Source organism: Caretta caretta, chromosome 1 (assembly GCF_965140235.1).
Source record: "Caretta caretta isolate rCarCar2 chromosome 1, rCarCar1.hap1, whole genome shotgun sequence".
Classification (NCBI taxonomy): Eukaryota; Metazoa; Chordata; order Testudines; family Cheloniidae; genus Caretta; species Caretta caretta.
This window is the reverse complement of record NC_134206.1, coordinates 232,007,400-232,151,578: the sequence shown is the minus strand read 5'-3', so window position 1 is coordinate 232,151,578 and position 144,179 is coordinate 232,007,400. Positions and strand designations below refer to the sequence as shown.

General features: G+C 41.5%; 2 protein-coding genes and 1 long non-coding RNA gene across 6 annotated transcripts in view; all 3 read left to right on the top strand.

Annotated features, from left to right (window-relative positions):
* Positions 1 to 57,829, top strand: part of STK38L (serine/threonine kinase 38 like) — a 60,620-nt gene extending 2,791 nt beyond the window's left edge. The window contains exons 1-14 of one of the 4 annotated variants that reach the window (XM_048825923.2): positions 20,256 to 20,275; positions 31,924 to 32,068; positions 34,140 to 34,191; positions 36,695 to 36,817; positions 37,264 to 37,347; positions 43,709 to 43,832; positions 44,404 to 44,558; positions 45,516 to 45,618; positions 46,470 to 46,531; positions 48,499 to 48,616; positions 49,080 to 49,203; positions 52,385 to 52,480; positions 53,426 to 53,517; positions 55,085 to 57,829. In XM_048825923.2, coding sequence (XP_048681880.1) covers positions 31,935 to 32,068; positions 34,140 to 34,191; positions 36,695 to 36,817; positions 37,264 to 37,347; positions 43,709 to 43,832; positions 44,404 to 44,558; positions 45,516 to 45,618; positions 46,470 to 46,531; positions 48,499 to 48,616; positions 49,080 to 49,203; positions 52,385 to 52,480; positions 53,426 to 53,517; positions 55,085 to 55,212 — 1,395 coding nt within the window. In that variant the 5' untranslated portion in view covers positions 20,256 to 20,275; positions 31,924 to 31,934 and the 3' untranslated portion in view covers positions 55,213 to 57,829. Of the gene's footprint in view, positions 1 to 20,255; positions 20,276 to 26,443; positions 26,463 to 31,620; positions 31,750 to 31,923; positions 32,069 to 34,139; positions 34,192 to 36,694; positions 36,818 to 37,263; positions 37,348 to 43,708; positions 43,833 to 44,403; positions 44,559 to 45,515; positions 45,619 to 46,469; positions 46,532 to 48,498; positions 48,617 to 49,079; positions 49,204 to 52,384; positions 52,481 to 53,425; positions 53,518 to 55,084 lie in introns of those variants that run through there. The other 3 variants (XM_075121481.1, XM_048825909.2, XM_048825916.2) reach the window with 3 other exon arrangements.
* Positions 57,830 to 71,152: 13,323 nt separating this feature from the next.
* Positions 71,153 to 78,299, top strand: LOC125630384 (uncharacterized). Its single transcript, XR_007354647.2, has 3 exons — positions 71,153 to 71,195; positions 76,344 to 76,556; positions 77,452 to 78,299. It is a non-coding gene; the product is annotated as an uncharacterized LOC125630384 (long non-coding RNA).
* A 4,262-nt stretch (positions 78,300 to 82,561) lies between these two features.
* On the top strand, positions 82,562 to 143,369 carry BMAL2 (basic helix-loop-helix ARNT like 2). Its single transcript, XM_048825838.2, has 16 exons — positions 82,562 to 82,728; positions 94,482 to 94,629; positions 99,856 to 99,894; positions 101,853 to 102,010; positions 105,725 to 105,804; positions 106,600 to 106,692; positions 107,777 to 107,894; positions 108,685 to 108,828; positions 110,659 to 110,899; positions 112,720 to 112,826; positions 113,378 to 113,528; positions 121,821 to 121,879; positions 124,664 to 124,772; positions 136,151 to 136,238; positions 139,258 to 139,366; positions 140,352 to 143,369. Exons 1-16 carry the CDS (start codon positions 82,674 to 82,676, stop codon positions 140,486 to 140,488), a joined length of 1,836 nt encoding a protein of 611 aa, XP_048681795.2. The 5' UTR covers positions 82,562 to 82,673; the 3' UTR covers positions 140,489 to 143,369.
* The last annotated feature ends 810 nt before the right edge of the window (positions 143,370 to 144,179 follow it).

Here is a 144,179-nt window from a genome sequence, read left to right as displayed (position 1 = left end):
GAGATTATTTAAATGTGAAGCTGGTTGATAAACTTCTGAAATTGTATGATGACAGATGTCTGATAAGCCTGTTAAATACAGTATTCATCAACATAAAGAGTAAGCTGTAATGATATGGTAAATTGTTCGGTTTTATTCCCCCAGAAGAGGCTTTGTGTATCATAGGGTAATGATAGTTGACATAATCAAACATACTATTATTGTACACAAAATCACTTAATCGTCTCTCATTCCTTACTCATTTAATGTACAGCTACATTTAGAAAAACCTGCCATCAAAAGTAATTGTGTTACAGTAGTATAAAATATGGAGTTGGTAAATAACAAATAACTGAAGTTTAATTCTTTAAGATGCACTGTGGCAGGATTTTTAAAAGGGCTGGATAACTGCATCATCATCAGTAACCATCTTAGCTATGCAACTTAAAATAACAGTGACCGTAATCAAATCTCATGGTTCAGGGCATCAGTTGAAGTTCTGGGAAGAATCAGTTCCTACTGCTGTATATAGCGCAGTACACTTGACAAGGTGTATATTTGAGGAGGGGGGTGTTTGTCTTCCATTGAAGCACTGAATTCTGGATATTGCTTAAGATTAGATGCTTTGATCTGATGTGGCAAATATGATGTCTCTGTAGCTTGAAAGAGTAACTTTTGGCAGTCCCAGTGCTCCTGCATACTTCTCTCCAAAAGAACACTTTTCTCCAAGAATAACAGAAAAACAAAGGATAGAGAAGTAAACTGAGCTGTTAGTGTACCTCTTACGAATATTTTGATCAATTCAGGAAGCATTAAAATTAGTGACTGTGGTATTTAATGTTGTATTTTATGCATGAACTTGGATCGTTTCCTATCGTGCCATATCAAACCTTGTTTTAAAATATCTGAAACTGCCCATTAGAGAGATGTGGTCAGACAATAAAATGTTTGCTTGACAACTTTTTTCTGAGCCTTTGCAGTGGAATGATGCTTAAGCTAATACAGGTACTGCTTAATTTGTGGGGAAATATATCCTCCTTGTAAATTCAAACCACAGAGTTTCAAATCTAATAAATAAGCTATTATAGAAAAAAATAGATTTTTTAAAAAAAATGTTGAACTCCATGTTTCAAATGATTACAGTGAAACTGCTTTAAGTGAGATTTCAAGGGACCAGCAAATATCAGTTGCTTAAAGAAGAAGGCCTGCTAACAAAGGTGGAGGAGAAGTGTACTTAAATGGGCCAGATTCACTCCCATAATTGCAAATTGCAGCACCTACCCACATCCCCTTTAGAGGCAGCTGCAACAGAGGGTGAGGGAAGACGTTTCACCCAATGGGATGCTCAGGCTTTAAATTCCATCTGGGATTCTGTAGTAACCCAGCAGATGGCAGCTGTCCAGGAGATGTGCTGAATCGCTGGTAGACACCCTGCCAATTCAGGAACTATGTGAGCTAATTCTGGGCCCCTACCAGAGGAGAAGAGGTTACAGATTGGAAGCCTTTGCTGTTACATCTGAGTGGACTTTCTGTTGCCAGGAGTGCAAAGCTTGGGTTCTGCTGATGCAACTCATGGAGGTAATTGAGCCCAGTGATTTTGAAGGATTGCTTAATGAGGCTGATCTTTCCCGCAGGTTTCACTCTTTAGTTCGTGTTATCTGGCAGCTCTGCATCTGAATTAACATCTGATTTTTAGAAAATTAATGGAGCTCAACTTAATGTTGTTGCTAAGGGTCTGAGTCAATCACCAGGTAACACTACTATAATACTACTGCTACCTTGCACTTTCATCCTCGAAGCACGTTACCATCACTAACTCACTCAGCCTTACCACACCACCCTGTGGTGGGCAAGTGCTTACACGGCTGTGAAAGGGCCCCCTTATTACCACAGTTACTTCTGCATATCTGAGCCTGCAGAAAGGTTACAGGAGAGATGGGCTTTCCACAGGCTGGCCACATACAGCTTACCTGGCCACACAGCTCCCCTATAATTTTCCCAGGGTGACTCTGGGACTCCACCTGCCCTGGTTGCCATGTATGGCATTTAGGCGCTTGGAGATGATGTCAGGGGAAGGCACAAGTGTGCCTATTGACTCCTAGCAAGTCTGGTTCTTGCCTGAGTCAACCAGGGACATTCCTTAAAGGGAATCGCGCAACCAGCACTGAACTTTCCCCCAAAGGAGAGAAGACAGGAGGAACCATCAGATTTAAGAATTCTACCCACTAGACTCTCTCGCCAAGGCAAGGCGGGAGGGTATTGGAAGGAGGAAATGCCCCAGCCACACTAGCCAGGTAGAAGTGGTGGATCCCAAGTCGAAACCTCCCTCTTGAGATTTATATGATTGGGGTGGGAGAAAGAGGCCCACCTCACAAAGTAATGTTTTCTTAAACATGAACAGTTGTGAAACCTAGTCCCAGCCTGTTCCGCTCACTGGAGCACGATCAGGGCGTTACTGCAACCTGAGCCAAACATCAGTCTAATAGTGAAAGGATTGTCTGTTCCACCTAAAAATGTAATTAGTTTTAGCATGTAGTGTGGTAGTAACATAGACTGCTTTCATTCATAGCTCTTTGGATAAAATCAAACCAACGGTGCATTTGGAGGTGGTCGCCATTTCTTGAGGTTAAAGGCCAGCATGATGCACTGCTAGGCTCTACAACTTGTGCTTGGTGTTACTTAGAGCTTTGGCAAAGCAGGAGTGGAGAATAAGCGAACACAATCAGAAGGTGGTGATTTAGTATAACGTACGAACATTTTTACCAGCCATAGTTGCAGACGAGTCAGAACAAAGTCTGTGGGTGAGTGATAGTTCTGTGCTGAAAATGTAATTTACGCAGCACAGGAAACTTTCACTGAAAAGTCAGGGATTTTTAAAAGATGACAGTGAGCTTTTCTAGTGGATACCGAGCAATCGGACACCAATGAAAGAGTTTGCTGTTACTAAGACATGTAATGGCCAACTCTTAACCCAAGTTACTATTTAGTGCAGTTGTGACTCTTAGTTTGCAGATGTTTGTGTAGCAAATACACTCTGAATGAATTATTTCCTAGGGCTGGTGTTTTTTATCTCAGGACTTACAGCAGCTACATGTCCTAGAAAGCAGTGTGTGTTTAGCTGCGTTCACACTGTTAAGAGAAGTTAACAGGGGAAGGAAGAAGGAATTTTCATCACTAGCGTCACCCTTTTGCAACATCCTGCACATACACTTTTATCACTAGGTTTTCTTTGCACTGTCTTGGTTGCCCAGCTGTGGTAGTAAAACATTTTGATTGAACAGCTGGCACAGTGTTCCTCATGACTGACCTGTTGTATTTCACTTCTGTAAATCGAAAGTTTTCTTGTGTCTAAAGAAACTTGCTAAATTAAGCTTCGCCTTTGCTATTTAAAATAATTTGTTCCTTTCACCACTTGAAATTCTTCACAGTATGGCTCTTGGTTTCTACTACATCTTTATAAAAAAAGCCAGAGCAAGCCTGCTTTAAAATGTGTGCTGTGGGAAGGGGAGGGAATCTCTCATACATTCAGGTGTGTGTGTGTGTGTATGTATATATATATATATATATATATATATATATAAAAGGCAAACAGTTGTCGTTTAGAACTCGTTTTAAGTGTCATTTAAGGTAAAGTCTTGTGGTCTTTTATGTTCTAACCATTAGGCATGGTTGCCTCCCAGCAATGAAGAACCATTGTAAATTCCTTATTTGTACAATGATCAGTAAGTCTTAATAGTATGTGATCTCACTAAGACTTCTGCTCTCAAATCTTTCTTGAGCAATGGGATAGACTAATTTTCTATGCAAACTTGTTATAAAGTATTTGGCTTAATGGAGGTCTGCTGTATACCATTAATTTTGTGTGGTATTCTCCCTCTCCTGCCTCAGAAGATATTCAGGTGCTTCAGCTGATGGGAAAGGAGACTTCCTTTAGAATATAAGAATAGTAATATGAATTTCTGCAACACTTCCTATGTGAGCATGTCAACTCAACAGATATGGCTGTATAGAAAGTTTGGATGTTGTGAGACTGTTTCTCAGTTACAGGGTAATTTGGAAAACAACCCAACATGTGTCTTCCCCCATTACAAACAGTTCAAAACACCACCAGCAGTTTCTTCGTAGATTATTATATTCTGGATAATTAAGAATAGTAATTGGGCAAACTTGAAGTAAAATAGTGATACTAAGATTAATAAAATTTGTGATCTCCTTGGACGGAGACCATCCTGATGTGTCTGTACAGTTCCTAGTGGACACTACTGCAAATATATTTGAATTAATAATGAAAAGTTAGGGAGACCTTGTTAGGAAGAAGTAAAACATGAATTTACAGTAGTTCTGACATTAGAGTGGTCCCTGCTTAGAAGAAATGGACAGTATTGCAGTTAAATGTAACCCATTTCTTGTATTCTCCATCTGAACTGCAATATTACAACTATCATTAAGTTAATACTCCTGTGGGAATTCTGCGCCAAATAATTAAAAATTCTGTGGAAAAAAGAATTCTGCGCACAATATTTTAAAATTCTGCAAATTTTATTTGTCAATAAATAAATGTGGGGGCTTAAATATGGCAGTGGGGAGCACAGGCCGCTGGCTGCACAGAGATGGGAGATCACCCTGGAGCCGCTCTCCTCCCCCCGCAAATAGATTCGGCAATAAGGCTGCACCCAACCTTGGCACAGCACAATGGCCAGGCCTGCTCCAGAAGTACCCTGGGACTCTGCCCCTCCATGCCAGGTGCACCAAGTCAGTAAGCAAGAGAGGCGGAATCTCTTGTCCAATCCAGGTAGGGGACAAGTAGGCTCAGCCCGGCAAGATCCAAGTGTGGAGGGGCTTAGAGTGGGGGGGGGGGGGGAATCCAGGTGTGGGATGAGAGGTCTCTGTGTGGGGCAGTCTGGGTCAGGGGGGATCTGGATGCACAGAGGCTATTTGGGGGTTTCTCGGTGCAGGGGAATCCAGGTGAAGGTGGCTAGGGCTCAGCAGAGGCGGGTCTGGGTGTAGGGAGTTCAGTGGGGGATGTCTGGGTGTTGGGGGAGTGGGGCTTGGTGAGGGAGGTACATATGCAGCTGATTAGAGTTCAGTGGGGTGGGGTGGAGTTCGGGGGGCTCATCAGTGTGTTCCAGGTGTGTGGGGGGGTAGGATTTGTTGGGGGGGTTCAGCAGGGGGTGGACTGGGCATAGGGTCTGGATGCAGTGGGGAGGGGCTCGGAAGGGGGTCTGGGTGCAGGAGGCTCCATATATAGGGGGTGTGGCTTGGTGGAGTGGGGTTTAAGGTGCAGAGGGCTCTGGATACGGGGTGCTCTGGATGCAGGGGAGTTGGGTGGCTTGGGAAGCATCTCCTCGTAAAGTGATCCCCTCCCTTGTGACTGAAGAGCAATGGGTGCAGGAAAGGGTGGGGGGTGCGGAGCTTCCTGCAGCCAGGGAGTTTTCTGAGGGTGGGTCTGACCTGGCCACGACGACTACTTGCAGGGGAAGAGGAAGTCCTGTTGTTCTCCTCCCCAGCTGGGACTAGCAGCTGAGCCCGGTGCAGGGTAAGAGCCACCAGCTGCAGCATCTCCAGCCCCTCCACACACACCCCCCGTCTCTTTTTTCTTTATATAAACTTTAAACCTGGACGATATCTCTTCTACATTATGCTGGTAGGAGAGCAAGGATTTAAAAAGACAGAACATGTGCCTTAATAGAAATGTTTGATGCCAAAAAAAAGAAAAAAAGCATTGTAGTGGAAACATCTGATTTCTTTTTTGTTTAAAACTTTTTAAAATGACAACTGTTTTTAAAAATGAAACCTTTTGCAGTTTTTTGACTGGGGTGCAGAGAGGAACCTCCCCCACCTCACCCCACAAAATAGTCAGGATTTTTTAAAATTGTTTTCAGAGGTGCAGGAAATAGGATCTTGGCTTCTCCTGTTTTTCTCCCCGTTCCCCCCTTTTTCTTATTTCTCTTTTGTTACTGAAAAAAGACAGAGGAAAAGAATTGAACATTTTTGATTTTTCGGGAGGTCTTTTTTTATTGACAAATCAATGAAGTTGAAAAAATTTTCCACAAATTCTTTAAAAAAATTAAAGCTTTTTGTTGCACCTACTGACTACTTTACAGTCAGCTCTAATTACAGCTAATTATGCACAATAAGGGGCCTGATCGTGCATTCCTTGCACAGGAAGGAACACTCGGACATCATTTGGAGCTCCAGGTGTGCAAGGAATGCAGGACTGGGCAAAGATTTGAAGTGATGTGGCTTATTCAGTGATAAGTGCAAAGTAATGCACATTAGGGAATAAAAAAATCCGAACTATACATACAAAATGATAGTGTCTAAATTAGCTGTTGCTGTTCAAGAGTGGGATCTTCGAATCATCATGGATCGCTTTCTGAAAATATTCATCTACCAAAAAAAAAAAAAAGCTAACGGGATGTTAAGACCCATTAGGAAAGGGATAGATAATAAAACAGAAAATATCATCATGCTGCTATATAAATCCATGGTACACCCACACCTTGAATACGGCATGTAGTTCTGGTCACCCCATCTCAAAAAGTATAGATTAGAATTGGAAAAGGCACAGAGAAGGGCAACAAAAATGATGAGGGGTATGGAACAGCTTCCCTACGAGGAGAGATTAAAAAGACTGGGACTGTTCAGCTTATACAAATGATGACTAAGGAGGGATATGACAGAGGTCTCAAGACTGGTATGGAGAAGGTGAACAGGGAAGTGTTGCTTGTTCATTTACATAACACAAGAACTAGGGGTCCCCCAAGGCACAGGTTTAAAACAAACATAAGGAAGTGCTTCTTCACACAACTCAGCCAACCTGCGGAACTCATTGCCAGAGGAAGTTGTGAAGGCCAAAAGTATAAACTGCGTCAAAAAAAATTAGATAAATTCAGGGAGCATAGATCCATCAATGGCTGTTAGTGAGTTCGGTGAAGGATGCAGTACTATTCTCCAGGTGTCCGTAAACCTCCAACTGTGAGAAACTGGGACTGGATGATGGGATAGATCACTCAAAACTGCCCTTTCTCTTCGTTCCATCTGAAGGTTCTGGCATTGGCCACTGTCAGAAGACCGATTATTGGGCTAGATTGGACATTGGTCTGACCTTCTATGGATGTTCTTATGTAATAACCACTGTATAGGAAAACAAAATTAATGGGATTAAAATTTTTACTTAAATTTTGCAAAAACTTGTGTGAATATATACAGAAGGATGGAGCTGTCCAATTTAGGATTATAATATCTTCATAGAATATTAGGATTGGAAGATACCTCAGGAGGTCATCTAGTCCAATCCCCTGCTCAAAGCAGGACCAGTACCGACTAAATCATCGCAGCCAAGGCTTTGTCAAGCCGGGCCTTAAAAACCTCTAAAAGAGGAGATTCCACCACCTCCCTAGGTAACCCATTCCAGTGCTTCACCACCCTCCTAGTGAAGTAGTGTTTCCTAATATCCGACCTAGACCTCCCCCACTGCAACTTGAGACCATTGCTTCTTGTTCTGTCATCTGCCACCACTGAGAACATCTGAGCTCCATCATCTTTGGAACCCCGCTTCAGGTAATTGAAGGCTGCTATCAACCCCCCCTCACTCTTCTCTTCTGCAGACTAAATAACCCGAGTTCCCTCAGCCTCTCCTCATAAGTCATGTGCCCCAGCTCCCTAATAATTTTTGTTGCCCTCCATTGGAATCTCTCCAATTTGTCCACATCCCTTCTGTAGTGGGGGACCCAAAACTGGACGCAATACTCCAGGTGTGGCCTCACCAGTGCCAAATAGAGGGGAATAGTTACTTCTCTCAATCTGCTGGCAATGCTTCTACTAATACAGCCCAATATGCTGTTGGCCTTCTTGGCAACAAGGGCACACTGCTGACTCGTATCCAGCTTCTCGTCCACTATAATCCCCAAGTCCTTTTTTGCAGAACTGCTGCTTAACCAGTCGATCCCCAGCCTGTAGCAGTGCATGGGATTCTTCCTTCCTAAGTGCAGAACTCTGCACTTGTCCTTGTTGAACCTCCATTAGATTTCTTTTGGACCAATCTTCCAATTTATCTAGGTCACTCTGGACCCTATCCCTACCCTCCATCATATCTACTTCTCCCCTCATCTTAGTGTCATCTGTGAACTTGCTGAGGGTGCAATTAATCCCATCATCCACAGGGCCGTCTTTACCCATACGCAAACTACGCAGCTGCGTAGGGCACCAGGAAATGTGGGGCACCAAATTTCCTGGTGCCCTATGCAGCTGTGTGCTGCTCCAGTGGCCAGCCTGGTCCCCCGGCTGGCTGACCCAGCCAGGAAAGCTGCCCCCACCCCTGCTCCGCCTCTTCCTCAAAGCCCCTGCCCTTGCTCTGCCCTGCCGTGCCCTGCCTCTTCTCACCTCCGCTCCAGCCCCACGCCCTCTCCACACCTTCCCCAAAGCCCCCGCTCCTTTCCCGAGCTACATCCCAGGGGACTGCAGCAGGGGTCAGGCGGCCTGAGCTCACTGGGCGGCGGGAAGTGGAGCGACCCGGCTCCAACCCACTCCGCACTGCCAGTGAGTGCTGGGGGGGTGGTTTCCCTCTGTCCCCACCCCTCCAGCCTGCTCCTGCCCCCTCACGGAGGCCTGGGGTCAGTCCCCCACACACACGGGGTGGGGGAGAGGGCTGCGTAGGGCACCAAAATGTCTAGGGATGGCCCTGATCATCCAGATCATTAATAAAGATTTTGAACAAAACCGGCCCCAAGACTGACCCCTGGGGCACTCTGCTTGATACCAGCTGCCAACTAGACATTGAGCCCAACAATCTAGCCAGCTTTCTATCCACCTTATAGTCCATTCATCCAATCCATACTTTTTAAACTTGCTGGCAAGAATACCGTGGGAGTCTGTATCAAAAGCTTCAACTACTAATCAATTTGATCCTTTAAACCCTTTGCATATGAATCTCCCATAACTTCAGTGGGAGCGCTACACACGGGGTGAAATTCTAGACCTAATTAAGTTAATGGCAAAACTCCCACTAACTTCAGATAGGGGCAGGATTTCACCCAAGACCTGTTACTGCTCCTATTAAGATGCTCAGATATCACAGTGAGGAGTGTGGTATAAATACTATGCCTTGATTTATTATTTTATACTATGGGATCAAGCCCCATTGTGTTAGGTGCTGTTAAAACACATTCAGAGACACTGCCCCTACCCTGAGAGCTTACTGTCTAAGACCCCTGTCTTTCAAACACTCGTTTCACTTTAACCATGTGACTTAGTCTCATTGGGAATGAATAATATAAAATGGACTTGGCTTGTTTTATATAAATTTTTTTATTTTAATACATTTCCTCTTTACTTCAGGTTGACTTTCTATTACTTTTTAGTTTTGGTAAACGTGGAGGAAAGTGATCAGGAACAGTCAGCATGGATTCACCAAGGGAAGGTCATGCCTGACTAATCTAATCGCCTTCTATGATGAGATTACTGGTTCTGTGGATGAAGGGAAAGCAGTGGATGTATTGTTTCTTGACTTTAGCAAAGCTTTTGACACGGTCTCCCACAGTATTCTTGTCAGCAAGTTAAAGAAGTATGGGCTGGATGAATGCACTATAAGGTGGGTAGAAAGTTGGCTAGCTTGTCAGGCTCAACGGGTAGTGATCAATGGCTCCATGTCTAGTTGGCAGCCGGTGTCAAGTGGAGTGCCCCAAGGGTCGGTCCTGGGGCCGGTTTTGTTTAATATCTTCATAAATGATCTGGAGGATGGTGTGGATTGCACTCTCAGCAAATTTGCGGATGATACTAAACTGGGAGGAGTGGTAGATACGCTAGCGGGCAGGGATAGGATACAGAGGGACCTAGACAAATTGGAGGATTGGGCCAAAAGAAATCTGATGAGGTTCAATAAGGATAAGTGCAGGGTCCTGCACTTAGGACGGAAGAACCCAATGCACAGCTACAGACTAGGGACTGAATGGCTAGGCAGCAGTTCTGCGGAAAAGGACCTGGGGTGACAGTGGACGAGAAGCTGGATATAAGTCAGCAGTGTGCCCTTGTTGCCAAGAAGGCCAATGGCATTTTGGGATGTATAAGTAGGGGCATAGCGAGCAGATCGAGGGACGTGATCGTCCCCCTCTATTCGACATTGGTGAGGCCTCATCTGGAGTACTGTGTCCAGTTTTGGGCCCCACACTACAAGAAGGATGTGGATAAATTGGAGAGAGTCCAGCGAAGGGCAACAAAAATGATTAGGAGTCTGGAACACATGACTTATGAGGAGAGGCTGAGGGAACTGGGATTGTTTAGTCTGCAGAAGAGAAGAACGAGGGGGGATTTGATAGCTGCTTTCAACTACCTGAGAGGTGGTTCCAGAGAGGATGGTTCTAGACTATTTTCAGTGGTAGAAGCGGACAGGACAAGGAGTAATGGTCTCAAGTTGTAGTGGGGGAGGTTTAGGTTGGATATGAGGAAAAACTTTTTCACTAGGAGGGTGGTGAAACACTGGAATGCGTTACCTAGGGAGGTGGTAGAATCTCCTTCCTTAGAAGTTTTTAAGGTCAGGCTTGACAAAGCCCTGGCTGGGATGATTTAATTGAGCAGGGGGTTGGACTAGATGACCTCCTGAGGTCCCTTCCAACCCTGATATTCTATGATTCTATGACGTTTGTTCCAGTGGCCCTATTTAGATGGTTTAAAGTTAATGTGTATTTGCATAAGTCTTTGCAGAGTGTGGGCATCAAAAAAAGTATATCAGTGATTGCCAAGGAAGAGAGTGGGATACAATCAATTTTAAAAATAATGAAATGCCATTTAGCCTCAAATGACGCTATAACCATTGTCCACTAGCTGGCTGAAAGGATTTTATAAATTTTGGAGAGTCAGAAATGGAAAAGGAAAAAAAAGTAGGGTGCATAATTAACCAGATACAATAATTTTATAATAATTTTTAAAAATGTTTTGAATTTGAATAACAATTTAAAAATTAAATTTATTTTTAATGATTTATACTGTTTACTTTTATCAGATCTGGCAATGAAAGTAAAATAGCCAGTTTCACTTTTGTTTACAATCCAGTTCTAGTCAGTTTCACTTTCTGTTTTTTAAGCATTGGAATAATGCTGCAGCTCTTGGGTAGCAGACATTGCAAGGAAAGAGTTTTTTGCTTTTTAAAGGTTTCAGAGTAACAGCCGTGTTAGTCTGTATTCGCAAAAAGAAAAGGAGTACTTGTGGCACCTTAGAGACTAACCAATTTATTTGAGCATGAGAGCTCACGAAGCTCATGCTCAAATAAATTGGTTAGTCTCTAAGGTGCCACAAGTACTCCTTTTCTTTTTGCTTTTTAAAAAATTTGTTGGAACTCACTCTCTTTTTGAAGTTTCAGAGTAGCAGCCGTGTTAGTTTGTTTCAGCAAAAAGAACGAGGAGTACTTTTGGCACCTTATAGATAAATTTGTTAGTCTCTAAAGTGCCACAAGTACTCCTCGTTCTTTTTTCTCTTTTTCAAAAATTTCATTGAAGCCTTTCTATGAAATTTTGGGTCAAAGTTGATGGTGTCAGGGTCATGCTGGCCGCTGCTTCCCGCAGCTCCCAATGGCAGGGAACGGCAAACCGCAGCCACTGGGAGTTGCGGGCGGCCGTGCAAATGTAAACAAATTATATCGCAGCCAACCAGCAGATTACCTTGACAGGCCGCAGGTTGTCCACCGATGACTTCAAACATCTGGGAGTACTCAACAATAAATCATTCAGTGCAGGTGATCGTTATTTCCTTAATCGTTTCCACCTATTTGGGAGGGCTGCCGTCAGCCTTCACCCTTCTCAACCTGATCCCAGCCAGCCTCACTGGCTTCCCCTAATACGAGAGAGAAAGCAGCTGGAAAAGGGGCAGGGTTTGGCTCCCATCTGTGCCAGACATTTGGAGTTCTGAACTCCCTCTTCCCCAGATTCCTTAAGGGATGCTTTCCTCTAAACCCTCTTCCAATTCATTTTACACAAAAAAACATCTCTTTTCTGTAACAAGTCCCTACTCTGGATACCTGCCACATTTTTTTTAGTTACTTAGTTGTGACACTTTAATCTAACCTCCCTGCCTACCCCACCTGGTTCCTAGAGTGAGGACATTCCTTTAGTCCAATGGTCCCCAAACTGTGGGCCATGCCCGCCCTAGATGGGTGTGGAGGAATGACCGGGGGGCACAGTGGGGTGCTAGCCAGTGCCCACTGGTGGCAGTGAGGCTGCGCCACCCAGCTCTGCTCTGGCCCCATTCCCTGGCTGCAGCTCCACTTCCAGCCCCTGCCCTGACCCTGCTCCTAGCCGTGGCTCGGCCAATGGTCCAGCCACAACTCTGCTCCCAGTGTGGGGGTGCAGGGACACGGATGCATTCCATTAAAGGTAATGGCGATTGGGGGGGGGGCGCAAGAGGAAACGTTTGGGCACGAACTGCTTTAATCCAAAAAGCACAATGTTTTCTTGTCTCCATAATCTCAGTGCCATAGACTTCTAAAATGTCATCTTTAAAAGCTGCTGCTGGACAATGGATGATGAAAAAGTGTTGTACCCTTATGCAGAGTGGTTAGAATATACTAGAGGCGAGAGCTACACTGCATATATATCTGCCCTGTCTGCAGCTGAAGTGTGCTGGGTGAGATTCTGCAATGACTGAGGAAAATCTAAATGCTTTTCCCCCCTTGCCCTTTGCTTCCAAGGCAGCAGGGCTGGGTTTTACTGCAGAAAGATTGGTTAAGTAACACTTCTAATGGTAAAGTAAATGATTTCCAGATATTGCAAACTAATAAATCCCATTCAGTGCAGTACAGATTAAATTCCATATTTGTCTTGGATGGCAGGTCAGACTTCTGTCTGGAATGATTGAATTTGTACTTTGGGTGCAGCTTCCTTGTATTCAAGGGTGGTGATCATCTTGTCAACAAAGCATCTGATTTACAAGATGAAGTCACTTACAATAAGTAGACTTTCCATATACATATGGAGTGTTATTTTGCACATGGTCAATTGACTTCGGCACCTGCCTATGCTTTTTCTTGGGTTTTCTCCCCACGAAAAAAAAAAAGAATATAATATTCTGTGTGTTTGATGGGGGGTAGGGGAGAAGAGGCCAAGGGAATCTCCTTTTTTCTCAAACTCCTATTTAAATGATGCAAAATTTAGCTAGCCAATATTATTTAAAGGGGAAACTGCATTGATTACATTCTAATACCTTTGGTGAAGATGCACTATGCTGACAGGAGAGCGCTTTCCCATTGGCATTACTCCACCTTAACAAGAGGCGGAAGCTGTGTCGGCAGGAGAGCGTCTCCCACCAACTTAGCACTGGTGGGACAGCGCTTAAGTCAGTGTCACGTTTGTCGCCCAGAGGGTGGCTTTTTCAAATCCCTGGGTGATGTAAGTTACATTGACTTAAGCAGTTGTGTAGACAAGCCCTAAATGAGTATTTACTAAAGACCAGAAGAAAGTATTTTAAAAATACTTGGGGGGGGGGGGGGGGGGAGAAAAAAACAACAACAGGTATTTCTAATACCTCCAAAAGTCCTGTTAGAGGTTAGTTGCTCAAAGAGCATTGCTCTTTCCCAGAAAAAAGTCTGCTCTGTTGATATAGGGCCCAGTTCTGCTCACATTAAAATCTGTGACAAAATTCTCATTGACTCTCGCCGCATCCTGGGGCTGAGGGAGATGACCGCCGCCGCACCTTCCCCTTTGGCCCCCTGCTTCCCCCCTCGCGGGAGGTGCGGTACGGGGGCTGTGAGGGGGACAGGTCCTCCTGCTCCCAACACGACTGTCAACCAGGGTGGACTGTCCTCAGTGCGCCCCGACCGCGCCGCCAGGCAGGGAGGGCTGCGCCAGGGACCAAGAGCTTTTTGTCAAAGGAAATAATCTGCATTTTGACTGCATGTTACTTTTAAAAGGCGATATGCAAAGGATTCAAATGATCTTTTTTGTTTGTGTATGAAATATAAAGAGAGCCTTGAAAGGAACATTTTTTTTAAATTACTTTTTCTGCTCCCCCCTCCCCCCCGCTTTTTTTTACGTTCGAAACACAGTTCTTATTTGCCCTTTAAGATCCTCAGGCTGCCTTTTGCAGTAGCAAATTTCATAGCCATAATTAATTAATTCACCGAATTTAGGAGCAGTTCACTAAACATCCAAAATTCAAATCACTGAAACCTTCCTCACAGGACACTCATACTCTCTGTTCTTCTCAGTATATCTCTATCTGCTTAACAAAGCCAACTGCATGAAGATTAATCATGCGAATAAGCTTTTGTCATTTCAGCCGAAGAATGTCCATGTTAGAGTTTAATACCGATGATCAAGTTCCACCAACATTGATCTGAATCAGTAGTGGGCAACCTGCGGGCTGCACGCAGCCCATCAGGGTAATCCACTGGGGGGCCGCCATTTTGTTTACATTTGCACAATCACCTGCAGCTCCCAGTGGCTGTGGTTCGCCGTTCCTGGCCAATGGGAGCGGTGGCCAGCATGTCCCTGAGGCCCGCACCGCTTCCCGCAGCTCCCATTGGCCGGGAACAGCAAACTGCGGCCACTGAGAGATGCGGGTGGCTGTGCAAATCTAAACAAACTGTCTCGCGGTCTGCCAGTGGATTATCCTGATTGGCTGCAGGTTGCCCACCACTGATCTGAATTGTACTTGTAGTGCTTGCAATTTAGTTGAATTTCTAACAAACTAAAATCAAAGGTCCATTTCAGTCAGTGGGGAAGGAAGAGAAATAGTCTGGTTTATTACATGACCTATGCACTCAGGTTCTGAATCTGTCGCCATCTGGTTCCTCTTAAAATTACCCAATATTCTAAAGTGAAGTACAAGTTAAAAATAGTCGTTTAACTGTTTGATGCGAGTTTGGATTAAAATTTTCCAGGAAAAAAGCCAGTGATGGCAAGGCCACTGTGAAATCCCAGCTGTGCTTTGCAGTGTACATGCACTGCTTTGCTCTTGCCCAAAAAATGATTTTGAACACTGTTTCTTTTTCCCTTGGTATTCAGTTGGTATAACCTTGATAAAATATCACTGCAATTGCAAACAAAATCTTGTTAATTCAGAGACTGTACGTGGTACATGATGTAGTTGGAATGTTCTTAACTGTGTTTGGAAGAGCATCAGAATCTGCTTCGTAATAGCAGCTGCTAAAACCTCTGAGCCTAAGAGACACCAGTGGTAGAAGCAGATGGGACTCCCTTGGAATTAATGCGCTTGTACTCGTGAAGAATCTGGCTCAGTCTTCATTTAAACAGTTGATTTTTTTGTTATTTGTTCAATCTTCTCTTATTTAAACTGCATAGAGCTTTTTTCTATCTCGCTTAGTTTTGAATGCTAAATCTTATGAGCACCGATAGATACTTAGTTTTGTTTCTTTTTCCTTAAGTGCACAATCTTCAGTTTTCAAACACATATTTCCTTATGAGAACATGTGGACGTCTTTCCAGAGAAATAGCTTGCCTCTCCCAAAGGCTCAAATATTGACCTTATTTCAATTCTTAGTTGTGAGCAGCTGGTTACATCTGGGATTACAGAGATTGTTTCTCAACTTTTCCTTTGCTGAGTATGTAGTTTTGATAAATTACATATTTTGCTTGCTTGATTTTTTTTTTTAAAAAAAGATATTCAAATAAAACGTTTCCTTTCCTCTTACCAGGATTTAAAAGAGGTGCTCTGTGTTGTATGTATGTATAATGACTTGGACAAAGTATGGCCATGTGACTATGGCACTGTATACAAAACGTAAATACATGGAAAGAAAACTAGAGATTGGGTCTTGAACGCTAGGCTCACACAATGATTTTGGCTAATTCACTTAATTTTGCTGTATCTCAATTTCCCCAACTATTAAATTAGAATAGAGATCTTTATCCTCCAGTGTGAAATGCTTTGATCTCTACAGATGGTAAGCACTGTATATATGCCCAATATTGACTCTTTACTATGAAGACAGAGGATTGGGAATTGGGAGATCTGGGTTCTATTCCCAGCTCTGCTACAGCCGTCCCGTGTGATGGGGGTGTCTCTGGCCAAATCCTGCCCTAATTTATACCTGTTTGAAATCCATAGAGTTCTGGTAACTACAGGATTTAGTCCTCTGCAGATCAGTTTCCTGAGTAGTGAAATGTGGATAATACTACTGACCCACCCATACAAGGGATCTTCTGTGTGGCTCTGTTAGTTAATATTTGCAATGTGCTTTGAGATCTTTGGATGGAAGATTCTAAAGAAATGAAACATCTGCTGCTGAGGAGGTAAAATAAACCCCCAAACTGTAGTTCAGTTCAAGTACCTTTCTGACTTTATTAACACAAAGAATATTCAAAACAAGAACAAAGCAACTCAGAACACTCGGTAACAACCACCAGAGATCTTTGCAACTTTCAACAAGCTACGAAGGGAGAGGACACACCCTTCCCTCTAGGGAGCTGCCACTGCAGCAGCTTCCTCTCTGCTTTTATAGCCCCACTAAGAATCTTAAGCCTAAGCTACACTGGGGAGGGGGTTCGAACTAAGATATGCAACTTCAGCTACGCTATTTGTGTAGCTGAAGTTGAAGTATCTTAGTTCGACTTACCTGGCTGTCCTCACGGCGGTGAGTCGACTGCGGCGGCTACCCCGTCGACTCCACTTACTCCTCCTGCCAAGGTGGAGTACAGGTGTCAATTCGGGGATTGATTTATCTCGTCTAGATAAGACATGATAAATCGATGCCTGATAGATTGATCACTACCGATCCGGCAGGTAGTGAAGACGTAGCCCTACTTAGTCTGAGGACAGGGGGTGCTGGAACTAGGGACGCTGGGGGTGCGGTAGTATTCCCGGCTTGAAGTGGTTTCCATTATATAGGGGGTTTACAGTTTTGTTCAAAGGCTTTCAGCATGCCCACTATAAAAATTGTTCCAACACCACTGTCTGAGGATGCATGAGTTAGAATAAAATCCAGCTCCCTTTCCTATAGCTGTGTTGATGTCTAAGGCAAAGATGGTTTCATATTAGTGAAAATGTATTTTTGCCACTAGACTAAGCAGATTGGACTCTGAATACAGATGGGGAGCTGATCTGTTGAATAAATAAGTGCTGCTTTCATGCAATCACTCTTCTGATCACAAGAGCCCTCTTAAAATAGTTTTTAGTAAAAGTTATAATTTTAGCACTCTTTTTTTTTATCTGCTAGGAATAATCATAACTATAAAGAACTCATACGGCTTGACCCTGATTTTGGAGCAGCTCCACACTATCGGCCTTAATGTTTTCTTTTTCTTTGGTAATGTGGCTTGTCACTTCATAATGCATAAAGGGAAAATGGTGCTAGCTCTGTTCTGTGTTGTGAAATAAAAATGCTCTTTCTCTCTCTCCATTTTAAAACATATTTGCAGCAAACTATATTTCTGATATAGTTACACGTATGTCTTTACAAGGAAACTTGAAAAATAGCCAGGTGTCGTGCATTTGGCAATATTTTTAAAGAGAGCTGATTTAAAGTATCTAACACAGTTTGTTTGCATATGAGTAAAAGAATATGTAAATGTTGATTAGAGAGACATTCAGTTAAATATATTCTACTGAACTCCTAGTAGCAACATTTTGCTTTTAGTCAAGGGAAAATGTAACCACATTGGGAAATGTTATTGCCAAACCGAACTGGTCACTTGCATTAAATTGTTAATATTTGGAGTAGTTCTTTTCCTTTTGTCATCTTTTCTTTATTTCACTTTATGAAACCAAAATAAGTGCTCATCCTGTGCTCGGGGCACCTATGTAATTTACACTTTTCAGAGTAAAGTATCATACTTGCTTATCTCACTCTATCAAAAAAATACACGAATATGTATCAATATATACAATGATGACTCAGATGGAATAGGTATACTAATAATAGCTTCCAGTCACTACAGTCAGATCTGGTGGGTTTGTCCATTTGGGTCCCATTGTAGGATACATGCTAAAACATTTAACCCAGCCCCCGAAGAGAGAGAGATGAGTTTTGGTCAACCAATTTAAATACTATAAATTATTTTAAGAGAACTTCTAAAATGGATTAGTTAATAATGTTCCTGTAAAGTAGAGAAATGGTATCCCTATTTTACACATGGGGAACCTAAGGCACAGCGCAAGTGTTTTGCCTAAAGTCACACAGGAAGTCCTTGACAGAGGTGAAAACAGAACCCAAATCTTCTAAGTTACTTAATACAATTTCCTCTGTCTTAACCACAGAAGCATCCTTTCTCTTTGTACATGCATAATATGCATCTAAAACAGGGGTAACTTTTCAGTTGTTCATTTCTTAAATGCTAGTATCGGCAGCCAGACTCAAGCATGTGTCTTTGTTTTTGCAGTAAGGATTGTCTAACTTTATCACTAGTAGATGACATATTCAGCACTACCTTTGCAGGTAAATCTCCTATTAAAGACAATGGGAGATTTGCCAGGATTAGGAATGTGTAAGAAGAGCTGAAGAAGGCCCTTGGGGTTGGATGTTCCTGCTGTTGTCATAAATCAAACATATATGTTCTTCCAGCCATCGCTTTCATTAGTGACAAGCTGGCTAGCAAACGCTAGGTTGTATGATCAGACTGCCCAGATCAAAACATAAGAAATGTCAACCCCGAATGCATAGAAGAGCCTTCTGCCCCATGTCAACAACACCACTGTTTGATCTGGCTTGTCCATGTGTGGACTCTGAACAGCATGCGGGAACAAAGCAACACATGGCAGAAAGCTTTTTTAGGCTTTGTAAATGTGGCCATAGTTATTTATCAATAATATGTAGCAGCTCATCAGTAATATGGAGAGGTACAATATATAAGACATCATCTAGGAGACGGTCTCTAATTTTTAATATGACTAACCTTCTATTCAATGAGATCAATCAAAAGAATGGTCTCCCTTGTTAATATAGTTTGAACTAGGGAGACATGGGAATGTATTAATCTTACTATGTTTTCAAAGCCTTTTAATGCTCTCCTCTTCACAGCGAGCAGGCAAAAGTTGGTTTAAACAGAATGTAACTAATGGTCACTGGGCAATGTGTTCATGTTGTTTGTACTTGACATTTTAATCGTATTTGTATTTAATTGTATTTATATGGAGCCTTGGTGCTTTTATGTAAACTAAACAGACAAGCAGCTACCCTCTGCTCCTTTTCCCTCATTTTTTTTATATGCTGAAATGGTGGCCAAGACTTTTGCCCACACCTTGGCATGCAGCAATCATTTAACGGGGAAGCAGTTTAATTGAACTATTGAGTGGTAGAGATTAATTTAAAGGAAAACGCCATCCATTTGATTGAGCTGGAGCCCAAGACTGGAGTCAAGTCCCACAGAAACAAAGGCCCATCACAAACCTTAGCACCTTCCCCTCTAAGGCCAGGTGTACACTTAAAAATTAGATCAACCTAGCTATGTCGTTCAAGGCCGTGAAAAATTTCGTGCTTCAAGCTCTGTATTTAGGTCAACCTAACCCCCACTGTAGAGACAGCTAGGCTGATGGAAGAATTCTTCCGTCAACATAGCTACCCACTCTCAGAGAAGTCTATTAACCATGCTGATGGAAAAGCCCCTTCCATCGACATAGGAAGCATCTGTACTATAGTGGCATCGCTGCCGCTTTGCTGCTGTCACTTTTACAGTGTGGATATAGCTTTGCCTTTTTTGACCTGTCTGCACCAATATAAACATATAGTAATGTGTATGTCTGTGTGTGTATAGAAAAAGCCAAAAGAAAACACTCCACTGCACACACTTCTCTCCCTGGGGGAAAGATGAGAGAACAAATGTGTGGCAGATGTTAGCATGTTACTTAATGCACTCAGATACTACAGTCATGAGAGCAGTATAAGAAGCTATATAGAAGAGAATAAGATTTATCTCAGTCCAGGCATCAGAGAGCTCAGAGGTAAAACACACACCTTGCTGGGGATGTCCTTGGATTCTCTGAAATAGATCTGAAAATAAAGTTTGAGTCTGTTTACCTTTCTGAGCCTGTGACACCTTCTTGCTGAAGAGTGTCTTTTCTTGTGATGCTGAGTGTAGCTACAGAGCTACTGTCTGTCTGAGTGCAAAATTAGAATAGTATTGCACTTGATTTTATACTCTAGAGTTACCTGATACTAAAACAGGATGGAAATGTTTTCCTTTTGCAGCTGTCTTTATTGCTGTAGGGACCTCGCTGCTAGTCTCATGGTCCCTTCCTGAAATAATCTTTCTTCTTCCTTCTGCAGCATGGGTGGGCTGAACTTTGCTCTATGTGGGGGGGAGCTCTATCCACTACATCCATCTCCACAGCTCCAGGTCCAGGCACTTAGAAGGTACTTTCAATCATTTGTGTGTGTCCCACGTCTCATCTCTTCAGCAGGCTCCTGCTTCGCACAGCATCTGCTTTATCCACTGATTGGCTCCTGCTCCAAAAATCAAAATCAGAAAAGAATCTGTCAGCAGTGGCCATTGAACCAGCTCCCAGCAACACAGTTCTATCTGCATTCATAGATTTTAAAGCCAGAAATGACCATTAGATCATCTAATCTGACCACCTGCACAAAACAGGCCACAACAACTCATCCAGTTTCTCCTTTGCCTCTCCTTTAGAGCTCCTCTTCTTTGCTAGCATAGATTTACCATGTGTATTTATTGCATTTATTTTATTTTATATGATTTTAAAGTGCCTGTCCAAGACTTGGAAGACTTTGGATACATTAAAAATGCAACCATAGAAACAAGAATAAATTCAGTGTTGTTTTACCCTCCACACCAGAAATATTGAATCAAAAAATGAAAATCAAGCCTCAACAATACCCTTCTCAGACCACAAGAGTCTCCTTGTGCTCCTGCCTCCCCTGAACTCCTAGGAAAATAGATGGTCTTTGCAGCATGCCCTGAAGATCAACAGATTTGGGCTCTGTTGAATCATGGGTAGAATGGAATTCCACTGTCAAGGGACTTTTATGGAAAATGGCCTATCAGAAGCCACTTCTCTTACTATTTTTACTATTATTTTTATAGTCTTGCACATAGAAATCCCACACACTGTTAGATGATGTCTTTTCACCATGATGGTATCACAGGCTCAGAAAGGTCATCTGTGGAAAAAATATACCTTTAGATACTTTTCCACTGTTTATTCATGGTGAGAAGTGTTACATTCTTTTTGAAGGAGGGTCTAAAAAGAAATGGGTATAGTTTTCCTTAGAACCAGAAACGCAATAAGTAATTAAGAAAGACAAAGAAAGTTTGTGAGAGGCCTCTGAACAGTTGATCTTGCTTTGTTCTTCATTATTTCATGGCCCAGATTTTGCTGCAAAATGTTTAAGCATGTGCTTAAGTCCTAGTGAATTCAGTGGGGCTTAAAACAAGTGTTTTGCTGAAGAGGGTTGGACATAAGCAACAGCCCAAGATTAAGCACTCGCTTAAGTGCTTTGGGCCAGAGAGCAATTCACTGTTTTCAAACCCTGCTAAGAGGAGTGCAAGATGAGTCCTATGACAAGGAAGAAAAAATATTGCAAGCTAAGGTAATGTGTGACATGTGCAGTTTCAGTGCACACAACCGTATTTATCTTCGAGAAAAAATGCTACATAATTTTCCTTGCTTGCCAAAAATAACAAAAATTCTAAACAAAATTAAAGTTGTTTCAAATCTTACAGTAACTTTTGAGAGAGACACATTAACACAGTCCAGGACTGGAAGTCAGGATGCCATCCTGATTTTCCTAAGAATACACAGCTCCCATTATAGTCGGCTGAAATATGGGTGCTCAGCACCTCTTTTAAATCAGGACCTTTTATTCTATTACCCTGTCATGGTGGCACTTCTTTATGACCCGTGGTGGTGGTACAGCATAGGTGCCACATTCCCAGGTTCCTTCTTTCTAGAATGGAGATAATGATCCTTACCTATTTCACAGCAATGTTCATTAATATTTGCAAAGTATTTTGAAATCTTAGTGCCCCCTGTCCAATCAAAGAGCAAATACTTTCTTTTGAAAATAGTTTGTCAAGAGAGAAGCTCTGAAGAGACTGAGCTTGGTAAGACTTGAGCAGAACAAATAAAGCTTTGACTGTATATATTGGGTACATGATGTCTCAAAATTGTACTGTTCTCATAGGAATAGAGAGAACCACTATTGATAGTGGAATATAGAGGCCATAATTGCAGCATGTAGGTATTGTTAAATGTTTAGGTACTGAAGTGACCTTATTGGTAGATTAGTGGTTCTAAACTTTAGGTAACCACCATCTCCACTGCTAACCAAAACAAATACTGCGGTATTTTGAGTCAAATGTTTCTTTACCACTTGAGCTGGGTGAAAGATTAACCTTTTTTTGTACATAGCTTTTACCCGCCCAGTATGTTTTCCTGTTGGGGAAATGAATTTGCATTTGTCAGTCCCCCTGCTTGCTGCTCATTGAAAGTAGGATAGCAGTGAATCACAGCCTGTTGTTTTCAGGAGGTTACTTCTGCTGTACTTAGTTGAATAGCAGGAAATCCTTAAGTGCAACAGAACTCCAATATTCAGTTTATATTCCATATTTGGAAATATTTCCTTATCATTACTGGTAGTGTTTTGTAATGAAAAAGAAGATTAATTTCCTTGGGCCAAATTAAAAGGTAGTGAGTAAGGTGGTATTACTTACCCTCCCTGAGTTCAGACAAACTCCCTTAGAACTCATTTGTACTCTGTGACTGTTTTGACTAGAAAAAAGGTGTTTTTTAAAATAATGTAGCTAACAAAAGGGGTCTTTTGAATCAACACCTAGAATAGATACAGTTTTCTGCCACCACAACCCGTGTTAGCTGATTGTGGTTTAATGAAGGGTATGTCATGTAGATGAGGAAAAGCAGGTGAGAGTATGTAGAGTATTTACAGACCTCAGCTTTTTTTGATGTATGCTAGATGTAGGATGGTAACACTCTTCACCTAGATTTAGTTGCTCATGGTTGATACAATTTGCTGACATGACTGTGACAGTGTTAAACTGTGGCTGCTCTAGGGATTGAGATATGTTATAAATCCTGGTATCTAACACAATGTTTTTAAAAAGCACTTTTTTTTCCCAGTCTCGATAAAACCCTCTGTTACACTTGGGTAGACAGAATATATGATTCTGTCTGAATGTAAGGGGATCTAAGTTACATTATCTTACAGATCCCCTCTGAATTTGGCCCATTGTTTCAGATGCTTACTAAAGTCTTCCTAAAATCTAAGGCCATGTCTACCCTCCCACTTATGTTGACAAAACTTATGTCACTCGGGGGTATGAAAAAAACCCACACTCCTGAGTGACAAAAATTTTGCCGGACTAAGGCACAGCACTTTTGCTGCTTATGGAGATGGTTTTATTATGTTGATGGGAGAGCTCTCACCTGTTGACATAGAGCAGCCACATGACCGATCTTACAGTGGTGCAACTGCATCCATACAGCTGTGCGACTATAAGCTCACTAGTGTAGACATGGCCTTATTGACAGAACAATTACTTTTTCTATGCTGAACACAACAGATGGGCATTTGGATAAATTTAACTGATTAAATTCCTAGCTATTTTCTAGGCTCTCCTTCTCAGTATTCTGAGAATTCCGAATGTCTCCATTAACAGAGCTGTAATGTCTGATGGATTGAATGATCTAATAGGTCTTTTTCATCTCTCATTTCTACATGTCTATGAATACCTTCTGCAGATTTTTTTCACAATCTGAAAGTTCAAACGTTGGGCGTGTCTGCTGTTTTGATGCATTAGCTGTGCCAGACGAGTCATGGAGCTATATCTGGTTTTAACTGTAAGTGGTTATAATGGGTGACTTATTATGGACATTCCACAGGCAGGGCGAGAATTACTTAAAATGGCCAAAACATTTGAGTGCTTTTTGTTTTTAAATAGTAAAGCCTGTTCTGAGAGAACTAATTTTACTCCGTATTGCTTGGTGTTCACTCAGATAGAACAAACGTAATTCATTCTCTAGCTCAAGATAGTAAAACTCATGAACCTGGTTACAGATAGCTTAATACATATTGGAAAATAATGACAAACTAAAGGTTTGTAGATTCATAGATTCCAAGGGACCATTGTAATCATCTAGTCTGACCTCCTATGTAACGTAAGCATAGAACTTCTCCAAAATAATTCCTAGAGCAGATCTTTTAGAATAACATCCTATCTTGATTTAAAAATTGTCAGTGATGGAGAATCCACCACGACCCTTGGTATGTTGTTCCAGTAGTTAATTACCCTCACTGTCAAAAATTTATGCCTTATTTTCCCGTCTGTATTTGTCTAGCTTCAACTTCCAGCCATTGGATTGTCTTATACATTTATCTACTAGATTGACAAACATATTACTCAATATTTGTTCCCCACCTAGATACTTGTAGAGTATCTGGGTAATGGGGGAAATAAGTAAAGTAAATGAACATGTAAGGGTAAAGGAAGTGGGAGTGAACTAATCCTTTCATTACTCTGTACTGAAGTTTTGGGTTTCATTTTCCCTTTTCTTAAGTTTAGATGGTAGTAAAAGCACATGCCAAAGATATCAATACGGACCTTTATGGAAATATTATCAAGGAAGGAAAAGTGTATGTGTTAAGCATCTGATTTGTTATACTTGACTGTAAAAGTTGCTATTTAAAAGTAGAAGGGGAAACAAAATTAGAGGCTTTGAAGGATGGTGCTATCGTGAAACATGAATTATGTGGGGATATAATTTTTTTTTGTACTGCTCAGTGTCCCACAAGGGAGTGTTTGAAAAGTTATACTGATCTGCTAACTAACTTGTGGGTAACAATACTTTAGCAGTTAATATTTCCCAGGTCACCAGAATAAGATTAATTCTTAATGGGTCTGATCCAAAGCTCGCTGAAGTCAGTGGGAGTCTTTCCGTTGACTTCAGTGGACTTTGGTTCAGGTACTATATCTTTCATTTCTCTCAAAAATGCGAAATCATATTTTTCAATAGTATAGAGCAGTGGCAGGTAACCTGCAGCCCGTCAGGGTAATCTGCTGGTGGGCCGCCAGACAGTGTTTACAGTGACCGTCCGCAGGCACGGCTGCCCGCAGCTCCTGATGGCCGCGATTGGCCGTTTCCGGCCAATGGGAGCTGCGGGAAGCGGTGACCAGCATGTCCCTGTGGCCTGCGCCACTTCCCGCAGCTCCCATTGGCCGGGAACGGCGAATCGCGGCCACTGGGAGCTGCAGGAAGCCGTGCCTGCGGACGGTCAATGTGAACACTGTCTTGCAGCCTGCCAGCAGATTACCTTGACGGGCTGCAGGTTGCCCACCATTGGTATAGTCTTATTATCTACCCCAGGCAGTTTGCAAAATGTTGCGCCATACTTGACATGGCAATGTTAGTCCACCAAGGTGGGATTTTTCTTGTCTGCATATTGCTCTGAGACTTAATTCAACAAAGATTTTGGATCAATGTGGGTTTTTTCCAGTTTCTGGATTGTAATGCAGCTATGATAGTGCATTTTTAAGCCTTAGTAGAAAGACACATTGATTTGGTGAAGATCAAGTTTTATTAAATTTGATGTACATGAAGATTTGAAGTCTGTGCAAGAAAAGAGTAGATGCAAAAGAATGTGCAGAGTGAAAAGGTGAGCAACACAAATACCAAATTCTGCACAAGTAGCAAATGACAGTGCAGAGAGACACCTTTCTTCAGGGTGGATAATGCAAGCTGACTTCTTTCGCCCTCAGTGTCATCTTTAGGATATTCATTGACAGGCATTACTAAAGCTAAGACAGAAATGGTAACCTTTTAGTGTGGGGGCTGATTTTATATTTTGGAAGCTGCCTCCGGTGTCCGGGTTACTGCTTCTCCTCCCCCGTGTCTCACTAGCATGTCACATCACCTCATGCTGCTGACTCTTTCATTGCCTCATCCATTGTAGCTGACCCTGCCCACTGCCTTTTGGTGTGAATCATGCAGTTATTTGTGGCTTTTGTGGGTTTGGTTCTTTTTTAGTCTCCTGCCTCTGTCTCTCTTAAAGAGGATTTGAACAATTTAGAGAGGACAGAGCTGGTTTTCATATTCTGAGGCTCTTAATTTGCCCTCTCCTTGCTACTTGCATAGATAGCACTTTGCATTTTTTTAAAACATAGCACTAGGCAGCATTGTTTTGGTGCTCAATTTTGCTCTGCTGTTATGTTTGTCATTGGTCAAGCAACTGTACAACAGTCAAGGTAATGTGGTTTCTTCGTTGGAAGAGCTGACACTGCATTGTTGTATAAAGTGGTGATATCTGGGTTTCTGAAGATAATTGTTTTACTGGACTGTGTGCTTTTTCATTTGAATGACTCCCTCAGCATAACTCTGTTTTACTCCTCTTTGCCTTTTCCCTTCTACCCCCCCCCCATCTACTTTGAAACTGCAGTTGGCATATCTGATTTCAGGAGAAAGTTGGGATCAAGTGACAAAACTTACTACACTGAGAGCAATGTGGAAGCTATGATTTGAAGCAAGAAACTATTTCTCAGTATTGTCTTTACACACAGGTGTGTAATGTAAGTGATATGGCTCCATGATTTGAATGCAGTCTTGACTGCTTACACCAGCAGAGAACTAGGCCCATGATCTCTAGGAATCAGGAGCGCCAATGCGTATTGGCTTGCATTAATGAGTCTTTATTGACCATTTAATAAAGGGCCATAGTTGTCACAGGGACAGGCATTCCCTATCCTCAGGTCTACATACATAAGCATTGCATTTTAAACCCAAAAGAGCAGAAAGAGGTTTCAAAAGTTTTCCCCACTAACATGTGAGAGACCCAGTAGTCTGAATAACTCATTTTATTGTTTAGGACTGTGGGTATATGTTTGTTAAAGTTGTGGAAGAAAATCGGAAGTTTTGTGTTCAATACAAGAGGCTCCAATTTGTCAATTGTTTACTCTTAGCAACAATGTCCATCTTGTACATACTCCCCCTGGCTTTCAGAGCAGTTAAAAACTAACTTTTAAAATTTCATAAATACAGTTTGCAAAAATGGTGGTGGCTGGGAAGAATATTTGCACTGTCTGGTTCAAATGCCATTTAATTTGATGAGTGGTAGCAAATAGTACCATCTAATGAAGTTGTGCAGAGGGTTTATCTTTAATGAGACTGGTAACCTCATTCCAGTTCTTGCTGGAGAGCTATCCACAACAAGAAAACTACCACTGCAATTCTCACTAATTTGCCCTGTTGCTGGCAGCCTCTGCAAGAGATGTCAAGGATTGAATGGGCTTGGAGACTATAGTGTCCCCTGAATATAAGAAACTTATTTGAGAAAGATCTCATTCCTCTGCTCATGCTGTGCCTGTTGAGTGAATAGATGTCTTCAGTTTTCAGTGTTTATAACACCTTTTCATAAGCATGAATTCCCATTAAAAGATTGAAATAAAAAAATACTCAAAACAAAATACAAGGAGCTGGAAAGGTTTGATAGAAGGATCTGTCATCATGGTTATTCTCTCTAGCCATGTACTTATAATGGCCCGATCAATGTAGTTTCTGAACGTTTCACAATATTAATGGATTTTATCCTTACAACACCTCTGTGAGATAGGGAAGTATTACCCCCATTTTATAGATGGGGAACTGAGGCACAAGGTAGATTAAGTGACTTTCCCAAGGTCCCACAGGAAGTCTGTGGCTGAGCCAGGATTTAACCTACATTTCCTGAGTCTAAGTCCAAGGCCAGTGTCCTGTCCACTAGATCATCTTTCCCACTTCCCTCTGCCACCCACACCTTTAGTGTAAATAGCTATTTTGGGTAAGTAGCAATGGGGCTCTAATTATCATGCAATGACTCAGGACTCAACATCTCCATGCTTGCTGTCAGTTGGCAGCTACCCACAAGATCTAATGCTACCTCACCCTTAAGTTCTTCTGGCCTTTCTGAATTCGATCTCATCAGAATCTCTGAAGTCTGGAGATGACGCAGTGCTCTGAATATGAGAGAGACAGGTTTTGTGTGCTCATTTCTCTCTTGCTAGGAAATGCTCCCAACTTTCCTGAGGGTCAGTTTCATTCGAGGGCAGTCGTTCTCAAGTTGCTTTATCGTTCCATCTTTCCTCTTCTGGCTTCCTATAGCAAGTGGTTCCATCTCACAGACACTATGATGCTCCACTATGCTTTGGTTTAATCAAAATTTCAGTGTCCATGGCAACACTCTGAAGAAGAAGAAGAATAGATTTTGAGCAGGGGGCTTTGCATGGCCATTTGTGTAGGAGAAACTGTGCTATGTTGAGGTTTTCGCCAGTCGAGCAGTGATTTCAGGAACATTTGGCAGGGGCCTGACATAGATTTAAATCCAGCCATACAACTGATTTGAGAGTAGACTGAAGAGGCAGTAATTGGTGCTTTAGTTTTCCTTTCACAGTCCAATTAGAAAAGATTTTAGATTTAAAAGGGTGGAGGGTATGGTCTAAGCAATTTTTACTCGTAGTAAATGTAAAGGTTCATGTTGATCAGATTGTGGTGATGTCTCTAAGTCATAATCTTTTATATCAATTTTCCCAGAGTAATAGACATGTTGAAAAGGGCTTAGGGCTTTGGGTTTCTCAGCCAGAAGGCTTTAAGCGAAATAGACTGGTTGGTTTAAATGCTGTTCTTTATAGTTCCATAAACCTAATGCAACTCTGATGGTACTTCAGGAATAGAATGATTCCATTATGTAAATGGCATGATCTTGGGTGGATTAATGGCTCTTTTATGGGTATCTCCAAGAAATGTGGGTGGCACCTTTTCAAAACATTTTGATTGATATAGTGAGATCAGTGAATGCAGTGTTCAGCCAAAATTCTGAGTAGGGCTTCCTTTGATTTTTCTACCCCACCCTCTGCCCGCATCAGTTGTTTATAAAGGCCAGATTTAAATATTTTGCTTGCCTCTTCCCAGCTGAGTGTGGGGTGTGTGTGTGTGTACACATGTGGAAATTTAGGGCACAACTCTGAAAGGTGCTGTGCACTTCCTGTAAGACTTCTGTGCTCCTTTATCTCTCACTCATGGGAATCAAAGGAGTTTATTAGGATTAGGCCCTTAGTTGAGAGGATGGTTTGGGGATGATTTTGTTTACAGTGCTGGAACTGTTAGCTACTTGAATGTGACTATCACAATGTAAGCAAAATGTGTTCTAAACTTTAGTCTGAAGGAAGCATTAATTGCAACATAGAGAAATGGCTGACATGAGTGGGGGGAAGGCAATGGGATTTTGGAAATGGACACTTGCAACAGTAATTCTCTCCCTTTCTTGGTGGTTTTATGCTATATTATGACAGTAATGGCAAGCTTCTTATCTGTTAAATAGCTTTCTCTGAGATCCCTAATTTACTAATCAGGAACTCTTGTATTTTCTTATTTTAGAACTACTCTCAATTAGAATCAACCATTCTATTTATAGTCTAGTGCTTTAGTGCCAAAAAAATCAGGCTTAATGAAATCAAGTGACTGAGACTCCCTGTTTGGTAGTGTCTGCATTTGTGTGTATAGGAGCATGGAGAAAACAAATGAACAGGAAACAAAAATATATTGTTATTTTAGCCAACTGGGAGTACTAGACTTGCAAATGATGAATACCTGGCTGGTACAACCAAAAAGTCTTTATACCTTAATTAAAGTTTAATCTATTTTGAGCTTGGGTTAACAATACATTCAGTGCCAAAATTCCTAAAGGATCAAAAGGCTGTTTTTGCCATATTGGATCATTCCTGGAAATAATTTGATCACTGATATCACTCTGTGTTCAGCTCTGGAAAGGTAATTGGAATTGTTCAGTTTGGATGTGTGCATATACTGAACTTCAATAGTAAAATCACCTGGTCTATGTTTCCCTTTCACTGTCTTTGTCAATAGAGAACTGTAGTGAAACTCTTACAACGTGTATGGACACGATAGGAATACAGTATACTTATATTTAATCAAGACTTCCACCTATCGGTGGACTGACTTGAAACGGTATATAATTAATAGAAATGGCTAGAGATTTTGTAGATCAGTTTTCTGGCTTTTGGAAAACTTGCTACCATGAGAGAGAGAGAGAATATGCGCACCTGGTGGTATTGGTGTAAGAGAGGATAACCTCTTGTATTTTTGTTTGTCTGGTATTTATCTGTAGTTAATAAAGATGATAATAGGTTAACTGAACAGATAACAGGTCTCACTGGGAGAAAATCAAAGGAGATAAAATGTTGATTAAAAAAATTCAGAAGTAGCTACAGGATTGTAAAATCTGCTGTATTGCAGTGCATCAGTATCCCCGTTGTGTAGGTATAAATATTCACCTTATTCTCATAAGTGGCATATGGGCATAGTCCAAAATGCACAGTTAAAATAATACTATCCGCATAGTGTTGTAAAACCCCGCTACTTGCTGCACAGCAAGTACGTTTCTAGCAAAGAGACAATGTCTTACTGCCACATAAAATTCAATTAAAAGTCAACAAGACCAAATGCCATCTTCGCAAACTGCCTCATTGTGTGTGTGACAGGTCAGACCGAAAAAAAAAGGCATGTCCCTAGATTTTATAAACTAAAAGCCTACCTCTGTCTGGGACCTTTTAGCAGTTCACCAAAAAAAAAAAAAAAAAAAGGGGGCATTACAATATATATCCAAAGATCAGACATTGATTCAGGTATTTGTCAGAGGAGGCTGACTCAAAATCCCTTTATGAAGCAAAAGGATTATACAAACAAAGTAGCTTTTTAGGAAGGAGCCATCAGCACAGAATGTTTTCGCCCAGGTGTCTCTCTCTTTTGAGGAATGGCAGAGCTTATACACTGCTTTATTTCCCAGCATGCTTTTACCCAGGGCTAGAACATGACTGCTAGGAGAAAAGAACGCTTCCTAACAGCCCTGCTCCCCTGGATCTGAGAGAGCTGAGCTGGCTTTGCTCACCTCCACTGTGGGGAGTTCCAGCCCACCCAGCTCATGAGACTCCAGCCCTAAAACCAGTCGGCAGAATGAGGTGGGGTTTTTGGTCTTTTTAACCAGCCCCCAGACTGTTTCCGAGCAGCCACGTCCTGCCACTTAGTGACCACATCCCCTGTCCTGCAGGTAGTTAAGGCATAAACCTGGAATGGCTGTGTGCTGGTGTAGGAGGATTCACTCACAGCCTGAAAAGGCCTAAACACTTCCTTGCAGTGATTTCCACATGTGAGGAACGTCTCTTGAAAACACCTTTCTGAATGTCCTAAACAGTTCTTCTTTACCAACTTGTCAATATGGCGTGTAAATGGGCCTGAAGGAAATTACCTGGAAAGGTATTTGCCTTGTGATTGAAAACTTCCTCAGAGTCTGATCATTTGGAGTAAGAGGAGTTTCATGATCCATTTTTTATTATGTTTATAGTAAGAAAAATCTCTCCATAAACTAAGGAAGTTGCCTTTTCGAGGGGATGATTTCTAGATACTGTATTATCCAAGTGTCAGTATTCAATTCTATTAAATGGGTTTTAAATGTAAGATAGTTTACAATCAAATTTTTATGCCTGGCTTAGCTTATCTTTCTAGGTGTTCGCTCGTTTATCATTTTCACCATTTCTTTTTGCTAAGGATTTGCATTTCTTCAATTTCTTCAATTTCTTGTGCCATCTATACATATTACATTTAGAGAGCTACATGGATGGCTTCTCTTCTCTTGCCCCAGACTTATTTTATTTTTATATATTTGTTTTGGGCAGGACTCTAGTCAGCCAGTGGTAAATCTCCTAATGCATGGACAAGTACATGAGGGTTCGTTGCCTGTAGCCAGCATGGTTCTCTGCTATGATTCACTCCTTGTTTTGCCAGTAGAAAGGTTTCTGTTATTTTTTGGTAAGTAGGTAGCATATCCTCCCCTACTAAGTCTCTCTAACTTTACAATATGAAGTTTATGGATTTGTTTATGTACAAGGGAGGTGCGTTCCCCATGAATTTCACATTGCCTCTGATTTTCTGGGGGGGAACAAAACATTTCTTTTGAGTAACTTTTTATGTGCTCTGTTTCAGTACATGTTACTATGGCAATGACTGGAGGGACTACAACATCCTTTCCCATGAGCAACCACACCCGGGAGAGAGTGACTGTGGCCAAACTTACACTGGAGAACTTCTACAGCAACCTAATTTTACAGCATGAGGAGAGAGAAACCAGGTACTGTGTCTGGGTTCTTTCACACTTTTTAGCTTTTTATTTATACTGGCCTTGTGTGGTAGTTCTACAGACCAAGTCTGTGCTTTAAAGTCATTTTAGTCCCTGCACAAAGTTTTTCTTAGAAAGTTGTATTGATTTCTAACCAAATTATTAACCATTTGAGGGTACATTCTTTTGAGGGTACATGTATCTTAGCACTAAGGCCTTGTTTGGGCTCGCATATTTGTTAAAATCTCTCACTGTTGCACTAGTGTGGGTGGTAATAATTCCAGAAGCACTAGTATAGACCCAACCAACTTCATTTTAACCTCCGTTATTATCCATCCCTAGTTTCCAGCGACATCGCAATGTAAAGCTACTGATCAAAGTGTCAAAATACCAAGTCTTTACAATAATGAATACTTGTTTCTGTGGTAACAGAAATTTTTTTATTGAGGTTATACAACCAAAGAACAGGTTTTAATATCTTTTGAGCCGCTTCTTATTTAGTTGGTATGCTATTAATTGGGCCTCTCACTCCCAGTTGGGAGGATAGATTGTCCACTGGGGAGTCCTACTTAGGAGATTCTGCTGTATTTCTCAAAATGGGGAAAAGTCTTGATTTTTGAGTAGAGAAGGGCTCAAAATGAAACCCTAGAACTTAACATCCTAGCACTTGTTGTTCAAAATCTTTACTCACATGTATTGTCCCATTCACTTCAAAAGGCTCATACTTTCACCCTCATCACTTTATTCCCTTGTATCTAGGATTTGGACTACTACACTACACACACATATAAACTTACCCATGTGACCCATTGACTTCAACAGGTCTGGTCACATGTGAGCAAAGGCACGAGTGAGTATGTTCATAAGTGTTTGCAGGACTGGGGCCTTAGACGGCTCTTTGGGGCAAAGACCTTGTCATCTTTTATGTGAAATTCTATGCAGACATCTGGTGCTGTCAAAATATAATAGCTAACATATGCTGACTGGGGCATATCATCGTGTATGCCTTTTTGTGAAACTCCCACTGTAGTCAATGGGAGCTCTGTGACTAGAGAGTTGACAGACATAGGTACATGGTGTTCTCTTTTAAATGATATCCTTGCAACAAAGCCTGTTGCCAACTGTGTCCACATATCTATTCAGGGGACACCATCATAGGGCCTAATCACATCAGCCACACTATCAGAGGCTCATTCACCTGCACATCTACCAATGTGATATATGCATCATGTGCCAGCAATGCCCCTCTGCCATGTACATTGGTCAAACTGGACAGTCTCTACGTAAAAGAATAAATGGACACAAATCAGACATCAAAAATTATAACATTCAAAAACCGGTCGGAGAACACTTCAATCTCTTTGGTCACTCACTTACAGACCTAAAAGTTGCAATTCTTCAACAAAAAAACTTCAGAAACAGACTCCAACAAGAGACTGCTGAATTGGAATTAATTTGCAAACTGGATACGATTAACTTAGGCTTGAATAGAGACTGGGAGTGGATGGGTCATTACACAAAGTAAAACTATTTCCCCTTGTTTATTCCGCCCACCCACCCCACACTGTTCCTCAGACGTTCTTGTCAGCTGCTGGAAATGGCCCACCTTGATTATCACTACAAAAGGTTTTTTCCTCCCCACTCTCCTGCCGGTAATAGCTCACCTTAAGTGATCACTCTCATTACAGCGTGTTTGGTAACACCCATTGTTTCATGTTCTCTATGTATCTAAATCTCCCCACTGTATTTTCCACTGAATGCATCCAATGAAGTGAGCTGTAGCTTAGGAAAGCTTATGCTCAAATAAATTGGTTAGTCTCTAAGGTGCCACAAGTTCTCCTTTTCTTTTTGCGGATACAGACTAACACGGCTGCTACTCTGAAACTTGTTTTTATACAGGATCTCTTTTCCAAGAAATGGGTTCGCTGAGCACTCTAAAATTACAGCTTTTTAATATTACACTTCCATTCTCCAGTTTGTGTCAAGGATAAAGAGGGGAGATCTGTGAAGTGAAGGCATTTTTGTACTGTCTGGTTTTTTTTGTTTTTGTTTTAAATGTGTACTTGTATGTCTACCTGTGCAGGCAGAAAAAGCTAGAAGTGGCCATGGAAGAAGAAGGCCTGGCAGATGAAGAGGTAATACCAATTGAAATACATTTGAAGGGCTTTATCTTTCATGGTTACTGTTCAAAGCTAGTGTTCGATGTGTATATGGTTGACTCTTAACAGTCTTATTATCCAATATGATACTGAGATTTTTTTTATTATATAAGTTTTGCTGTTATAAAGAAACAGCATATTTTAGTGTTTATAATAGAAGCCATTAATAAGCTTTTAAATTTTTTAATAAAAAAAAAGTTGCTTACACCCCTGTTCAGTACTTATCATCCGATAGGATAGAGGCACCCAAGAAGAATGTAACATAACACTTGTTTTTTGGGGTACAAATCTGTTTGAAATTCAGTTAGGAGTTGGGAAGGAAAGAAAAAAGGGCCAGAAACACTTGGCTGAAAGAGGCAGAAGACAAAATACACAGGAGAGAGGATCTAGGTTATAGGTCCTCATTCAGTAAGGTGTTTATGTACCCAACTTCAGGCATGTGACCAGTTCCATTGAAGTCAATGGGATTTGCGCATACTCACCTGAGGGCTGAATTCGCCACAGTGGCTTTATATTTTCACTGAACCAAATCCTAAGGTTTTTTTAAAACACTGGGCCTAGCTTTTCCTTCCCTTGCACCAGCTTTATAGCAGTAGAGGAGTTAGCCATGCTTCACAGCAAGGTAAGTGAGAAGAGAATCACACTCACTGGATCTTTCAACATTTCCTCCATTAAATTGCCTTGATGTGGTCATTCACATCATTGTTTCTTGTATTGCACTTTACGTGATGCAATAAGAATACAATAAAATCTACCTCAAACAGTTCTTGTATTGGTGCATTTAACATACCTCTTTGGAGAGAAAAGGAGTACTTGTGGCACCTTAGAGACTAACCAATTTATTTGAGCATGAGCTTTCGTGAGCTCATGCTCAAATAAATTGGTTAGTCTCTAAGGTGCCACAAGTACTCCTTTTCTTTTTGCGAATACAGACTAACACGGCTGTTCCTCTGAAACCTGTCTTTGGAGAGAGAAAGTAGAGAGCAAGAGGGTATATAATGCCATCTTGTGGCTTTAAATGATAATAAAAATATAGTATAAAAATGTATGACTTCATTGCCTCACCCTGATGGGTCTCAGCGCCTTTAAAATTCCTGTTAACATCACTGGAAGGTGAGGTGCTCAGCATCTCTCAGGATGAAGCCCTTTGACACTTTTATATACTAAAATGTATTGGGACTTTAATGACCATCCAGTTGCCTGGCTAATAAAAGTAGATTTTGGTGTAGATAGTAAATATTGATCTCTGCTGCCCAGCAGGCTACCCATGGCTGCCTTTTGCCTTTTCTCCCCCTGTCCAAGTCATGGAACCTGTGCTTTTGCTTTTCTTGACCTTTCCCACCTGTCCAGCCCCCAAAGTAGAACTGTCTTCTGGGCCAGTGGATTTTACCCAGTGGCATATGTAGCGGTTTTCAACCTCTTGTGTATGAATGGTCAAGTTTTGAAGACTCACTGGAAACAATACTTTGAAATGCCATCAGTTAGTATCTGTCCTCCCACTCACACTCCACCTCAAGAGTTGTAACTGGGTTTATTTAGGTCACTGTATAGTGGTATGTACTTTAAACAAAGTGTCTTCCCTCTCTCTCATCTATAGCGGAAACCAGTAACTAAACTTCCCCCAGACTTGTCTGCGTGATTTGGTTTTTTTTTGTTTGTTTTTGGTTTTGTTTTTTTTTACTGTCTCCCTTTACGCAAGTAGCACAAAAAACACACAACTGGGACTGGAGTACAGGTGCAGTAAGAGCTGAAAGAATCTGTTTTCATGTCCTGTGGAAGATTTTTGAAAACATTTTCTGTCCTGAATCAGGACAAAAACTGAAAATCAAAAAAAAAAATTGTTTTTGGGTCATTTGAAATATGTTTCATTTATTTCAAAATGTTTTGTTCAATTTCAACCATTTAATTTTTTTAGTATAACTAGTTTGAATTGCAAATCAGAAAAAATCATTTTGAACAGGAAAACCAGAATTTTCCATTTTTAAGATGAAACTAAAATTTTTCAAGTAAAAAAACAAAAAAAGCCCCATTTTAACAGACCTTTTCCTGCAAAAAGTATTGGTCTTGATGAATCAATATTTTCTGGCCAAAAAAAATTTCATTGAAAAATTCCCCACCCTCTCTATAATTGTTTAAAAATACTAATGTCATTATCTTAAACATGGAGAACTGAAGCTTTTTTTTTTTTTTTTTGGAAGCCAATCTCTAATTACTAGGATGAGTTCTTCCTTGCGGGACAGAATATTCACACCTGCTTTTTGTGCGGTTTCTTGCATCTTCTTCTGAAGCATCTGGTGCAAGTCATGTGAGAGACAGAATATTGGACTAGATAGACCAGAGATCTGATGGAGAATTACATTTCCTATGCTCTAAAACTTTTTTCCTAAAATATGGTTTTATATATTCAAAATATTTTCAATTATGTATATTACTTAACTTATAATAAACTTTGTAATTATCATGTGATATGTTTCCATAGAAAAAACTACGTCGGTCACAGCATGCACGCAAAGAAACAGAATTCCTGCGACTGAAGAGGACTAGGCTTGGCTTAGATGATTTTGAATCTCTGAAAGTTATAGGAAGAGGAGCATTTGGGGAAGTATGTGTCCTCTTTGCTTGGAAGTGGGTTAAGCTAAATCAGACAAAGTTATATTTATTCTGGAATAAGTGTGTCCACATAGGGAGTTATTCCAGATTAGCTATTTCAGAAAATTTGCAAGTGTAGACAAGCCCTAATAAGATTTTACTGTAAAAATTAGCTTCCTTGATCTAAAGGTGATATTTAATTTGACTATGAATTTGTCAAAATATTGATCATCCCAAAGAGAGAGTTAAAATCTATTCATCAGTAAAGTTCAAAAGACAACTTGCGATTTGGTGTAAAAGTGTATAAATGGATTATGTCATGTTTCTTTCGTTCTTGTGCCTTCCTGATTTTAAAATCAAATGCATCTTTTAAGTGCCAACAATTTTCAGTCCTCCAAAATACTACAATTAACAATTTTGTGAGGTATATTAGAATGATGGTTTTCGATTTAATTTTAGGTACGCCTCGTCCAGAAGAAAGATACGGGTCATATTTATGCAATGAAGATATTGAGAAAAGCTGATATGCTGGAAAAAGAGCAGGTTTGTGGAATGGAATGCTCCTAGGTTTATAGTAAATACCTTTTGTGTTTCTGTTGCTTATGCTAGGAAATTACTGAGATTGTAAATTCTTTGGGGCAGGGACCATCAGTTTTTCCTGTGTTTGGTCAGCACCTAGCACAGTGGGCTCCTAATCCATGACTAGCACTCCTAGGCACTATGGTAATACAAATAATAATAAAGGCTAGAAAATAAGATGATATAATGGCATTTTGAAAAGTGTTGTATTTATAAGCTCTTGGAAGCAGGGACAATGCCCTTTTCCTTCAGATTTTATAGTACAGATAGGGCCCTTTGTTTTCAGTTTTTATTTTATTTAATTTTTCCTGGGAATTTATCAGTGTTTATTACCCCAACAACAAAAACAGGTGAAAATCAGTGCCAAAAAGTATTATTAATTTTTCTGGTGAAATATCAGGGTTTATTTTGGTGGACGGAAAGACAGGAGAAAAAAGTATTCGGGAGATTAATGCTTTGAATTCTGTACATCAAAGTGGTTTGGTACAGAACTAAAACAGAACTCAAAACACAATGTCACCTCTGAGTTTAAGAAAACAATATATCTCTAATCCCCAAATAAAATTGTTTATTTGAATAAACACTTTACTGTTGTAGACTTAGAACTATTAGCCTATAAATATTTACATTTTAATAATTGGGCCACACCATTTGCAATACATATACTCAACTTCATCCTTTTCTCCTGCTTATTTAAAACTTTGAATACTTCCTTGTCTTCTGAAACATATTCTGATACAGGTTTTTGTTTTCTTCCCATTTTAGTGTGTCAAATCTTTAAACCATTATCTGCTAAAAACTTGAAAAGTGTACATGGTAGGCATGAGATTCATAAGTATGTTCAGATGCGCACACACTTCAGAGCTTACGTGCTTGCCTGTTTGGTTGTTGTGTGTATCTTCTAGACCAATACATAGCCTTACTTCAATGGGCAGCTTTGCATGTACACAGAGACTAATGTATTATTGTAATACATTAATCTCATGCAAAATATTGTATTTTCCTAATAAAACAAGTTATTTTTTATATATTTGAATGATACAAAAGTGGGGTGAAAATCGGAAAAAAATGATTAATACTTTTTTGCAAAACCTGAGCATTTTTTGGTAAAAAAATCGGTTTAAATGAGGACTGTCGATTAATTGCAGTTAACTCACGCAATTAACTAAAAAAAATTAATCGCAATTAAACAATAGAATACCAATTGAAATTTATTAAATATTTTTGGATGTTTTTCTACATTTTCAAATATACTGATTTCAATTACAACAGAATACAAAGTGTACAGTGCTCACTTTATTTTACTTTTGATTACAAATATTTGCACTGTAAAATGACAAACAAAAGAAATAGTATTTTTCAGTTCACTCATACAAGTGAAAGTGCAACTTACAAATGTAGATTTTTTTGGTTTTGTTACATAACTGCATTCTGCAAACTGCAAACTTATAGAGCCTACAAGTCCACTCAGTCCTACTTCTCTCATAGATTCGTAGATACTAAGGTCAGAAGGGACCATTATGATCATCTAGTCTGACCTCCTGCACAACGCAGGCCACAGAATCTCACCCACCCACTCCTGCGAAAAATCTCCCACCTATGCCTGAGCTACTGAAGTCCTCAAATCGTGGTTTAAAGACTTCAAGGAGCAGGGAATCCTCCAGCAAGTGACCCGTGCCCCATGCTACAGAGGAAGGCGAAAAACATCCAGGGCCTCTTCCAATCTGCCCTGGAGGAAAAATCCTTCCTGACCCCAAATATGGCGATCAGCTAAACCCTGAGCATATGGGCAAGATTCACCAGCCAGCTCCTCGATGGCAGATCCAATTGCTAAGAGAAACAAATTTGTTTACATTTACGGGAGATAATGCTGCCCTGCTTCTTATTTACAATGTCCCCTGAAAGTAAGAACAGGCATTCGCATGGCACTTTTGTAGCCAGCATTGCAAGGTATTCACATGCCAGATATGCTAAACATTCATATGCCTCTTCATGCTTCAACCACCATTCCAGAGGACATGCTTCCATGTTGATGATGCTTGTTAAAAAAAATGTGTTAATTAAATTTGTGACTGAGCTCCTTGGAGAAGAATTATATATCTCCTGCTCCATGGTTTTACCTGCATTCGGACATCTATTTGGTGTTGTGGTAGTCTCTGACGATGACCCAGCATATGTTGGCTACAAATGGATATAAACCGGCCATCAGGAAGTTTAGACTTGAAATTAGACGAAGATTTCTAACCTTCAGGGGAGTTAAGTTCTGGAACAGCCTTCCAAGGGGAGCAGTGGAGGCAAAAGAAATATCTGGCTTCAAGACTAAGCTTGATAAGTTTATGGAGGGGATGGTATGATGGGACAGCCTAATTTTGGCAATTTAATTGATCTTTGACTATTAGCGGTAAATATGCCCAATGGCCTATGATGGGATGTTAGATGGGGTGGGATCTGAGTTACTCCAGAGAATTCTTTCCTGGGTGTCTGGCTGGTGAGTCTTGCCCACATGCTCAGGGTTTAGCTGGTTGCCATATTTGGGGTCAGGAAGGAGTTTTCCTCCGGGGCAGATTGTAAGAGGTCCTGGGGGATTTTCCCCTTCCTCTGCAGTGTGGGGCACGGGTCACTTGCTGGAGGATTCTCTGCACCTTGAAGGCTTTAAACCATGACATGAGGACTTCAGTAGCTCAGACATAGGTTACGGGTTTATTACAGGAGTGGGTGGGTGAGATTCTGTGGCCTGCATTGTGCAGGCGGTCAGACTAGACGATCATAATGGTCCCTTCTGCCCTTAAAGTCTATGAGTCTATTTAAGAACACTTTCACTGCAGATTTGACAAAACATAGAACAGGTTCCAATATAAGATTTCTAAAGGTAGCGACAGCACTCAACCCAAGGTTTAAGAATCTTAAGTGCCTTCCTAAATCTGAGAGGGACGAGGTGTGGAGCATGCTTTCAGAAGTCTAAAAGAGCAACACTCTGATGCAGAAGCTACAGAATGTGAACCATCAAAAAAGAAAATCAACCTTCAATTGCCGGCATGTGACTCAGATGATGAAAATGAACATGCGTCAGTCCACACAGCTTTGGATCGTTATCAAGCAGAATCCGTCGTCAGCATGGACGCATGTCCTCTGGGATGGTGGTTGAAGCATGAAGGGACATAAGAATCTTTAGCACATCTAGCATGTAAATATCTTGCAGCGCCGGCTATAACAATGCCATGTAATGGCCTGTTCTCACTTTCAGGGGACATTATAAACAAGAATAGGGCAGCGTTATTGCCTGCAAATGTAAAAAAACTTGTTTGTCTGAGTGATTGGCTGAACAAGAAGTAGGACTGAGTGGACTTGTAGACGCTAAAGTTTTACATTGTTTTATTTTTTGAATGCATTTATATTTTGTACATAATGCTACATTTGTAAGTTGAACTTTCAAGATAAAGAGATTGCACTGCAGTGCTTGTATTAGGTGAACTGAAGTGCTATTTTGTTTTTTACAGTACTAATATTTGTAATAAATAATATAAAGTGAGCACTGTACACTTTGCATTCTGTGTTGTAATTGAAATCAATATATTTGAAAATGTAGAAGACATCCAAAAATATTTAAATAATTCTATTATTGTTTATCAGCATGATTAATCATACAATTAATTGCAATTAATTTTTGTAATCACTTGACAGCCCTAGTTTAAACTGAAAAAAGAACGAGCTTAAGTACAGAGCATTCTGACAGTACTCTATATGCAAGAAGCTTCTTGAAAAAATTTTCTTGGCCCAAATTGAAAATTGAGATATGGTTGTTAAGCCCTCTGCTGGTCAAATATGTTTTGCCCATCCCATTGTTTTAAATAGATGTTCCATTGAATAGGTACATGACTGAAACATAACCTGTGGCATTTAAACATAATTGTTATGTCTACACTGCAGCAAGAGGTGTAACTTCTGGCTCAGGTAGATATACCCACGCTAGCTCTGGCTGAGCTAATGTGCTAAAAATAACTATGGGCAACACGGGTGGTGGCAGAGACTAGTAGCCAAAGTACAGTCCCACCCTCTCTCCTGGGTTATACACTCAGGCAGCTAGCCTGTGACACTGCCTGTGTAGCTGCAACAACACTGCAATTTTTAATTCTATCAAAGCAGGTGCAGGTACATCTGTCTGAGCCAGAAATTACACCCACGGCTGCAGTATAGACATACCTACAGGGAGTAGGGAGCCTACATTTGCTCAATGTTCAGCTGCCTAATGTGTTCTATAGGAACAACACATTGAAGATAAATGCAATAAAATCTACACAATTTCAACTATGTTGACATTGGGAGAGATCATCATGATTTGTTTTTAAACTAAGTTTAATTGTATGCAATATCCTTATTCTGCAAAGGAGGGAGTGAGGAAAGAAATCATTTTCAAGGTAGTAATATGGGATCACTTAATTAGGGGTAGGCAAATAACTTGAAGTGAGTAGGCTGCTGCGGGTAGGTGACTGAATGAGGAATGTGAAGTCTACTGTCATCGCATAAATATTTCTGGCCAGTAGAGTTGGGAGGTAGGGGGGTAAAAAAAATTGCATTAAAGTTCAGATCTCTCTATTGCTTGGTGAAAATAGCTCTGAAAGCTGGAAACATGTAAGATGATTTCCTTCTATTTAATAATTTCTTGTATCCGACGCATGAAAAACCTTCAGCTGTCAGGGATTACTGTTCAACTCTTCATATATCAATTTCTTTAAGAATTAGGGAACGCTCAGTGCACAATGGGATACAGTGCTTAGCTGCATTATCCCTAAGTTCCAGCGAACCTCACTGAGTTACATCATACCATGTAGTCTTTCTGCACAAGCCTCTTTTCCACTAAAATGCTCCCCCTTTACAGCACCACAGTTCTCCCAACTGCCAGTGCTGCAGACAAAAATAGCACGTCACGGTGCTTTTCCACCTGTACTACTCTGTAAACGGTTTTCAGATAAGTGTCCCAAAGCCTAAGATATTTCTCATTGCATTTTGTGAAGAGTTGATTAATATTTTTCAAAAGTTTTGCTCGTAAGTTGTATTCAACCAACAGAATATCACTTGGGATATTTTGCTGCAGCTCAGGCACTTGTATTTTACCTGTATTGATGATGGAACTAGTCTTCTGCCAGACAAACAGGCTGTGAAGTAAAAACTGCTGAAATTGGCAGTACCAATGTATCTCTCATTTCTACAGATGTGGTTAATTTAGCAACCAGCCCATTGTTATTAGAGAAGATTCATAGTCAATTGTGCTATAAGGAACGTATTATACAAAACAGTTATCAGCTCACTTACTGTGGTTACATAAATGAGAGGTCTGATAATTATTGTCAATAATAATACTCCACCTGTCATTTTACCTCTGTTTCTGCATGATTTAAGACAAGATCCTACACTTTACCCAATACTTGTACCAGGCTTTCACATTGCCTTTCAAATTACATTCCAGCCATTTGCAGGTATCTATGAATTCACAATCGGGAAAGTTACATTACAGACCAGACCTTGACATGGGTTTGTACTTTAATATGTAAAAAAATGCCTTTCTTGAAATAAAAAAAATCCAATAGCCAGTTTCAATAAAACATCCAAAGAAATTCCATTTTCCACAAGCTCTGTTCAACTACTGAATATTATGCATAAAATAGAAACACCCTTTACAAACAGCATCCTGCCTTTGGGAATGCTTTGAGATAGTCTCTTGAATCAGGAGTTTGCCTCCAAAAAATCATGACTGCCATATAGTTATTCTCTCACAGTTGGCTTCACAGAGATTCTGTGCAGAGATGTGTACCAGGGCGGCTTGTTCCTGCCTCTCTGTTCAAGCCCACAAACTGCTCAGAGACCTTTTATTGGTAAAAACACTCCATGCAGTTTATTTACCACAGTGTTTCCACCACTCTTTTATATGCTGTACAGCCTTATGCCTACTGTCCTAGGGAGCCCTCAGCTCCGGAGGCAGGGGAGATCTCTCTCTCTCTCTTTTTCTGCTTCCCCTCTCTTCCTTCCTTCCTTCCTGTGCCTTTTGTATCATCTGCCTGATGGGCTAATTAGCCTCTTCGTTCTCCTCAGCCCATCAGTTAGGCACAGCTCTTCGTAATGAGGTCTACTCTAGAGTAATTAATTAGTTACAGTGACCAGAGTGCTGGCTCAGCTGCTGTTGCCCAGCACCCTGACACAGGATTATAAACAGTTTCTTCATCAGAGATCATGAACAATGTAGTGATTGTTACAGTAACTAGATATACAATTTAATATTAAAGTAATAATTGTCCTTGTTATTAATGACAATTTGTTTATCTGCATGTAGGTGGCCCATATCAGAGCAGAAAGAGACATATTGGTTGAAGCGGATGGTGCTTGGGTGGTGAAAATGTTTTATAGTTTTCAGGATAAAAGGAATCTTTACCTGATCATGGAGTTCCTACCTGGAGGTAAAAAGCAAACCAATGAGTTCAGTGGCTCAGTGCTTAAAGTATTTATTCCTTTTTTTATGTAGTTGATGACAAAAGCAATCTTAATGGGATTTTTATGCTATGTTAAATTTCAGTGTCAGTGATATCACCATTCCTGCATTTTTTTTTTCATTTTTTTTAAGCCCTTAAAACATCTGTAATCATAGTTGTGGTTTTGGATGAAATAATTCCTGTAATCAGCTGTTCTGCTGTTCTCTACAGATGCCAATAACTGTGAAAGTGGCTATTGCTGAAAACAATTACTGTGTGGTATATGTTAGGAGATACGTAATTAAACTGACTCCACCTCACTGAGTACCCTACTTAAAAATCCAGTTGATAATTTTCAGCTGGTTCCTGCTAGGTCCAATTTGGCAAACAGGCTTTGAAGCAGAGTAACAATGGGTCTATTGGGCTAGCAATTCCGTGCAGTTGAAACCTGCAGAAGCCAATTGTAGGATTCTAATGGAATCTACTGACATTTCCAGTAGGGCTATCCTGGGTAATTAAAATGCACTGGTCTTTCTAATGTGTTTTTCTCTGTGGGTAGGTGATATGATGACCTTACTTATGAAGAAAGACACTTTAACAGAAGAGGAAACACAATTTTACCTTTCTGAAACTGTGCTGGCCATTGATGCCATTCATCAGCTGGGATTCATCCATAGAGATATTAAACCAGATAACCTCTTGCTGGATGCCAAGGCATGTAACTTGTTTGTAAACTATTTAAGTTTAAACTTCTACTGTCTGATGCCAATCTCCCTTACATGTGTGTTAATCAGAAATAACTCCATTGTATCCGTTAGCATTACACTAGTGTTTAAACTGGTGGGAGTGAAATCAGAATCTGCCTCCCATATTTTATCTTGTAGAACATCTATACAATTAGCATAGCAAAAGTAGCACTAAATTGTTTCACTTTACTGAAAGTGTTTACAATGGGGATCTTCTTAGATGCTAGAAAAGACCCATCCACAATGTCCATATATTTGCAGACTGTAGTGTCGAGCTAAAACCACATTCACATACATTAATTGTTGTTGCAGTCTGTTACTTTAAGAAAAGCATAAAGTACAAAATATACGATAATGCTACATAAATGTTCAGTTTTTCTTTTAAATGATCATTGTCATTTTTGATGCCATTATCTCATTTGGCTTTTTATCTGTTAACTGATCAGAAGGGAGATTTACTGGTAAGAGCCAAGAATCTAAACTAGTCTGTTACCGTATGTGAGTCTGATGACCACCTTTGTATCTTTCTAAATCTAACTATAAAACTGGATTAAAACACGATATTAAATTTTTTAAAGTATATTTCATCCTAGTTGAGACTTCCTAAGTAAACAGTATTGTACTTTTCCATTTTTTCCCTCTAACCCCAAGCATCAGATAAACAAACAAAACTCCAAAATTCTTTGGAATAATTAAGCATAGTTCATTCATTACAAAGAAGAGGCAATGATTCCCCTGCTAAGAAAAAATCATTCTTTCTTGCTGTATAAAGATTCAGTCATTATAATGCCCTCTAGATAAATAATCCTGCACAAATCTGTAGTTCACGCATTTCTGAAGTGAGCAGGTAATGTTATTAAGATGCGTTGCTCCCTCTAACACTCAACTTTTCCAATAATGTTTTTATCTTCTCTTGATTCTGTAGGGTCATGTGAAGCTATCTGATTTTGGACTATGCACTGGTTTAAAGAAAGCTCATCGAACTGAATTCTACAGGAACCTCACACACAATCCACCAAGTGACTTTTGTAAGTATAAACGTGTTCTAGTTAAAGTGTTAAACGGCTTTAGACTGCAGCCATTCCACACTGTAATTTTAAGCCTGTTAGGTTTCACAGAATAAGCAAGACTGGGTTGGGTTGAGTTGTTTTTTGAATGGGAGAAGACTCCACAGAATAGCTAGGCATTAGAGGAAGGAGATGGTGTTGGTGATTCTGTAGGTGGCACTTTTCTCCGAGTCTGAATTGAACCCATCCCCCATAATGTTAGCGGACCCTGTACTTCTGGAAACTTTCTTTCTGCTAGCATGTCCTCATCAATTGGAATCAGTAATGATCTGATGAAACTTTTCATAATGGTAAGGGTGTCATCCTGTTTGCCATGGTCACATTTCAATGGTAGGTAACTAATTACATGCTTCTGATCTAAATTCCCCTTGTGGTTGAATTCGGATTCCTTGTTCTTAACTTCCAGCTTTGCTGTGCAATGGCTGCCATGGTCAGAGGTGCCAGTATTTTATTGGTGGAAGGAGTAATCTGTGTATATACATTACCAGGCCCAACATAAAGGTGTTGCGCTTCAGTTAGTTAATGTTGTAAAACATTAAGAAATCCTTGGATCATTGTATCAAATATCATTATTGTTACTATTGCACTTTAAACATTCCCTGTCCAGGCAGCTTAGAATTGTTTGACATAACCTCCCTTTTCCCTCTTCCATTCTACCAAAAAAATAAAAATCTGTAATTGGGCATTTTAAAGGTACAAAAAGATTATTTTGTAAAAACGACATGTTATCAATCGGGCTGATTTTTTTTTCTTTCTTTCTTGTACTCTTTCACAAATCTTTTAATGTCTAATAACTCTGTTTTGTAACTAAGCATTTCAGAATATGAACTCAAAGAGAAAAGCAGAAACGTGGAAGAAGAACAGACGACAGTTGGTGAGTCACTTTGCAGTGGAACCTATTTACGTTTTGTAGAAATAAAGTTGTCTGCACATACCTCTTTGTACAGACAAACTTTAAAAGTCTGCGTTAATGTTCAAGTCTGCGTTAATGTTCAACCTGCATAAGAGCCTGAGTTAATTCTGCAATGCAGACGCGCTCATATACAGAACAGTTTGTTAAAATCTCAAAGGCCCAGATCATGCAAACATGAACGTGCTTAACTTCGTGTAGTAGCAGTGAGTAGTTCCACTGTAGTCAAGAGGCAGTGTGGTTTAGTAGTTAAGGCACCAAATTCAGTCACAAGACCTGAGGGCAGATCTTCAGTTGGTATAAATGTTCATAGCATGGAGCCATGGAAACTTTTATACAGATCTGCCACTTGGAGCACTTATTCCTGGCTCTGCCACTGGACCTGCTGTCAAGTCAATTCACTTCTCTGTGCTTTTGTTTCCCTTCCCACCTTTTGTTTGTCTTGTCATTTAGACTGGAAACTCTTCAGAGCAGGGATTGCTTCTTACATACGTTTGTATATTACCTAGCACAGTGGGGCCCCCCTCTCAGTTGGGTCCTCTAAGTGCTATCGTCATACATTAAATTAATGCTAACAACAAGTGTTTGCATGATTAGTGCCTAAGTAAGGATATTCAAAAACAGTCCACCAGTAAAGGTAACTCAACTACATTGTACAACTGAGTTCATATAATTGATTGTATGCTTTGTAAATCACAAACTGTAACATATTAAACTCATAAAATAACAACAAAAGTATGTCTTTGCTGTATTTGAAAAGATTAATAAATATTTGTAAATAGAAAAAATAATAAACATTGCATGTGTGCAGTACAGCCAAGCAAACATTGCTCTCTGACCCTTAACTTTGGCATTTCTTGACTCGATAAAATTTACATTGGTGGTTGAGCTGGTTTAAAATATCTGACACATTTGTTTTTCAAAACACCTATTTGCTTGTGTGTTTTGTAATTTTATAGGTTGTGTCTTCACTGCACTGTTAACTTGGGTGATTGGCAGTTGGGCGAGAGCCCCTGGATGGGCCCAGTTTGGGTGTGAGCAGCCAAACCATAAAGCCATGTCCACTGGCCTGAGTCAACACTGGCACTGTACTTGCTTGTGTGAGACACTAGGACTTCTGAGGTCTCATCCCATGGTTCTTTGCACTGCAGTAAAATGAGATGCTCTGTGATTGTTTCCTAGTGAATTATAGGAGAACGTCTCTGTCTTTCTGGGCATGGAGTGGGATCTGTGGGAAGGCATTGGAAAACTATCAGCAGTTGAGTGATTGAGCCCGCGTCCTCACTGCAAAGTAGGCAGGTTACCACCCTGAGTGTAATTAGCATTTTGGCTTTAAGTAGAGATGAGTGACATTCAAAATTTCCATCCGTTGGGAAATTCCTGACCAGCTCTAGCTTTAACCTGTACCCCAGGATAGGCCAGCGAGCTCAGGTACAAAGCACACCTCACTTTTTTGTGTGTGAATGGGAGCCATGTTAGGGGAAACACCTGCATAAGAGCCTGAGTTAATTCTGCAATGCAGACGCCCTCATATACAGAACAGTTTGTTAGTGTTTCAGGAGCGTCAGATGTTGAATGTACACTTTTTCTGACTTCTTTTGTAATTTACTAGTAATACGGTAGGCTAAAATGTAGATAACTGTGATCTAAGAAATGGTTGATATTTCCGTCTGTATGTACTATGGTCTCGTCACACTTCGGGGGGGCAGTCTAACTTCAAAGTTATTTTTGGTTCTGTGCTTGTGTATCTAAATGAACGGTCTCTTTTGAGTTTTATGTATTGTGACTTATCAAATGACTTACCCTTTTTCCACTAAATATTAGTACTCTATATATTCATTCCAATACGTTTTTTTTTTCACAGAACTTTAAAATGGTGAGTGTATAACCCATATAAAGAGCCCACCCAACCCCTACTTTTTTTCCCCCAGGCATACTCTACTGTTGGGACCCCAGATTATATTGCTCCGGAAGTATTCATGCAGACTGGGTACAACAAGTTGTGTGATTGGTGGTCTTTGGGAGTGATTATGTATGAAATGCTAATAGGTATGTTGTTACCAACCCCGGGATAGATTTTAGGGTCAGAAGGGACCATTAGATGATTGAGTCTGACCTGCTGTATAACACAGGGCATAGAATTTCATCTAGTAACTTTTTTTTATTGAGCCCAACAATTCATGTTCAACTAAGTAGATCTTCCAGAAGGGCATTCACTCTTAATCTGAAGACATTAAGAGATGGAGAATGCACCACTTCCCTTAGTAGTTTGGTCCAGTGATTGATCAGCCTCACTGTTAAAAATTGTTACAGATTCAGTCCCCTTAACCTTTAATTTTACAATTCCAAAGGTATTTGGTAGTTTTCAAGAAGAGAATTTTTTTCGTTGACATTGCCATGCAGAACTTTTTGAGGGAGAGGTAGCAAAATGGCTTTGTTTTATGGCAGACTGGGCCTAAGTACATTTTTCTAATGCTGGAAAAGCTCATTAAGCTTTTTTCCATGTATATAGGGTATCCACCTTTCTGCTCAGAAACGCCACAAGAAACTTATAGGAAAGTTATGAACTGGAAAGAAACATTGGTATTTCCTCCAGAGGTGCCCATTTCAGAGAAAGCAAAGGACTTAATTCTAAGGTGAGTAACTAAAACACTTGCGGCCATTCAGACCCATAGACATGATCATCTTCCATTATGTTCATTTTCCAGTGTGTAGAGAAACTCATTTCTGCAGTGTGGAAAGGTGCTGAACTCCTCTCCTTCTCCCCATACAACCATTTCCTGAGGCAAAGCTTTACAGGGATGGAAGTTCAGCTCGCTGGGCCAGATTCTGCTACCACTGAAGTTGATGGGATCAAGAGTAGGCCCTAAGGAGGGAAGTCCTGAATTAGACTAATTAGACTAATGTTTCAGAGTAGCAGCCGTGTTAGTCTGTATTCGCAAAAAGAAAAGGAGTACTTGTGGCACCTTAGACTAACAAATTTATTTGAGCATAAGCTTTTGTGAGCTACAGCTCACTTCATCAGAGGCTGACAGAACCCCCATTCAATGGAAGTTCTGTCTGTATTAGGACTGCATGAGTGGGCCCTGAAAGAATATAAGAAATGGGGAGAGAGGAGGAATAAAGGGAGGATCATGAGGATGCAGGAAAAGAACAGTGATAATAGATTTTAGTGTGTAATACTTGGTCTTGTAAAGCATGAGATGCGTGGGCTGCATAGGCTGCATTAGTCTTTATTACAGCTACCTTTCAAAAGATATAACTTTAGAAGCAGTCTTTTGTGACAAGCACTATAAAAATTATTAATAATGGTCCACAGTTATCTGGGATAAATTATTCAATCAAGTGGAAGATCAAAGCATCTTTTAATTTTAGACACAGAGAAGGTTTTAGGTTGAAAGAGAAGTTGAAGGACCCCATCCAGGTACCTCTCCCACTTCACTCTTTCCGCTATCCACTTCATCTGTTCTTGGTAAATATTTCAATTTTTCAGTTTTTCAATTACACCTCACAAAAATTTGTTCCAAATTCTCATCTGAATGCTTTGCATGAGGGAACAGGAATAATGCAACTGCAAATCTCTTGGAGTGTCTGTCTCCAGCAACAGAGACAGAACAGATCTGAAAAAAAAGAATGTTTTTGAAAATTTGATTTTTGTTATCCATCGGGGAACTGGAATAACTGAACAGCATCCAGCACGTAAAGCACATCAATTCAGAGCCAAACAAAACAACACAGCAGATATAATGGAGTTTGACTTAATCAGCATTTCTCAAATGCAGCCACTGTGGTTGCATGTGGCCACCGTGAGCTTTTCTTGTAGTCATAGCATCCTGTGCTGTGATGGGGGGTAAGAGGAGCAAAGCAGTGCCTCCTTCCCTCCACTCCCCATTGCTCCTGGATGCACTCCTTAGTGTTGGTTGCTGGGGCCTCCAGCAAGGGTTGGACCCTGCCCCCCTCTGGAGACACCTGGGGCACAACGGTGGAGGAGCAGTCACTTGGTGAGTTCCTCACCTTCTGGCCATGGGGCTTCAGGCTCCAGCCCCGAGCTCTGAATGCGTGGTGGTGGGCCCCAGGCTCTGTCCGCGCAGCTTTGGGCTGTCCCCAAGCCCCCTCCCCTCAGCTTCAGGCTTTGGCCCCCTGCTGCCTCATCCAGCCACCCATCCCCATGGTCCTCGCTCCCCCTGACCCCCCCAGCCAGGGCTTAATTTGCCCCCACGTTTTCTGGGGCTGAGTAAATGATACTTGTATGTTTTTTAATATCACTTTTCACAACTGACTTACTAGCTAGCAATGAATAAATTACAATAATTTGGATGTATATATGTGCATATTTATTTGTTTTTCCTAAAGTTAATTAAGTATTTTAGGAAAAAGCGTGAGAGTGGCCACCAGCAAGAGTTGGTGGCTGCACTCCAAGGCCACCAAGTAATTTGTCCTGAGAACCCCAATATAGAGTTGTTGAGCTGTCTGGATAAAATCACATTTCCAAAAGCCATTTCTTGGTGGTGGTGGTGTTTATTCCTTACTTAATATTGATTGACCTGTAGGGATTTGGTTTCAAGGATCAGATTAGAAATAATTTTTCATTGGCTTTTTTATTTTTTGGCAGAAGGGTACTTTGATATATTCAAAGGTTGAGGTGTGAAATTATTTCCTACAAGTGCCATTCAGATGTAAGCCAAGAATATTACTCTTGTGGGAGTATGGCTTAGTCAATTTATAACCTGACTGACTTGTTACATTACTGAAATGCCTGTCAGAACTTGCTTTGTGCTGGCAAGAAAGAGTTTTGTTTCTGTGAAGGTTTGGCAGGTAACATCTTTTATGAATCTGGATGTTGTGATCATTTAGGTATAGCCAGTTACCCAGATTGATTCTTATAAATGAATTTCTCTGAGTGTGTTAGCAACTGCCGAACACACACTCTTGTAATTCTGTTGCCTGAAATAATGGAGAGAATCTTCGATCTGCTGGACAACAATTGCTGCTGAGCACAAATTGTCTACTGCTTTCCGTGCGGAACAGATGACTACGTGAGAGCAGAAGTGGAATGTAGTTAAACAACTCAACTTTCAGAAGCAACATCAGTTTATACAAAAGCAGCATGTCCGTCAGCAAAGGGGTTTATGGGAGGGCAGCACAGTGTCATGCAGCACGCTCCCAATCTGCAAGTAGCTGAGTGGATTCAACTCCCATGAGATCAATGGGTGGCTTAGAACCTAGAGGGACTGGGCTCTTTGTTTGAAAGGGCCTTGTTGTTTTCTCCATTATGGATGCTTGACAAGGCACTTGCTTCTCCAATTGTCTGGTGGCTAAGCTACCAGTTCCAGGAGGCTGAATCACAGCGCAGCACTGACTGCTTGTCTGGTGGAACGTGCCGCTGTGTAATGCGGGCGGATAAGGAGGTTTTGGAGGTTGGTTAAAAAGAGCACGTACTTAGCAGAAATGGATGCTTTAAAATCAAGGTATCTCTCTTGGGCCAGACCATATAGAGAAACTGGAAATTCCAAGAAACTAAACGTCTTCCTGTTACTGCTTTGGAATAATAACCAGCCCTGGCAGCAACTTGGTCACAGAAGCCTGGGGCTGGAGGGGAAATATGAGATATTACCATTGTAGCATTGTGCCTTTTATAATATGACGGACAACATTTTATTTCTGTGATTTTTCTAGGTGTAATGGGATGTTGAACAATCCAAAGATAAAACAATTTTAAAGGATTTTACAAAATTTCTTCTACAGGATTGTACAATGATTTATTTTGTAGGCTCCTTTCTGCATTGATTGTAACATTCTTCCTTTTCTCCCCGTCAGATTTTGTATTGATTCAGAAAATAGAATTGGTAGTAATGGAGTAGAGGAAATAAAAGATCATCCATTTTTTGAAGAAGTTGACTGGGGACATATCAGGTATATAGATGTGCTTTGTATATTGGATCTAAATCTTGGTAGCAATAATTTCATATGCTATAAAGGCAGGAATAACTTGTCTTAATTAGCTTTTTATTTTAAAGTGTACCTCTTGGGAAAAACAAGCAATTCCAGCCTTGTTCTCAGAGGAGGGAAACTGACATTCATAGAGCTGATCAGTCTTTTAACATTCCCTAAACTAGAGAGAATCCAGACTAGTTTGCAGTGATGCAGGACAGAAAGCAGTGGTGGCAGGGAAAGCAGAGTGATTCCTGATTTGCACTCACCTACCTCCAGCATGTTTGCTCCCATGGCTGCAGTGGGCCAGACCTTAGAAACCTCCCACCTCTCCCCCTGCTCCCACAGCTATCCGTACTGTAACAGGCTGCCAGTATAGCTCATGGCTTTGAAAATACATGTGGCCAGTTCCCCGAGAGCAGCCAGTGGTCACCCGCAGGTAGCATGTAGCCTTCTGACCAGGTCATTTGAGGAGAGGAAAAAAAAGAAAATTAAAAAACCCCAGCAAATAAAAATAGCAAACAAAAAAATCATACACAGAAATCACATGGAGAAAGAGAATGAAAAGGAGAAAAGGCTGCAACTATGAATGAAACACAGGGGCATCTCTTTTAAAACTGACTTCAGTGGCACTCAAAATATGGCCAGTAGGGACTGCTGCTGCTACCATCCTTTCAGGATGCAAGGTAAACCTGTGTCTTATAAATATCGTACCTTCATATGTAAAAGCCCATATTTCTCCTTAATGGTCACCCCACCCAATCCCACAGCTCACTTAGGTCAGTTGAAGTCAGTGGAGGTATAACATTGTACACCAGCTGAGGATCTTGACCTTCGTGTTTACAAGGGGGATATTGTCATCCTGTAGCAAAATTAAAAGGTAATGAAGCCTTTCTTACTGTTCGGTTCTCTTTTATTTGTGTGTAGGGAGAGGCCAGCTGCAATTCCTATAGAAATCAAAAGTATTGACGACACTTCCAATTTTGATGAATTTCCTGAATCTGATATTTTACAGCCAGGTGAGACCTTGTAAATTGCAGTCGTATCTAACACATCCCAAAATATAACCATACATTTTATCTCCATTATATTCATTTTTCCAGTATCTTGATCCAGCTACTTCAGACCTGCACTGTGTTTGGATTATCTGGGAACTTTGTTAGTGAATTGCATTTAAATAAAAAAAAATGTAAATCTGTGAACTTACCCCTTCCTTAATCCTCTTTCTCGGGCAGCGTGAAAAGATAGCTTTTAATATTGAGTTAATCTAGGGGGAAAAGGGGTGTGGGGGTGTGTGTGTGAAGGTGGGTGGGTGGGGGTGGGGGTGTGAGAGAGAAGGTGTGTTGCCTTAACGGTAAGCAGCTACAGGATTTCACCATATAGACAATATCACCACATTTCTGGTAAAGTGTATTGCACTAATTGGTTTCAGATGTTTGGTAACACTGAAATTTAAGCCAGAAGCAAATGTTATATTCTTTGTGGGCAAAATTTCAAAAGCATCTAAACGATAGACAAGCAGCAGTACTAAGGACTGTTAGATCCTTGGCAACCTAATTCTCATTGTAAGTCATATAGGCACTTTTGAAAAAGTTAGGTCCGCATATAGCAGGAGATTCTTAAATGTATGAGACCTGAATCTGCAAGGTGATGGGTTCCCTGGCTTCAGTTATACTATTTATGTGTGTTGAGATGCATGCTTAAGTATGTTGGCGTCAAACAGTCTTTACTATTTTTCTAGCTCCTCCCACTTACCCAAAATCTTAATTTTTTTTCTGTAACTCTGAAATGGCTCCTATATAATGGCAAGTTGGTTTTCCTCCTCCTTTAATGCCAGAATTTTCAAACCTGGATGCCTAAAGTTAGGTACCTAAGTCTATATTTAGGCAGCTAATTAAATTACATGGATTTATTTTCATAAGTTTTGAGGATCTATTACTCCCATTGACTTTAATAGGCATTCGTGATACACAGTATCACAGAAAATGTTGCTTATTCTTTTGATGCCTAAATATGAACTTGAGAACCTAACTTTCAGCACCACGTCTGAAAATGTTGGCCTAGAACTATAGGAACATTTATTCTGAGTAATTATTTTACAAGAACAATTCTATGTTCAGCACTGGAATAATATTAGATGTTCATAAAGTAAAATGTTAGCTCTCCTAAATGTTCTACAAACATCACAAAAGCACTAAGTAGTGAAGAAGAGTGTAAATATAGAGTGATATAGTCCTGTTGGGAAAGGTCTGATTTGTTGCTGCTGTTTCTGGTGGGATACCGTGTGCGTGTGAACTCCTAAAAGTTGTTGGTTTTTTAATTGTGGTCACAGTTGTGGATCAGTATCTTACTGTGGCAGGCAATATAAAGGGCATTCCTTCCTCAAAGATGCCGGGTGATATCCTGGCCCTCCTGAAGTTAATGGCAAAACTTCCATTGACTTTACTAGGACCAGGATTTCACCTGTAGTCTTTATGATGCTAGAGAGAACCAACTTCAGGATTGTTTGCCTGACATTGTGTGGCAACTTCTCTTACCAGCAATACTAATGTTTTTAATTCTTTCCTTTTGATTTCTACATTCCAGTGCCAAATACCACAGAACCTGACTACAAATCCAAAGACTGGGTTTTCCTCAATTATACCTACAAGAGGTTTGAAGGGCTTACACAGCGTGGCTCTATCCCTTCCTACATGAAAGCTGGGAAGTTGTGAAACAAAACAAAACCCCACAAAATTAAAAACAAAACAAACAAAAAAAACCTCAGGTAGCTGCATCACCAGGCCTGCTTGGCGTAGATATCAATACAATGACTCTGGTGCGCATCGACTTCACAAAGAAATTCTACGGGATTAGGATTTCTAAGACTACTACAGGAATTGGTTGGCAGTGCCAGCTGGCTTTTTTTTTTTTTTTTTTTTAATATTTGAATATTTTTGTTAACTTTATTATACAAAGGTACTGGAATAAAAGGATCATACATCCCTTTGTAAGTGCACTGCCTATGGGTGTATAAAGGTTAATTATGCCTCTGTGTACTGTGGCTTTGTTTGTACTGTAAGCCATCTAATCCACCTGGAGAAAAACATATCATTTTAAAAAGCAACATGGGCTAATGTTGTAGCACCATTATTTTACTGCTGACCTGGTGGGTTTTAGATATAAATATACAGTATAAAAACCATCAACCATATTTGTAAAAGTCTGAGTGATTGTCCACATGCATTCCTCTCCTGGTGTACATGCACCCATACACAGAGTAATTTAACAGTCATCAAACAACCAGAGACAACATTGCTCTTTTCCTCAAAGAAGCCTCTCACCTTGGTACAGAGCTCCCGAGAACACCTAAAAGGGTAGCTCCACCTGTGGAAGAAAGATACTCCTCCTCTTGCTCAACAGTGAGCGCATACCAACATAGGACAGGTTCCACTCTTATACTTATTAATCAACTTCCGTAGCTCCACTTCTGAAGATCAGGGTCCATTCCATCATGCCTCTGCAACTTCTCTAAGTAGCATTCCCTTTTTTTGAGCTATGTAGGGCAGCTACCTGGACTCAGTCCACATTTTCATTCAGTACTATTCCTTAGTAGAGAGTTTCAGATCTGATGTCCACTTTGGCAGAGCTGTCCTGCAACTGTTGTTTAAACAGAGTGCAAGTAGATCTCTTGACAGTGAGGTCACGGCTTGTGAGGCACCAGAAGTGACACACATGTGGACAATCACATAAACAAGGTTACTTGTCTTACAGTAACTGTGGTTCTTCGAGATGTGTTCACAGCCTGACCACCTTCCCTGAGGGATGGTTGGGCCCTCTCTGGCCCTTATGCCCTCAGAACATCCAGGACACAGATGCGGCCTCAACAGATGCTGCTCTTCAAAATAATCTAATCTCACACTTATTAGGTGCATGTACCCCAGAAGTGGAATCCATGTGGGCCACACATCTTGAAGAACCACAGTTAATACAGAGTAAGTAGCCATTCTTTATAAAGATTAAAAAAAATGTGCCCTATGTGATTGAACTTTCCAAGATACCTGAAGGTAATTTTATTAAGGAGATTTCATGAAAATAGCAAACACTCAGAAAAACTGGTTATTTGTGTGGGGGGGGAGAGGAGAAGTATATACATTGAACTTAAAGCTATCTACTACACTGACTTGTCTGTACATATTAATTGGTTTATCACCAGGGAAAAAGCTACACCCTCCTAGTCATAACACTAAAGATAATTTGCATATAAAACTGCTGATGGCTAATCAAATGAATGCTCACATAGGAGTTACACTGTTAGGGAGACTTACTGCAGTATATTTAGCATAATAATCTCCCTTATCATGATAGTCGAATTTATTTTCTGAAAAAATGGCATTATTTTAATCTAATCAGCAAGTCAAATTAAAGAAAATACTAGTATACTGCTTTTAGAAGGGTAGTGGGAATTCTTTTTAAAGGCAAAACAATGACACTGTAATGATCTAAAGGCAACAGAAGGTTTATCTACACTGGCTTTCCAAAAACAAGGAAGTGCAACATATCTTTTTGCTTGTTAATTTTATCTTTTTTTCTTTTGCCAGTGTTTGTCATTGTGCCATTTTCTTTCTTATTCTCAGCGTACCAAAGATCCTGAAATGGCTTGATGATTGCAACCTTGTGAAGTTTTGATTTCCATGCCTATGTTTTATTAACTTCTGTTAAATGTGGAATGGGGTATACAATTCATAAAAGGTTTTTTTCTGGGAAGTTAACCTATTCCAGCAGGAGAAACTGTTAAATCATCAGTTGCATAGAGGTGAGCCTGAACCAAAATCCTGTATCTGACTACCCCCAAACTGAGGAGGAAGTTTGGATTGAAATAAAGCTGAATTTTTGGACTTGGGTCCCTCTTGAATCAGCATGGGTTAATTAACTGAGGTACAGGCAGTAAATGATGGTCAGGGGGATTATTTTGTTGTGTGAGAAGGGGTTAAAAGTACAAAGTAATGTTGCCAGCATTCAGAATTGAATATTGTTGAGACTGCATTTGCACTGTTAATTTGCCTTGCTGACGAGTTAGGTAAATTTTATTTTTATAGGTCAATTATTAAAAACCTAAGTCATTGCATACAGTGTGGGGTAATTTCAAGCATTGTAACATGCTGTACCTTGTCCTTTTAATGTTGTTCATATTACAAAAGCTCATTCTCTGAGTCTAAATGACAACTGCTATTTTTTTTCCCCTGGACTGTTGCATTGGTTGTGGTGGGGAAAGTTACATAGAAGCATTATAAAAGATTTATATGAGGCTTTTTACAGCATTTGAAAATAAACGTAGCATTCTTTTGTAAAGTTGCACTGTTTTTTAACCCAGTTCATAATGTCATTTTGTTTCCCTTTCCAAATGCGTGGATGACAGAGGACTTCTGAGACAGTTGAAGGCTTTCAGTGTTGGATATGCCCATATTGAATTCCATCATACACCAGTCAAAGCTACGGTTGCCTTCGGTCAAAACAATTAGCCATGCTGCTGTTGCTATCATTACATAGACTGCAACCATATGTTTAAAAATAGTTATTACTATTTATTGTAGCTTCCCAAACTTTTTCCTGTGTGGACCACATTTTAGTAAATTGAGTCTGTCGTGGAGAACTTGTCCCACCCATTTGTTATGGGAAGAACCACCTCCCTTCCCCGGCGCGTATCATCTCTGTGGCAACTATTGCAAATGATTACATGTAATATATTTTACTGGGATGCTTTTGGGGGTGGAAGGGACAAGTTTCTGAGCTCAGAGCTCTTCAGGTCATGAAGCTCGATAGCTTGTCCCTTCCACTAACGGAAGATGGTCCAGTTAAAAAACTCCCCTATCTTGTCCCAAGATCTGAGAGAGCCCAACACGGCTACAACAACACTGCAAACGTACTTTTTTATTGCAAGTCAATTCACAATAGAGCTACTGCAACACTTCAGACAACAAAATATCATTTTAACAACTCCCTATTGCCAGGTTTTGGAAAGCAGAAGACCAAGGGTGATGGTGATTGTTTAACATTTATATGGCTGTAGCACCCAAAAGCTTCAGCTAGGTTGTGCCCCATTGTGGTAGGCCCAATACAAAAATATAATAAATGACAAAGAGCTTACAAGTGAAAAGACAGGATATAATATCTGGTTGAGATAAAGAACTGAGTTGGGGTGAAGTTGGGGAGAAACGGTAATAATATAATAGTATGTGTGCAATCATCCTTTCTTTTTTTTAAAAAAAAAAGTCCTATTACTGGGAGATTTAGTTCCTGCAAAGAATAATCATGCATTTAAAAGCATTTTTAGAGTATTCAGACTATTCTAAACTAGCATCTTGCTTTAGCTATCATTTATTCCTTTCCCCCTTTTTTAAGGGGTTCTTTTTATTTCCAAAGATTCTCTTAATGTTTTTAGAAAGTTATTCGCTGAGACTACTTAAGACCTGTACCAAACATTCCCCAACTAGATATCTTATACTCAGTCTTTTGTGCACTGGGGGCCCAATTCTGCAAAGTGCTGAGAACCCTCAGCTCCCATTGACTTTAGTCAGTTGAAAGTGCTCAGACTCTCAAGGTTGCCCTATATTTTGTATTAATCAGGGTTTGATGCTTCAAGGTCCTGAGCAATTCCTTGAGATGTAGAGCATCCTTAACAGTTGCTCAGCACTTGGCAGGATCAGGTCATATGAGCTTCGGTCTGAAGTCCTTCCTGAGTCAAAAGTTACTGTGCATTTACAGTATCGTAACAGATAAGAATCTGGCCCTTGGATTTCAAGAGGAGTTTTGACTGAGTAAAGACTTGATGATTGAGCGCTGTAATGTTGAGGCGAGATTTGAGAGGGATACTGCTGGAGAAATCCTGGCCCTATTAAAGTCTCTTGGACCTGGATGCACAAAAGGAGTTAGGCATTGTGACGCTGAGCATCATGGCACCTAACTTTTAGGTGCCTAGAAATTCACAGGAATACACTGCAGTTCACAAAGCTTCAGTCCAGTACCTGAGTTCCCTAGAGCAGGGATTCTCAACCTTTTACTTTCTGAGGTGCCCCCAACAAGCTATAAGAATGCCACAGCCTACCTGTGCCATAACAACTGGTTTTCCACACAACAGGGGGCCCTGCGAAGCTAAGTTGCTCAGGTTTCGGCTCCAGCCCCAGGTGGCAAGGTTCTGGGTCCCAGGCTCCAGCCCTATGAGGTGGAGCATCAGCTTTCTGCCCCGGGCTCCAGCGAGTCTAACACTGGCCCTGGCGGACTCCCTGAAACCTTCTCATGGCCCTGCAGGGGGCCCCGGGAGCCTGGTTGAGAACCACTCCGCTAGACAATGAACATGGAGAGAGATTCACATAAGGGTACGTCTACACTGGAAAAAATAAAGCCCCGTGGCAGCAAGTCTCAGAGCTGGGCTCACACTGCGGCACCAAAAATTGTAGTGTAGGCATTCTTGCTTGGGCTGGAGCCCAGGCTCTGATACCAGGTGAGGGAGGTGGGTCTCAGAGCCCAGGCTTAAGCCCGAGCAGGAATAACTACACTGCTATTTTTAATGTCACAAGGTGAGCTTAAGTCAGTTGAGCTGGGCTCTGAGACTTGGTGCTGTGGGTTTTGTGGGGGTTTTTTTCTTTTCTTTCTTTTTTTGGCTGCAGGATAGACAAAGTGTTAAAAAGCGATTCACAAGAGTCAGCATGCGAGGTGGTGATCTGCCCAAACTAGCCACTGGGAGATGCTGACCTAAGGGGTGTGTGCTAAGTCCCACCCCCCTCACAGAGATCAGCAACTAAGTTCAGACTGCAGGGAGGTGCTGTGATGGGATCCCCAAGAGGCAAACTGGATCATGGAACCGCTGAGCCCTCTGCCCCACCAACCTGGGGTATCCCTCTCACGCTGTGATGCTGTGTCAAGTCACAAACCTCTGGCAGGTACTGCACTTACACAGACATCCACAAGCAGGGACACACCCAACTGAGTTACATGAATGATCTCCCAGGTACTTGTGAACCATCAATAGGGAGGCTCCAGCCAATTCCCCCCAGCTCCCCAGCCTTGCACTCCAGAACTCTACTGTCTTGCACTGGTCAGAAGCCTGGCCAGTGTAAGTTCATTACCCAGTCTGCCCCTGCCTCGATGTGAAGAGGACACACACTAGCCTTTGTAAACTGAGCTGAGATTTCCCAAGCACTTCAACCAAAACAGACTGTTTTAGGTAAAATATAAAACAGATTTATTAACTACAGAAAGATAGATTTTAAGTGATTATAAATAGCAAGTGTAGAGACCAAAGTTGGTTACCTAAGAAATAAAAAATAAATTCGCAGTCTGAATTCTACAAACTATATAGGATTTGAATCAAGCAGTGTCTCACCCTGACAGATGGTACAAACAGGTCACAGATCTTCAATACACAAGCTGGAACTCTTTCCTGGCATGGGACCACCTCCCCCAGTTCAAAGTCTTTTTCCTCCGAGTCCAGACTTGTTTCCTGGTGTTTAATTGGGAGTGGGGAGAGGCCAAGTGATGATGTCACTTCCCCTCTTTTATAGCTTCTTCCAGCTTGCTCGAAAGATCTTTTGACATGGGTATCAGGCAGTCCCCACTGGTCAAGCAGTCACTATTGTCTACGTGTTCTCTCTAAAAAGTCTTTTGAGATGGCCATTGGAAGAGTGGATTCCCTTTAATGGGCTGTCAGCGTGTCTGGCTACTCCACTGTCATACCTTTAAAGGCTTATTGTGGGTGTTCCCAACCTCACAATATATTTCAGTAACACACAGATAGCAAAACTTCAGAACTTCACATACAATGATAGCACATACAATCCAACAGGATATCAATGTTCAACAGATCAAGACGTTTAAAATGATTCCTCACAAAGCCTACTTTGTACAAAACATAATTATATGACAGTGGTAAATAGGGGGTTTCCAGTGTGCTGTTTTGAGGTACAGAGTGTCACACAGGCCTAGCTTTGCTTGTAATTCTCAACCAGGAGCTTCTCTTTGGAGTTAGGCACCTCTGCAAGAAGCTGGTAGGTGGGACCTCCCTCTAAACTTTTAGCCCAGTGGTTAGGGTACTCACCTGGGATATGAGAGACCCCTGATTCGAGTCCCCCTGCACCTGAGGGGGAGAAGGGTTTTGAACAGGGATCTGCCACCTCTCAGATGAGTGCCTTCACTGGGCTATGGGATAGTCTGATGTGTGGCTCCCCTCAGTCTCCTATTGAAGCTGTTGCAAATAGACTAGAGCCATTGGAGCAGAGGGACTGGATCCTGGGTCTCCTACATGATGTGCAAGTGCTCTAACCACAAGGCTACAGAGCCATTCACATGCCTCTCTTCTCTCTCTCTCCAATGACTCTCCCTCAAGTGGCAAGGGGACTAGGATTGGGGGGTCTCCCACATCCAGGTGAATACGCTAACCAGTGGGCTAAAAGTAATGAGGGAACACCTCCTCATTACCTGCCCTCCGGCTGTTTTCTGCAGTTTTGAAAATATTAGCCATGTTATTCATGTGTACAAAACACAGTATTTCAGTAAACTGGCTACAAGACTTGGGGAAGGGGTGGAGTTGGGGCAGAGCCGGAGGATGGGGGGGCACGAAAAAAAGGGGGGACGGCCAAAATCTTTTTTGCTTGGGGCGGCAAAAATCCTAGCGCCGGCCCTGCCCCTGATTACAGGTGAGTAGGCACTATTAGTCCTATGCTTGCTGTATACTAAATTTTCACATTAAAATGAGATCTAAGAGCTGTGAAGTTTATTTAGTTCTACCAGCTGAAAAGCAGTAGCAAGTGGGCATTTTCTGGGGTTCATTTTTGCTTGATCTATGAAAGATGAGACAGTTACACAGTACTTTAATACCAAGAGAAAATTTTATTTACTTAAAAAAAACCCCGCATTGGATACATTACAAAATATCCTATTATTATTTAAATTGAACTAATTAGAAGCCTGCTGCTAGTTTTTCCCTGTTACTAGCTCAGGGATTCAGGGCTTGATATAAAATAATTTTGCTCAAACAGTGTTGAACCTAATGTTATATTAATGTGGAGTCTGAACTAATCTGCTGGCGTTAAAAGAAGGAAACAGTGAAGTCACTTGTGACTCAGACTAACCAGTAGCTATTTCAGTAAGACCTGTAATTTCAAAACTTCCTGTGCAATGAATACTGAACAAACTGGGACAGTCCCTCAGCTGGTGTATATAGGCATAGAGCCCTTAATGGAGCTATTCCATTCTAACGCTAGCTGAGGATCTGGCCCATTGTGCACAAGTTAAACAATTTTTTTAAAATGACCATGGATTTATTGTATGCAGGGTTGTAGCCATGTCAGTCTCAGGATATTACAGAGACACTGAAAATCAAGGACTGAATAGAGACAATGGATTTAAACCATAAATTACTATTACAATGATCTATAACCCACTAACAACCACCTCCCCCAGCTGCCTTTCCCCTCTCCCAGGGACGGGAGGGGAGTTACAGGGCCACTTCACCATGAATGGTCCCTTGAAATATGTGTTAACTATTTATGCTAAACAATCTATTCCACTTTGTAGTTAGCTGTGCCACTGGGTGTACATTTCCCAGGCCTGAAGAAGAGCTCTGTGTAAGTTCAAAAGCTTGTCTCTCACCAGCAAAATTTGGGCCGATAAAAGATATTACCTCCCTCCTCTTGTCTCTCAAATAGATTTATTGGCAGCTGTCTGAGCTGCCTTGAATTTTTATGCCTCTACTTCATGCCTGTCCAACATGTTAAAATGGGGGTACTAACACTGAAAAGTCCTGGAGACTCTACCATAGGTAACAATTCTTCTTCGAGTGCTTGCTCATGTCGATTCCGTTCTAGGCGTGCACACTCCCACACGCACAGTTGTTGGAATTTTTTGCCTTAGGGGTATCCGTAGGGCTGGCTGTGGTGCCCTCTGGAGTGCTGCACTCATGTGCCGGTATATGAGGCGCCGCCAGCCTTATGCCCTCTCAGTTCCTTCTTGTCACCCGTGACGGCTGGTCAGAGCGCCTTCCTCTCGCTTCACAAGTGGATAGCAGTATCTTCTAACAGCCCATTGGCTGTCTCTTTGTATATAATTGTTAGTACTTAGTTAGTGATTAAGTGTTAAAGTGTTTGTTACTAAGTTAGAGTCCCAACTGGGACTTTGCCCTAGGACAGGGCATGCCCCATTCCCCGGGGTTCAAACCCTGCTCACCTGCAGCAGGCCTTTGCCTGTTAGCGACCTCCAGAACAGCTCCTTAAAGCGCTTGGGAGCAGATGACTGGTGGCTCCCCATACTGGTGGGGGGCACCAGCTAAAGGGGAAGGCAAGTGATTCCTTCCCGCCCCCAGTGCAGGGCCCCGCGCTCTCCCCGTCCCCTCCCCACCACATGTTACCTGGGGTGGGGGGGCTGTGTCCTCCCACTGCACCGCCCCCCCCCCCCAGCATGTTCGGGACAGCGGCTGAACGAGTAGAAGTAGACCCCCTCACCCCGCCCTCTTCCCAGCATGCTCAGAGTCGGCTCCTGTCCCCAGAAGCGGAGCCTGGGCAGGGAGCAGTGGTGGCTTGCTCCCTGCTCAGACTCAACTTCCGGGAACAGGAGACGACTCTGAGCATGGCTGGGGGGGAGCGCTCTGGTTCACTCAGCCGTTGTCCCCAGAAGCGGAGCCTGGGCAGGGGGTAGCCCTCTGCTGATACAGCCAGGCACTCTCCCAGGCAGCTTGGACGCTATGCTGCACCAGGCAGCATCCCAGGCTGCATGGCTGGAAGAGACTCCGGCCTGGCCTCTTCCCCTCCAGCTCTGGCCCCACCCCTTCCTCTCCCTGCCAGGGCTGCCTGCTGGGGGGCAGTTGACCCAGAGGAGGGTCATGTGGCCCTCCGTGCACCTACCACGAGTCTCCTCTGCTTGGGAGAGTCGCACATAAAGGAGAAGTGCAGAATCTGTGAAAACTTTTGGCCCAGGACTCAGAAAGAGTGGGACATCCGCCTAAGGGCCCTCCTCATGGAGGCTGCACTTTGCCTGGCACAGGAGCCTTCCTGCTCTTACTTTGCGCCTAATACCTCGGCACTGGTGCAGCGCGCTCTGCCAGCAGCGGGGTCCTCCCGACACCGTTCCACCTTGCTGGTGCCCAAGAAACGACAGAAGAAGCAACGCGGCACCCTGGCACCGAACAAGGAGGGGAAGGGTGTGTTGAGCAAAGGATCCAGTTCAGGCCATACGCCTGTCCTGAAGCTACAAGGGGGTACCGCTCCGGCCAGCCCCCTAGCCCACCCAGAGATCCAAGTCCTGGGAGCGGTAGGGGACCCCAGCACCTACTAGTGCCTTCGATGCCCGAGGTCTTCCAGGCAGCTAGGGACCTAATGGGGCTTCCGGTACCACCTATGCTGTGCCTGGCAGCAGATGTGACTATGGCCCCTCAATCCAAGGGCAAGCCAGCCATGGGGCTACCTCAAAGGACAGTGGAGCACTGCTGGTCCCCAGAGCAGAGGCGTAGTTCCCTGTCTCCGCAGCCACAAACCCCGACCCCAGAGCCTCTGTCACCTACCAGATGGCCCAGATCCCCAGCACCGCATTTGTGGTCTCCACTAATGTGGCGCGGATCGCCCGATTCAAGGCACCAGCCTCCATATTTCCAGCACCAGCATGCCTCCTGCCAGCGAATGCCCCAGCACAGGTCCCCATCCCCCAAACAGCCCTCAACGCATCAGTCTCCACCGGTGCGGCACTGCTCATTGCCACGGCAGCAGTCCCCATCGCAGTTCCTTGGAAGGGTGTTGGTTGCCACGTTCCAGGCACCAGTCCCCCACACCGAAAGTGAGCCACCACACACAAGCCTCCACAGCCCCACCCTGGTTCCCAGAAGGTGATTGGTCTGAGTCGAAGCGGAAGTTTAGACCGTCACCGAGAAAGCACTGATCTCCTTCACCTCCGGAGACCAGCACAGCACCTGCGGCCTTATTGGAACCCATGGGGGTGTGTCTATGATGCCGGTGCCTTATTTGCACCACTTCTCCCTAGCTGCTTCAGACAAGCGACCCCCCTGCATCGCCAGTACCACACTCAGAACATGGTGCGGACTCTGACATGGGGTTGGAAGAGCAGGTGCCAATGCCGGGGGAGCCATCCCCAGAGGGGGAAAGTGCTCTGTCTCCTCCCCCATGGTGCCATTGTTATCTTTGTTGCCAGAGTAGGTGGTGGCGGACTCCTCCCATTCCAGTCTTCCAGGTGACTTTAAGAAGCCCCAAGCCCTGCTCAAGAAGGTGTCTTCCAACCTGAGACTGGAGGCTGAGGAACTGGCAGAGCAGTCAGACATCCTCTTCGACGTGCTATCGGCTGCAACCCCAGAACGGGTCATGCTGCCAGTCCATGAGCGGGTTCTCAAGATTGCTAAGGTGCTATGGCAAACCCCCTCATCTATGCTGCCAATCTCCAAATGGGCAGAAAAGAAATATTATGTCCCTACTAAGGGGTTTGAATACCTTTATACACACTGCCCCCTCGGTCACCGGTTGTATCTGCAGCCAATGAAAGAGACAGGCAGGGTCAGGCAAGTGCCACACATAAGGATAAGGATGCCAAGAGACTGGCCCTTTTTGGAAGGAAAATTTATTCGATGACCAGTCTCCAGTTCCAGGTTTCCAACCACCAGCCCTGGCTGGGGAAATATAACTTTAATCTGTGGGACTCCCACAACAAGTTTAAGGACAGGACCTCGGCCTTTGCCACAGGACCTCGGCCAGGAGTTTGCCACAATACTAGAGGAGGGCAAGGCAGTGGCAAGAGGCTACCTCCAGATGGCCTGGGACTCTGCCAATTCATCTGCCAGAGTCGTTGCCTTGGCTGTGGTAATGAGGTGCAGCTCTTGGCTAAAATCCTTGGGCCTGTCCCAGGAAATGTTGTCCTTCATCCAGGACCTTCTGTTTGAGGGCACTGGGCTCTTCTCAGAGCTGATGGGAGTCTTTGAGGAATGGCCTCAAAGACTCCAGAGCCACTCTGTGCTCTCTGGGCCTCCACATGCCACAGATTGCAAGAAAACAATTCCAGCCCCCTCCACCACCTAGGTCCTGGGGGCCTCCTCGACAAAGTGCCTACAGGAGGAAAGAAAGAGACAGAGGGTTTAAACGCTGTCAGCCTTCTTCCTCTCATTCACCTGCACAGTCCAGCCCTGCAAGACAACAAGGGGGCCAGATGCAGGCGTTTTGATGGTGCGCTCAAGGTAGGCACCCCAGTCAGATCCCAGGATCCATCTTCCTATTCTTTCCTCAACCGCCTGGGCCCCTTCCGGTCGGCATCGTCACGAGTAACCTTGGACTGTTGGGTTCTCAGTATAATATCCTTGGGCTACACCCTTCTCAGCCACCCCACCCCCACCCTTCTTCCCCTTCCCTCTTCAGGGACCCTACCCTCTCCCTCATTCAGGAGGTGGAGAACCTCCTACAGCTGGGGGTGGTAGAGGAGGTCCCTCAAGGAATGAGGGGGAAAGGGTTCAACTCCTGCTATTTCCTAATCCCGAAAGCGAGCCTAAGACCCATTCTGGACCTGCGATGCCTCAACAAATATCTCAAGAAGTTGAAGTTTCACATGGTCTCCCTAGCCTCCATCATCCCCTCCCTGGATCCAGGAGACTGGTACATCGCCCTTGACTTGAAGGATGCATACTGTCATATCTCCATCTGCCAAGGACACAGACAGTTCCTCCATTTTGTGGTGGGCCAATGCCATTTCCAATTCACGCCATTACACTTCGGACTCTCATCGGCCCCGAGAGTATTTACAAAGTGTATGGCGCCAGTAGACACTTACCTGAGACATTAAGGGGTTCAGGTCTAGCTGTACCTCGATAACTGGCTCATCAAGGGACGATCTTGGGACCAGGTGCAAAGGAGCCTCGATCTGCTACATTCCACCTGTCACAATCTGGGTCTGTTGATAAACAAAAAGAAATTGACATTGACACCGTTGCAACGGATAGAGTTCATTGGAATGGTACTCGACTCCATGCAGGCCAGAGCCTCTTTCCGAGCTATGTTCCACCTGATCTCGCATGTGAGGGCCCACCCTCTCACCACCACTCACACATGCCTGAGATTGTTGGGCCACATGGCAGCCTGTACTGTTGTGGTGTGGCATGTGCGGCTCCACCTCAGACCCCTGTAGGCATGGCTGACGTCGGTCTATATCCCCAACAAGCACGACCTGGACTGCGTAGTCAGATGGCTGGATCATACATGGTCATACCTGGAATGGTTGCTGAACCCCGAATCGGTGTTTAAGGGAGTCCCCTTCACGGCCACATCCCTGTCTGTGACCTTGGTCTTCAATGCCTCAGATTTGGGTTGGGGAGGCTACCCGGGTGATTTCAGCATGCAAGGTTGTTTGTCACAAGACCATTGCTCATTCCACATAAATGTCAGAGAGCTCAGAATGGTTCACTTGGCCTGCCAGGCTTTCCTGCCTCATCTGAAGGGCAAGGTGGTCCAGATCCTGACGGACAATACCTCTGCAATGTTTTATATCAACAAGCAAGGCAGAGCCTGGTCATCAGCCCTCTGCCAAGTATCTCTCTGGCTGTGGAACTTCTGCATGTGGGACTTCAGCGTACCTTCCAAAGGCCAGGAACATGTTGGCAGATCACCTCAGCAGGACCTTCTCATCTCGCCACGAGTGGTCATTCTACCCAGAGGTGGTCAGCGTGAACTTCCAGAGGGGGGGAACTCCCCAGGTGGACTTGTTCGCATCCAGGCAGAACAGAAAGTGGCACATATTCTGCTCGAGTCACGGGGTCAACAGGGGCTTCTTGTCCGACACATTTTTGCTCCCGTTGTCGGGGGCTGTACTGTATGCCTTCCCACCAGTGCCATTAAACCACAGAGTCCTTATGAAGATCCAGCAGGACAAGGTGAGAGTAATCCTGATAGCTCCGGTGTGGCCTCGTCAACACTGGTTCGGCACACTGCTGGACCTCTCGGTGGTGGCTCTGCTGCAGCTATCTCTCTGGCCGGACCTGCTTTCACAGAACCACAGCAGGCTTCTGCACCTGAACCTAGCTGCGCTGCACATAACAGCTTGGCTGCTGCTTGAACTGGTTCAATGCAGTTCAACAGATACAGAGACGTTAGGTTCTTTTGTTTGGCGACAGGCATTCAGAAAACTTCCATTTCTGCCCAGAATGAGAAGCTATTCCATAATACTAAAGTGTAACATTTACTTTGTTTTTAAATCAAAATGGCACCAGAAAATTGAGGGGCTTTAGGGTTTCAAAAGCACCTACGTGATTTAGGAGTACCGAGTCAATTGTGCTCCTACGTCACTGAAAATTTGACACTCGGTGATTGTTTTGTTAGAAAATAACAAATCGAGCAGCTGACCTAATAGCATCCAAAATTTAGATTACAGGGAGGGAATGGGGGTGGAAAACTCCTTTTCCAGGCTCATCTTCTATCAGCCTGCAAGGAATTTATCAGAGATTCATAGATTTCCAAGCCAGAAAGTGTCATTATGATGATCTAGTCTGACTTCATGCACAAAACGTCAAGGTCCCGGCAGCAGAACTCTCCTTGCTGTAAAAGCTGGCATGCTGGTGTGGTGGATTACTATTTTTGTTTTATTTTGTTTTGTTTTCAGTATATATATATACCCTAGGAATTTTTAATCAGGGATAAGAGTTTTTAACAGGTTTATTTTTGCTATATGCATCTTACACAGAGAACTTGCCCCTGACCTTAAGGTGTTTTTTAAATGTTTTTTTCTACAGAAGATCAGAGCTGACGGCCTATATTTTAATAAATCTCATGTAGGTGTCTAAACTAATCACAGGATCAGGGGAGCACAAAGATGGTATACAGCCATCTTTGGGTATGCCTACCCTCAGGGCCATCCCTAGCTATTCTGGGGCCCTACACAACCCCTCCCTCCCCCCCATAAGGTGTGTGTGTGGGGCCCCAGGCCTCTGCAAGGGGGGCGGGGCTGACTTGGGGGGAAGGGGGAACCGCCCCCCAGCACTCACCGGCAGCGCAGCTGTGGCCGGGTCGCTGCACTTCCCGCCACCAGTGAGTGCAGGTCCAGCCCTGCTGCAGTCCTCAGGGCAGTGGGGGCAGGGCGGGGGCAGAGCTGGAGTGGGGGCTTTGGGGAAAGGGTGGAGTGGGGGTGGGGCTGGGGCAGAGCAGGGGTGGGAAGAGGCAGGGGCCATGGGGAAGAGGCGGGGCAGGGGCTGGAGCAGCATGCAGCTGTACAGGGCACCAGGAAATGTGGTGCCTCAAATTTCCTAGTGCCCTACGCAGCTGCGTATTTTGCGTATGGGTCAGGACCGCCAGTGATGAGCTGCCAAAATCTGAAGAACCGGTTCCTTCAGTCACTCCGGGTCTTCAGTGGCACTTAAGTGGCACATCCTTCACTCGCTCCGGGTCTTCGGCGGCACTGAGGGACCTGCCGCCGAAGTGCCGCCGAAGACCCGGAGCGCAGCCGGATGAGTCAAAAGGGCTTCTCAAGGGGAGCCTCCTTCCGCAGGCTGGAGTTTGCGCGACCCTTTAACAACCGGTTCTAAACCGGCTTCTAAATTTAACAACTGGTTTGCGCGAACCGGTGTGAACCTGCTCCAGCTCACCACTGGGGACAGCCCTGCCTACTCTTTGAGCTGGAGGTGCAAATTCCAGCTCAAGGAGATATAGTCACAATAGCTCTAATTGAGCTAGCATGATAAAGATAGAGGCATAGCCTCAGCAATGGGAATGGTTAGAGGGGCCTGTCGCCCGAATACAATCCCATCTGAGACTGGAGGTATGTACTCAGGTGGCTAACACCTCCTGCTTGGGACACCATGGCTCCATCTCTGTTTTTAGCATGGTAGCTCAGTCAGAGGTAGGGTGGGTATGTCTCCTCAAGCTAGAATGTACACTCTCCTGGGGTTGTGTGCTAGGCAGAACTTAACAGGACCCTCTTCTTGCCCTAAGAGCTAACATATATTGTTGTTCAAACACTGTGAGACCTACATAAATAACTAGTAATATGGATACTTTTATGCTCAGTGGCACACTGCGACTTAACAGCTCTAGGTTTTGGGCTTTTTTTTTTAACAACAAGAGAAGCTTGTGTAAGCCATTTGAAAAACAGAAGTTGCTTGTTGCTTACATAAGGTGTCACCTCCTGTATTGTACTTGTAAGCTGTATTCAAGATGCCCTAGTGCTTAAGCAGAGAAATGTGCTCAGCTAAAAAGACAGAGCACGCAAGATCCAGCGCATCTAAATAAAAATGACTGTCTCTTTATATAAACTGATCTCCTGCTGCACCACTGGACCAGGCTCACTCTCCTATATTCAGAACTAGCCACTGTTGACCAGCCAGAAAATCAACCCCCACTTATGAACACATTTAAATGGGGAAACAAGTGGCATAAACAGTATTGGGATGATGATTTTCCTTATTTACCATGCAGTGCTTTCTGTTTCTATGCATAGACTCTGAATGCTGAGACGCACGGTGTCATAAATATAAAGGGAAGGGTAAACACGTTTAAAATCCCTCCTGGCCACAGGAAATACCCTTTCACCTGTAAAGGGTTAAGAAGCTAGGATAACCTCCCTGGCACCTGACCAAAATGACCAATGAGGAGACAAGATACTTTCAAAAGCTGGGGGGAGGGAGAAACAAAGCCTCTCTCTCTGGCTGTGTGATGCTTTTGCCGGGGACAGAACAGGAATGGAGTCTTAGAGCTTAGTAAGTAATCTAGCTAGATATGCATTCGATTCTGATTCCTTTAAATGGCTGAGAAAATAAGCTGTGCTGAATGGAATGTAGATTCTTGTTTTTGTGTCTTTTTGTAACTTAAAGTTTTGCCTAGAGGGATTCTCTATGTTTTGAATCTGATTACCCTGTAAGGTATTTACCATCCTGATTTTACAGAGGTGATTCTTTTTACTTTTTCTTCTATTAAAATTCTTCTTTTAAGAATCTGAATGCTTTTTCATTGTTCTTAAGATCCAAGGGTTTGGGTCTGCGTTCACCTATGCAAATTGGTGAGGATTTTTATCAAACCTTCCCCAGGAAAGGAGGTGTAATGTTTGGGAGGATTTTGGGGGGAAAGACGTTTCCAAATGGGCTCTTTCCCAATTATATACTGGTTAGACGTTTGGTGGTGGCAGCTATAAAGTCCAAGGGCAAAAGGTAAAATAGTTTGTACCTTGGGGAAGTTTTAACCTAAACTGGTAAAAGTAAGCTTAGGAGGTTTTCATGTAGGTCCCCACATCTGTACCCTAGAGTTCAGAGTGGGGAAGGAACCTTGACATGGTGGCAGAGTGGTGGGATTAACTTGAAATCATTTTGAGATCAATTTGAGATTTTTTGAACCAGAAGCACAGATTTGAAAAGGAAATATTTTTTTTTCCTTTGAGCAGCTGGAAAGCAGGTTTTAAGCTGAAAGCAGTTAGAGGGTTTTTTTCTTTGCTTGGGGGCCAGAGCAGAGACAAAAGGGAATTGTCTTTTGTGAGCTGGAGTTTTCTCTACCTAAAGGCAGGGTAGTTAATCTCCTGCAGGGAAATTCACAAGTCTTCACAGACCTGAAGTTCTTTTACCTAAGAGCAACTAGACAGGTTTTCTGTCTATTTGCCTGGAGACAAAGGTGTGTGTTTGGTTTTTTAAAGAAGTTTGATCTTTTGAACAATGAAAAAGCATTCAGATTCAGATTTAAACATGTTTACCCTTCCCTTTATATTTATGACACACGGCATCAAGCAAGGGAGAGGTTTACACAATAGAAGGTTAAAATAGTAATAAAAAGTGAGTGTGACACACAGAAGTATTGGTAAGAGACTGATTTTGTTCTTTGACCTAAGTCATACGACAAGTAAGAGTCACTCTCCAGCAGGAGAGTGAGTTTGTGGGGGGGGAGGGGGGCGGAGGGTGAGAAAACCTGGATTTGTGCTGGAAATGGCCCAACTTGATCACTTTAGATAAGCTATTACCAGCAGGACAGTGGGGTGGGAGGAGGTATTGTTTCATGGTCTCTGTGTGTATATAATGTCTTCTGCAGTTTCCACGGTATGCATCCGATGAAGTGAGCTGTAGCTCACGAAAGCTCATGCTCAAATAAATTGGTTAGTCTCTAAGGTGCCACAAGTACTCCTTTTCTAGTTACAAAAAAGTATATCCCTATTGCATGCCAATGGTTAGTATACACACACTCCGGTGGCTAATGTTGCACCATTAAAAAAACAAAAACAAATGCAGATAATATACGTTAAATGTTTTGTCTAATGAATCAGTCTTTGGCTTGTATTCAAAAATGAAAATACTCTTACATTTTGAAGTACAGACTTGACCCCACTGACTGTTCTTGTGGAAGTAGCGCTTGTATTTGATGCCCTTGTTCAGATCTTTTGGGTTTATTACAGATACTTGTTGGGTTTTATTACAATGACCACACTGATGGTTGGTGTCTGTATTCTCCCAATATCATCTAATTTTACCGTCTGATAATAATTAGCTTTTACTTTATTTTTCAGTGCTAATGAGACTTTGTGGTGCCTGTATTTTAGAGGCATACTGGCTTCTAGATCAATGTGACATATTATATCCTTGATACATCCTAGTCCATTAAACACTTTAAATTCCTTAATAACTTTATGCATCCTGTTCTACAGCCAAATTACACTCATTTGATCAATTGATTGGCAGACTGCTGCTCAACCTAGGCACCTCTGGGACTTGTTCCAATATTCCAAACTCTACTGATTTAGTATCTGTCATTTATACAGATAAACCAATGTAGCTTTGCCACATGGATTCATTTTGGTTCCAATTTATGAAAACACTTAAGTACATGCTTACGTCCACCCATTTTCAGAACAGTACATAAATATGTGCTGAATGTCAAGCATGTGCTTCAGTCTTATTCATACTTTCTTGAATCAGGACCTTTGTGCCCATTATCTGAAACAAACAATTTTGAATGTGACCATCAGACACTCACTAATATTTTTGTATGGCTTTGTATGCACTGGCTTTAGTACATGTCATTAAGCATCAAAATCTATCCTGAAATTAACATTCATAAAAAAAATTCCAGAATCACATACCAACACATTGTTTGTGTTAATTTCAATGGAATAAATGAGCCAAGATAATTAAAGATTTTAATAGAACCCTATCACTGTACAACACAAAACAAGGTTTTGGCTTTTGGAATACAGAAACCTCGGTCTGCTAAGTTCCATGCAAGCACACCATTAAAAGTCTTTTAAACCTTTTATTAAAGATACAGAAAAGAAGGAAAAATAGTTAAAGTATTTGAAATGTAAAGTATTAAGTAGGCTTTCATTTTAACAATATCCCTTTTCCCCTCCATAATAAACGCCTCTGCCCCTCTAATTCTCTCTGGTCCTCTATCAGACAATCTCTTGGATGGAATTAATGATGCTAATTACTTTTATTTTTATTGGGGGGAAAAGAAAGCTAGTTGAAGTCAGTTGGAGATGCTTCACACTCCTTCAGTTATATCAATAGGTGTCTTTGTTTGAACTAATTCAGTCTTTGTCTCCCATTCATTGTTACAGCTTATGTAGCATTTTGTGAACCTTTACCCACATTTCAACGATTGAGCTCACAGAAAAAGCAGAATGTAGAGAATTGCCAAGTTAGCCATTCACAGCAGAAATAATATTTCATTTTAATTTACAGAAAATTTACTCTGAAAATTGGGACAACCATGCTTTCTTGTAGGACAACCAAACTGAAATGACAAATGATTAGAAGATTTTTCCCAGCCTATTGTGCAATATGAATAATAATAATAATTAATAATAAACGTTAATTGTAAAGAATTCCTAGAAGACAGCAGCTTTTTATTACTATTTGCTGGCCACTTCTACAGCTTTTTGGTTACATTTAGGATCAGAGTGGCTCACAACTACGATCTGCATCCTAAGCTTCTTTGCCCAAACTGCTGGATGACAAATGGCGGTGTAAATTATACACCAGTAAGATGGTGGGAATCAAATTTATTGTAACTTAAACTTTGAGGAGGTAGAAGGAGCTCCATGGTTAAGGGTACCACAGAGTGCATAAGTAAGAAGGGTGTGGTTGCAAACAACAAGAGCGTGTTAGGACTGGACTAAACAGGTTTTTGTACCAAGGTAATTTATTGGTTTAGAAACTGATATGATTAAATTGGTGTGACCCCCTAGTGTGACACAGATATACAAGTATAAAAGTGCTTATATTGGTCTAGCGTATTTGGATACATTTAAGTGAATAAGCTATACCGCTCTAAGGTACCTTTATACCCGTATCACGGCATCCACATGAAGAGGTGCACAGCTTTAAATATATTGGTTTCTAAACTGATATAATTAAATCAATACAAAACCTGTGTGTAGACAAGACAAAATAGAGATGCAGTCTTTCACCTTCCTAGCGTTTGCTTTTGTTGCTGCAGTTGTGCCTTTACACCCTTCCCTTGATATGTAAATTACAACAACTTACACTCAGTTACACCAGTATAAAATGATTACCAAAAATTTGGACCACTATTTACCTCTCCTCTGATTTTTGTGCTGCCTAGCTTAGCAAAAACTGGCAATTTGAAAGGAAAAACAAGACATTCAGAAGAGCTTTCAATGCTCTTGTGTCAGAAGGGCTATTATTGCCTCCCCCCGCCATTTTAGGATAGGGACAGATTTAAGGTACAGGATTTTCTTTGGGCCTCGTAATCCTCAAAGATTAGAGGGAGTCCTGTCTAGTGCTTAGAGCACAGGTCTTGAGTGAAGGCTCCTTGGTTCTTTTCTAACTCTGCTACTGGCTTAGGCTTGGTCTACACTACAAAGTTAGGTTGACCTAAGTCAACTTGTTTCAACCTAGTTGTGCATGTGTCTACCTAAATTTGCCTCCCACCAATGTAAGCACCCCATTACCTTGACACAATAACATCACCTCCTTGAACGATGCAGAGGCACAGTCAATCTATTTACATCGATGCAGTGTGAGCAGACACTGCATTGCCTGTGTCAACCCTAACTGTCCTCCAGCAGCTGTCTCACAATGCCACTGCCCCTGCAACAGTGGTCGCTCCGGTAATAATTTTGAACTCTACTGCCCAGGGTTCACAGACTCCATAAACCTGCCCCTACCCCCTTTAGAATCTCCAGTATATTTTTGAAATGCCTTTTCCTGATTGCCCACCTTGGCAAGCACAACGACTAGCCCACCTTTTGTGAGCATCTGACCAGGCTGGCTTCACATACACAGAGAGTTACTGCATGTGCTGCCTGGAGTAGTCTTGATCCAAATAGTCTTGGATCTCCTCAGCCTGTGGGAAGAAGAAACTGTGCAAGCACAGGTAAGGAACAGCCAAAAAAATACAGAGATCTCCATGTAGATTGAACAGGGGATGCTGAAACTGGGGTATGAGAGGGACGAAAAGCAGTGCTGCATGAAAGGCACTTTGGCAAGCCTATCAGAAGGCGAGAGAGGGCAACAACAGATCTAGGGTCACCTCACAGAGCTTCTACAACAAACTGGATGCCATACTTGGCAGTGACCCCCCCCAGTCGTGAGCCGGAGTCAGTTCACACCGGTTCGTGTGAACTGGTGGTTAAATTTTGAAGCCGGTTTAGAACTGGTTGTTAAAGGGGTGGGCAAACTCCAGCCCGCAGGCCACATCCAGCCCGCGGGATTGTCCTGTCCGGCTCACCTGAGCTCTCGGCTGGGGAGGCTCCCCTGAGAATCCCTTTTAAATTTGTACTCACCCAGCAGTGCTCCGGGTCTTCAGCAGCACTTCGGTGGTGGGAACTTCACTCGCTCCGGGTCTTCGGCGGCGGGTCCTTCAGTGCCGCCAAAGACCCGGAGTGACTGAAGGAACCGGTTCTTCAGCTTTTGCCAGCTCATCACTGGTGACCCCACCAGCACCCTGCCTACGACTGTGGACACTTCACAGGAGCCTGACATGGAGGTATACAGCAACGGTATGGGGAGACCCGGAGGGAGATACAAACCATATAATAAACCAGGAACTGCTTGAAATGCCACTGGAGTCAAGCCAGGTGTGTGCTGATAAGCCCACTGATGAAGGGGAAGGGAGCGCAAGTAAGTTCGTACATGTATCATTCATTATGAGTATGTTTTGCTTTTTCATTGCCTGAAACCTCATCTCTCTCTGTCCCTCACCGTTTAAAAATGGTGTCTATCCCATCTGCGCATTTAGAGAACCAAAGCACTGGTTTTTGATTGCTCACATTATATTTGTAAAATGTTAGAAAATAAATTCCAAGAGTCCGATTTCACAATCCACATCAGATCAGTGTACTGCGCTTGGATAAAAAGGAGAAGAAAGAGATAGAGGTGGCATCCACTTTTCATTTCTTTGGCTTGTTGGGCTAGGCAGTGGGGGCCATATGGAGTACTCTGTTTATCTGAATAGGGATGTCCCTTTTCTCCTCTTGAGCAATCTCAATTCAAATTTTATGGAGTTACTCTGCAATTTTCTCCCGAACATTTCTAGGGATGGTGGCCTTGTTTCTTCCCCTGGAAGAGGAAACCCTCCCACACCATTCAGTGAGAGTTCAGTGGGCACTATTGCAGTAAACTGACTAGCAGCAGATCAGCCTGGGAGCTTCTGGACATCAGTAGCAGGGGGTTCTCTGTGCCTTTGTCACCCTCAAGAGTCAGATGTCCGCCAATATCACCACTGCCTATGAAAATATTGGCAATATGCATTTAACTTTCCCTATACTCAAACCCAGAGGCATCCAGTGTCTAAACCTTCCAGGCAACAGACACCACCCCTCTGCCTCTGCAAGGCCATATTCACCATGACTTTTGCTGCAGAGTGATGCTGTAACAAGGTGCTCCAAAGCAAAAGTGACACTTAGCATTTCTTATTAAAGTTATTTATGGGAATAATGTAAGGGAGTTTCAAGACTTATCTTTCCCTTTCCATTGGAACTGTAAATCTAATCCTGTATTATTCTGTTTTAATTAGCAACCTCTGCTGTGGTGGCCTTTAGAGGTACCTCCTCCACACCTGCCAAACATATGATCCTGATCAGGAAAAGAAAGAAGAAGACTGGGGAGGATATGTCGGAGAAGATATTTCAGTCCTCCACAGCTGCTGACCATGAACACAGGTGTTGGAGAGGTCACATGAGGAAGGGCCAACAATGGAGAGAGTGGTTGCAGCAGGAGAGGCAAAGAGACCAAGAGGTGCATTGGGAAGTGCATCAGGATATCATGGGCTTGCTCAGGCAACGTACGCAGATGTTAGAGCATTATCAAGCTATATGCTGAGGAAATCCCACTCACAGCAGCCTTTCTGATCCATGGAAAACTCCATGGCTGCTGCTCCCTATATCCCCTAACATAAGTGGCAGAATGGTATGAATCCTTACCCCTATCACTCCATGCCAGGGCAAAACTAGGAGAACCATAGGTACACCTACACCTGTGACGGATATTGCAATCCATGCAATAACTTACGAGAACAGACTCTATTAAATTTATAACTGGTTTATGTAACACGTGGGCCAGACGTTGCATGCAACTCTGTGCGGGGAAGGTACCTCAACTCCTCCAGGAACCAAAAACAATGGGCAGTGATTAAGGTGAATCACTTAGATACTAATCCTGTATGTACTGTTTGTATGTTCTGATTCAAACTGGGTTTTCCAGAGACCAAGAGAGAAAGGGCTTTTGCTATAAAAAGTCTGGATTTAAACTGACTCGGGGCCTTGGACAGGACCTTCTGTCCAAGAGGGGCCCCTAACCTTGCAGACACGTATGGGTGCCAGGTTTGTATAATTTTTGGTGGTGCCCAGAATGGGTCCAAGCAGAGACCCCGTGCTTCAGGAAGATGTGGGGTCCAGGGTGGCCTGGGGGGCTAGCAGGGGGCCTGGCACCGGCAGCAGAAAGCAACCCGGCTCCAGGCCACCCTGGACCCCACATCCCCCTGAAGCACGGGACAGAATAGGAATATGCCATCTATTGTCCCACTGCAGTTCAGAAAGTCCATTGCTGCAGATCCACCCATTATTCCCTACAGATTACTGAGTGTCACAGTTCTGTGCAGCAGGATATGCTTAATGCCCTTGCACACTTGGAAGACAATGGCTCCCACTGTGGATTTTCCAACTCCAAACTGACTGACAGAACTCTGGCATTGCAAACTTCCAGAACGTGATCGCCACTGGATTCTCCACTCTCAGTGCACACCTTATTCTGGTGTCACTGATCTGGAGGGGTGGGGTGAGCTTTGCACACAGATCCAGGGAAATCATTCATTCTCCACCTAATTGTATTCATTTTATAGATGGCTTAATTAATATTTACTTACACGATTATTTCATTAATGCTGGCAAAATATTTTGATAGCCAGCGATGAAAGATACGATGAAAGAGCAAATTATTGTAGCAGTGAAGATGAACAAACAAGCAATAGTCTGGCAGCCCAAGATTCTAAAGTAAAACTTAGGAAGTGGCATTTCACACCAAACTTTCAAAACTGTTTTCTTAAAAGGGGTTGTTAAAAAGGATGATATGGAAGCAGGGAGAGAGGGCAAGAATTCTGTTTCAGAGTGCGGGCTTCCCAGCGTACCAAAAGGCCACCCTTAGTTACATAGCAAATACAGACATTGCTGTTTTCTCTCTCCTACATGTGACACTGCCTTCCAGCATCAGCTGCAAAGCTACAATGAGAGCCCTTTGTAGGGTTGTGTAATTTTCTTTAATTTAGAAAGTTGCCTTTTAAGAGAGCCAGGTGTAGTCTCTTGATTGTGACTGCACAAATAGAAAGGAAAGACTTAATCACCAGAACAGCCACCAGCTGTGAGGTGCTTATAAAATGACAGAGACAGCCATAACCCCACCAGTCATCTATTGCTTAAGACTATCCTTTGAAGCAAATGGCCTTTTCTGAGAAATCTCTTTGCTCATTTATTCCTTCAATAGCAAGTTTAAGTACTGCTTTTGTTTAAACCCTTGTCATGCTTTCATTTTCCAGTGTACCAGACAAACTACTAGCATGCATGCACACCTGAGTGTGTGCCCTCAGCTTCTTCAGGGTTAAAAGTTAATTGAGAGAGTACTTATATAAGTAATGTATACTGCTTTAGTTGGAAGTAAATACACCTTTTCTGTTTTTCACATTTCCCTTTTCACTTTGTGATTCTAGGCAGTGGAATATTTCCTCCTGTATTTTAAATGTAATGTTGTTTTTCCTTTATGTCTCCAGATCCTAACAAACCAATCATGCTCTGTTTAAATACCGTGGCTTTATATCTGGACAACAGCAAGAAAAATTAAATAATAATTGTAGCAATGGGTCCTTATTTATAAACAACATCCAGCCCCACTTAATTTTGGATCTTGTTTCCAGCCTGCTCCAGGTACAACTGATTGCCCACTCTCTGAAACTCTGCCAGCTTGGAATATTCCAGACCTTGAAGGTGCACTAATCACACAGTTATTTCAGTTCCAAAAGCTCCATATACATACCTGCAAGTAGCTGAAGTACAGTGATATAATTAAGACAGTGGACTGAGACTGGCGTTATCTGGGTTTAATTCCTGGTTTTGCCAGACTTCTTGTATGACCTTTGACAAATCACTTAATCTCTCTGTGCCTCAGCCCCCTCCCATGCTTTTTCTCCTATGTTTTGTTAGTCTTGTTCACTTAGCTTGTAAACTTTTTAGAGTAAGAACTGCCTCAGCACAGGGGGAATCTATTAGATGGCCTCTTGAGGTTCCTTCCACTCCTATGTTTCTATGGTTTCTCCAATTACTATGTGTATGTAAAAAGAAAAGGAGTACTTGTGGCACCTTAGAGACTAACAATGGGTCCCAATTTCAGCTGGTGCATCTATGTGCTACTGAAATACAAATGAAAAATAATAATTGAGAGGATCTGTCCAAAAGAGCAGATTTTAAATTGCCTGATGGAATTAATTATTGTCACTTTTATTTTTAAAGGGCAAAGACCTAGCTAATAACACTATAAATTGATTGGCAATTACTTATATTTTTGTTTCAGATTTAACACACAATGAATTGGTGGTGTATGATAGTTTCATGAAAGTGTAATTATTATATTAGTTGCCCTGTACTCATTAATTCTTTCACATAAGGCTGAAGTTGGGGAAAGACAATATTCCTGTGCAAAACTTCATAATGTTAATGTGAATCTAATTGTTGGAACAACACCTGATGCTGGTATTCTGCATGAAGCAAAACCCATTTGTAAAAGTCTGATAAGTCTTTACAATGAATAAGAGAAATAAGGTTACTTTTAAAAATTTTGAATGGTACTGGCTAGAGTTTTCACATGTGAAATGTGTTTGTTACTGGATATGGTAAAATACTTTATGAATCCACATAGCAGACATTGACATAATGTGCACAATTCATCCTAGGACTGAGGCCCATATAAGGCCATCTTCACCACTTACATCTTGGTTTGACTGCTTAGGGTCCAATTCTATATACAGTTATGCATATGAGCGTTTGGAGGATCGGGCGTTAAAGTAGGGCTTAAGTTGTAAGGAGGGTCTAGCACCAGAAGTTTTCACACAACTGTTTTCCAGGGAACCCTGCTCTCACTTCCTGACAGAATACAGAGTCTATGAGGGTTTTATGCAATGAAAGCTCCAGGTACACGTGACCTAGGGAGCGGTTACAGCTACTCTTCCATCTAATGCAGCAAAAAGACTCACTCTCTCTGCCTCTCTCCTGTGAGTGGAACAAAAGGTCTCAGACTCCCCACAGCTAAAGTGATTGGAAGGCTGACCAGCATGAATTCAAACAGAAATGAAGAGGAGGAAACAATTACACATCTTTAACATGTGATTTTCACTAAGAAAGTTGTCATAGTCTTTTTCTAGACTGTTCATGTGAAACCACAAAAATGAACAGTGTTGAGTATTTAGTGCAAAACTCCATACAAGGAGAGAGTGTGGTATTGTGATTTGAACATGAATCTTTGGACTCCAGCCATATTTCTGAGAAAGGCGTGCTGGGTGACACCAGCTGAGCTGACACCTGTAAATTGCCTCTGGTGTGAATAATAGGTAGAAGTGCAAACAACCTCAGTGCAAGAAGTTGCATAGCCAAGGAAGCTTGAGTGAGAGTCTATTCGGATAAGTTGTGGAATTTCCCCAATTCCCAGTGATTTTAGTGAGCATTAAGGATGTTCAGTACTTCACAGGATCCAGGTCCATTTCATCCTTAGATCTTGAAGCACTTTACACAGTATCATTATCACCATTTTACAACTAGGAAAACTGAGGCAGAGTAACGATAGTGACTTACCCAGGGTCACAAAGCAAACAACAGACTTGACTCCTAGTCACCATGCCCTGCCCAACAGCATGCGTTTGAACTAGACCCAGATATTTTCTGCTTCTGCCACTTCTGAAATCTGTCTTTTCTGGCCAAATTCAAGTTCCCAAACTTGATGGATCCAAATCATTTGTGTCAATTTTCTCAATGCTCACGATTTGTATTGCAAGTCTCACAATATTTGGTGTGTGTTAAAGCCCCAGCTCCAGGAGTCATGTGAATATGTGAGAATCTCACCCTTTTCTTTTTGTAAGTTTCTGGGCCTCATATTTATGGAGGAAGGCTTGAACATGTGACTGGAGCAAACCACTCATACCCTTAAAAAAACAGAAGGTAAATAAAAAGACCCCCACGAATTAAAAGGTCATGATTTGGCAGGGAGTGTGGGAGGCCTCACTCAAGATTTTTGTAGGCATGGGGCTGGTCTTGTCATCATGGCCCCCAAGTGCAGCACGGGGCAACCACGCGCCCGGAGGCCCTGTCTCAGGGTTTGTGGTACTGGACGTTACTTGGACCTGGCAGCAACAGGCTGCGACCCCCACGCCGGGCAGCCGCTGGCAGAGGGCGAGGAAGGGGCTGCAGGCAGAAGGGGCACGAGGATAACGTGCTGTCTGCAGCCCTGTGGCTGAGCCACGTGCGGGGGGCTCCCTAGCGGCCGGGCTGCGCTGCGGGCTCCCGCCAGGAAACCTCGCGCCCCGCCGCGAGGCCCAGGAGCCGGCACCGGCAACTTCCCCCGCCCGCTCTGACGGGGATCTCGCGAGAGGCGCGCGGCGGAGGGGGCGGTGCTGAGAGCCGGGGCTCGGACGGGTCCACGGCGGGGCTTGCGCCAACCGCTCGCCTCGCCCGCTCTGTGCCGCTGCGGCCGGGGGCGTTCGCCATGGCCGAGGCGGGGGCCGAGGAGGAGGAGCAGCAGCAGAGAGCGGCGCCGCCAGGTCAGGGGCGGGGGCTGGGCCTGGGCCTGACCACAGACCGACCGACCGACCGAGAGGGGCCGCCCTGTACCCCGTGCGGGGCTAGGGAGCTCCTGCCTCGTCCATTCCCGAGCGTGCATTTTGTATCCCGGGTGTGTGTGTACATCTACATGCACCCATTGCGTGTTATCCTGGGTGGTGTGTGTGCGCGTACACACATTCTCTGTCTGAAGTGAGCTGTAGCTCACGAAAGCTTACGCTCAAATAAATGGGTTAGTCTCCCAGGTGCCACAAGTCCTCCTGTTCTTTTTGTCGGGTAGAGACTAACACGGCCGCTACTCTGAAACCCGCCTGTGTGTGTGTGTTATCCTGGGTTTGTTCCTGTGTGTGTGTCTGCGTTGTATCCCGGGCGTATTTCTGTATCACGGTATATGAATACACACATACGCAGTGTGTCTTTCTTTTTTCCTGGGTGTCTGTGTTGTGCCCCATCTACGTGTGTGACATTTCCAATATACTATCCCAATTTCACACCGCTTTTCTTGAATTCATGGTAGTGCATCCCCCTTCCATTATGTTCATGGACATACTTTTTTCCCAGGCTAAATACCCATTCTCTGGCTCAGAGCAGAGTCATAGATTCATAGAATATCAGGGTTGGAAGGGACCTCAGGAGGTCATCTAGTCCAACCCCCTGCTCAAAGCAGGATCGATCCCCAATTTTTGCCCCAGATCCCAAATGACCCCCTCAAGGATTGAGCTCACAACCCTGGGTTTAGCAGGCCAATGCTCAAACCACTGAGCTACACCAGCTCACTTGCCCATGCAGTATTATTAAAGTCTTAAATGGGGAAGCATCTGCAAAAAATAACCTGTTTTGTTATTCATTATGTACACCCACACATAGATCCTATATTAAATAGTCACATACTAATCTGTTTTTTTATCACTGTTGTAGACATATGTCTGCACTTGGATGAATTGGGCTAAATACTTTTTTTCTCTGGTCTGTAATGCACTGTTTTTGTTTTATTTAGTAGTTGATTGATATGGCTTTGCTTTATACAAAAGTTTGTGTGTAATATGTCTGTTAGGTATCGGCTTTCTGATGTGTACTAGTTTAATCCATCATCTTAAGTGTGGTGTGTCTGTTGTGTGTGAATATACTTAGGTTTGATCTTTGTTCTTAACCATAACCCTCTGGACCTGAGCGAGGTTCAAAATTAGCAGCAGTTTGGGCTTTTTCTCCTTTAAAATGTATATATTGTCCCTTCCATGATTTCAATCTGAGGAAAGAAATAGATGCTTTGTACCTGGCTGTGAGGCACAGAAGAGAGAGTGAATTCCTGCTTCAACTGTCACTTTTACTTCGCTTAGTTACTACTAAGCCTTTTGGTGTTCGGGTTTTCTTTCATGTGTGTGTGTTCATTCTAGTCGCCTAAAAATAGGTCATTTTTTTTTTCCTGACTGTTTTTGTCTCTTGGTTTATGGAAGCTAGACAGCATTTGGTTGTTTAAATGGGTGTGAAACAGTGATATTTGTTTTTATAGCATGTGAGGTTTATTTTTTTATCTTTTAGCTTCCATGAAAATCAGTTCAAAAGGGGAAAATGTATTTGATCCGCACTGTATATGTTTTGTAAGGAAAGGAGGAAATAGAAGCAAACCACAAACAAACAAACAAACCAAAACAGCCCTCCCCCAAAACACTGGATTTGCATAGCTTTTTTTTTTTCCCCTTCCCCTGGAGAAGCGCCCATAGGAAGGAAAATGTACCATAGGGTCACATATTTTATAGTAATTTATATTTCTTACTCTTGTCAATTTCCACTATCAGATTACTGATACTTGTTCGCGTTGGTTCTTTAAGATCTGGTAGACCAATTACTGTATTAGTAGTTTCTTACTTTTATTGTTAAGTTATAAATAGCTTAACTTGTGTGAAAGACTCTAAAAATTTTTATTCTAAAGATTGAAATAGGTCCAGACCAATCTCTTGATTAATACTTACTTTTAAGTTTACCCTTTCACATTATTATTATTATTAGTGCACTTGTATGAATTAAGAAAAAACTAAAATTAGATTATTGACATTAGCTCCCTGTGGGTTTGTGTTTTAACTAGAAGTAGTAATATATCGTCGTGCAAACCCCCCAATAAACAGATGGGCTCTTCAGTACCATTGAGGAAAACCAAGAGCCAAGGTATACCACTGAAAACTCCTGGTTGAAATTCTATTGATTTCAATAGGTCCAGGAGTTTTGCCATTGACTTCTGAAGAGTCAGGATTTTGCCCACAGTCATTGGAATGTAGGACTCACGAGAGAACAGCTAACATCAATTCTCCTAACAGGATGTGCGGCAACTGGTGTTTTCTCAGTTTGGATCCAAGCTACAGTACTTTGTAGATTTCCCTGAGTTGCACCTGAAAGTGACTAAGGAGGCAGTGAAGATTTTAAAGCACTGGCATAGACTGTTCTCTGTAGCTAATTACATTCATATTTAAATATACATACACCCTACTGGGCCAAACCCATATATGTAGTTCAAATCTGTTTACTAAATACATGTGTCATAAATATAAAGGGAAGGGTAACCACCTTTCTGTATACAGTGCTAGAAAATCCCCTCCTAGCCAGAGGCAAAATCTTCTTACCTGTAAAGGGTTAAGAAGCTCAAGTAACCTGGCTGGCACCTGACCAAAATGACCAGTACGGGGACAAGATACTTTCAAATCTGGGCTGGGGGGAAGGTTTTGTCTGTCTGTGTGATGCCTCTGCCAGGGACAGATCAAGAAAGCAAGCAATCCAACTCCTATAGAGTTAGTAAGTAATCTAGCTAGAAAATACGTTAGATTTTTTTTTTTTTTTTTTGGCTTCTGAAATTCGTGGTGCTGGAGGGAATGTGTATCCCTGTTTTTGTGTCTTTTTTTTTTTAAGGTTTTGCCTAGAGGGATTCTCTATGTTTTGAATCTGACTGCCTGTGAGATTATCTTCCATTCTAATCTTAGTGTTTCTTTTATTTTTTTTTGTTCTTCTAATAAAGTTCTGTTTTTTGAGAATCTGACTGGGGTTTTAGTGTCCTAAAAACTCAAGGCTGGTCTGTGCTCATCTTGTTTATTCTCAAGCCTCCCCAGGAAAGGGGGTTAAGGCTTGGGGGGGATATTTTGGGGGAAGACATCTCCAAGTGGTCTCTTCCCTGATTCTTTGTTAAATCTCTTGGTGGTGGCAGCATACTGAATCCCAGATACAGGGAATTTTGTGTCTTGGGAAAGTTTTAACCTAAGCTGGTAGAAATAAGCTTAGGGGGTCTTTCATGCGGGTCCCCACATCTGTACCCCAGAGTTCAACGTGTCTGGTTTATTTGATAAAATCACTGGGTTTTGACTACTGCTTATTCAAGACAGTGATAGCTCTATGAATTTTTTGTTGAGGAAATATCAAGTACTTAAAATTGTCTGTACTCGTAATTATTGATGATTTTGGTTTAACCTGTTAAGTGTTTATCATCTATTTACTGTCCATGCTTGTAATGTGTTCAGTACTAAGTCTCGGTTTCTTGCTCCCCATTATGTGTGGTGGGTTTTCTGTTCGTGTGTGAGTTGTAGTACAAAAAGTGAAAAAAATTAATTTAGATCAGTATGCATCTACTACTTTGCTATTGAATCTCTTTAAAACACTGACAGAACTTTGAAATTTTGTTCTCTGCTGTGATCTGAATGCTAAACATCAGTGTAAATAATCTGAAATCTTTTTATGTTAAATTTTAAAACTCTGAACAAAGGATAGTTAATGTGCGCACACACACACACCCTTGTTAATGGAACATTGTTGCTGAAATTTTTTGGTGTACACAATTTAGGAGCTTCAAAATGAAAGCTGTCATAGCAACTGTAACTTGGCTCCCCACACAATACTGTGTGTAACGTTCTGCTCCACTGAGTAGAGTAATAATGCCTATATATGTTGAACAGATGTAATTTCCTCATTCTTGCATGTATCTCGGCAGTAATTATTCATTACAATAATTTTAGAAAACTAATCCTTTTATTAAAAAGAAACAAAATTTAAACAACCTATCAAATGGGGCACAATTATTTGAATAATCTAACTTGTGATCCTATATGCATGTGCCTAATGATTTAGATAAACAGAGTTGTCTTAAGTCTTTAGAAGTAACTATTGATTTTGAGTGCTTTAAGTTTTGGGTGGCCTTAAAAGGGCCAGTTAGGCACCTTGACTTGAGTCTCAAGTTGGGCAACCATGATCATTTGCTGTTTTTGAAAATTTAAACCAACTGTGATTATTTTCTGTTTGTGGGTGTTTAGGTGAGTTGTTGCTGTGTGACTGCACTCTGTGCATGTTCCGGGCCACAATATGAAAACCCTGAAGTCAATGGGACTTGTAAGGATTTACAAGATTGGGCCATTTCATTGGTAAAGAACTGTCCTAGCTCTTATTACGTTCATTTCTAACTTATTTCTTACTCAGACTTTTTCAAACTTGTCAAAGCTTGTTTTCTTTGCTGAAATCTTGGAATATGCCAGGTCTGAGCTACTAAAATATTCTGGATTAATTTGAGCATAAAAAGTATCTGAATAGTTTTCTTAAAGCATGAAAAAACCACCATTTTTATGCTCTGACAACTCAAACTGCTGATAGAATTTTCTTCAAGCATACCCCAACAAAAATTCACCTCTGGGCTAAGAACAAGCATGAGAGTTCTGAGTAATTTCCCTTCCCACCTCCTATCCCCAAAAAGAGGATTAGCATTAAAATGCGTTTTCATTTCTAAATTATAAGAATGAAATGCTGACACAACTTTAATAACAGCCATAGTTGTGCAAAGGAGGGAGTAATTGCACCAGGGTGAGAAATTTCCAGTGTGTGCCCCTGTCTATAGAATATGAAAAAAGCTATTGGCAGAATTTAAATGTACCTACTTTGTTACAGTTATATGAGTCCATTACCTAGGTCAGTGTTCCCAAACTTGGGACGGCGCTTGTTCAGAGGTGGGCCGGGCCGGTTTGTTTACCTGCCGCGTCCGCAGGTTCAGCCGATCGCAGCTCCCGCTTGTCCCTCAGTTCCCCGTTTTCTTAATCTTGAGTCAAACCCCGTAGTGACAGGTTAAAACTACAGATTGCCAAAAGAAAGCTCCTTTAGTAATGAAATCTTCACCAGCACCAGCTAGGTAGTGTTTTTATAAGTCCGTCAGAGAAGAAGTGTAACAGCATATCAGTTACAGTGAATCATAAAGAAAGTAAGGTAGATAGAAATGAAAGATGAATGCGGGAGGTTAGTAACTTTCTTAGGTTGATTGGAAATATTTAAGCCATAAGGAGTGGAAAGAAAATTCCTTTTAAACAAAGGCAATTTGAGAACATATGCAATTACAGAAGTAAGTCTCTGAAAGGACAAATCGTGGATTTCAGTTTGTTCACCTACCTTCCTTGATTGATCTGCTATCATTGCTAGATGAACCTAGTTCACTGGCCTGTACTGGCACAAATACATAATTCCTACTTCATTCAACGCAATTAATTCAAGTGGTGTTAAATTTAAAAAAAAAAATCCAGTAGTATTTTATGTTTGTAAAAGTAATTTTCGACTTTTAAATTAATGGTGTCTTTTTTTTTTAAAAAAAAAGGGGCATTTGAGTATACAAAATTAAAAGCTCCCTTTTCAGACAGTAGGTACAGAAATTATATGTTTAATTTGTGTATGCGTTTACTGCAGTTGTGTACCTGCTTACGCATCTAATTTGTGTACCTCATGTACTGAAAATCTGGCTCTACAGTCTTAAAATTAAGCTGTCTATCTTTTAATTGAATAATACAAATCTGAAGGTGCCAAAATGTTCCCTTTGTTTAATAATGATTTTTTTATGTCCTAAACTTTCCAAGGCTGCGATATGTAATTTGTTTCAGCCTACAGCAGGTTGTTGTAGTTATAAACTCAAGGAAAAGATACTCTCTCCATAGTCTAAGGCATCATTTGGACAGATCTTTGGCTTAAATAGTATGACTCGGTGTGACTTTGTAAGTGGTTGATGTAGTGTAACCTCAAACTTGCACAGACTTAATTACCTACAACTACTGCTGTTTCACATGTTGCATATATCACTGTGAGTAAATTATGACTTTTAAACTTGAGCTTTGATATCTTTTTATCTTATGCTTGGTAAAGTTTTCAGAAAAAATGTAGGGATAGAGTAAGGTAATGGGCCCATTCTGTGGCAATTTCATTTCTTGTGACATTAACCAAAAGTATTTTGTTTCTAATCCAACTTTATTTATTCTAAGATGCTGCAGTATGTTTTAAATCTATTTGTAATAAAGATCTTCAGTTCTTACTTGCAGTATGCAGCATGTAGAGTAATTGTTTCTTAAACAAAAATAGGTTCTTCAATATATTACTTTTTACATGTTTTCCATAAAAAAAATTAATCTTGGTTGCTTAACAGAATTTGAATTTTATGGTGGTTTTTTTTTTCTGGATTTTCAATAGAAGGAGCCTCTTCAGTGTGGAAAGTGTTTCTCACAGTATCCCATGTAACTACCCATTACTGAAGTGTTGTCCTTGAGTCGTATTGACTGGACATTGATACAACCTAACAAAATGGGCAGTGCTAAAAATAAATGTTCAGGGACTGATTAAATGCAAATGCACCCAAATATTTTATATTAAGTCATCACATACTAATACTGAAATTTTAATAATTAGGATAAAAGGTAGAAAAAATTCTTATAGCCTTCTCTGCTATAAATGAAAGCAAAAAAGTCAAGGGAATTTTCCTCTATATCATATACAAATAATACACACAAATGCAAAAAATAACAAAAAATCCCAGCTATGTCAAACATACATTTTTGAGATTGCAAAGTGAAGAACTCAAATGTTAGGAAATGCTAGATTTACAGTTGCCTTTGCAATCTTATTTCTGCCCTCTTGTAATCCATCTTGTGCTTTAAATTAGCAGGGATCCTGTAGCAAAATAACATGTTCTCATGTAATTAAGGAGTGTATCATAATTAGGGCTGTTTGAAAATGCATATATCACCCTCCAATAGCTGGTCACATTGTTGTAAAGTGTTTGAAGGGTCTTGCTAAGACGTTTCCACCCATAAGTGTGGGAATCTTAGTGTGAAATCTTAACTTTAGTTCTGTCCTCACCGATGGTCCTGCCTTTCGAACCAATGGCAATGTGCATATAGTTACATCTCTCTCCCTATGAAAATGGCAGTTTTAGTTGCAGTTATCTCTGCAAGAAGGGTGGGGTCCTGATAATATGCCATGTTCTTTCTGAACAAAGTGTCTGATAGGCGTCAGCCTAATTTCTATCAAAAGTTGTCAGACTTCCATTTGAACCAACAGATTCATCTGCTTATATTTTCCCTAAATCACGTGCTTCTAAGACAGAGGCTAAGCTCCATTTCCTGTCAGATGTGCATTAGCATTTATTCATAGAGGACAACATGTTTTAGCTTCACATCAAGATTTTGTTTCAATAGCAGAAAAGATGAAGGGGAAACCAACTTATCTAGCGATGATCTTGGATGGAGATCTGTGTGAGATCCTGTTATGAAGTGGCTAAAGTGGGTCCTCCTTCATCTCTCAGAGCTCATTTTACCTGAAATTAGGCAGCCTCTGCTGCATCTTTGAAATTGTTTTCCTTTTGTGGACGTGTGCGAAGCAGACAGTTGGGAATCTGTTCACACATTTACAAAGCAATGCACTAGCATTGAAGCTTTCAGACCAGATGCTGTGTTTGGAAAGGCTATGTTACAATCTCTGTTGTCCTAAGAATCTGAATTGCAATCTCTATTACATTGGGAGTCACCTTAACTAGTCAAGTAGCCAAAGAACAAGCATTTGAATAAGAAAGGAAGTTTCTTGCCTTTGCAGTAACTGGAGTTCTTAAAGATGCATTGGCCATATTACATATTCCATGACTCATCCTCTATCCCTTTTAGTCCCATGTCACCTGGATTTTGCTGTGGAGAGGAAATGGTGGCATTTCTCCTGTTCTGCCCTTTTATGCCTTCATTATGGGGCACTGAATTCTAGGGCACATTTGTGGGCACAGTGGACACTGCTGGCCAAAAGACTCCAGTCTTGGGCACATGCATACTGTGATGTTGCACTCCATCTGATTTTATGAAAATATGCTAATAAGTGTGAATATAATGTAACTGGAATATACTTCATGTAAAAGGTTTCTTGTAAGGTATCATTACAAAGCTTATAATCTATTGAGGTGTTCATTCTTGTATCTGAAACTAGAAATATGAAATATAACTCTGAGGTCCTATTGTAATTATGCAAAGTGTGGGCCATTAATGGTGGTTTGGAATCTTGATGGCTCCCATTAACTAGGACAACTGACTGTAGATGGCTCTGTTTACTTGCAAGCCTTCCTGTGAGTCAGGCCGGGAAGAATGAAGGCTTGGGGCCTCACAGGACATGTGACCATGTCACCTGGTACAGAAATCCATCTTAAACCTGGTGCTTTTCCATTTAGAAGCGGGAGTGGGGTCCCAGAGAGAGAAAAGACTCCCACCTTGTGCCAAAGCTATAAAAGAGCAAAGGAGGTTCCAGTCATGAGAAATCCCCTTGTTACTGCTGGAGCTAACAAGAACTGTACCGGGGAAAGGATTGGGCCCAGACTAGGAAGGAGTCTAGTATGTGAAAGAAGCTTATTGGAACATCTCTGAGAGTGAGATTTTATTTGTAATTGGTTTCTTGGTATTTTGGGCTTAGACTTGCATGTTTTGTTTTATTTTGCTTGGTAACTTACTTTGTTCTGTCTGTTATTACTTGGAACCACTTAAATCCTACTTTTTGTATTTAATAAAATCACTTTTTTTTAACTTATTAATTAACCCAGAGTATGTATTAATACCGGGGGAGGAGGGGAAACAGCTGTGCATATCTCTCTGTCTGTGTTACAGCGGGCCAACAATTTGAGTTTACCCTGTATAAGCTTTATATAGAGTAAAATGGATTTATTTGGGGTTTGGATCCCATTGGGAACTGGGTTTTGGAGACAGGACCACTTCTTAAGCTGTTTTCAGTTAAGTCTGCAGCTTTGGGGACGTAGTTCAGACCTGGGTCTGCGTTTGCAGCAGGCTAGTGAGTCTGGCTCAACAAAGCAGGGTTCTGAAGTCCCAAGCTGGCAGGGAAAACGGGCTCAGACGTAGTCTCAGCACGTCAGGTGACAGTCCCAAGGGGGTCTCTGTGATCCAACCCATCACACATACCTTAAATGGAGTATGTCTGGCCAACACATCTTGAAGAATTCCAGGTACATACATACACATGTGTAACTTTTCTTGCTTGATTTGAAAATGGTAGTAAATCACTTACTAACTGATCCCATCAGAAAGGCTGAAGTGTTTAATGCCTATTTTGCTTCAGTCTTCACTAAAAAGGTTAATGGTAACCAGATACTCAACACAATATTAACAGGGGGAAAGGGCCATAGGTCAAAATTGGAAAAGAACAGGTTAAAGAATATTTAGAGAAGTTAGAGGTAGTCAAGTCAGCAGGACCTGATGAAATTCATCTGGGATACTTAAAGAACTAGCTGAAGCAAGCTTGGAACCATTAGTAATTACCTTCATGAACTCATGGAGGATGGGTGAGGACCCAGAGGACTGCAGAAGAGAAAACATAGTACCTATCTTTAAAAGGGGAACAGAGGACCTGGAGAATTATAGACCAGTCAGCCTAACTTCAATACTTGAAAAGATACAAGAACAAATCATTAAACAATCAATTTGTAAGCATCTAGAGGACGCCTTCTTCTGTAGTATGGGGCACGGGTCACTTGCTGGAGGATTTTCTGTTCCTTGAAGTCTTTAAACCACGATTTGAGGACTTCAATAGCTCAGACATAGGTGAGAGGTTTTTCACAGGAGTGGGTGGGTGAGATTCTGTGGCCTGCGTTGTGCAGGAGGTCGGATTAGATGATCATAATGGTCCCTTCTGACCTTAGTATCTATGAATTTGTAAGCATCTAAAGGACAATAAAGTTATAAAGAATAGCCAGCATGGATTTTTCAAACAAAAATCATGCCAAACAAGCCTAATTTCCTTCACTGATGGTGTTACTGGGTTGGTGGATAAGGGGAAGCAGTAGACATGATGTATCTTGATTTTTAGTAAGGATTTTGATGCAGTCCCACATACCATTCTCATAAGCAAGCTAGGGAGATGCAGTCTAGATGAAATTACTATAAGGTGAGTGCACAACTGATTGAAAAGCCATGTTCAAAGCATAGATACTAGTGGTTAACTGTTAAACTGGGAGGGCATTTCTAGTACGGTCGCACAAGGGTCCAGTGCTATAATGGAATGGGAAGAATGCTTATAAATTTTGTGGATGACACCAAGTGGAGAAGGGTTGAAAGCACTTTGAAGGACAGGATTAGAATTCAAAATGTCCTTGATAAATTGGAGAATTGATCTCAAATCAACAAGATGAAATTCAATAAAGACAAATGCAAAGTACTTTGCTTAGAAAGGAAAAATCAACGCACAGCCACAACATGGGGAATAATTGGATAGCTGGTAATATTGCTGAAAAGGATCTGGGGCAGGAATAGTAGATCACAAATTGAACATGAGTCAACAATGTGATGCAGCTGTGGGAAAGGCTAATAGCAATCTGGAGTGTATTAACAGGAGTGTTGTATGTAAGACATGGGAGGTAATTGACCTGTACTCATCACTCATGAGTCCCCAGCTGGAGTACTTTGTACAATTCTGGGCACCAGACTCTAGGAAGGATGTGGTTAAATTGGGCAGAATCCAGAGGAGAGAACAAAAATGATGAAAGATTAGAAAAGCTGACCTATGAGGAAAGGTTGAAAGAACTGGGCATGTTTAGTCTTGAGAAAAGAAGACTGAGTGGGGACTTGATAAGTCTTCAAATATGTTAAGGGCTGTTATAAGAGGACTGTGATCAATTGTTTTCCATGTCCACTGAAGGTAGGACAAGAAGTAATGGGATTATTTTGCACCAAAGGAGATTTAGATTAGCTGTTAAGAAAAGTGTTCTAACTATAAGGATAATTAAAAACTAGACTGGGCTTCCAAGGGAGGTTGTGGAATCCCCATCATTGCAGGTTTTTAAAAACAGATTGGACAAACATCTGTCAGGGATGGTCTCGGTTTACTTGGTTGTACCTCAGTGCAGGGAGCTGGACTTCATCACTTCTCAAGATCCCTTCCATTCGTACATTTCTATGATTCCATTTGTACAAAATATTTTTAGCATGCCTAGCTGCTTTTTAAAGTATAGAGCTGTAGAAATTTGTTAGTAATTTAGAGTGTCTTTTATATACGATATGTGTATCCTTGTAAGGTTTTGTTTGTGCTTGGTCCCTGGCTTGAAAAAGCCCCAATATTTTGATCTTCTGCTCACTCTGAAAAGCTCATCTGTATCAGCATGCATTTTTTGGAAGTCTGAGATATTACAGGATGGGATTGTAGCCGGTGGGATCATGCATATGGGGAATGCATTTTAAGTTTTATTGGTTCTAATGACTGGTGGTTAGTTGAAGTTTTATTATGGTTGGGGGAAAGGGGAAGTGCTGCTTCATTTGACAATTTATATTGTCACACTTCTAGTATTGTGGATTTAAGTGTATGTCGAAGACGCCCAGAGCTCTGGATGAGGTACTTTTGGGTGGAGAGTTGTTTTTAAAATAAAAATAAAAATGAGCAAATAATACTCTTCTGCTTTATTGTCATAATTTTTTTTCATTTACAGATAATCTTGTGATGGAAGGGAGCCAATGTGTTGCCTCTGCAGTCTCCACCCTTATGAATCCAATAACCAACCCTGCCACTGCCTGTTCTTTCAACACATTTTCAGTTGAGTTTCCAAAAAAGCGCAAAGGAAGTGATTTTGATAACCAGTAAGTGGTCTGCTTCTACTCTGTCTCTACATCATGATGAGACAATACCAGTTGGAGGCAAGCATCTGTTCTTGCTTGACTTTGTAATATATTTGTGCAATTTCCCATTACATTTATTTTAAAGGGAAAACAGTATTGCACATCCATTCTTTGGAAATCCTGGGAGATCAAGAACTGTAGACAGACAGGGTCCTGACTCCCTTGAGTTGATTTTGGGTGGATTTCTGTAATGGCATTTTCTGGTCCAAGACCTTTGGTTATATACGTCTGGTGCTAGAATTTCAAACCGTAACTTTTTTCTATCCTCCTTTTTTCAGTAAAGGCATGCTAACTTGTAGCAGAGGGGTATTACAAATACAAACAAGAATATCACTTAGTGTCTGGTTGATTGGCTAATTAGCTCTTAAACTTAGAACTGCAAAATATGGTGTTGGTGTAATGATGAAGTGGGTAGGCAGTCACATAAGCATCTAGACAGAAGTGCAACCTAGAAAGATTTGATGCTGGAGTTCTCAAACTCTTTCATAGTGTGGAGCATGGTCTAATACTGAGATTATCTTGTGGACTGCTCCTCTCCCATCCACAAGCACGTAACATCCCTGGGGCAGCTACAGCAATTGCGTACATGGAAAAACACTGTTAGGAAAGTATTGTACCTTAAGGTGTATTTTGAATGTTATTTAGCAGCTGGAAGAAAGGAAGAGAGTCAGCACATTGGACCAGCAAGCTCTCTAGTCTTCTTTTGGTCCACAGACTACAGCTTGAGAATCATCATGTTAATAAATGAAAATAAAATCGCCATGCTGCATTTGTACCAGTGAAAGCACTTTCTTTTCCTGAACCTCAACAAACTACAATATGTGTCCAGAATGTAAACATTTGACTTCCACTGTCACATGATATGTTCAGTTGTTCCCTGCACCTCTTAAGATTTTTAAATAAGTAGACCAAACAAATCCATTTCTGAAAAATTAACAGCTTTAGCTCCTGCAGAACTTATGGCATAGGATCCCAATGTTCCATGGGAAATTTCAGACTCAACGAAAAGTAGATTTTTCAAGCCCTGTACAGATAATGACTGTGTGTACTAATTTGAACCAGGAATCTAGAGTTTCTGAAGTGCTCTGAATCTAGTCATTGACAATTCCCTGAGCCAACCAGACCTCATTGACTAAAATTTGTTTAGACAGCTTGTATAGCCAAATTTCTGGTACAGTGTACTATAATTCAAATGTATCATGCCTTAGAAATTAAACGTCAGTTATGTGCAAAAAGATATTAAATATTTATTTAAGTTGGCAAATCAAGTGTTCAAAAGTCAGGAAATTCCAGATTGGATTGCCCAGGCAACCTTAATTCTCCCCCCTCATTTATTGGACCACTGCACTTAATGAGGCAGGTTCTTATTAAAAAAAATAGTTTTTAATAACATGATCATATACTATCCTGAACACATTGACGCAGAATTAAGGTTGCATGTGAACAATAAGTTTGATGTTTCAAGTGATTTATTTATGTAGAAAGGTCACTTACTTTTATTGTATGTAATTTTGAAGATGTCTTTTAAAAAAAGAAAAAGGTATACCAGAGAACTTGGTTTTAAAACTGCTCTCATCTTTCTACCCTCTCCTGCCTGCCCAAATCATGCATTGTCAGCAGGGTTTGAACCCTAAAGTTTCAGCACTGCAAGACAGCTTGAGCTACAGCAATGGACAATATTAGTTAGCAATAGAAGGCTGTTATCCCAGGGAGGTGGGCCATGGCACCATTTGCTGTATCCCAGGGATGGTTGGAGAGAGCCCGCTTGGCTTTCCTGAGAGTTGGGGAAGTTCCTGCCCCATGCATTGCCCTGGGGAGAAGAGTGGGTGAAAAAGGGTTGCTGGGGGCATCCTGAATTGGTCTGAATCAACCATACAAAATTCAGTAAAGACAAGTGCAAAGTAATACACTTGAATAAAAATCAAATGAAGAACCACAAAATGGGAAATAACTGGCTGGGCATTCGTACTACGGAAAAGTACCTGGGGGGGATTATAGTAGACAAAACGGAATATGAGCCAACGATGTGATGCAGTTGCGAAAAAGGCTAATATTCTGGGGTGTATTAACAGGAGTGTTGTGTGTAAGACACGGAAGGTAATTGTCCCACACTACACAAGGCCTCAGCTGGAATACTGTGTCCAATACTTTAAGATAGAGGTGAACAAATCGGAGAGATTCCAGAGGAGAGCAACGTAAATGATAAAAGGTTTAGAAAATCTGAAAACTATGATGAAAAGTTAAAAAAAAAAAAAAAACTGGGTAGGTGTAGTCATGAGAAGAAGAGACCGTGTTGAGGACCTGATAATCGTCTTCAAGTATCTTAAGTGCTGTTATGAAGAGGCCAGTCATTGATTGTTCTTTATGTCTACTGAATGTAAGACAAGAACTAATTTATTTGATCTGCTGCAAAAGAGATTTAGGCTAGGGTGACATTCCCTAGGGTACAAATCTGGCCAGTTGAACAGCTGCGTCCTCTCAACCCTGCAACCGGGCGTGCATTTCACACTGCTTTGCTGTAAGAACAACCACTCCTGGCCTGTTCACCCACAGCTTCTAGCATGCAAAATCACTCCAAGCTGAATGATATGAGCATTTCTAGCCATCCATTCTTGAACTATATTGTAGAGTGACACCAGCAAATTCCCAGTCCCAGACTTGTTCCCAGAAGTGTGCGTCTTTGTACTGACAAGTTCTTTCCTTCTGTCCAGTACAAGCTCACAAAAAGCCCATCATTTCATTAATAGGAAATAATATGCTGTCGCGTGGTGGTCACCTGCTCTGGGCCTGAAAGGGTTGCAGCCAGCCCTGGGAGAGGGCTGTGGCAGTGAGCCAAAGGCTAGGCTGATGGGGAAGGCAGCCTCAGCTGGAGCCACGCCCCAATCAGGCCACAACTGGCCCTATAAAAGGCTATGGGCCAGGAGCTCAGGCAGTCTCTCTCTAGCTGTGGAGAGAGATGGGCCTGGCTGCTTGGGAGCTGAGTAAGGTACCTAGAGTGGAGCAGGACTGGGGGAAGGCTGGAGGAGCTGGGGAGCTCCAGCCTGGAAACCCCCCAGGCTGCAGGCCTTGTTAAAGGCCTGGAAGGGTATTGGGGTTGCAGAGGTGAAGCCCAGAGTAGGCAAAGGCAGCAGGTCCAAACCCCACTTTGCCAATGATGAATGGCTTGTCCACTGAAGTCCGCCCCAGTGAGCAGGGGCTAGATGGTGGTGACTGGCAGTAGCCATAGACTGAGGCGAGGTGGGGATAGAGGGTTGGGGGTTCCCATGGGTGGGGAGACCCAGAGAGTGGGTGTACTGCCAGGGGGCAGCACCCAAGATAAAGGGGAACCGGGATCCAAACACATGCTGGTTTAGATAAAACAACAAGTTTATTTATTACAGAAAGATTTTTAGTGATTACGAATAATGAGGCATAAAAGTCAGGATCGGATACAAAGAAATAAAAGGTAAAATGCAAATTAATACCTAACTTAGAAACTAAATGAATTCAAAGTAAAGGTTTTTCTCACCTCATGCTGTTACTGGTTGAATTCCTTCAGTAAGGACCAGTCCCGTAGTTCACTGATGCTTCCTTTGTCTTTCAAATGTTGATGATGCAAGAGTAAAGATGCGGTGATATGTGTCCTCTGTTCCCCCTTCTTAAAGCGTTTATCTTCTTTGAGAGAATCCTCTCCAGCTGGGGTTCAGGCAACAGCAAATCTGTTTTGGACAGGAACCCCCTCCTGTTCCATTGCCAAAATGTAAATTTCTAGGTCATACTCTTTTTCCTCCCAAAGAATGGATGCTCCACTGCGTAATAGTCCACTTGATTATGTTGACACCTGGCTGAGGTGCTGTCTAAACTTTTTTCCCTGAGGAACTGGTTTGGATTGTTTTTCTAAACTCTGAGCATCTCTCAACAATGCCATACAGTAAAATCTTATAACTTTACATACTGTTGCTACACATATTTTTATCAGGACAGTAATGTTCAGTAGATTATGAATTTTTGAATGATACCTCACAAGGCATACTTTGTACAAAATGCATCATGGTTTTGTAAAAGTGGTGAACATAAGGGTATGGTCTGTCACAGTTAGATAACAGGAAAAAAACTATCAAAGGATAGTTAAGTACTGGAATAGGCTTCCATGAGAGGTTGTGGAATCCCCTCTATGAGAGGCTTCTAAGAACAGGTTAGATAAACATCTTTCAGGAATGGCTTAGGTATATGTAGTCCTGCCACAGCACCGTAGGATGGACATCATCATCTCTTGAGGTGCTCTTCAGTTCTACTGACTGTGAGTATGTGCTCAGAAACGGAGCTGAATTTCCCTGAAGATTTCATTTGCATTGATCATGCTCCAGCTCATGACTGAGCAGGACTTTCACTGCAATTGCTGCTCTGGGTTGCTGCAGTCTGTGCTGAGTCTGTGCACGAGACGGGGAGCCTTTCCTCCTGTGCTCTCACTGACCTCCTTTTGGGACCAGGCAGTGTGGAAGAGGGGTAAGAGTCAGACCTGCAAGGAGTAAGGAATGAGTTAGGACAAGATTCCTGGTCGATGGGGAAGATGAGGCTGGGGGTGGGAGGGGACTGGGAGTTAGGGGCAGGTTATTCAGATCAGTGACAGTGTACCAGCTACAGTATATTCTTACACTTGTAAATACTTTTTTTCAGAATTGTTTGTGTGCTGACCATTCAATTAGCAAATGTTTACCATTTTCCCCTTGCTTCTCACGACAGAAGACAATATAGCTTTGTTTCATTTATATCTTTATAGACTGGTATCACTAATGTTACTGCTATGTTTAGAAAAATGTGCTGACTGAACAAAGTACAAAATATTGTATGTCTATCCTAAACTGTGGTTGGTTTGTTTTTCTTGGCAATAGTATTAGTGTTAAAAATCTGTGGAACATTTCTCACCAAATTACAGGTTTTATGGTAGACCAAATGTGGGGCCTAAACCAATCGTGTGTTCCATTATTTTTAGACTATAATATTTAAACTGTGTGAACATTCAAAGTTAAATTCAGTGCAGTTTATTATGTTTTGGTCTTGCGTTGTGGAACGGTTCCTAAAGAATTGAGACTTACAGAACTTTGTGCACTAATAAGCAATATTTCATGTTTCTTTTTGAATTAATGTACTGTTTTTTATAAACATTTAATATATGAATTTATGTAAATATGTATTCTGTTTTTCTAGGAGTGAAGATGGAGAACATGTAAAAATTAAATATTTCAGGTATAGTAATTTGGAAAAGTACATTTTTCTACCAAAATCTAAAGTCATAATTCATAGTTTTGTTCAAAGTTTTCAAATACTTAATGTTTCCAATTTTCTTAAACTTTTTTCTAAATTCATGTTGAAATTTCAAAGTTGATTGGGGGTTTAATTTTCCATTTACTGCAGTGTAAGTTGTATAGCTAAATCCCATCATTGGCTTTGAAAATGTTTACCTCGTAGTTTTACTAGGTATATATTAGTTAATGTAATATATTCATGGCGTGTGTAAATTGGAGAATTTTCCTCTGTGACTTGAAGAACTTTGTAACGTAACAGTCAAATGTTTCTAATCCACTAATCAGCAAACTGTGGCATTGACAAACAAAAAATGCTGGTCATTCCTTTCTTCTCAGCAAAGGTTTAATAGCAGAGTCCTGTAATGTGATCTCATATTACCAAAATCTTTATTATTATACAATAATTAGTAAACATCCTTTTATATTTACTCAAAACTATTATCTGATAATTTAAATCTAAACAGTAATTGTCAAACTAAATCAACAAGTCTCTAGTGATGTACTATCCTTGCTGTTTGGTTTACTTGTTAAACACAAAATTCAGTTCTCAATAGATGTCCCAGTGATTAGTGAATATATATAAAATCCTGTATATAAAATCTTGTCCTTTGTTAATTTTCACCCTTTGTTCTTAATTTTGTTTTGAATTACTTTGTTCAGTAATCAAAAAAAGTAAAGTTATGCATTTAGTTCACAAGAGGAATATTTTAGGGCTTGGTTCAACACTATATTCCCCCACTGTTGGTTTCCAGAAGCTTCCTTGGGCAACGTGTTTGTGACCTCAATCTCCTTTCCTGACTGCAAATCATAAAACTTTTGTGCATTAGCAGCTGCGAAATGCATTCTGCACGATACAGTTCCCATGAATCCATCTATCCCAGTTGCAATAAACTACCTGTTCATTGGGTTCTCCAGGTGTTGTACAACTAAGCTGGGAACTTCCCCCAAATGTTTGTCTGTTAGGCTACGTGCACACTACAGTTTACGTCAGTATAAGTTGTGTCACTCAGGGATGTGAATAAGCCACTCCCCTGAGCAATGTAAGTTACACCGACCAAAAGCGCTGGTGTGGACAGTGCTGCGTCAGCAGGAGAGCTTCTCCCCCTGACATAGCTAGTGAGGCTTTCGGGGGCAGGAGTAATTCAGTTGACAGGAGAGCTCTCTCCCATCGGCTTAGAGCATCTGCGCTAGCAGCGCTTCAGCAGTGCAGCTGTGCCATGGTAAAGTTATGGCTAGAGAGCTAAGTCTCTGTCTTCCGTTGTATAGACACAGAGGAAAAGGCAAACAGTGTGTATGACTACCTGGTGTCAGAAAAACAGTTTTAGTCTGGGGATGGATGGGATGGAAGCAAATGCAAAGATTTGAGAGGAAAATAGGAAAAACAACGCTATTGTGGGATAACTAATCCAGATATTTTTAAAAAATTGGTTGCTTTGGAAGAAAAGTCAAAGTTAACTTTTCTGTAAAACCGGAGATTTTCTTTAAAATTGGTCCTTAAAAGTAATGTGCAGCCACAGGTGTATGCATAGAGGGGAATGTTTTCTGTAAAATCAAATTCAGCATTATGGGAAAGAACAGAGACAAAACACTATATAAAGCCTCCACTTCTCTTTTGTTCCAACCACTTTTCAGCAAGTTCATGCTACTTTGTTTTTTTTTTGTTTTATTTTCACAATTTCACATCACATCATTTTCCATAAGCAGCTGCTGCATATTTCAGGCGAATCCGGTGACAGATTAGCTGTCAAATATATGCATTGTACATAAGTTCTTCCGGGATGATGGTGTTTCTCACAATACAATCTGTCCCCCTGATAAAGTTGATGTATATAGCACAGGGGAAAATCTAGTGAAAAATGTATGTCTTTTGAACTTTGCTTAAAATACTTTTCTTCTTAGGGAGGCTCATAGTCAAACAGAAAAACGAAGAAGAGATAAAATGAATAACTTGATAGAGGAATTATCTGCTATGATACCTCAGTGCAATCCTATGGCACGTAAATTAGACAAACTTACAGTATTACGAATGGCTGTGCAGCATTTCAAGTCATTAAAAGGTAATTTAAAAACTGATTGTATAATTCCTTGTTTTAATGGGAATTACACAACAGAATTTCTTTAGTTATATAACTGTTAGCTATTCTGTATCTATACTTAGAGAATTCAACTCTCAGGTTCACTAAATATATTTACCAAAAGATTGAATTTTGAAGATATTGCACTTTATTTTAGAGGTTGTTCTTACATTTAGTTATTTAGGATGAAATGTAAACTTTTATGTGATAGCAAAGACTAGAGTGAAACGCTGTGGCAAAGAAGCAGTTACATTTGAAACATAAGTTTAGGAACAAAAAGTCAGCTGAGTCAACATGTCTGCTCTTTAGATTTACTTACTCTCATGTCCCTTGCTGTTGGTTATTTGTATTACCATGTATCTAAGTCCACTTCCCCAGACATAGTTTTACGTGTATATCGAACTATTGCATGCACTTTGTTTGTTGTCAGTGATACATTAGTTATATCTATAAGGTACAACATTGTGTACACACACACACACACAATAGTTCTGTTTAAATTCTCTTAGCTGCTCCTAGTTTTATTTTTACCTTGTCTTCTAGATTTTGAAGCTCTTATTAGCGTAAAAAAAAAAAAAAAACTTTTAAGCTTCTCAGTTACATCAGAATTTCCTCCTTTTGCAATAAAAATCTTAACTTTTGGTTCTTGTGACTTTATTCAAGAGAATCAGTTATTTGTTGTCCTATGATGCATCCTCTCCAAAGCAATAGTATTCTTCCTCTAGACAATGGGGATCAAGCAAGTGCCTTATTTCTAATTTGAATTTTTCTGGCTTTAATTTCCAGCCATTGGTTCTTGTTATACCTTTTTCTGCTAGATTAAAGGGCCCTTTAGTACCTGACATTTTCTACAGTCCGGTCACCTCTTGGTCTTCATTTTGATAAACTAAACAGATTGAGCTCTTTAAAATTACTCACTATACGGCATTTTTTCCAGTCCTCAGATCATTATTGTGGCATTTTTCTTTACTCTCTCCAATTTTTCCATATATCTTTTTAAAGCGGGGATACCAGAAGTATAGTGTTCCAGTATCATTCTCACTCGTGCCGTATATTGAGATAAACTCACTTCCCTGGTCCTACTCGCTAATCTCATGTTCATACATCCAAGGATTGTGTAACAGGTGCATGCTGTCCCTGCACATCCACTTGTGGCCAAGTGCAGTGTTACCGGTGTGCCTGCCTTAATTTCCCAATTGGGTCATCAGTAAATTGGTAAACTAATCTAAACTCCACTCCCCAAATGTCAAGGGGGTAAACTCTGTTTACCTCCATTTACCCTCAACTAGACTACAGCATTTGGCTATATTGAAACACATTTTGTTTGAATGGACCCAGATCACCAAGTGATCCAGATCAGTCTGTATGGTTACTCTGTCCTCCTCATTATTTGGTACTCCAGTGGTCTATGTCAAGTAAATTTTTATTAGTAGTGGTTTTATATTTACTTCTAGATCATTGATGAAAATACTGAATAACATCAGATCTAGAACTGGTCCCTGCAGACCACCACTAGAAACATTCCCATTTGACACTGAGTCCCCATTGATGACTACTAATTTGAGATCTGTCAGTTAGCAAGTTCTTCCATTTAACATGATGTATTGATATTGTATAGTGCTAGTTTCTTAATTAGAATGTTGTGAGGTCAGATGCCTTACAAAAGTCTAAATACATCTACATCTGAATCAACCAAGTTTGTGTCATCAAACAATGAAATCAGGTTTGTTTGACAAGACTTATTTCCTGTACAGCTGCACTGACTGGTGTTAATTATATTCACATCCTTTAATCCTTTATCAGCTTTTCCATTATTTTGCCTGGGATTGATGTCCAGTTAGTTATCCAAGATGTCCCGCTTTTCCTTTTTGAACACAGGTACAGTGTTAGCACTCCTCTAGTCGTCATGATTTGTTAAAAATTAATAATGATTTAGAGATCTTCTTAGCCAACTCTTCTAGGATTCTTGGATGCAAGTTATGTAGGCCTGCTGTTTTCAAAATGTTTATCCCAAGGGATATTTAGAAGGAAATAATGTCATGAATTAGCAAAGTGGCAACTGCATTCAACAGCTGAAAAAAGATTTGGTCATTAAAAAGCTACTAGTTAAAGACCAAACTGCTAATCTTCAACTCAAATGTTATTTCCACCTAATGTGTGGATGTGAAAGCTGGATATCCACCAAAGGTTTAGACATGTCTAAATGCCGCAGGAGAAATACTAGGTACTAAATGGAAAGAGTTTATAACACATGCCAAGATTCATCATAGAGTTTAACAACCCCTTGTCTCTAAAGTTATCCAAAAAAGATGGAAATCTAATCTGAATGAATGAAACCAGAGTGTATGCCATGGCAGGCATGCCATTGGGCAGCTGGAGGAACATGGAAAAAGGGGCTGACTGAAGGAATTGCTCCATTGAACAGTACTTAAAGAGGGGAAAGCTTACGGATTTTAACATACACAGCTCCATGCAGAGAGCTTAGTATATACAAGGATGGTGGAGCCTTTTTTGTATGTTAATCAATGTTTGATGGTGAAGGCGGGATTCAGATCAAGTTAGACATCTATCAAACCTAGGACTATAAAAATGTTTAATCTCTCATTTGCTTGTAGTAGAAGTGTCTTTAGTTCTCCTAAATACCACTTCCCTTATTACTTAAGTGATATTCTTAATGATATGTAGCTAATGATCGATTCTAAAATGAAAAACAAAGCGGTTCTACACAGAAGCAATGCAAAATCAAATCGGTGATGTTACGGACAGTTATTTTGGCTGTTCTTGGTTTGTTTATTTAATATTATCCAGTTTGGGGAAGGGAAGATACAGTGGGGTTTGGAGTAGAGTCATGGTAGAATAGAGGCCTTCTAGGGGAAAGCTCTGTTAGAGGTACTATCTCTGAGGAGACATAAAACAAGTGATGCTGAACACTTGCTGGTATAAGGGCACTTTTTTCAGGAGTAAGCCTGTCGTGGCCAATGTTGTTTGACAGCTCCATGCTTGTGGATGTGATCTGGCTTAAATGTATTCTACAGTTTTGCCCTGGTTAACTGAATTGCTGCTGCTGAGTACCAACTCCTTTTTGCACTTACATTGCCTGTCACATCTCAAGGTTATTTCTGCATAAGGGGTAGTGTTGAAAAATCTCAAAGATGAAGGCAGAAAATTTTAATCTTCTATAAATTAATATCCTAGTAATATACTTCAATACAAACTTCTTTTTTGAGAGAGAGAGAGAAGTCACACCACATTGGTAACATGCATGAGTTCTTGCATAACTTACAAAGCTCCTCTTTCATTTTGAACTGAAGTCATAATCTTGAGTCTAGTTAAGATCTAATTAAAATAGTCCCCACCTAAAATTGTTTCCTTTTTACTTGTTTTTTCCGCAGGGTTCTTCATTTTTTGCAAACATCTGGTCTTGTGTTCTGGGTGTTATCCCAAACACATTTGCTTTAGCATAGGTCTAGAATTCCTGAGATGAGGTTATGACTGTTTAATGACCTGTTTATTAAAAGAAAAGTGAATTTGTACATTCCAGTATGGAAAGCAGAAAACTATTTTTTTATGGTTAGAAAGCACTGTGTGCGTGTTCTACATGTGAATTTGATGAAAAAGCAGCTTTGTTTATAAAGGAAACAAATGATTAAATTTTGTTTCTTTTATAACATTTATAAATAACTTGCTGTTTTGCAGGTTCTACCAGTTCTTATGCAGAAGTCCAATATAAGCCTTCATTTTTACAGGATGGTGAGCTGAGACAGTTAATCCTTAAGGTAAGTAAAAAGAAACCATGTATCAAGTGATGTCCTCTTTAAAGCTTGGTTTAACTTCAGTTGACTGCAAAGGGCTTTTCCTTACATTTCTTCCTTCAAGTCAGTGCTTTGATATCTTTGCTAAGACTCAGTTTATAAACTCTAACAATAGAATTATATGCACAGGATTTTTCTATAAGAGCCATGGAAACTGTATGTGTTAATAGGGCATTTATGCAAACTGTACCCATGAGTATCGTAAATCTGTATAAAAACTGCATAATGAATGTGTTAGGTGGATATGTTCATTGTATTTATGTAAATATCTAAGTGTGTGCACTTATACAAAAAAAAAAATCTTTCATTTCCATTTAATATGCCAGCAAATTTTCTACACTTCATTTGGTTTTCAAAGTATACACTTAAGTTACTGAAAGATGTGGAAATTAACCTATGAAAGTAGCTGTTTTTACTTACAATATTTTCTTATCACACTTTCATTTGCCAAAGTTTGCCTAGTCTATTGCGTGTAATAATATCCTTTAGCAAGAATCTGTAAAATAACTCCAAGTTAAGCTGTTCTACAGCTAAGCTGCTTTTTCCCAAAACCATTTTTGTTTTTAAGCTCTGTGTCATGGTCTGATTGGATATTTGCCGTCATTTTAATTGGTCTCTCTTATTTAATAAACTGTAATTCACCTAAAATATTGAGGTGTACAATTATAATCTCCAGCATCAGTTAATATACTCATTCTATATAGCTGTTTTTCATCAGTGTTTGTTTGATTCTATAAAGACTAATTTTTATATTTATAGACTGCAGATGCGTTCCTGTTTGTGGTTGGATGTGATAGAGGAAAAATTCTCTTTGTCTCTGAATCAGTCTGCGAGATACTTAATTATGATCAGGTAGTTATAATCAAGTCATTTTTTATTAAAATGAAATTTGTTTTTAGATAATGTGTTTGGTTTTGTTATAAATACCGTTCCTTGTGCATGATTTCTTTAAATCTTTTGGCTTTAGCTTCCTCTTCGACACAATTACTCCAAAGGTTCGTTACTTTGAAATTAGAAGCATTCTGCAACTACAGTGAACGCTGTGACCCAATTACTGGCATCTAATTTCAAACTATGATCTTCAGGAAATGATTTACATACCAACCCAAGAGAAAAATATATTTTGAAGATGTCCTTGCTTCCTCCTTTTATTGATGGGGATTTGGGCTTTTGGATGGTGAATGATTCTCTGAACTTTAGAAAACCAGTATTTCAACAGTGCAAGTAGATTGAAACTCAACTTGGTAATTGCTTAGTTTCAAAGATTTTAAGATTGAATAGTCCTACACTGACATCTGTGTTGCTGTAGTATGGAAACCAGCCAATCTAGACTCATTTTAGTTCAGGGAAGGGAGAAAGAATGAAGACCAGTCTATTGCTATCCCCTTTACGGAGATGCAGGTTATTTACTTGGAAATCTCTGGCCTGAACTGCCTTGCCCAGTGGCTGATGAGAAGCTTTTTGAGTCCTTTGTGCCACCCACATCTACTTTTAAACCCCTTCACTTTTCATTTTTCCTCATAGCATTTTTAGAGTTTAAACTAGGCTGTCTGCCCCCTTACCCTTCTCTAGCCAGCAGTAAAAGAGACCATCACCCCTTAAAAACTGAAAGGTAGGAAAACAACATGAATGAATATTTTTCGATTTCACCATTTAACTTAATTGGTAAGATATAATTGCATTTCTGCCACCCTGTTTTTTACTAATTTCTATAGTGTTCATATGCTTTTAATTAAATATTGAAACAAAAATAAGAATTCAGCAAAGCTGTTGTTTGAAAAATTCAATGGATAAATGTTACAGTTTAGACAGAATAATTCAGATATCTGGAAATTCTGACCTTTTCTAAAACAGCCTTCAACATTAAGCTCCTTGGTGAGGAGATGCGGAATAGAGTGTATAATGCACAGCTTTTAAATTAACATTTTTTCACTAGGCCAGCTTGATTGGACAAAGTTTATTTGACTACTTGCATCCAAAAGATGTTGCCAAAGTGAAGGAGCAACTATCCTCCTCAGACGCTTCACCAAGAGAAAAACTTATAGATGCCAAAAGTAAGTGTCTGTTTAAATATACTCAGATTTTTAATGTAATGTCTTCATTTGTTTTTAAGTTCGGTTATTATGTAGGGCATATTCATGCATTCAAGCATATATGTGCAAACACGTTCAGATGATTTGCACAAACAAATCATGTTTGAATGCATAACTGCTGCTTAGAATACACAAACAAGTTGAAAGCTACATCAGAAAGGAACTCATTTTAGGTAATAAGAATGACTGAAGTTTACATTGTTAGACATTTACCAAGAGTTGGTATGAATTTTTTTTAACCAGGCATACTACTTTTTTTCTTGTATTTGATAGGTCTTGTCAATACAAAAGACCTGATGTAGTCGAGCATGGGATAAAATGCTTCAATACCAAGAATCACTGTCTTCTCTGAAAATGCTAAGTGTCAATCCTAATTTAACCAAGTCTTATTTTGCTAGTATGGAGAACATTATGTACTGTGCAGCTGATCACTATTTTATAGTGTTTTTTATAAGCAGCTTTGCAGCTTCCCCCCTACCAAATAGAAATTGAAAGTTTTTAAAATCTTAATTTACTAAATAAGATTGCATAGCATTGAATAGTATATTAAAATATTTTGTTAGCTTCCACTTTTCACAATCATGTTTTGTTCATCTTATTTAATTCATTTAACTTTTTTCAATAGTTAATTGTACGTGCAAAAATTTAAGAGGCAGTAAGGCAATTGGGAGAATATAATAATGATTTACATACAAATAATTCTGTGTAGTCCAAAGACCTTTTTCTGACTGTCTTATTAAACTTTTACAAGCTGGCTTGCAAGTACGTATGGATTTTCAAGCTGGATCAGCTCGATTGCATTCTGGTGCTCGGCGTTCCTTCTTCTGTCGGATGAAGTGTAGTAGGATCACAGTCAAGGAAGAAAAGAAATGCTTGCCCAACTCAAAAAAGAAAGGTATCTCAAAGTGTGGCTGAGTTGGAGGATTTCTGTTTTTAAATATGGTATATTTAAATTCTGAGTCAGTTACAGGGCCTAAATAGGTAGCAGTGGCTTCACAAAATAATTGTAGGGAATAAGATATACATGATAAGACCTTGTTTTTATGATCTCGGAAAAGCCTGTCTTAGTTATCCCCCTAGGGGGAAAAAAAAGAATCAGTCACTGCTTGTGAGCGTACGTGAGATTCTGGTGGGATGTTGAAGCCTGAGGAAAATTACTGAATGGAACTGGAACAGTTCAAAGCACAGGAGCAAGAAGAAATGTCTGTCATGGAGATAACTATTAATAGGGTTGCAAAATCTGCTGTTTTGGACAGGATAACTTAAGTGGTGGGGGGGAAAAAATCCTCTCATTATTGTATTTATATGTCAGGTATGATTTTTCCTTTTATTATAAAAACTACTAAAGTTAATTCTTTAATATGCAGTGTAGTTGTAGCCATGTTGGCCCCTGGAAATTAGAGAGACAAGGTGGATGAAGTAATATCTTCTATTGGACTAGTTTCTGTTGATGAGAGAGACAAGCTTTTGAGCCACACAGACCTCTTCTTCAGGTCATGGTTTGAAAGTTTGTGTCTCACCAAAAGAAGCTGGTCCAATAAAATATATTCTCTTATCCACCTTGTCTCTTTAATTCTTTAGTGCAACTTTTGGCTGATTTACATCCCATCTTTTTATAGCTTTTTTTGGTTTCCATGAGCGATAGTAAACACTTGTCATATTTTCAGTGTACTTGGACGCTTTATTTAAACAAAGCTTTTGTTTTAGACTCTATATTTAAAATAGAGTTTTCCAAGGCTTACTAAAATTGTCAGACATTCCAAAAATTGTCATTTTTATTTTAAATGTAAAGCTGGCTTTGTTGATATTAACCATGGAATAATTTTAATTTACTCTGACTCTTTCATAACATTTAGTGTAAAATCCTGGCCATATTGAAGTCAGTGGCAAAACTCCTATTGTCTGTAAATGGGCCAGCATTTCATTCTTAAACTGCATATATCAGTACCTAAGAAAACAATGACTTAATGAACTAAACATCTAGACATGCCCCAGAACCCGTGTTGAAATACCAATGGAAATGACTCAGCCTTTCATTTTCCCAAGGTAGATCAATTGAATTCCATGCAGTTTACTTTGGGGCAAAGCATCTTCGTATAGGACTCTAAAAACAAGAGTTCCTGTCTGCAGTGCATGGACACTAACAATCCCATGGGACTTTCTGGAATGATAAAGGTTTGCCCCAATGTCTTTGGGCAAAATATCCCCATCTGCTCTCTTGTGTAGTATGATAGTAAACGTCTTACTATGGCACGGATGCAGGACTGCAGCTGATTTGTAGTGATTCCTGAATGTTACATAATTAAATGGTGAGAGATCCACTGGAATGAATTGCAGTATATACTATAAATTCAAGAAACAGAAATTAAGCTTTTACATTTTGCTGAAAATGTCTTAGTCTTAGCAATTACGCTTCGATAACCATATCTGTCTCCTTGTTTAAGATTATGATATTCAAGTTACAGAATGTCTCTTCAGCTTAATGTAATTCACAGTACAAAAGAAACTGCATAAAATATTTGCAGTAAATGAAAGCAATACGTATTACTAAACTGTTGGTTTAATTTTCTTCTTTTGTGTGAGAACATTTAAGATGCTATTCAATGACTTTATTTACAGCTCTGTAGGGCTCAGACCTGTATGTAGGCACAAAACATAACAGCTGGAAGAGAAATTTAAAATTTAATTTTCATTTGGGAATTTAACTCCTCTTTTTTTCACTTAGATCACAAAAAGTACTGTACAATCCATTGTACTGGCCATCTGAAGAGCTGGCCTCCTACCAAGGTGGGAGTGGAAGAGGAGAAAAATGCAGAAAAAGACAGCAGTGACTTTAACTGTCTTGTTGCAGTTGGGAGATTGCATCCTTATGTTGTTCCACAAAAGAGTGGTCAGATAAAGGTGAAACCAACAGAATTTGTTACACGCTTTGCCATGGATGGAAAATTTGTTTATGTAGACCTACGGTAAGCATTTTGTTCTTTATTATAGAAAGAGCCAATAGTGATTCCTTATGTAGGTTGCCTAATGCATTCTGTTACATAGAACAAAACTTGTTGAGCAGGACTCACATATTTAAGACATCATATTAAAAAAAAGTATTGTATTACCTTACACTAAATAATTTACTGATCAGATTAAAGAGCACATCATGTTGTTAAATTATGCTTGTCAAGGGATGCATCACTCACTGATGGTCTGGTGCCTCCTTATGATCACTCTGGGGATTAGCTCGCGAGGCTGATGCCCCTTCCCATGGTTGCATGCCATCACACTGTCTGTTTCTCTTTCTCTCACTCTCACTCTGGTCTGCAGCTCCTCTCTGGTCCCAGGAACCTCAGCATCATCTTTGTGACTCAGCTAGGTTACTCTGGCTAGGTTACTCAGCCTTCCCCTCTTCTAGGCTGCAGTCCTTCAAATCTCTGCCATTCCCACAGTGACCCAGGCAGTCTTCCAGTTGACTGCTCCGCATCTGATTTATGCCATGGCATCAGTGGCTGATAAAAAAAAAAACACCCAGGCCCGCCCAACTACTTCAGGTTCCAGTCCAGGGAACCTCAACCCAAGAGTTCTGGGCTTTCCTCTCCCAGCCCTCACTCCTCCTTCCCTGGACTACTTCTACAACTGCTGGCTTCCCTCCTTGCTCTGGGTGTACCATCTGCAAACCCTCTTCCCAGGGAGGGACTGCTGCCTGTCTTCCTGCAACCTTTCCCAGCAGCCCCCAATTTCCTAGCAGCCCCTGTCTGTTGCCAGCTTCCTGCCTTTATAGACCCTGTCTGTTCCTGCACAGGTGAGTCACTGCCTCCAGCCTCTAAAGTGCCCCTGTTTGCAGGCTAATTAGCTAATTGGACCCACCTGGCCCCATTCAGCTCTTGCAGGGCCAGTATGGGGAGCACACCCCTCACAATGCTTTTAAACTAATTAATCAAAAACCTCAAATTAGAATTTGAGAAAACTAAGTATAAGTGTCAGCAGTTAGCATTTAACCAGAAAATCATTAATCTTGTTTCTTAAAATTCATGCAACACATTTAAATTATGCCAACAAATTATTTAATAAGCATGGGAGTTTGTCCATGTGTTACTGGTTTATTTAAAAAACTTTATGGGATAGACTCAGTTGTCAGTTTTTCTTATTTTGTAGCTCAGTACTTTAAGTAGAAATACTATTAGGTTGGTTTACTGTACTTTATCTAGACAATTCTGCCTTTTATCTGTGAGGACGAAGCCTGTTAATGTAGAATGAAAGTAACTGTTTAAACACCATTATTTAAAGTAATATCGACTTGTAACACTTTGAAGCACTAAGTGCTTCATTCTCACGAGAAGAATTCAAAGCAATAATTTTAAAATATATCCAGTTTTTTTAGATTAATTGAACAGTGGAATTTCTAAATAATTTAAATCAGCCTCTTCTCTATATAGTGAGCTAGTTTGTAGAACTAACAGTGCAGTACATCCTAATTGTTTAAATGTGTACATAATACAAATGTTCTCTGCGAAATATGGGTTTGAACTATTTTGTGTCTGATGGTACTGGCTAACATAAAAATGTTAATATCTTGTTTCTGTTGCTAATGGATTCAAGGTAATCTATTGCTTAACCATCATTTATTTCTTATACTTGTTTAGATCTGTACCTGTTGTAGTAGAATTTTGTTTTCAAACCCAAATAATCACGTATTTCCCCTTTAAATATGCTTTTTCTGTTTTGTATGATATTGGCATAAGATGCTGAATAAAGTGTTTTAATTATGTGTGAATCCTCTCTTCTTATTGCCTAACAGTGCAACAGCAATTTTAGGGTATCTGCCACAAGAGCTTCTAGGAACTTCTTGTTACGAGTACTTCCATCAAGATGATCACAATCATCTAGCTGATAAACACAAAGCAGGTATGAAATGCTTGGTCCTCCTAATACAAATGACATACAAAGACTATGTGAAAAGAAAATCAAGTACTCACGAGTTAGGAAAAGTTAGAAATAAGGTCCTCATTAAGTATTGCCTTGTATCGCATGTAACATCTGTAGTATTGCCAGTGCTTTAAACACAAGAGAATATTCTCTCTCTTCCCTTAACCCTCTGCCTCAGTCTCTGTCCACTGAAAGAAGCAGGGGTCGTATGTAGTCATGTAATTAAATATTGAATTTAAAGGACCACCAAGCCTCAAATCTTCCCACTGTTGACTTGCAAGAGCTGAGGTGATGGGCTCTGCTTCATGTCTGATCAGATGGCTGAGTTTGAAATTTGATTGGAATTCAGTCTTTGTGCTTATCTGGAAAGTACCAAACACATTGTTGGCACTATATTAAATTGAAATTGAAATTGTTTTATTGGTTGTGTGGCTACCAAAACTGAGTTGTCAAAACAGATTTTTAAAGTCAGTTGTGTCCTCCTGTGTGTACAAATCCGGATGAGCTTAATATGTTTTTTTCCTATTTAGTGTTGCAGAGTAAAGAAAAAATATTTACAAATTCCTACAAATTCAGAGCAAAAGATGGAACTTTCATTACATTGAAGAGTCAGTGGTTTAGTTTCATCAATCCATGGACCAAAGAACTGGAGTACATTGTATCAACCAACACTGTAGTGTTGTAAGTAACTGGTGATGTGAATCTGCATCTTACTTTTTGTCTTAATTAGGAATATCATTAATATAAAGCTATTAATTTAAAAAAATATGAGAAAAACAGGGCTAGAAAGTACAAAATCTGCAATTGTTTGAATCCTAGATATAAGGCCAGAAAAGACCATCGTGATCATCTAGTTTTTTGACCTCCTGCACATCACAGGCCACAGAACCTCAGCCACCTACTGCTGTAATACACCCATAACCTCTGACTGAAATACTGAAGTCCTCAAATCATGATTTAAAGACTTCAAGTTACAGAGATTCTACCCTTTACTGTAGTTTAAGTCTGCAAGTGACCCTGCCCCATGCTGCAGAGGAAGATGAAAAACCCCCAGGGTCTCTGCCACTCTGATATTGAGGAAAATTTCTTTCCAACCCCAAATACGGTGATCAGTTAGCCCTGAGCATGTCCGCAAGACCCACCAGCCAGACGCCTGGGAAAAAATTCTCTGTAGTAACTTGGAACCCTTCCCATTTAGTGTCCCATCTCCAGCTGCTGGTGATATTTGCTGCTAGCAGTCACAAATGGGTCATTGTAGGTAATCTCATCATACCATCCCCTCCATGAATTTATCAAGCTCAGCCTTCAAAGCAGTTAGATTTTTTTTGTCCCCACTGCTCACCTTGGAAAGCTGGTCCAGAACTTCACTCCTCAGACAAAAAGAACAGGAGTACTTGTGGCACCTTACAAGTACTCCTGTTCTTTTTGCGGATACAGACTAACACAGCTGCTACTTTGAAACTCCTCAGATGGTTAGAAACCTTTGTCTAACTTCAACCCTAAACATGTTGATGGCCAATTTATATCCGTTTATTCTTGTCTCAGCACTGGTGCTTAACTTAAATAATTAGTCTCCTTGTCTGGTATTTATCCCTCTGATGTACTTATAGAGAGCAAACATATCTTCCCTCAGACTTCTTTTGGTTAGCCAAGCCAAGCTCTTTGAGTCTCCTCTCATAAGGTACATTTCCCATTTCTCTGATCATGCTAGTAGCCCTTCTCTGCATCTGTTCCAGTTTGAATTCATCTTTCTTAAACATGGGAAATACCTTGTCTGATGCTAATATGATCAGAGGATTACTTTTTCACAGCCCCATCACATTGGCAGCTCATTGTCATCCTGTGATCAGCCAGTACACCCAGGACTTTCTCCTCCTCTGTTGCTTCCAACTAATAAGTCCCCAGCTGATAGCAAAAAATCTTGTCAGTCCCTAAGTGCATGACCTTACACTTTGTGCTATTAAATATCATCCCATTTCTATTACTCCGGCTTTCAAGAAAGGCTAGAGACTTGCAACTCAAACTCCTTCTCATGGAGAAGTCTCTCAGACCTGCTTCTGAGCCTGAAGCCTGGACCTCCCCTGGAAAAAGCCTTGCCAATCATGGCTTCTGTCAGAAACCATGATTCAGACTTCTGATGAACCCACTAAAAAAGTGTCTAAAAAGTGGGTAACTATATCCCCAATGCAGGAAACAGCCAAGAAGTGCCATTCCGCGATCAGGCAAACTGCATCAGCACTGACCACACCTTTAGTGCCCGGAGCCAAGATAGCGGGACCATCCAGCACCGCCAGTACTGCAAGAGCTAAGAACTCTAAAAGAGCCAGCTCGGACAGAGGCGCTAAGGAGAAATCAGAACCCCATGCCTTGGCACTGACTCAGTCAAAGCCACAATCAACACACAGCTGTGCAGCACCAGTGCAGACCATGGCTCAGTCCTTGATCCCCAAATTACGCTCTGTGTACGTACTGGCACAGCCTATGGTGCCAACATATGCACCGCAGCTCCCAGCACCGCTGCAAGCACAGCCCCCGGTGCAGATCATGCAGACTCCACAGCAGCTCATATGGCACAAAAATCTCTTAATCAGATCTACGCCTGACTCTCCCATCCTCAGCACTGACACGATCCTGGCACGTTCGGCACCGAGTCTCATTGCCACTCCACTATGCTCTGCTCCACCTTTTTTAAGCAAGGAGGGACAAATAGATTCTCCCCCACAATCTCCTGCCCACCGTGAGCCACCCAAATCAGGATCCTTTCAGGGGGCATACTACGCTGATCCCAAACATCTACAGTGGTATGGCCAACCCTGGGGTCCACCTATGCCTCTCCCACCCCAGTGGGCATACTGGAACCCGTGGGCAACTTACCCCACACAATAGGGACTGCTCACCACTTCTAGACTGAGTACGTAGCAATTGTCTGCACCTTTGGTACCTGGACCTTCGGAACTGGCTGGGGAAGGGGAGGAAGAGGAGGACCATACCAGGAAGGGGCACCACCTATCCACCTGTCGTCATCTTCCCCAGACGACACAGTCATGCTTCCTCCCCCTAATATAGGGGATGATTTCAAACAATTTGAGGACCTATTTAAAAGAGTGGCTAGCTTTCTGGACATCTCTCTGGAAGAGGTCCAGGTGACACAATACGAACTGGTGGACATCTTGAACACCACCCCCCTCCAAAATCGCTTTGCCTATGAACAACGTGATAATGGAACCTGTCAAGACCATTTGGAAGACGCCTGCAACAGCTCCTCCAACCTGCAAGAGGTCTGACAAAAAATATTAGGTGCCAGCGAAGGGCACAGAGTTCCTTTTCTCCCATCCGACACTGGTGGTCGATGCAGTCCATGAATGTGGCAGACAACAGCCCAAGACAACACATCGTGATAAGGACTGAAAAAGCCTTGACCATTTTGGCCACAAGGCTTACTCTTCAGCTACACTACACCTATGCATAGCTAATTACAAGACCTTGCTGGCAAAATATTACAATAACTAGACAAAGTTTTCTGAATGTATTGATTTTATTCCTGAAGGCAGAACAATTCACAGTCTTGTATCCAAGGGACAACCCATCTCCAGAAAAGCCCTCCAAGCTGCACTGGACTCTGCAGACACAGCTGCAAGATCAGTGGCGACTGCAGAGGTGATGCAAAGGGCCTAATGGCTCCATCTCTCCAGCTTTTCTAGGAAAGTGTAATCCATGGTCGAAGACTTTACCATTCAAAGGGCCCAAACTTTTTGCCAAAAAGACTGATGACTCTCTTCACACCCTCAAAGATTCACGAACGACACTGTGATCTCTGGGGATCTATATGCCGAGACCCAAGAAAAGACAGGAGTTGTTATGCTCCTCAATATTACCGCCATACTCCGTATGACAGCCTACTCCTCCTGTAGCTGCATTGTAGCTATCAACATCCAGGCAACAAATCTGAAGCCTTGGCCGAGGGCCCAAGAACCCCATGTCTGTCTGTTCTGGAGACTTCTACTCTCTCCTGACCATTCGGAGACCGCCTACTTCAGTTTTATCCAATCTGGGAAACCATCACATCCAACCAATGGGTGCATGAAATCGTATGAACTGGTTACTCCATCCCCTTTCTTTTCAAACCCCCTACCCACCCTCCCTCTCCGTCCCTATTCAGGGACCCATCTCATGAGCCTCTACTGTGTCAGGAGGTAATCCACCTCATACATCTAGGAGCAGTAGAACCGGTTCCAAAAAAACAGAGAGGAAGGGGCTTTTATTCCCACTATTTTCTAACGAAGAAGTAGTCGGGCGGATGGAGACCAGTACTCAACCTACACCAACTCAACAAATTCGTCAAGACACGACGATTCAAGATGATCACACTAGGCGCCATAATCCCAGCACTAGAAAGAGGGGATTGGTTCTTGGCCCTTGACCTCCAGGATGCGTATTTTCATATAACAGTCCATCCTTCCCATTGGAGGTTTCTCCAATTTACTATTGGTCAAGAACATTTCCAATACAAGGTTCTTCCTTTCGGACTATACACTGTCCATCAGGTTTTTTTGAAAGTACTAGCAGTGGTTGTAGCCTAGCTCCAGAGAAACGGAATCATGATATTCCCATACTTGGACAACTGCCTGCTGAAAGCACCAACATGGCAAGTGACGTTAGAAGCCACCAAACAGACGGAGACCCTTTTCATGAGATTAGGCCACCAAATAAATGCACAAAGTCCATTCTAATGCCAGTGCAAGAGTTTGAGTTCATTGGGGCCCATCTCAGTTCTCCCAAGGCCATAGCCTCCCTACCTCAACAACATTTCCTTGCTCTAACCAATCTCATAGCCACGACACGAAGCAGTCCCCAGGTATCTGTCAGGACATGCCTACTACAACTTCTCGGTCACATGGCTGCCACAACTTTTGTCATCAGTCATGTGAGATTACACGTGCATTGCCTCCAAGGATGGCTCCGTATATATTATGTCCCACACAAACACAGCTTAAACAAATGCCTCATGATGCCGGACAAAATAAGACTCTCTACTCTGGTGGACACGGCCAGACAACGTCTGCATGGGGGTGCCCTTCCTTCAGAACATGCCAACATTAATCATCACCACAGATGCTTCGCTCCTCGGATGGGGGACACACCTGCATCCACATTCTGTCCCGTGTCACTGGTCCCCTGCAGAATCCCTTCTCCATATAAATTTGTTAAAACTACGAGCCATCCGCAAAGCCTACTCCCACTTCCTACCAATTATCAAAGTCAAGGCCATTCAGATCCTTACAGACAACATAGCTTGTATATGTTACATAAACAGAAAAGGGGGAGCATGATCACACTCCCTATGCATGGAAGCCATGAAACTCTGGCAATGGTGCATCAGGCACAGTATCCACATCTCTGCCTCATACCTTCTAAATGCCAGAGCACCACAGGAGATATCCTAAGCAGGCACTTTTCTCAGGGCCACAAGTGGGAGCTAGGCAACCGCTTACTCCAATGTATATTTCAACAGTGGGGATTCCCACCGATAGATCTCTTTGCAACTGCACAAAATACCAAATGCCTCCATTTTTGCTCCAGGGCAGGTCTGGGAGCCTTCCCTCCCATCCCCCTCCTGAACCACGTGCTCCACAAGATCAGGCAGGACAAAGTGAAAGTAATTCTAATACCCCTGCATGGTCCTAATAAACCTGGTATCCTTACCTTCTCAGGATGGCAGTGCGTCCACCAATCATGCTCCTGCTTCTGCCTCATCTGCTGTCCCAGAACTCGGGTTTCACCCTGCATTTGGATCCACAAAGACTCCATATCAGAGCGTGGCTCCTCCATGGCTCAAGGGATCTGAGATGATCTGCTCGGAAGATGTACAAAACATATTATTGAATAGTCGCAGAGCAACTACCCACCACACATACATACTCAAGTGGCAGAGATTCGATGCTTGGTGCCAGCAAAAATAGATATCATCCTTTTCAGCCTCCTTACCCTCAATATTAGATTACCTCTTAGAACTTAAAAGGTCAGGTCTCTCCATGAGTTTCAGTACGAGTTTACCTCTCCACTATTACAGTTTTTCACCACAAGGTGGATCAATTCTGTCTTTGCTCACCCTCTCACCAAAAGTTTCCTCAAAGGCCTCACCAACGTCTATCCAGAGCTATGTGATCCTACTACACCATGAGACCTCAACCTAGTCCTTTGGGCCCTCGCTGGTTCCCCATTTGAACCCATGGCTACATGCTCACTCCTACACCTTTCCATGAAGGTGGCGTTTCTAGTGGCCATTACATCTGCCAGACATGTAGGAGAGTTGAGTGCTCTCATGACAGACCCCCATACACTGTCTCTTTTTAAAGATAAAGTATTCCTGAGACCACACCCCAAGTTTTTATCTAAAATCGTCTGTCTTCCACCTTAATCAGCCCATTTACCTGCCGACATTCTACCCTAAACTTCATGAGGATAGAAAACACACAACACTTCATACTCATTGGCCTTTTAAATAGACAAAAGAAGACCATTTCGTAAATCACCCAGACTATTCATTTCCATTACTGAACGCTCCAAGGGGAGTGGCATATCCAAACAGAGGCTCTCCAAGTGGTTCTGATTGTATAAAACTATGCTACCATCAATGTGACCGGCAACCCCCTAAAGGGATTCGCGCACATTCCACCAGAGCCCTCTCGACCTCTGTTCCTTTCCTTAACGAAGTGCCCATCATGGACATCTGTAGGGCTACAACCTGGGCCTCAGTCCATGCCTTTACGTAGCATTACGCATTACAACAACAGGCAACATTCAGTGCGTTCTTTGGGCTCAGTGTACTGTCTTTTCTTACTCCTTCAACTCCAAAGCCCCCTCCTTCCTCCGGAGGGCACTGCTCTGAAGTCACCTAAAATGGAGCACCCACAGGGACAGCACTCGAAGAAGAGGAGAAAGTTACTCACCGTGTGCCGTAACGTAGGTACTTTGAGATGTGTCCCCGAGGGTGCTCCACTATCCTCCCTCCTTCCCTTCCTCCCCTCTACTTCGGACATTAATACTTGATCTCTCCAGTAGAGAAGGAACAGAGGGGCGGTTGGTCGCATAGCACCAGTTAACTGCCTGAGGCGGCGTGAGACAGGGACTGCGCATGTGCGACCCAACCTTAAATCTTTGTTGACTGAGGTATCCTTCATGTGTACCCATATTCTCCCTCAGAATGGAAGGGTAAGAGAATTCAGAAATGGGCTGAATCCTAAGGGTTAGGGAGGCTATAGGGGGCCAAACCTGAAAACTTATTTAGCAGGAGGCACCATGTTGGACCTGCGTAAACGTCTGGTATTAAAGTTAAAGCTTTATTAAGTTGCTGCCTCCCACTTTAAAATCCATCCCTTTACCTGTTTCATTCTTATGCACTTGATCAGCACATGCAGATTGGCTTAGGTAAGAGGCACCACTCAGTAGCTATTACCATACACCTACATTGCTAAGGGCACACTTCTTGGGGGGAAAAAAATGCAGAGATGACCAAACACTCTGCCTTAGTTGACACTATCTACTCTGTGACCTATTTACAATTTTCAAAATGCATTTTCACACTCATAACTGTGTGAGAGAGCCCCTTTTAGAAAGATATGGCAATGTTAAAATTGAAACAAAACATTTTGCAACCGTTACTCTGTTTGCTTCCATGTGGGCGTTTGATAGAAGATCATGGTTATATTTACTTTTTACTTGATCTGTTCAATCATTTCTCCATTAGTGTAAAATTATGCAGTGCTAAATCCAGCTAGCTGAAACTCTTTTTCCCACCCCAAAGAGTTTGTTCAGTTTCTGTGAATTAGTTTGTATTCTTATCTTAAGGTCTCATGGTACTGTAGGGAATGATACACAGTTGCTCCCTCTGTAACAATTTGGCAAAGTTCAACAGGTAAAAAGATACATAAAAGTAGGACCAGTAATTGCACTTCATCTGTTAGTGGTATGGACACCGTAACAGCTTCATGACTACTGGGTTCTCCAGCCACGGACACCTACTGAATGTCAAAGGGAACATAGTCCTCCTCCAAGAAAGATGACTGTCCAGCCCACCTGTTGCCAATCCCCAGTGCCTGACAAGCCATATATATCAGGAGAGGTAGTAATTCTCTGATGTCTCAACAGCAGGTTGGGTGAAGTTCCTCTATAGCTATCCGTCTAGCAGAGTGGATATGTGCCCCAAGACACTTTTTTCAGCCAGAAAGTTCAGATGGGGCCTGTTTTGGTGTACTATCCTGACTCCCTTGGTAACTGGGGCTGAGAATGAGAGAGGTACATACACAACCACAAAACACACCCTGGAGAATATAGAGGTAGCTTTTCCATAGAGACACAAGAAAAGAACCTTGGTTCTCTGCCCTTCCTGGCAGAAGTTTGCATGGAATTTACTACTCCTTAAGCTGGGAAGAAGGGAGCACAGATTCATCCTGAGGTGCTTGGAGGCATTTATGTGACTTTCCTCAGACACAAGCCTAAGCAGCTGTTCTTCACCAATCTGCAGGTCAAACATGGGTCCCCTTGCACATTAGGATTACCCATCCTGGTGAGTTATGTTCCTGGGCAGGTTTTAGACAAAGTGCATTCCTCACTGCTCATGATAGAGGAGTATGGTCTAATTCTTTGTGTTTTCTGTTGCTCTAGCTTCCTTCACTGGTTGTAAAATATAACCTAAACAAAACTGGCGAATAAGTGGAGCTAAATCTTTCACCTGATGCCACAGAAAGTGGGATTGTCCTGGCACAAAGCAATAACACACAGAGCATTCCTATTTAGCAGTAGGAATTCAGTTTTTCTGGTGAAAAAGGATCAAACATATATAACTTTGTCATGTGCCCAGAATTGTGACATGTTTTACTCGGTTTCATGTACTGCTTTCATTCAAATACCAAGTATACTATGTATTGTGTTTTAAATTTTACTGATTTTTTTTCTATGCCCTTAAATTCTAAGGAGTCACAATGAGTCGGGAGACGAAGCATTACTACCCTGTAGTTCCCAGTCCTCAGAAGGCAAGTACAGTTTTTAGGTCACAAAATGTTATCGTCGTCGTGTGTACATTTCTTACAAGATCATTCCATAAGCGATTAGTATATAGTATTGGAATAATCTGGGTCCTGTGACCATCTGATCCAAGTGGGTTGTATGAGGAAAATAAGCTTTCTCAAAGCCAATACAAAGCTCTGTACTTAAACATAGCATCTTTAGCTCCTGTAGCTCACTGCGTCCCTTTGTGATCCAAGGTATCATGATTATTTGCCTGGTCTCCCTTATTCACCTTCTCCTAAACTTGTGTATTCAGCTAGGCAGAATGATACACTGCTAACACAGAGCAAGTTCAAAAGAAAAGATGAAGGGTTCATTCTGAGTTTAATCATGATAATATTTGTTTAATATTAGTTGGTATTATAATGTTGGGATGTTTACGCGTACCCAATTATGAATGTAGGATGGTACTGACAGATTTATCTCGGTGTTTATATGCTGTAAATAGAATCAGTTGTCTACCTGCTTCCTTACTTGCTATGTCATCTAGCCACAGACCTTTTCTTTTTCACTCATCCTCTTTTAGCTGGGCTTTGTACGCAGATAATTAAAAAAAAATTTTTTTTAAAGTAAAACGAAAAAAACAATCTTACGCTATTGGCACTCTTGATAGGAAACACAGCACAGACAGTATGAGTATTTATATTTAAATGTTTGTGTTTTTTCAAGAAAAAGGAGGGTTAGAGTTACAGAACCTGCAAGGTTTATAAAAGGTGACTTTAAAAGAAACGACAATTTTTAAACATTCCTTTGCAGTTTGGTAAACTGCAGCACAGTACATGTGTAGAAAAACGTGAAATTGATGATAATCAGGATGGATAAAAATCAGTGCTTTAAAAATCACATTAAAATCAGTTTTTTATTTAAATGTAGCCTTTTAAAAAAACATTTAAAATTAAATTTTAAATTATGACAATTTATGTTTAAGGCCTAAATTTACTATAATTTATGAAGATAATGTAAATTTTAAAAAATTAAGCAGTACATATTTGCTGCCAAAGTTTTAAAAAAAGTAAAACCACTGAACTGGTGGAAGTCATTGGCAATGCACCTGGAACCAGCGTTTGCTGAAATGCTAAGTCAGCTTTTGACAGAAGTAGGAAACAAAAACAAAAAAAAGCTGCAGGAGTAAAAAGAATTCAGGCAGAAGTCCAGCAGCAGAGTGGGGGGCTATCCTGTTTGTTGTACTGAATGCAACATGTATGATTACCTGCCTTGTGGACGGGTGGCATATGTGTGCATTCAGTGCTGGGGGTTGTGGCCCTCAGAGACCAGGTATGGTCACTGTATAAATCCATGGTATGCCCACACCTTGAATACTGTGTGCAGTTCTGGTCGCCCCATCTCAAAAAGATGTATTAGAATTGGAAAGGGTATAGAGAAGGACAACAAAAATGATTAAAGGTATGGAACATGTGGAGGTATTAAAAAGACTAGGACTTTTCAGCTTGGAAAAGAGATGAATAAGGGGGGATATGATGGTCTGTAAAATCATGAGTGGTGTGGAGAAAGTGAATAAGCAAGCGGTATTTACTCCTTCACATAATACAAGAACCAGGGATCACCCAATTAAATTGTTAGGCAGCAGGTTTAAAACAAACAGAAGTATTTTCTCACCAATGCACAGTCAACCTTTTGGAACTTGTTTCCAAAAGTATAACTGGATTAAAAAAGGAATTAGATAAGTTCATGGAGGATAGGTCAATCAGTCGCTGTTAGCCAAGATGGTCAGGGATGCAACCCCATGTTCTGGGTGTCTGTAGCCTCTGACAGCCAGTAGCTGGGACTGGATGACAGGGGATGGATCACTCAATAATTGCCCTGTTTTGTTCATTCCCTCTGAAGCATCTGGTATTAGTTGCTGTCAGACAGGATACTAGGCTAGATATACCATTGTACTGACCCAGTATGGTCATTTTTGAGAGTCTTGTGCAAGTGCAAAGAGAATATTTTCATTTCAGTTTATTTAACCAGTTCAGTTAAATGGCAGTCTTGAAGAACATGGTGACCAGAAACAATGTGTTCAATTCACTAACTACAGATACTACTTCCTTTGTTTAATAAATCAGTCAGTTTTAGATGCAAAACACATTCTGATAAACATTGTAAAACTTTTTTCTTAGGTATCCAGCACATTTAGCTAATAAAAAAAATTAATTTAATTTTAATTTTCATCACACAGAGCTTGACACAAATTACAAGTAAAAAATCAACATGTAATAAGTGCATTGTTCACTATTTTCTAACATAAATAAAAGGTGTAAAAATTAAGAATCTGAATAGATGTAAATTAAACTATAATAGATTAAATAATCTTGTGTAGATACATTGTATCTTCTTGGTTACCAAAAAAGAAGCACCAAAGTTAGTGTAAATGCTATATTTTATTTCACATCAATGTGTTTTAATGGTTATTAATTAATGAGAATTAACCTTTCTTTAGGAAAATAACTAAAAAATACAAATGCAAAATGATTGCCAATTTAAATCATGATTTAAGTGGTCCACCCTGATTGTAAATGAAATGCAATAGTTTCATTGGTGAAGCTTAGTAAAATGCGAAGATAAGTGAACAATGAAAATCAATTAGATTTATAAAATTCTCTCTAAGTTGTTAGTAACACGAGTAAGGAATCTGTTTTAGGTAAATAAGAGGTTAAAGGTTGAGAAGAGATGGGTTAATTGTTTCCTGCTGTATAGTGAAAATATTTTAACATTTAATGAACTTAGTTTTCATTTTGTAATTGTAGATACTTCAAAGCAGTCTTTTCCCAGTGTGCCTGGGATGTCCTCTGGAACAATACTTGGTGCTGGAAGCATAGGAACTGAGATTGCAAATGAAGTAATGAACTTAGAAAGGTAATGAAAATTGAAATTGTATTTTAAGCTTTTAAGCAAAGAAGAGTAGAATGTGATGGGAGAAGCATAAGTAATTGGGAATTCACTAGTGTACTGCTTTTATTTTATCATATCATATGAGTAGGTGTTTTTTGGTTCAGCATTGGTACACTGCCTCAGGAGAGACCAAGTATAGCAACCTAACCTGAGATTCTTCATGACAGTGCAGAGCACTGACCTGATAACTATCTTAGTAGTATGCTAGTCATTCTTTATTTTAAAAAGTTTGCTTATTCACCCAGATTTCTAAAAATTGTATTATTCTGGATTTGTCACATCTTCACTTTAATTAAATTAGAACAGATACCTGGGGACTAGAAATAATCTTACCTTCAAATGGCCTCTGCCTGTTCATACTTAAGAGATGTGCCATCAGTGCAGCTCTAATGTGGAACCTTCTTGTAGCAGTGCCTGTTGGAAAGCCTTAGAGCCCACCCCTCTACTCACTGTTCCCGAATATTGTGAGGGTGAGGTTCTAAAAGGTGGTCTGGCATTCCAGCCTCCTCAGTTCCTTTCAAGCACAGTTGCAGCCAGACCATGAACCTCACCAAGTCATTCCGACTGGGAATCATCGACTCAAAACTCATTCCTTGACTAGCTCTGTTAATGTAGAATTAACCATTTAAATAAAAGTTCTTCTAAAGAAGTAGAGTTTTTTAAATTCATTTTAGTCTATTCCTGTGCCTCAGCATAAATCCACAGATCCAAAAGAGAAAAGACTAAGATTTAAGAGGTGTGTCTCTTCTCCTGCTGTGTTACCAGCTTCATACACCCATGCAAGGTATTTGACTTAGATCGGAGAAGGTATTCTCCATCTTGCTGTGCCATATGGCACACCTTCACACTTAGAACTCATAAGGTATGTGAAAACCAGCTCCAAATATTCTGGAATTACTTCTCCAGGAAGCCTTAATGGCTAAGTCTTCTGGTTCCAGATTTTTAGAATCCATGAATACAGATAGGCCTGCTTCAGCCCCAGCTCCTTCAAGGATTCAAAAGAGTATACAATCCTGTCCCAATTACCGACCCCCATTACTGGGGTAAAATCTAGCATCACCGTACCAAAGGATCTGCAGCCATCAGATCTAACCGTTCAGCAAGATGGGTTCCTGCAAGTGTTGACCTTTGATGGGAGAACCAAGCTTTAGGAATGCAATCGCTGGGATCCAGCACCTTCTGTTCTGAGCAAAAGAAATGGTGCACCCGTTGGCTTCTGTTAGCAGACCAGTCTGTACACCAGGGCCCCCTCAGATCCCATGGCCTCAATTCCAAGACCTTCGGAGCCCAAACCAAAAATAAAGGATCCCAGTGACAATAAATCTGGAAAGAAAGGTCATACCCCAATGTAACAAGCATATCTATTTCTCCTCTCCTCCCCCCAACCCCACCCCCCAAAATAATGGCCAAAAAGGCTCCAGACACAACTTCAGAAACCTCAATGTTGGGCCACCGCTGCAGTAATGGAAGCAGATAAGTTCATAAATCAGTTCCAGAACCATACTCTGCAGTGAGAACCATACTTTGAGCCAAAGGCCACCCCGGTTCAGGGATCCTCTGGGCAGAAAGGCAAGGGAATCTAAAATATATATTATATATGTTGGGTATCCCTCCTGCATCTTCCCCACTGGGAAAAAAAGTAGAAATCCCTCCTCCAAGTTACAGGTTTCCCCTGAAGTGTTGCTACATTCCTCAGGACATCTACAGGGTCCCTAGGGAAGCTTGCCTCGCCATTTTCTGTACTATACTTACCAAGACTAATACTCTCTCAAGTTTGAATTCTCTCTCATCTGCATTGGGATCCACAGTCTGAAGACTCGGGCCAGTACAGACCTGTTAACTTGCCGCCTTTTTTTCTCCTGTGGAGTGGCTCAGATACACTAGAAGACATTAAACTGACACAACATACAGATAATTTAGACAAACAGAATACCCTTATCCAACAGGGATATTAGGATTACTCATAAGGGCATTTTGTGCCAAAAAACTAAAAATTCTGCGCTCAATATTTTAAAACCTTGCAAAATTGTGCAGAATTTTAATTTGTCAATAAATAAATGCAGAGGGTCCAGCATGGCAGTGGGGAGCACAGGCCACTGGTTGTACAAAGGTGGGAGATCACCCTGCAGCCTCCCCACCCCCAGGACACAGACTCAGTGGTGAGGTTGCACCCAACCATGACATAGCACAAGGCCTGGGACTACCCCAGAAACACCCTGGGGCCTTGCTCCTCTACGTTTGGTGCACCATGTGTGGGGCAGGCAAGCTCAACCAGGCAGGATCTAAGTGTGGACGGCCTCAGTGTGGGGGGGATCCAGGTGTGGGTGAGAGGATTCTATATGGGACAGTCTGGGGGCAGGAAGCTCAGTGGGGGGTTTAGGTGTGTGGGGGGATCTGGATGCACAGAGGCTCATGGGGGGGGGTCCAGATGCAGGGGCAATGGGACTCTGCAGGGGCTTCCAGGTGAAAGCAGTTGGGGCTCAGTGGAGGGGTCTGGGTGCTGGGGCAGTGGGAGTCTGGGTGCAGCTAGTTGGGGGTCAGTGGCATGGGGGTCTGGATGTGGGGGCTAATGGGGGTGGGGCTCATCAGGGTGGGGGTTTGAGTGCAGGGAGCTCAGTGTGGGGTGGTCTGGAGGCAGGAGGTCTGGGGGCAGGGGGCTCCAGATGCAGGGGTTGAGGTTCAATGGGGTGGGGGTCCAGTATGGAGGGCTCGGGAGGTTCTGGATGTACAGGGTGAGGATTGGCAGAGGTGTCTGGGTATGGTAGGTCCAGATGCACAGGGATTGGGCGGATGGGAGAGCAACTCCCTATTCAGTGCCCCCTGCCCCCCCCTTCAGCTGAGGAGCGATGGGGGCAGGAAGCAAGGAAGGATGCTGAGCTTTCTGCAGCTGGGGAAGGTCTCTGGGGGTGGGTCTGACACAGCCTCAGCCACTCTGTGCAGAGGAAGAGGAAATCCTGTCCTCCCCTGCCTCCAGCCCAGCCAGAACTAGCAGCTGATTCCGGCTCAGGGTAGGAGCCACTGGCTGGGGTGTCCACAGCCCTGTGGTGATTTACTGGTCCGCCGGCTGCTCTGGGTGCCTAAAACGATGTACCTGCACAGCTAGGGAGCGTTGCGTAACTTCTCTTGCAGCTTCCCTTTGCTTTCCTGTCAGCAAAGAAATCTGTGGTGGACATGAATTCTGCACATGCATAGTGGTGCATAATTCCCCTAGGAGTATAGGATGGAGAATCCGACGCTGAATACTGGCAAGAATGGAATATACCACCTTGGGTTAGATGACCTTGTGACATTGCACTCCACATGCTTTATGCAAGTATGCTTGGAATGTGAATATAATGTAACTGGAATATGCTTTATGCAAAAGGTCTCTTGTAAGGTATCATTACAAAACTTACAATCTACTGAGTGTGTTCATCCTATTTGTCTGTATGTATCATTCTTGTATTTAATCCTAGAAATATGAAGTTAACTTTGAGGTCCTATTGTAATTATGCAAAGTGTGGGCCATTAATGGTGGTTTAGAATCTTGATGGCTTTTATTGACTAGGACAATTGGCTGTAGATGATTTATTTACCTGCAAGCCTTCTTGTGGATATGGGGGCCAGCCTGTGGGTAATGAAGAATGAGGTCTTAGTGACATGTGACCATGTCACCTGATACTGGAACCCATCTTAAACCTGGTGCTTTTCCATTTAGAAGGAGGGGTGGGAACCCAGAGAGACAAAGGATTCCCGCCTTGGGCCAAAGCTATAAAGCGGGTAGAACAGAACAAAGGGGCATCAATCATGAGAAATCCCCTAGTTACCACCTAAGCTGGAACTAACAAAAACTGTACTGGGGAAAGGATTGGGCCCAGACTAAGAAGGAGTCTAGTCTGTGAAAGAAGCTTATTGGAACATCTCTGAGGATGATTTACACCTGTATTCAGTTTCTTAAATGTATTAGGCTTAGACTTGTGTGTGTTGTTTTATTTTGCTTGGTAACTTACTTTGTTCTGTCTGTCATTACTTGAAACCACTTAAATCCTACTTTTTATACTTAATAAAATCAGTTCTGTTTATTAATTAACCCAGAGTTAGTAATTGCTCCCCCAGGTAGTAAACAGCTGTGCATATCTCTCTGTGTTCGAGAGGGTGGACAATTTGAGTTTACCCTGTATAAGCTTTATACAGAGCAAAACGGATTCAATTGGGGTTTAGTCTACCAGAAAGACTGAATACTGGGTGTTGGGAAAGTCCCTGTTAACTGAGAAGCCCCTGGGCTAAGTGAATCTTAGTTTCTGTGAACTGCAGGGGGGCATGACCTCTTGGTCATGTGCTGTAGCTGACTGGTGTGTCTAGATCCACAAGATGGGAGTGGAGGGAAGACTTCTCTGGCAGGGGGGTTTGTTCGCAGTGGTATCCCAGCACATCTAGTGACAGTCTTGAGGGAGTTTCTGTGACCAAACTCGTCACAGACCTTACTGGCCTTTGCCTAGCTATTAAAAGGATGCTGGCCAGTCCCATCTTTACAAAGATCCCCTCTCCTCAGAGGGAACAGGGTAAACTTTACGCATTGGATCGAACTCATCTGGATCAGTCTGCACCTCCACTTCAGAGGGACCCTTGTCCAATGTTAGTCCCTGATATCTTTTCAGAAGATGAACCAGAAGGTGTCACCAAATTCCAGAACACTGGCATGGAACCAGTCAACCAGTGTCTCCTGATATATAAAAGTACAACTGAGTTCAAAAAAGAATGAGATAAGTTCATGGAGGATAGGTCCATCAGTGGCTATTAGCCAAGATCGTCAGGGATAAACCACATGATCTGGGTGTCCCTAAATCTGTGAATGCCAAAAGCTGTGACTGAATGACAGTGGATGGATCACTCTATAATAAAATGTCCTGTTCTGTTCATTCCCTCTGAAGCATCTGGTACCATTCGCTGTGGGAAGACGATCCTGGGCTAGATAGACCATTGGTCTGACCCAGCGTGGCCATTCTTATGTGGGGTCTCCTCAGCTTCTTCTCTGTCAGAAGATGATGCTCAGTTACATTAACTAGTAGAAAGAATGGCTACAGTGTAGAAAATATTCACAGTGGAAGAGACTTCTCATCCTGTGTTTATTCTGGAATCTCCTTCCAGCGGTAAAATCACACTCCTCATTTTGGAACCATTATTGCAGCTAGCCAAGCTTATATGGTCAAATTCTTAATGTCTTGATAAACTTTTCTACTTACTATATGTGCTATATGAAATATATGGACTTTTCCCACAAACATCCAGCTCCCAGTTCACTGGTAGTTGCTGCTGTTTCCTAAAGAACGAAAGGACAGGCATATTTTAGCCCATCCAGCCAAAAAAGAAAAAAGCTCGATGCCCTCAGCAGAAAAAAGTCTTCTCTTCAGGGTCCGTGGATGTTGGGGTTTCTAATCATCAAGTTGTGATGTCCAGCTACCAGTACTATCTGTGGGAGAAGAAGGCTATTTTTGCCACATCTCTTCCTGAAGACTAGTAAAAGCTGGTGGAAGTCCTGAGCCATATTTGACCCCTGAGACACAGCAGCCAGGGCAGTGGTGTCAGCTGTCGCATTAAAGCAGCATTCATGGCTGAGATCATCTGACCTTCACCAAAAATATAAGAACACATATGGAAGACCTTGCCTTTTAAGGAGATAGTCTGTTTGGTACAAGATCAGATGCAGTCTTAGAAAAATCTGAATGACACTAGATCTACAGCTAGATCTCTTGAGATCTACTAACCATTGTTAGGGGGCTTATTCCTTCACCCACTTCCCTGGTCCTTCTCGCATGAACAGAGAGCAACAATACCCGAAGTCCAAAGGCGCAAACAATTCAATGTTTATTGGGGTGAACTTCCAGCAAGCATGATTCCAGTTTCCTTCCTTAATGTCCCCCTTCCCAGCTCTGACACCACGGAGCCTTACCTGTGTCCCTGTTCCCATTCCCCCCCTTAGCAAAACATGATTCCAATTTCCCAACCCCTATTCCGTTCCCATTCCCTCCCTTAGCAAAACATGATTCCAATTCCCCATCCCCATTCCCTGTTCCCTTCCTCCACCCACACCCACCACTTCCTGATTGACTGCAGACTATATAGTAAAACTTGAGTTCTGCTTAGTCTTAGACTTATCCAATCATTTTACTGAAATTTAACTAACCAATCCTAAAATATTGTAACATGATTATTTAACCAATTATATCCCACCACCTTAATTAGTTTACACCCAGCAAAATTAATTATACAGCAGACAGGAACAATCACAGAACCAGACAGAAATTATGCAGACAAACAATAGAGAAATGGGGACTACGGTGATAGAACAACACAGAAATGAGGATTTCACATCCCAGCTATTGATAAGTGAGTTCTTGCCAGACAGGATGCTATCAAACTAAGTTTCCTTCTACAGCTTCTAGGCACTTCCCTTTCTGTGGAGGCGAGAGGCATTATCAGGACAGGATTGTATTCCTAATAGCCCAATAGCACTTTATTTCAATGTGACTAGTTTGGAATGTGAGGATGTGACCATTCGCTTCCCAGCTTATTGCTGCCTCTGTTGCTTAGCCATAGGCCTTAGCCTAAGAACAGGGCCTCAGACTGTCACAGTCAGAGAAGGCCCTTACACCGGCAGACAGTGATTTTGAGTCTTTCTTTTATACCTCTATAACTGGCTAAGTGATAAGAATACACCTAAATTCTTAGAGTATAGGCCTTTGCAAACAGGCCTGAATATCTATATCCTAACAACCATCAAGAAGAAGAACTGGTATTCCAGCCTTTAAATAACAATACCCTTCCTCCTCATTCTATTACATGCGCAGGACGCATGTTGTTGCCAGAAGAGGCGGACCACTGTGGAACTAGAGTGATCATTGGCAGGGGAAGTTAAAGAAGAAAGAGCTGCTACACCACGCCCAGCTATGAGGGGATGCTCCAGTTGTAAGTTTGCTCTTCTACATAGGTGAAGAGTGCAGACAGAACAGTCAGCTCTCAAATAAGGAGAAAGTGAGAAGGGTCACTGGTGCATAGGAAAAAGGAAAGAAAAAAAGAGGGAGGAGTTAGTATATACTGAGGCCTTCTTGAAAGGGTTACTCTCCCACTGTGGAGCATGGAGGGACATTATGTGGTTGCCAGATTTCATGGGTTTGTTTCAGGAAAAGACTAAGCACCCAAAGCAGACTCAGGCACTGTTGTAGTTCCTGGAGAACCAACAGTTGCAGTGGGAGGTGCAGTTTGGATCTACAGAGTGACTGTTCTTATTGGAGAAGGAGCAACAAACCTCCTGGAGAGCCTGAGAAAGGAAGCACTCAGTTGCCACAGGCATAGGGTAAAGAAAAATTATTTGGGAGCCAGGAGTGCCGAGGACCAGCCAGGGTCGTGTGCTATGCTGGTGGGCAGGAAAGGCCTTCCCCTATGTGTATCATGACACACAGGCTTGCTCTGGGGGGAAAAGCATGGAAATAACTGAAAAGGCTTGGCCAAATCATGGGTAAGGAGATTTTTGGTATGGTAGTGGGGCATTTAAACAGGCACTACCCTCAAGGGAAAGTGAGCTGCAGCTAGAGAGAGAATGGGGCCTGAGCAATGGGGAAGAGAAGGAGTGGCTGTCCTGCAGTGCCAGTATAATGGTTGCAGGTAAAACAGGTGTGGCTGTGGCCCTGACAGCTAACTAAGCCCTATTAGTTAGGAGGCTCGAGGGAACACAGAGGTGTACTACCCCTGCAACAAATTGGGTGGAAGTTGGGGTAAATACAGAGTCTGAACAATATGTTTGTATGTCAGGGTTCCCTCCCCACTCTGAACTCTGGGGTGCAGATGTGGAGTCCCGCATGAAAGACCCCCCTCAGCTTGTTTCTACCAGCTTAGATTAAAAACTTCCCCAAGCCACAAATTCTTCCTCGTCCCTGGACGGTATTGCTGCCACCACCAAGTGAGTTAGACAAAGATTCAGGAAAAGGACAACTTGGAGTTCCTGTTTCCCCAAAATATCCCCCTAAGCCCCTTCACCCCCTTTCCTGGGGAGGCTTGAGAAAAATATACCAACCAAATAGGTAAACAAGGTGAGCACAGACCAGACCCTTGGGTTTTTATGACACTAAAAACAAATCAGGTTCTTAAAAGCAGAACTTTATTATAAAGAAAAAAGTAAAAGAAGCACCTCTGTAAAATCAGGATGGAAGGTAATTTTACAGGGTAATAAGATTTAAAACACCCTCTAGGCAAAACTTTTAAGGTTACAAGAAAACAGGAATAAACCTCCCTCTTAGCATAGGGAAAATTCACAAGATAAAACAAAAGATAATCTAACGCATTTCCTTGCTTTACTTATAATTTTTGTAATCTTAGATGCTTATTTCAGGTAGGGTTTTAGGAGAGGTTTTTCTCCTGCCTGGTCCCTCTCTCTGTCCCGAGAGAGCACACACAGAGAGCACAAACAAAACCTCCCCCCACAGATTTGAAAGGATCTTCCTCCCTTATTGGTCCTTTTGGTCAGGTGCCATCCAGGTTATTTCAGCTTTTTAACCCCTTACAGGTAAAGGAGGGATTTTATGCTACCCTTAGCTGTAGATTTATGAGAGTGCAGATACAGATCACTGCCCCTAATAAAACATGGTTGACACCACCACCACCCTCCCGCTCCGCATCAGCGACTTGAGGGCTGGGTGAAAAAGCCAGAGGCCTTGGTGGTGGAAGCACCTAAGGGGGTTGGGACTGAGGATGTGGTGTTGAAGGCAGCAAGTCTAAGAGGAAAACTAGAAACAGTAGAGAAGTCCTTGTGGGAGCCCTGAAGAGAGAGAGGTGGGAGCTGAAGAGAAGTTTAGGTTGGAGTTTCAGATAGTGCTCCTGGAAGATGAGAAGGGGGGATGCACAGGTGGATAATAGGCACAATTAAAGAAGGCTCCTCCCCAAGGCAAAAAGACCTTGTACCAGGCAGGGTACAGTCTTGAGGGGTAGTGTGATGAATACCCCATCCTCAGTTTGAAAGGGTTAATGTGGGCTTGAGAGGCCAATTAACTCACCTGCTTGTACCTGGGTGGTGAGCGAAGCCTAATTCAAGATGAAGCCCTGCTGGGAAAGAGCTGGGTGAGGCTATAAAAGTAGGAGGTCCCCAGCAGAAGGGGCCTGCAGGGAGAAAGGGAAAGGAACCCTGCAGTCCCTCTCTTGGTAGTAAAGAACTGAAGTGCAGGAGTTGGCGCAGAGAAAGTTGTGGTGGAACTGACTAGAGCTGGGATGTCCCATTAGGTAGAAGGCTCATGCAGGGTCCTGAGGTAAAGGGGAAGATCTGGCCCAACCAGGAACAGGCCGAACCCAAGAGCAGGAGGGTGATCCTGGAGGATTTGGGCAGAGGTAGAACTCCTAGATGGAAGGACCTTGGGAGTGGAATACTGCATGGAGCCTGTTTGCAGGAGCCCTGACATGAGAGTTGTGGTGGATCTGCAACACTGCCAAGGGCAGGAACCAAACACTCAGGGAGAAGCCCTGGGAGGCATTGCTCATTACAAGAGCCCAGAAAGGGGCTTGCAAAAAGGCTATGGGTAGGAAGAAGTCCATAGAGGCAGCAGAAAAGGTCTGACTGAGCAGACCTCAGCTGCTGATTACAGGGTCCTTGGATTGGAACCCAGTGTAGTAGGAGGGCCTGGATTCCCTGAGCAGTCACTTGGGAAGGTGACGGGAGGCCCCTAAGAAGGGATTAAAGACAACTGAAAGCCCTAAGTGCAGCAATATAGCAATGGTGGGATCCAGAGTTGAGGGTCAAAGACCAGATGTAATGATTGGGACTATTTGTTGGACTTTTTATGAGTCTGAAATGGGTAGAAATAAAACATGATCTGCTTGGAGGGCTGAGTTTCAGAAGATGATGACTGCTGCGGGACCAAAGCAATCATCAGCAGGGGGCATTAGAGAAGAAAAAGCTCCCCCAGCACCAGCTGTGAGCAGGTGCTCCAACAATGAGTCCATTCTTCTACACACCTCCATCAGTCCATCCAGACATTGATCTGGTAAAACTGCATACTTTGGCTGCCAAGAGGGCAATAGCCTTCTACTTAAATGGTTCTAAGGAATTTAGAAAGTCAACAAAGCTTTAATTTCATATGGGGGTAGTGAAAATAAAGAACAGCCAAGTACATCTCAGCATTTATGTAAGTGGGTTAGTTTTGTATAGAGGAAAGCTACAAGCAGATGTTTCTCTCCCACTGTAGTTTAGATAACACTCCAAAGGGCAAAGGTGGCTTCCATGGCATGCCTCAGGCATATCCCAGTTTTTAGAAGTAAGCAGAACTGCAACCTGAAGCTCTATTCATACTTTCACAAAGCGCTACTCCCTAGATCTAGCGTCCTGGTTGATGCTCAGTTTGGTAAGGCAGTACTACAATGATAATTCAGTTAGGACTCAGCACCTCACCCTCTAGAGACTAGTACTGCTTGTGAAACTATCCCATGAAAAATGTACAGAGACCACTCAAAGAAATGAAGGTTACTCCTTTATAACTGGTCCTCATCTAAATGGACTCTTCACATTCACACTCCCTACCCACCTTCCCCTTTTCCTCAGAGTCCTAATTGCAACTTTGAACCTGGGGAGGCTGTGGTAAGAACTGAGGCAGCTGGAGCTCCATGGCCCCCCTTTTTCGCCTCTCGTGCAGAATGTTCAGGAACAGTGAGGGGAGGCGCAGGAGAAGGCATGAGAGTGCTCCAATGCCACTGCTACAAGGTTGTTCTGCCATCAGTGCTGCATCTCCAAGGCTCTCATGAGTGTATGTGCAGAGTCCATCTCAAAGAGGTAACTTTCGTTTTCCCGCCAGAATTTAAGGAAAGGATAGAACTTCATGAAATAACACTAGAAGTAAAAGCAAATATCAAGAGGACCTGTGGAGAGTCCATCCTTTTTTTTTTTTTTTTCTTTTCTTTTTCATCCCACTCTGTTATATACCAAAATTTCTGAACAGCTGTATTCTGATATTTGGAAGCTATGTGCTCCAGAGCGAGTAGTTTTGTACTGAAGTGTTCATGACAGTTTTTCCTGAAGTCTGTTAATTTTGATAATTGAGAAAAAGCAAAAATGGGTTCTACTAATTATCCTGTGTCATGATGATCCACTGGTTCTCTGTCTTTACCAAAATTTGGAGCAGGAAGTGTGTGAGCTATGTGACCGAATTTAAGCTTCGCTTTTGACAAAGCAGTGTTGTCTGAAGTCTCAAAGCTTATCACCTGTGGTTTTTTGGTGGGTACTGCTATGCTCTGACAAAATAAGTTTCTCATTTTAAAATGGAAGGGATTGAAGTTCATACTCAACAGTGAATGTATTGTACAACATGCATATGTATATTTTTTAGGTTACACTGTTCTCCATCTATTGGTGAGTTAAGTCCATCTGATCTTATGAGGAAATCTTTTCCAACTTTAACTCCAAAATGCAGCAATGTAAGTATATCATTAACACCAAGAACTTTCAATGAAAGGTCACTATCAAATAATTCAAAGCCTACATTTGATCTACCTTAAAACTGATTTTTGTGTGTGAATTAGTGCCAGTGCAAGGTGTCTGACAATCCTGGGTATTGAAGTCTTCTGCTCACAGAAGAGGTACGACACAGGCAACAAGAGTACAAACTTCTCTTCACTACACCACCAGTGAACCTCAGTTCAAGCCTTGAGTAACCATCCCTCAGGGCTGGGAAGACTAAGGTCTTGGGGGATCTTTGCTGAGGCTACAAAAAAATGCTAGATGTGGGGAGGGTGTTTTTTGTGATGTGGACTTTTCTAAACTTGGAAATTATTTGAAACCACCACCCAGGAGCCATCAGATAGTTAAAAAATATTCACCAAGACTGAATTCAATTCAGCAATATGAAGATAAATGTCTGGTTCCTATGACCATTCCTATGTACCTTTCACCCTCTCTACTGTGAAACAATTGTAATCCATTGAGGTGTATCCTCTGAATTTTAAATCTTTTTATAAAAGAGGTGGAGAAGCAGCATATTCTATGGGTATGTCCACACTACCCGCCGGATCGGCAGGCAGCAATCGATCCGGCGGGGGTCAATTTATCGCATCTAGAGGCGATAAATCGACCCCCGAGCACTCTCCCGTCGACTCCTGTACTCCACCACCACGAGAGGCGCAGGCGGAGTCGACGGGGGAGCGGCAGCAGTGGACTCGCTGTGGTGAAGACACCACGGTGAGTCGATCTAAGTACGTCAACTTCAGCTACGTTATTCACGTAGCTGAAGTTGCGTAACTTAGATCGATTTCTGCCCCCACCCCAGTGTAGACCAGGGCTATGAGACTCTACCCTTCTATCTAACCCTTCTATGTTGACTGATGTCACAGCATAGGGGTGGGTATGCATAAAGAATCTTTTTGCAAGATTGTACAATATTGCCCTTACTGTTATCAATGTACACCATACTCCCAATCCCTTATTTCTTTCCTTCCAACAACATTGTTGTGAATCCAGTCACTGTCTTTCCACTTAAACGTACCTTATGTACTCAATCATAAGCCAGATAGTTTATAAGCCGACTCCCAACACCCCCCACCCCATCCCCTCAAGATGGATAAGTAAAAATGGCTTAGTTTTATGACCCATTCATAAGCCAACCCTATAATTCAGGGGTCAGCAAACTTTGGCTCCTGGCCCATCAGGATAAGCTGCTGGTGGGCCAAGATGGTTTGTTTCCTCGAGCGTCTGCAGGCACGCAGGTAAACTTAAGTAAACAAAATGTCCCGGGACAGCAACTGGTGGGAAAATGTTTTGTAGGGGAGAAGCTGGGGGTCAGGGAAGTAACCCCTGTGACCACTCCCTACATGACCCCTCCCCGTGTAACCCCTTTCCGCCCCACCCCTAGCCCGGGATCCCCCCCCCCATCCCATCCCTTCCCACCTTACCAGGGGCTGGCCAGGGGAGGCTGTCTGGCCCGGCTGGAGCTGCTCCAGCAGGCCAGGCGGCGCAGTCACAGCCTGCCAGCCCCTGAGCTGCAGCTGCTTCAGAGGCTGGCGGGAGAGCAGCGTGGTCAGAAGTGGAGAGACTCTGGCCCCGCTCTTCCCTTCTGGCTCTGCTGGCTGTGCTGCCTCTTCTTGCCCCCTCTGTTGGGGAGGGTGGCTGTGTCCCACCTCTCCCTTCTCTATACCCGTTCATAAGCTGACCCCCTTCTCTGATGCTTCCCTTTTTTACTAAAAAAAAATTTGGCTTATGAACGAGTATATACGGTAGCTTTTCTTCTCTGATTCTGAGTTTCTTTCAACAGCGTTGTGCTACACTGATTGATTTTTTTCCCTCCTTTCTCCCTCTTTAATATCTGATGTCCATTCCACCCATGGATTACTGTAGGTCTGTCCTTCTCAGAACTGATTGGCTCATAGATATTGAACTACCCTCTAATTAGTTTCAGAGTAGCAGCCGTGTTAGTCTGTATTCGCAAGAAGAAAAAGAGTACTTGTGGCACCTTAGAGACTAACACATTTGTTTGAGCATAAGCTTTCGTGAGCTACAGCTCACTTCATCGAATGCATTCAGTGGAGAGGAAAAAAAAATGAATGCATCCGATGAAGAGAGCTGAAGCTCACGAAAGCTTATGCTCAAATAAATTTGTTAGCCTCTAAGGTGCCACAAGTACTCCTTTTCTTTTTCCTCTAATTAGTGCAGCCTACGGTCATAGAACCACTCTCCAGGACTTCAGCTATATATTGTGTTGATTTAAAGGTTCTCTTTGAATGTGTCCCTTAGTGTTGTTCCTGGTTACTTCAGTGAAGTCTTGTTGTTTTCTCTTCTACTACTGTAATGTGTGCCATAGAATCCAAGATAACAGAGGGCTCAGAGAGGTACTCGGTTTAAATTACAGATATGAATGGTGCATGGACTAGGGATGAAGACAAACTTATTTTACTGGGACTCTTTTCATTTTTCTATGTGGGAAACTGTTTCCACAGCTGCAGTGGCAGAGCTATCCCTGGCTCTTGCCCCTAGGGACGGTCCCCTATAGGAAAAGTGGTTTACTGCCAAACCACCGTGGTAGATCTTGCTCTGTTATCTTGGAGGTGAAAAGACGTCAGTTTCCACTGCTGTCAACCTGGCACTCCTAGACTCCTTGTAAGCGCTAAAACCCATTTAAAACCATTTTAAATCTTAGAATGCTGAACACAAGATTTAAAATACAACAGAAATACCAGCTTTTTTTAAAACAAATTTTCACAGTCCAAATAATTTAGTTTACGTATGGAAACTAAAATGTGGTGGGTCTTTTTTAAAGCTAGAATGTATTTTTCATGAAAATATATTTTTATTGTTACAGTAAACTTGTAGAGATTATGGCACATGAAGTGGAAAATGGAAGCCTTGATCGTTTTTTAGACTTAGAGAGAAATTCATTAATTTGTGTGGTGGTTTTAATCAATTTATAACCTAACTTTATTATTTTCATTTTTTGTGTGCTTTCAGGTGCCAAATAAAGAGTCGATTCGGTTATGTCCTTCAGAAATGGAGGGCTTAGAGACCTTGGGGCAAAATCAGGACACTGTTTCATTCCCAAGCAATGAACCTCTTCTCAGTAAGAGCTCTTTTACTACAATTCATGACTTATCCTTTAAAGAAAACTCTGTTAATGGTTGCAGCTTTATCACAAGGTAGTATAGTAGGTGTGTTCAAAAATGCTGCCAGTTTTGAGAGATTATCATGGTTCCCATTATAATTATACCCCATGATAGCAGAGAGAGCCTGAGTAGAAGTTTACTGTCTGTTCTCTTGCTCTCCACTACTCACAAATAGACTGCTTCACAGTTCTTCCTTCCAAAAATAGGAGCTGTGCAGGATTAAGGGAACTGAATATAATCTGCCATGATGTACAGACCCTCCATGTAAAAAGTATGAATGCTTGTGTATGTAGAGCTGAGAGAAACATTAACATTTTGCAATACAGGTTGAAATTTTGAAGTTGTTTCCATTTCATATGGTCTGAGACTGACCTGTTTTTCTTTTATATTGAAATCTTGTTTTCTATCAAAAACTGAGATTTTGGTAAATACAAAATTCTGGAATGTTTTAAAATAAAAATGTGGAAAACAATGTGAAAAATGAAAACAATGTCTTTTGAAATTTTGATTATTTAAAATAAGGCCATTTTTTTAAACCAAGAAGAAAAAAATTGATCAGCTCTTCTTTTGTGTGCTGTGACAGGTGAGTTTTCCCCCTTCAGTGTCGTGAACTGGAATAAAATTTTCTGCTTAAGTGGTGTGGCGTGAAGTTTGCCAGTTAACTGGCATGAATTGAAATTTGTCATTTTATTAGCATGAAGTTTAAGGTATGCCTCTGGAGTGGCATAAGTTTAGTCCCAGAATCAAGTTACCTATTTTTTTGACGGTCTCTCCTGAATCCAAACCTTGCTTCAATTTACCCATCTTTGAACACATGTAAGAATGTAAAGTGCCCTTTGTCTTCAAGGACAGCTGCTGTTTTAAAAGTAAGTTTGTTTGGAAAGTGACCTTGTTCTGTAAGTTTTTGTGCTGCATAAATAGTGTTCTTTACTTATTTCCTAGGTGACAGTTGCCAGTTGGATTTTGATGCAGTGTGTGAAAATGATGACACTGCCATGGCTTCACTCATGAATTACTTGGAAGCTGAAGGAGGCCTCGGGGATCCAACAGAACTCAGTGATATACAATGGGCTTCCTAGTGGTTCTTTTTTATACAAATGAGAAGAATGTAAAATTCTGTAATGCACAACAACCACACATCCTCAAGTACTGTATTGGTAATTTTTAAGGCTTTATTTTAATTCATATTTACTATCTGTATATTTGCTAAGACTTTTATGCTTTGTTCACAAAGAAATGGCTTTTTCTGCACATATGGAAAAAATGTGATTTTTTTCATGACCAACAACCTCAAAATTTTTTTGCTCCATATCTAACTAGAGTGCTTACAAGTCGTGGTTATATTTTTGCTAAAAAGCTTTAACCCAAAGATACCGTACAATGTATAGGAATAACTGTGTTAATCTGAATGTTTTAATACTTTTTAAAGAAAGCTTTTATTTGTAATTTTCTTCTACGAATTGAGTGGAAAAGTGTATTATTTATACATGTCACTTCTGTAGGACTTTCTCTACTTGCGCAGTTTGAGATATGTTTGTTTTTGTACCTCTATGCTTTCTTTGAAAATATGGTTTCCACACTGCAAAATTGTAAGATAAAGTACTATAGTACAAAAGGGGACACTACATTTTAAAATTCTTTGCCCTTTCTAAAAGTATTGTGTGCAATTTTTGTAGTCAAGTAAAAACAAAAGAAAAAACAATAGTCTTTGAGAGTTCTGGACAAACAATGTTAAACATTGTCCCACAGCACAAATGTGACAGGTGCAGAAGGAGAGAAACAAAATAGTTTAATACAAAGTATTATTTAAATATATTAGCAGAGGACAGAACACACAACCAAAGTAGTAATATTGTAACTGTAATAAAGCAATTTGGTCACTATAGTTCAGGGGATATTATTGCCTTGGAAATATGTTATAGAACAGTGGATGTCAACCTCTTTTCATTTGCAGTTCCCTAAAAAAATTTGAATGAAGGGATAGATGGATCCCTCTGGAAATCTTAGACATAGTCTATGGACCTCCAGGGGTCCACGGACCATAAATTGAAACCACTGTTATAGAGCATAGCTATTTAAAGAGAGCAGATATAAAATTAGTTAATATAATCTTATAATCTGGAGAAAAGTGAGAATTGAGGAGCTGGAGATTTTAAAAAGTAATAAAGTGGGATTAAGACTAGTCAGAAGTGGTAAAGTATGTTTGACCTTAATGGCTTTTTCCTGCTTAATGTCTTATGTAACATACAGTTATATAATATACAGTTTTGCAAGCTTTGCTCACCAATATTAGGTGTCTAAGGTTGAGGTCTTAAACACTGAGGCATCCAAAATCACTAGCCACTTTTGAAAGAATCCTGGCCTTTATCTCTATCTATTAATTGAGACTGTTGAAACTACATTTGAGTTATGTAACTACACAAAATAGTAGGAGAAACGTACGTGTGTGTGTGTGTGTGTGTATTGGCAATAGGTGGTTCGCAAGTGGCAATATGGGGTATGCACTGAATTGATTTCTCCAAAATACAAGTACTATAAAAGGTATTATATAAAAGAGTATTCTATTACTTAATACTAGCTGCAAATACTTTTTTGTGCTACTACAATCCTTTAATATATAATTGATGTATTTCGCATTCTTACTTCTAATATTATAATCTTCTTGCAAAACATGTGATCCAGTGACCCTTGAGTGCAGCACCGTTAATATGTTGTATTAAAACAATATGGTATTAGTATCCAGGTACGGATGTGTTACCTCGTACATTGTATGTGCAGATAAATGAGTGAGTCAGTCAAAGGATTATGCCATATATGCTCCCCCCCCCCGCCCCAAATTCATGAAATGAAAGAAAAGCATTGAAAATGTTTGAGATGTGTAGACCTTTCATTTTAGAATATTTTTTACAATTTGAAAACACAGGTTCACTTTGTAAGCAGTATGTCTTCTAAATGTAAAATTATTAATATTTTAACGGAAGAGATTGCAGATGATGTACACATATGCCTAACATTAAAGGTGATGGTTGACACTCGGCAGACTGCCGATGCATCTAAATAAGAGTGTAGAATGGTGTATAGAAAATTTCCTAGGATATTTCAAGAAAAAGTACTAAGTAATTACCCTAAATAGCCACTAGATGTCAAACTTCCTCTGTTTGACAATAATTTGACTCTGAAAGGTGGGATACTATAATCTTCTTCTGTGATGCATTAACTCCTATACTTAACTGGGACAGCTGTATACCTTATAGACATTAGAGGAGATTACTGAGATGTCTGAAATGTATATATTTCCAACCCTGGGGACAATAATATCTGATATAATTTTACTGCTAGAGCTGAATTTGGCCCTTGGTATGGAGCAACACAGAAAATCAGGACTCTTTTTCAGAATGGTGATCAGATTCTATTTTTATAACTGTTTCTGAAAGATGGATTCTAATTATTACTTTAACTGTAGGGAAAGCTATGAAACACAATGGCTGTTTTCCTTATTCTACATTTACTAATTGAACGTTTAAAGTAAAAATAAATTCTAATTAAAACAAGTTCTATAGGTAACCCAGAGAAATAAACAGTTTAAAACCAGATTGTTCAAAGAAGAGTCCAGATGCTCCCATGCAAGAATGGAGTATTGATTCTTACAAGAGATGATATTACCATGCATAATCAAACCACTGTTTTGGGATTCCTCCCAGATTACTCCTGGAAAACCTTTTTTACCTTAGAGGCAAACCTATTGTAGAACTAGTTTTGTTCCGCTAGTTTGCTGAGCCCTTTGTAATCAGCAACCTGTACAGTATGTATGTCTGTTAGCTGCTTTATTGAACCCTTTCTGTTTGCAAAACCCCATTTGTCAAACCTGCTGATTTCACACTATTCTACATTGTACAATGTCTTTTGTAAATATTTATGATGATGAACGGAGAGGGGAAATTAAAATATATTTTATACAAATTTGAGGTAATTATGTGTGTGTGTTTAAAGCCCGGTGTTTTTATTGTGGATGTGGTAGCAGTATAATAGTTAAGATTGTGCCGGGATTTCTATTTTAATAGGAGTGAAAAGGGGGTCTCTAAAAGTCTGTGTTTGGAGTCTGAAGATCAATTTAATGAGCTGCTTGAACAGTCCGTAGCAGTGTTTGGTGAGGGAAAATGTTAGTTCTGATGGTTTGAAAAAGTACCACTTGCCCAAATCTTGGCTCATGTCCGACATTTTCTTCGAATCTCCTTTTTTAAACGTAGAGCAATGTGATGTATGAAATTAAATGGGGGGGGGGGAGTTCAATTTATTTGTAACAATGTTTCTTAAAAGTGGTAATGTTTTGTATAAACAGCAATTGAAGGTTTAAAAAAGTTAGTGTTTGAATGTTGAAAATGATATGTTACTGGTCAAGGTAACCATTGTTACTGATGACCTAACTCCTATGCTCCTTTTGTTGGCACAATGTTGCTGAAGACACACACTATACACAGAGGGTTTAGAATGACACAAAGTATCAGACATATGGCTTACTACCACACTACAAGACTTCAGAAGATGGCATTGTCACTCTTGCTAATATAATTTGGCCCTCCATCCTCAGGTAACAGTAGACCATGGATTGTGGTTTGAGAGTCTACTCGTACCTCTGACCTGTTTCTTGAGCTCAAGCACTAAATACATTTAGGTCCAATCCCTGCAAACATGTATGGGGATTTGAACACTTGTGGATTTCTGCAACTCTGGACAGTCTTCCCCAGATAGGGTGTGTAACCCAAATTAACT

Coding starts and splice junctions, on each gene's coding strand:
- BMAL2 (XM_048825838.2), top strand. CDS start 82,674: ATGGCCGAGGCGGGGGCCGAGGAGGAGGAGCAGCAGCAGAGAGCGGCG. Junction 82,729..94,481: donor GCAGAGAGCGGCGCCGCCAG/GTCAGGGGCGGG, acceptor TTTCATTTACAG/ATAATCTTGTGATGGAAGGG. Junction 102,011..105,724: donor GCATTTCAAGTCATTAAAAG/GTAATTTAAAAA, acceptor GCTGTTTTGCAG/GTTCTACCAGTTCTTATGCA.